The 144,179-nt window shown below is 44.5% G+C and overlaps 6 protein-coding genes across 12 annotated transcripts in view; 2 read left to right on the top strand and 4 right to left on the bottom strand.

Annotated features, from left to right (window-relative positions):
* The window catches only part of LOC113585757 (transcription factor COE1-A-like), a 44,108-nt gene extending 12,105 nt beyond the window's left edge, over positions 1-32,003 (bottom strand). For 2 of the 3 annotated variants that reach the window (XM_035527221.1, XM_035527223.1), the window contains exons 1-7: positions 31,895-32,003; positions 28,312-28,349; positions 26,438-26,519; positions 21,537-21,678; positions 16,050-16,180; positions 11,368-11,494; positions 3,045-3,133 (exon numbers count right to left, since the gene is read on the bottom strand). In XM_035527221.1, coding sequence (XP_035383114.1) covers positions 3,045-3,133; positions 11,368-11,494; positions 16,050-16,180; positions 21,537-21,678; positions 26,438-26,452 — 504 coding nt within the window. In that variant the 5' untranslated portion in view covers positions 26,453-26,519; positions 28,312-28,349; positions 31,895-32,003. The remainder of the gene's footprint in view (positions 1-3,044; positions 3,134-11,367; positions 11,495-16,049; positions 16,181-21,536; positions 21,679-26,437; positions 26,520-28,311; positions 28,350-31,894) is intronic. The other variant, XM_035527222.1, reaches the window with a different exon arrangement.
* A 35,706-nt stretch (positions 32,004-67,709) lies between these two features.
* On the bottom strand, positions 67,710-87,961 carry LOC118241533 (transcription factor COE1-A-like). Its single transcript, XM_035526902.1, has 7 exons — positions 87,265-87,961; positions 86,606-86,762; positions 85,766-85,829; positions 84,624-84,679; positions 78,182-78,255; positions 75,397-75,465; positions 67,710-68,040 (listed from the first exon to the last, which is right to left on the bottom strand). Exons 1-7 carry the CDS (start codon positions 87,396-87,398, stop codon positions 67,710-67,712), a joined length of 885 nt encoding a protein of 294 aa, XP_035382795.1. The 5' UTR covers positions 87,399-87,961.
* Positions 87,962-92,675: 4,714 nt separating this feature from the next.
* Positions 92,676-110,496, bottom strand: rnf145b (ring finger protein 145b). Its single transcript, XM_027023464.2, has 11 exons — positions 110,344-110,496; positions 108,703-108,914; positions 100,435-100,543; positions 100,017-100,108; positions 98,396-98,631; positions 97,775-97,950; positions 97,539-97,679; positions 96,502-96,684; positions 96,136-96,283; positions 95,537-95,893; positions 92,676-95,211 (listed from the first exon to the last, which is right to left on the bottom strand). The coding sequence occupies exons 2-11, from the start codon at positions 108,884-108,886 to the stop codon at positions 94,795-94,797; spliced, it is 2,043 nt and encodes a 680-aa protein (XP_026879265.1). The 5' UTR covers positions 108,887-108,914; positions 110,344-110,496; the 3' UTR covers positions 92,676-94,794.
* A 562-nt stretch (positions 110,497-111,058) lies between these two features.
* Positions 111,059-126,050, top strand: map4k6 (mitogen-activated protein kinase kinase kinase kinase 6). 5 transcript variants are annotated; one of them, XM_027023461.2, is made up of 32 exons: positions 111,059-111,616; positions 114,075-114,132; positions 114,969-115,059; positions 115,167-115,231; positions 116,042-116,097; positions 116,528-116,575; positions 116,847-116,889; positions 117,004-117,076; positions 117,853-117,984; positions 118,486-118,548; positions 118,638-118,719; positions 119,006-119,116; positions 119,425-119,503; positions 120,327-120,388; positions 120,597-120,643; positions 120,749-120,787; positions 121,070-121,103; positions 121,194-121,476; positions 121,733-121,812; positions 122,123-122,161; positions 122,301-122,385; positions 122,479-122,558; positions 122,742-122,802; positions 122,879-123,011; positions 123,251-123,309; positions 123,409-123,512; positions 123,696-123,873; positions 124,103-124,171; positions 124,344-124,430; positions 124,656-124,770; positions 124,857-124,912; positions 125,215-126,050. In XM_027023461.2, exons 1-32 carry the CDS (start codon positions 111,524-111,526, stop codon positions 125,259-125,261), a joined length of 2,652 nt encoding a protein of 883 aa, XP_026879262.2. In that variant the 5' UTR covers positions 111,059-111,523; the 3' UTR covers positions 125,262-126,050. The 5 variants fall into 5 exon arrangements, with proteins under 5 accessions (XP_026879262.2, XP_026879263.2, XP_026879261.2 ...); XM_027023460.2 differs by having other exon boundaries at positions 111,060-111,616; positions 121,697-121,812; positions 124,665-124,770; XM_027023458.2 differs by having other exon boundaries at positions 111,060-111,616; positions 121,697-121,812.
* Positions 126,051-126,144: 94 nt separating this feature from the next.
* On the top strand, positions 126,145-127,411 carry zgc:110222 (uncharacterized protein LOC550336 homolog). The gene is made up of 2 exons (XM_027023463.2): positions 126,145-126,808; positions 126,984-127,411. Exons 1-2 carry the CDS (start codon positions 126,550-126,552, stop codon positions 127,211-127,213), a joined length of 489 nt encoding a protein of 162 aa, XP_026879264.1. The 5' UTR covers positions 126,145-126,549; the 3' UTR covers positions 127,214-127,411.
* A 9,537-nt stretch (positions 127,412-136,948) lies between these two features.
* LOC118241570 (heat shock transcription factor, Y-linked-like) lies at positions 136,949-138,139 on the bottom strand. The gene has a single exon (XM_035527381.1). The coding sequence runs from the start codon at positions 137,568-137,570 to the stop codon at positions 136,974-136,976; it is 597 nt and encodes a 198-aa protein (XP_035383274.1). The 5' UTR covers positions 137,571-138,139; the 3' UTR covers positions 136,949-136,973.
* Between the last annotated feature and the right edge of the window lie 6,040 nt (positions 138,140-144,179).

Here is a 144,179-nt window from a genome sequence, read left to right as displayed (position 1 = left end):
AAAAGTCCACTCTTCAACTTGTGTGGCGTGCAAGTCTGCACGTATAATTCATGCTATGTGTGTGTATGGTTTTGTTCCTAGGGTTTTTTTGTTAATTTTTTTTCAAACTTAATTAGGTTTAAAGTTGATATTTGTCATGTTTGTTATCATATGTGCTTCTTTAAAGCAGCTGTAGAAAAGAGGCAGTCAGTTGTGTAACTGTAATTATATCTGCATCTCAATAGCCTGTCAGAAATTTGAAAATGGGTAATAAATTTAATCTGCAGAAATATAAGATGTATAATATGTAGTCCACGTTTAGTGTTAAGAGTGTGTGCGTGCGCACGTGTGTGTGTGTGTGTGTCTGGGTGTCTCTCTCTTCAACTGTCTCTAAGTCAGGAGTGGCATGATTGAGGCTTGCTGTTGAAAAGCAAGTCCCGTCAACAAACAGTTATTACCTCAATAAAGAGGAGAAAATCGATGGGGCAGAGAGGAACAGCGAGCAGTGTGTGTGTGTGTGTGTGTTTGTCTCTGTGTGTGTGTGTGTGTGTGTGTGTGTGTAAGAGAGAGGGAGAGGCTGTTGATGCCAGCCTGGCCATTATCCAAGAAATAAGAAATAGTGAAAGAGAGAGAGTGAGAGAGAGAACGAGAGAGAGCGAGAGAGAACGAGAGAGAGAGAGAGAGAGAGACAACATAACATATCCTCTCTGTATTTCTGACCTCTTCATTGAGCTCAGTGCTGTTCTGAATGTCAGAGGTGCCAGAACGATTTCTCTTTCTCCACTCTCTCCCGCACACATCTCCCCCCCCCCCCCCCCCCCCCCCCACACACACATGCTCTGCTGTGACTCAATTACTAGTGGTGGAGCAATAATAAAGTCCGGGCGGCGAAGACTTCGATCGGCTGACCTGCTGGGAGGCACAAGCTGACTTCACCATGATGGATCACCTCCTGGTGCCCGGGCTCTCGTAAACACATGCACACACTCACACACACACACACACACACACACACACACACACACACACACACACACATGCATGCACATACATAAAAACATATGCTGCGCACACACACACACACACACACACACACACACACACACACACACACACACACACACACACAGACATGCACACCCACCCAAAAACACACACATACACACACAGTCTCTCTCAGGTCATCTTACATAAAGCATCTATACCTTGTTAAATAACATGAACTAACTTAATCTTTCCATACTGCCTAAACATTCTACCTGAATATTGACTTTCAGGATCCTTCGTGCACTCCTGCAATCTACCGAACACAAAGCAGTTGAATTCTGACGCAAAAGAGCGGTCTATGCCATGTGTTCATTTGAAGCCTGATCTCCGCGGAAAACCATGCCACATCTCGACAACGGCCCAGAGGCTGACCCACCCACCCACACAAACCCCAACTTCAGCACGTATGGTACGACTGAGTTGGCACCTGGTTCAGCTCAAGCATAACACACTTCACAGGGTGATTTTAATGCTCTTTCCTCTCTTGGGAATGTACCAGTTCATATCTGTCAAACCGGGAGGAAAAGGAAGCAAACAACTAAGGGGGATTCCAGTATAAACCTGGCAACCCCCTGAAAACAAACCTACAGTTATGTGTGTAATTTACTAATATGAGATGAGGAAGTACATTTTCTCTTTATGCACCACGACCACAGAATTGTTATTGATTCCCAGTGTGATACTGGTTGGCTGAGCAGTGACACTGGGCAGCAGCTTTGTAACCTAGCCTTGTCACAGACACAGAGAAATGCACTGGCCACCATGCTCACAACAGCAAGTCCTGCCAAATGACATCACTTAAGACTGAAGTATGCACACTCACACACACACACACATGCACACACACACACACACACACACATACACACACACAAAGGAGTTAAGTAAATAAGCACACTACAGCTGAGCACTGTTTCGCTTGTTTGGAAGAAGCGATGAGAGGAAAATCTATACATCCTCACTGGATGCGACAGTGAGCTCTGTTGCACCTAATTGCGATGAATGACTTGGTTCAGTTAGGGGTGTGTGTGTGGATGTGTGCCTGTGATTGGAAATGTGTGTGTGTGTGTGTGTATGTGTTGGAGGTTAATACGAGATAACAAAGAAAGGAGCATTGTGTAACTCTGCTGTGGAGGGTTCACTTGCGCTATACCACAGTGAGAAGCTGTGTATACTAAGCTGTGAAAAGACTCCAGACAATTACTGACTGCATAGTGCAAGCTAAGGGTCAGGTGTGTGTGTGTGTGTGTGTGTGTGTGTGTGTGTGTGTGTGGGTGTGTGTGTGTTTTAATGCATGTGTTTCAGTCACCAGGAAACATAATAATGTACTGTTCACCTGCTACAAACACACACACACGTCAAACTAAAGAGAGAGGGTTCTATCACCAAAAACATCAACAGTGGCTAAACTTCAAATAAGATCCTGGCAGACACATGCCTCCCCACCATAACAATAACGCCTAACGCATGCGCATCCAAGCCACGCCACCCCAATGATGCAACTCTCCTTGCACATCAGCAATGCTTGCTAGTGACGGGCCGAGTGCACCAAACATCAGCACATGGGTCTCATCGCTGAACCCATAACGACAGACGACTGAGCAGGCAGCCAGCTGAGTCCTTTACAAGTGACAATCATCACTTTGATGTCAGATCCTCACGCTAAAATCAAGACAATCTGGAAGCACTTAAGAGATGTGAGAGGCAGCTACGAGAACGGCCTGAAATGCGCACAGCTGTACGATACGTGGGTGTGAGGTCACGACCCGGCCCACCCAGTAAGGCTTCCCAATAGACCTGCTAGCGTCCTGGTTCTCGATTGACATAGTCCTCCCATCGATCAAGGACCCGAGACACAGCTGTTGAAATTCTTTGTCGCATATGTCGTGGCATCCTTTTAATCGTTGGAATCTTCAAATCAGCATTGCAACCATCCTCCTCGTAGTGTGTCTGATGTGCGGGATGGCATTGGTACAGGCTCTGTATGCACGATGTGAAGGCGGTGAAGAAGTCGTTACCTTCGGCAAGCGCTCAGGGTCCCCGGGGTGCCTCGGGATGACCTTCTGTAACCGCTGGAAACCGTAGTCGATGGTTGGCTCGTTCAGAGCTGAAACGTGGAAAGAGCTGATCAATAACAACGTATGACTGTTCCTAAAATTACAACTGATTACAGCTGTACTCTTAAAACCAATTAGGGATATTGTCTACAATGATATTCTTATTCAAAAGGACATTGTTTGTAAATTGTGGGGAAAAGTGGATTCTGATACTGAAGTTAGCTGAACTGGCAAATCAAGAAATCAAATCAACCAATCATTAAAATCTTCCATAAGCTTTTAAACAGCAAAATGGAGGCATCAACAGTCAAAAGCTTTTCTTCTGGACAGGTTAAAAAAAAAACACAACAAAAATCAAGTTGAAGTGCTTGTTAATGTAGTAGAAAGTGACATTAAAATACATGATTGTTATAATGGAAGCCATTGTATATTCCAAAGATTACCCATATTTATTGGACTGAGTATAAAAGCCACATATGGTATGGCAGTCTTGGGACTTTTACGGATTTTAAGGGGCATTTACACATTGCATTTTGGGTGGCAATTACTGGGCGTGAAGTCTTTATCTTGTCAGAAACATATAAGTGCATCCATCAGCCATAAGGATGTAAAGAGGGACTCAAAGACAGAGTTAGCAGTTACTTGACAAAAGTTGTTTTAATAGAGAAAAAATAGTGGACTAGTGAAGCATGGCAGACTCATCTGTGGCAGGGCTTTGTCTTTAAAAGCTCCCATAAGTACAGTTTGAGACCAAACCACAAAGGCAGAGAGCAAATGTGAGGGAGAAGGCTGTTCCACTTTTGGAAGGAGCTCCTTAAAATCATTAAGAATATTCTAAAACTGAGTAGGCATTTATAAGGAGCTGGGGTAAAGTGTCAGTTAGGGACAATCTTGAGCATACTGTGGCACCACTGTTCAAAACTCTCTGCCATGATGGTACTAAAAACTCACTGACCAGTCATAGATGTTCCTGACTGGAGCTGATCGAGGAGGTAAAGGAATTTTAATAGATGATAAAAGTGCACATAACTATAAAAGACCTAGATGTGGGTACCCCAAATATACTGCCCTAAGATCACTCCTTGTGCCTTCTTCAGCTTTATGTAATGATGTGGACCAGTACTAAGACTGACCCAGAAACTGTGTAATTCAGCCTTGACAACAGTCTTAGTATATTGTAGCGTAGTACCGTAGTGTCCCTAACACCTGCTCCCAACATTAGAACATGTTTAGAACTAGAAAAGAAAACCCTGATAACAAAATACACACACACACACACACACACGACAACTGAGGCCTCAAATAATGTGCTTCGCTTCCACAGCGTTTGCCAATCATGGAGCATGAAGATGGAGAGAAAAGAAAGAGGAGAGAAAATGAAAAAGTGGTTTGCATGGTGTCAGCGTTGGTTGTGGAAGGGTCACAACAAGCGTGTAGAGTTGGGTGCTTTCCTGTCAGTTACAGCAGATGGTTATAGCTCAAAGACTTCAAATTAAGTACTAATGATGTTAGCAAATGGTTCAATACAAAGGGTAGGAAACTTGAGACGATGCTGTTTGTAGTTAAATAAGACCTAAACGTTATGTTTTGCATCTGTGGATTACACGCCTTGTGCTAATCCATCAAATTTAAAATGGCAATACTTTGATATGTTTGGCGAAGGCTGTTGGTGTGTTGGTGTGTATTAATATTCCAGTATGGAGACCGATGGGCGAGCTCTCTGTGAAGCACATGCTCATGTCTTATGGATGTCAGAAGTAGTTTGCTCTGTTCTTATTGGCATTGATTTCTACATTGCACCCAATTGTCTCACACAGCCTGGGGAAAACATTCACTTACTGAGAGACCTGAAGGTCAAGCGAGAGAGAGAGAGAGAGAGAGAGAGAGAGAGAGAGAGAGAAGCAAATAATAAATTTGGAAACTGGTCTACCATCACATATTATTTTTAAAAAAACCACACACACACACACACACACACACACACACACACAAACTATCACCCCTGTTCCCAACAACTAAATAGAGAAAAACATACAAAAGTATGTTATTCCAACAGAGATAATTAGAAAACTATAATTGCTTAGACCACATTTACAGTAGGATAACAGTGTAACAACCTTAGCATAGTGAAAAGAAAATAATAAGGTTTACAGAATGGACCAGTCCTTTCTTAAAAAGTAAAAACCTTTACTCTACTTTCAACATGGATAACACTTTCACTCTCTCTCTCTCTCTCTCTCTCTCTCTCTCTCTCTCTCTCTCTCTCTCTCTCTCTCTCTCTCTCTCTCTCTCTCTCTCTCTCTCTCTCTCTCTCTCTCTCACACACACACACACACACACACACACACACACACCACAAACCTCAACAGTAGGTCATAAGTAAGTCTAGTGACTTTCCCCATAATTCTGCAGGTCAAAAAGTCAAGGCAGTGATAAGAATGCTGTAAAAACCCAGCAAAAACCGAGCCTTAATTTATCATTTTGAACTTCAGATGCCTTCCAAAACCTTCCACAGATGTGCAGAAGAAAACAGGCTTCAGAACAATTACAGAGCCGACTGTATGATCTTAAATAATCAATAAATCAATTATGTAATGTGGCTTAAACCTGATCCAAGACATCAACCATGCGACAGTTAACATATACGCCTTGACACAGTTATTTTACAGTGTCAGTATAAGTGGGTTTCTAAAGAATCTTAAAATGAAGGTCATGTATTAATCCCTTGGAAATGATAATCTGAAACTGAATGGCACAAACACCAATCAACTCTTTAAATATATACTTTCTATAAAAACGCCTGTGTCTTAAATGGGGAAGTGGGTCTGTTGTTGGCCTAAATTTGCACCGTAGCTGGATACAATATTTGCTACATGTGAAACAAGTGCTAACCACAGTGTATTTATAACTTAGCCCTGCTCCATTTTATTGTTCTGTGCATACCACCACATGGCTTGGATTTGCTCAGGGATGTTGGTTTTTAGTTCCCCCTTGAGCTTCAGTGCTTAAATGCTCCAAAATAGAATCTGAGGCCAGCCTGGAGATGTAGCAACCGTTTTCGCTACATGCTAACTTAGCAGTGCTAAATGTTACATTACAGCGGGAAATAGTTAGCCAGGGACACACATTAGTGTTTAAATACGATCTAGTATTTGAATACTACAGTATTTCTCTCAGATTATCCAAATGCACACTATATTTCCTTTGGTGACCATTAAAACATCATAATGGTGTTTTTGAGGCAGCAGCTTCAAATCTTTGCCTAATTGATGATTAAATTCAATGCTGATTTATTCATACATTTCTAAGCAGGTATTTCTGCAAACCTCATGAACTGAGATGTATCCATGTAACTGTCTGAAATGGAATGAAGCTGACCTCAGCAGGGTTTGTCTACCTCAAAACCACGAGTCTCTCTGAACACAGCCAACCTCTAAAGCACTGAAAAACCAGTACTGGAAAAAGGCAACACCTTACACTTAGCTTCTAGTCGACCTTTCTCACAATAACTACAGCATTAATTGCTAGGAGAGGAAATTCACAGCTGATTTCAGCAGTAGAAACTGGAAGAGAAATGTTTAAGAAATGTATAAAAATGACATTAGCTACAGTAGATACACAGACCTTACAGGTTTCTTAAGGTTTCACAAAAGGAACAAGGCAATAACGGATAGTTGCAGTGGAATAAAATTACTTAAATTACCAGCAAGACACTATCGGTCGGTGTCTAGGAAAATGTCAAATTGATATGACTGGAATTACTTCAGCCATAAATTAATGAGCAAATAGGCTGCTGTGTGTTCGGTCTCTCTCTCTCTCTCTCTCTCTCTCTCTCTCTCTCTCTCTCTCTCTCTCTCTGACCACATTGTGAGAGATCTCTTGCAATCACACAGATCAATGCTCATTGAAATTTCATGAGGGCAGATGCAGTCCTCATCATATTTCACAATAATGACCCCGACGGGAGGAGGAGAGGGGAGGAGGAGGAGGAGGAGGAAGAGGAGGAGGAGGAAGAGCGGGAACAGGAAAACGATGGGGAAGAGGCCCAGCCCACCGAGTGCACATACGGTCATCAACCTAATTACCTCCAACACAACTATGGATGCACATCCATCGTATTAGAGCGTAGCGTGCACCCTAATGGTATGTTCCGCTAACTCAAACCAAAAGAGCCAAGGAGGGTTTCAGTGTTGATTTGAAAAGTGCTGAACTATAACTACAGCACCTCCACTACACTACAATTGTCCTGTGGGCTGAACTAGAACTACAGCACCTCCACTATGCAACAACTGTCCTGTGGGCTGAACTAGAACTACAGCACCTCTGCTGCACTGTCCAGTGCGTTTCCACTGTAAGTGGTCAGATTAGACCCATGTAATTTAGTGCAGAAGGCCATTCTTCACAATGTCACACAGTGAACACACACGTGTAGGTGTGTGTGTATGTGTGTGTGTACATATATAATAAAGTAAGGAAAAGTGGAGAGCACCAATTCCCCCTCCTTCGTGCTTTTCCGGCAGGCTCCGGTCGTCCACCGTCTCCCCTTCCAGGTGCGATGTCAAGGCGAGGGCTCGGGATCGATCCCCATGCCGGCGTGGCGCTCAATACCTCTGAATTATTGCTTCATTCTTCCCTCCTTATTATAGATGAGTTATTTTTTTTCCCAAGCCATTCCACTTTAAGATCAATAGAGAACAGTCCTATTCTTATATCTTGCCTCCCCTGGTCTCTTTCTAATATAGCAAGAATGTGCTCTGCTTCTGGTGCGGGGGCTCGTCAGCTGAGACTCATGTGGTGGGACAGGGGAGGTTGCTTGGCATTGTTATGGTGGTCCAGGCTGAACATGATGCTACATTTTAGATTAGTCGTCTGCTAATAGCTTTTCTATCCTTGACTGGTGTGCACAAACACGCACACACACACACACACACACACACACACACACACACACACACACACACACACACACACACACACACGCATATACTCTTCATGACACCTGAGTGCTTGGTATTATGCCCAGTATCATGCCCACATGCCCAGTGGAGCCTTGTCTGAGTGAGAGTGAGAGTGTGTGTGTGTGTGTCCCCACTGAGATTAACTTGCAAAACCTCTGCAAAACCGTAAAAAAAAGTTGTAAACAGATGTAGTGTATACAGATTAGACGATCAACTTCTGCTGAGTACTGCCAACAGGACCTGAGGGAGGAAGAGGAGCTGAAGCAAAACGTGGCCATGTACGACCTGCTAAGAAATAAAACATTTCTGGTGAGTCGTCTTTGCGTGAAAGTCATATTTCCTCATTATATCACATGATAGCACACTTTTCTGGCGCTGGCTGCGGCTGAGGCTTGCCTGGGCCTTGTCTTGGTAGGTACTCTGCTCTATTGATCGCTTCTTCACACTTCCTCTTTATAAACCCCCCCAGCACTGACATTTAGTTTCGCCGGTGACAGCACACCTCCACTGTCAATTACAGGAGATGTATTAGGTACAGTGTACACTTTGCAACTAAGGCAGGACCAGAGTCACAGACTGAGAGAGAGGGAGCGAGAGAGACAGAGAGAGAAAGAAAGAAAAAATAGATAAAAGAAAAGATAGAAAGAAGCAGTTAGAGAGTCTAAGATTTTCCCAGATTTTTAAGATTTCTCCATTGACCACATGCAATTAAATTATGTAGGCCTAAATATAAAACTATTATTTAATTTATTAAATATTTTTTACTCATAAAAAACTGGCCTCCTACCCACCAATCAAACAATAAAACTCACTGCCTCACCTGCTTGATCTCCCATAACACCATCTTCCATAATTCCACTCAAATTCTTTTCCCTGCTTGACTGATTTTGCAGGGTACAGTTCTTGACGGGGCACTGGCAGTTTCCAGGTAGCCATTGATTAGCGCATAGCTGGGGCCTGGCAGCAGGCGTCCGTGCCTCTGCCTGTATTGATTTAATTAGGCCTGAGGAGCTGTGAGCGCAATCTATTCGCAGATAGCGCGTTCCGCTAACAGAGGCTGATTAGCCCTGCCAGCTGTCCGCTGGGTACCGGCTATGCCAGGGGCCAGATGCCACTCTCCCTTGCCAGTGGCAGCACTGCAGTTTTAACTGAAAAAGGGACCGAGATCACAGAGGAGGAGGAAGTTAAGGAGTTTGGGCTTCATTAAGAGCCCTGAATTGCAGTAGCTTAGATTGATTAGGCAGTGAAAGGGATACGTCAGTACAAATTAATGGAGCATTCCGAAAAGGGTTGTACCTAAGATAAGACTCTAAAAAAAAATAAAATAAAGTGGGGGGGGGCAAAAAGAAACATATCCATTGTATCTATTTTTCATTCCCTGCTAATCTATGACCATGAAAATTGCATTTGCAAGCACACGCAGAGAGCTGTGTGTGTGTGTGTTTCTATGCACCTGTCTTAACCCTCCTCTATATTCCTGATTTTACCACGATAAAGGAAAAAAATCTAAAAGTGAAATCATTAGGTCAAAATTAAAGCTTTTTCTGGTTTTAAACGTGCTCTCGTGGGTGTCTGAGGTCCACCCTAGTAAATTAACATCTGCAGACAAACCCCAAAATGATAAAATTGGCTAATGAGCGCTCAGGGGTTGACCTTTGACCTTGTGGATTTGGGCATTAGTGGGTGGGTTTAGGTTTTAAGGCGAATGCAAGACTGTCTCATGTAGAGTGAATAAACACTGGAGGTGGAAGGACACAAGGACTCTGTCTCTCTCTCTCTCTCTCTCTCTTACTTTCTCTCTCTCCTCTCTCTATCCCTCTCTATCTCTCTCTTTCCCTGTATACGAGATAGAAATAACAAGACCACGTCATGTATATTTCTCAGTAAACAAAGATCTACTTATTATAGACTTGTGTGTGTGTGTGTGTGTGTGTGTGTGTGTGTGTGTGTGTGTGTGTGTGTGTGTGAGAGCGCGAGAGAGACAGAAAGAGAGAGTGAGAGAGCTAGAGAGAGAGAGTCACAGAGGGAAATGCACAGTTCAGCTCATTAAGAGCCTGCTCAGATTGCTCTGGGATTTGGTCTCCTCCTTAAGAATGCCCTCAGTGAACTGCAGGAACTGGGTGTGAGACATGGTCTAACATACGGGCTGAAGGAGCGAGGCACTCGGGCGTTTGTTTGTGTGTTTTTGCATCTGTGTGTGTTTGGCTGTCTGGAAAGGTTCTTTGTTTCTTCCCCTTTTTTACCCATCAAATGGCTTCAAGATGGAAGCCGGTAAAAAGCACACTGTTTTTCTTGCTGAGTTGTAACAGTTTTTACAAGCACTGGTCGTTACTATCTCCCAATCTACAGTAATTAAGGAAACAATACCCCCCTGTTGAACTCTACGTTTGTGTGTTTGTGTGTGTGTGTGTGTGTGTGAGAGGAGGTGTGCATGTCTGAGGAGGTGTGTGTGTCTGAATTTGTGTGTGTCTGAGGAGGTGTTTGTGTCTGAATTTGTGTGTGTCTGAGGAGGTGTTTGTGTCTGAATTTGCGTGTGTCTGAGGAGGTGTTTGTGTCTGAATTTGTGTGTGTCTGAGGAGGTGTTTGTGTCTGAATTTGCGTGTGCCTGAGGAGGTGTGTGTGTCTGAATTTGTGTGTCTATGGAAGTGTGAGTGTCTGAATTTGTGTGTGTCTGAGGAGGTGTGTGTGTCTGAATTTCTGTGTGTCTGAGCAGGTTTGTGTGTGAGGAGGTGTGCATGTCTGAATTTGTGTGTGTCTGAGGAGGTGTGTGTGTCTGAGTTGGTGTGTGTGGGTGGGTGCATGTCCTTTTCATTGCTATATTAAAGACATAATATAAACACAATGCAGATGATTTATCACAGATGACTTCAATGGGAAGCCATAAAGAGTACTAATAACATAAACACATACAGACCTATTCGCCTCATTTCCTCTCTTGCCCTAATTTGGGACTGGTCTGAGGTCAGTCTGGGTATGAGGGCCTACACATGTCCACTGTCATTAGTTACTCTTGTCCTTGGATAAAGATACTGATACTGATCCTGGACCAGCACAGCAAACTGTCAAATGCAGCTCTGGTCTCAAGGCAGCATTCAAGATCAGCCAAGAGCTTATCCGTACACAGGAAGTAGAGTCTCGGGAGAGTGATGTGTCCCACATCAGTGCCTTCCACGACAGGAAGAGGGCAGCCCTCATGCCAAGGCAAGCAAGTTTATGCTCACAGACCTTGGAAGCTTCACCGTTCTCCGTCTTCATCCGTCTGCCCCCAAGCCCCAACGTTCTCGGTTATGTTTGGTCAGTTGAGCGGAGGGGGTATGTGATCTTACCGGTGTAGATGAACCTGCCTGGCGTGCCTTTGCAGAACTGCTTGGACTTGTAGGACAGCGTGACCTCCACAACCCCGGGAATGTGGCGAGGAGGCGTCTGCACCCGGATGGCGTGAGGTGTGATGAGCTGCTCACAGAGAGAGAGGGAGGGAGGGAGGGAGGGGGAGTGAGAGAGAGAGCGAGAGAGAAGAAGAGAGTTAGGAAGATACATTTTTAAAAAAACAGTCCTCGTTCTACCTGTTGGCATTCTTGCTTCATTCATTTTGATTTTATCAAAGGAGCTTTTAATTCATTTAATAACTGCAATGTCTGCTTTGGGGATATTTTCATTTTAATTGTGCATAACTTGCACGCATAAACAAAGCTTAGAGGCAATTGTTTATTGCGTGGTAAGCGCTTCACTATTAGTCCAGTGGGCTGGTTTGTCTGTGTGTAGCATGATTCCAGCAATTACCAGTGTACTTCAGACAGGATGGACAAGCAATGCTAATGCTGGCCTAGATCCAAGGCTGCTGGTACACCCAAAATCCAGAATACATCTTGTGTGTGTGTGTGTGTGTGTGAGCGCGTGTGCGCACGCATCTGGTTGATCAGTATCAGGGGTTTGACAGCGGGTGGGTCTGCTATAGAGGCACACAGGGGCTCTGCCTCACAGGATCCCCAGAGAAACACTAATTAGAAACATGCTTCCACTTGCAGTCCCAGATCCTAAACTGTAGGCTGCTTTTAGCCCTGTTCACAATCACTGATCACTGAACACAGCACTCGTGCCTCTTCCAGTCCCCTAAATCCGACCTTCAACCGGGAGTCTATGTGCAAGCTTAAAAAAAATGAACCGAAATAAAAGATGGGGAAAGTGAAGACTAGCGAGGCGCTCTGGGATGCTAATCCAGGCTCTTTCCCATTTCCATTACTGTTTAATGAATCTTACAGCCATTACAAAGCTTCAGAAGGAAAAAACATTACAAATCCATAAATTCAATATGGAAATGAATCTGTTAATATTATTAGGAAATACTATTAATGTTATTAATATTAAACAATGTCTTTTCAACATCAGTCAGCAATATTCAGCTTCTTAGGATTTGTGTTGAGTGAAAGTAGCTGAAAGAGAGAAAGAAAAAAACGACAAGAGATTAAACAACCATATGCGGAATTCTCTCCCTTGCCCTCTCTCTCTCTTTCTCTGTCACTCACTTTCTCTCTCTGCTATATCTGTGGTAATCAGATCCATAGCTGATGGGTGTAGCGGCTGAGGGGGAGCAGGAGGCCCTGGGTGGGCCCCCTCGTTTGGGGGCTACGGGGTTAGGGGCGAAAGGTCAAAAGGTTAAAACGTCCACAGGAACAGCTAGAGGGGGAGGAGGCAACTCAGCACATTAAATGTGTCCCAGATGTATGCTGTCATAACTAGCATATGCACAGGCACACACACACACACACCACACACACACACACACACACACACACACACACACACACAAACACACAATGTGCCTCACTGTGCAGACATCCTACACATTAGCATGTGTGATCGTTCCTCAGTCTTTTAATTGTGCACCTCCTTGAGTGTATCAAAGGTTCTGGATGAATAAATAGTGCAGAGTTTGTATCTGAGACAATTGCTGTAAAGAACTGCTTTGCAACCCCATGGAGGAGTTACATTTGATCAGCCTACTTGCCCTGTGTGTGTTGTGTGTTTTGTGTGTGTTGTGTTGTGTGTGTGTGTGTGTGTGTGTGTGTGTGTGTGTGTGTGTGTGTGTGTGTGTGTGTGTGCATATTTGCATATCTACGTCTCCGCACTTTCTCACAACACTGGCTGCCATCAGCAGCCTTTAAAGGGTCTGTTGTGGAGCCGTTAGCCAGTGTATCATATGAAGCACACTTCCCCACATAAAGACTTGTCAAGTCAAATAAAAGGCACCTTTAATAGCATTACAATATTTAATGGCTCATGCCAGATGAATTTATCACCTGCATAATACCAGCATCTTGTGCACTTCATTAGAGGCAAAATGCCCCAACCTGACAGCAGAGGGGAACAGATGAAGGAAGTGCCATTTTAAAATACTCTTTAATGGCATGCAATGGCTTTTATTTAACACACTATCTGGCAGTACAGTATTACTTAAAATGTTAGTACCTGTACTGCTTAGAACTAAACATCTGTCTTTGTGCTGTATTAGGACTTTAAATGACATGGGCTAAGATTTCAACGATTTAGGCTCATTAATGCAATGATAAAAAGGAATTCGTGTGAGTCCATCATAATATCCTGACATTTTGTAACTGGTAGTCAGGCTAGCGGCTAGAAAGAAAAAGTTTGTGATCCCTTCGGAATTACCTGGATTTCTGTAATAATGGCTCAACTAAAAATGGATAAGCCATGCCTAGCGGTTAGGAGGTAAATCTGGCCCATTCCTCCATATACACATTTTAGTTCATGTATATTTTTGGAAGTCTTGGTTTGACTAGCCTACTTCCAATCACACGACAGTATTTCAATTTGATTGGGTACAGCACTCTAACTTGGCCATGTTAAGTTCCAAGGAATTTCTCCCATTCGAGTCTATGTTGATTTAGTCCCGTGTTTTGGCTCATGGCCGTGTCAACCCAACCCCTTGAGTTTTAGATCAAAGTTTAGATGTTCTGTCGCAGAATCTTCTGCCGTGGCTCGGAATTCATCCGTGACTGCAAACCATACAAGCCACGCAGGTCCACTCTGAAACACCAAGAACTAACTAACTAACTAACCTAACTCTATAATGCCAAGTGCTTCACTGGAGATGAGGTTTTTTTGCTGGCATGCAGTGTTTTCTTTCTTCAGAGTTTAGTAGTGTGCGTTAATGTTCAGCCTTGGTCTCATCTGTTCACTGCAGGGGTTTCCTAAGTGGCACATTCATTCGGTGACTTTAATGCTGTTGTATGTTCTTACGAAAAACACTTCTACACAGTGGACAGATGAAAGCCCATGCAGGAATTCCCCTGTAATCTGCTTCCAGTCCTGTGAGAATCTACAAACGTCCTTTTGTGGTCTTGTGAAATGTGCTCTGACCGGGCCAGAAGAACAGGTACCAAAAACTGTGGATTTTAATATGGCAGGACAGGCCAAAACCCCACCTGCGTGGACAGAAACACCTGACTCCATTTAGCCTCTTCTCCAGAGGTCATTGTCCAACGTACTATTTCTGTCAGTGACCATAACATAAAACAAAGCATTCAGTAATTTGTGTACTTTCCCTTTAAGTTGTGTCTAAGTGGAATGCGTGTGCATGTATACTGTGCAAAAGAGAGCTTTTTTGTGCTGTGCATGACAGAGATTAGACCTTCTATTATCCCTGTTCTCATTTCTATAAGTAACACATCTAAGAGCTGTGGATGTTCCTACAGCACATACATGAACGGTCAACAAAATTACAAGAACGGGCCCTTCCCATGTCACTTTGCAGGAAACCAAGTAAGTACAATACTGCCAAGCTGAATTGGAGTCTGACTCGCATCTCCCAAGATCTCTGCTAGTCTGGGTTGGAGTAGAAGTTAAATTGGAATAACTCCAGTGTTACAAACTCAGATAGAGATCAAACCAAATTATTAAAAGCATTTTTTGCCAAAATGCAGATGAGTTCATAGAATCCAACAATCTAAGGTTGCAAATCCCAACAGCCCAACGATAGGCTCTCCTCTCTGTTGAGGTCAGGGAAGTGTTTTTGCTCCCCGAAGACCAATACAGAGAGACTGAAGAGAAGCTTCTTCCCGCAGGCTATTCGGGCCCTGAATCAGGGCAACTGATGTACTGTGGGGATTACTCTGTGTATGATGTCCACAATTACATCATACAAACTGTAAAAACTGTAAATAGTAAATTGTTAAAACTGGAAATTGTACATTGTATATATGCATATTATACATTCCCTCTTCATCCATCATAACATATTTATTTATTCATCAAACTGCATCCATTTCCCTGTATCTCTCCTCGGGTCGGACAGAGCAGTTGCAAAAAAGCATTTCACTGCCAGTTATACCACGTATGACTATATACGTGACAAATAAACTTTGAACTTTGAAAAAATGTAGGGCTTAGCATCACTTCCAAAGCAGCTAACACGGCAACAGTGAAGCAGGAGATCCCGTAAAGGACTGTTGTGATCTGAAGCTAGTGTGATCTCAGTCTGTAGCTAGTGTGATCTCGGTCTGTAGCTAGTGTGATCCTGGTCTCTAGCTAGAGTGAGCTTGGTCTCTAGCTATTGTGATCTCAGTCTGGAGCTAGAGTGATCTTGGTCTCTAGCTAGTGTGATCTCGGTCTGTAGCTAGTGTGATCTCGGTCTGTAGCTAGTGTGATCCTGGTCTCTAGCTAGAGTGAGCTTGGTCTCTAGCTATTGTGATCTCAGTCTGGAGCTAGAGTGATCTTAGTCTGTAGCTAGTGTGATCTCGGTCTCTAGCTATTGTGATCTCAGTCTGGAGCTAGAGTGATCTTAGTCTGTAGCTAGTGTGATCTCGGTCTCTAGCTAGTGTGATCTCAGTCTGTAGCCAGCGTGATCTCGTTCTGTGGCTAGTGTGATCTCGGTCAGTATCTGGTGTGATCTCTGCCCTGTTCACTGCCTGAGCCGAATTAAAGACGTCACTTTTGTGCGAGCAGGCTCAAAGAGGGCTCATAAAGTTCTCAGAGAGTTCTCCCCACTCACCTCGCTCCACACCAGCATGGTGCCGAAGATGACCTGCAGTCCGTCGAAGAAGTTGTCTCCGATGATGATGACGGTGGCACCGCCTGTTGTCCAGCCCTCGCTGGGGCTGATGGCTTTGATACAAGGTGCTGCTGCATTCCAATAGAGGCGGACCAGGTTGATGAGAGACAGAGAGACAGAGAGAAAGAGAGAGAGAAATATATAGAGAGACAGAAACATTCTTTAATATTCTCTTTTGGTCAGCCAAAGCATATTCAAAAGACCTTTTTTTTTTTGTTTTATACCACATGTAGGAATGTAAGAATGAAAAGAAAAGAACTGGCTTGCAATTTTGTCTGTCAGATCTATGAAGGAATCCATTGCTTTTAACCGCGCAAAAAAGGAACACTTCTGTTTCCTGGGGATCCGGTGTGTATGTTGGGGGGGTGGAGGGTTAACCTTCAGTTCCCGTGAGGCCTCTGGGTTAGAGGTGAGGTTCTAATGTGGTTTGTTTCATGAGGTTTAGCAAGCGGGGCAGGGGGGCAGGGGTGGGAGCACCAGGGAGGTCGCATGACTCGACACCTCTGCGTCTCCCGTTTCGGAGCCGGCGCAGGAAACCGAAAACACACAAGCAGTACTGAGAAAACTCACACAGCTGGATTTAACTAGGAGTCCCATGCCTGGCAGGACACGTTAGGCTTACAAAGACACAGAGGATCGCTTACAGCAAGAATGACCCTCTGACACAGCAAATGGGACTTCTACCTAAACCCGCCCAGCGACAACAACGGCATCTCATTACAGGCCGATCGACTTCAACGCACCAATCAGAGATGAATGGATGCACTACTATGGTGAAGCAGAGAGGCTAACAAAAGGAAACTCAGTAAAAACCATCCTGCCATAACACTGTATAAGGCATTACTGGACTAGAAACATTCCTAGTTTATGATTAAGATTTGTGTTTTATGTCCCCTTATTTGCTAAGCCTTTTGGGCCATTCATGTCCCAAAAAGTCCAAGGTCGAAAAACCCTGTTTTCAATCGGTAATTGAAATTTGACATCTGAGCTATAATTATCATGCTCGTAAAACACATACTTGCAGCCATAATTTTCATTCTGGTAAGACACACACTTGCGGCACGTAGCTAAAACTGCTCGTTCACTGGGGTCTGCTCTCGGCCGGTGACATCAGGCTTCATGCTGTCCGCGACAAGTGGTTCTGTGGCGGGGGCTCGCCGATGTCCGCCAGCCTGTTTGCCCGGGCCCCTTTGTTGCGTGTACACGGCAGAAGAGTCGGTGCAGGGTGGGGTAGGGTGGGGGTGGTACAGGATTCGTGCGGAGAAAGGTCAGCCCACTTATTAGAGCTGTCAGCTCCCCTCCGAGCGCGAGTGTCCTGCACTAGCAGGGGGTGGAGGAAGCAATTTAGCCTGCTTCAGTTTACCTCCGCTTAGCTCCTGAACAGCGCGGATCGACATAATGAGCTACGTGGAAAGACGGGGAAGGAAGGGAGGGGGGGTTTCGTTGGTGCAACTTGAAGCGAGTGCAGAGCATTCTCAACCTTGGAAGCAACCGGAAAATACGTCCGGCACCTGGAGAGCTTCACAGAACTACAAACAGCAGGACAGCAGCTATTAAAGAAGACAAAACAACGTATGTGGCCCTCGGGCGTGACAGCCCCTCCCCAGGGTGTGGCTCCCTCTGCACAGGCCCCTCCAAAGGAGGTGGCTCCCTCTGAGCATGGCGCAAATTTGCGGCCGACCCTTGGGGTGGGTTAAGAAGTTGTGGGCAGAGAATAAACGTGACAATTCTTAGCATCTTGGGAGAGCGTAGGTACCATGGGAAGGTTCTAAACTGCAGAGGAAGCTGGGCTTCACATCCGCTCATGCTAGCACAGACGACTCAGGCGGAGTCTGGGGTCTTTGGATATACTTCCTGTTGAACGAATCTCACCAATGGCTGCGTTTCTTCTCTGTGAACACACACTAATCTGCTTCATTTACACGTCAGACGTTGGGATACCCATGGCAGCATCTGGCCACGCCCCCTTTTCCCCATAGCCTAATGCAGTTTGGGGAGGTGGTGAGTGGAAGTATGGGAGACGAGGTGCAATCTCTGGCTGTAATCTTGGCCTAAGTGGACACTAGCTCAGGCTGAGCTGGATTAAGCAGATGGAAAAGCAGGAATCCATCTGATAGGATTAAACTTTCTGTGGCTCTCTCTGCACCATCTGCTCATCATGCTGCTCCCAGTGACACACACACACACACACACACACGCATGCGCGCACACACACACACACACACACACACACACACACATACACACACAGACACATACGCAGAGTTCAAACAACACATGCACAAGCCATAAAAACCCACAGGCACACTTGCTTGTAGAAAGTGAACATGGCAATGAAGACCATTGTGTAATTAAACATACTGACATGGTAATATACAAAAATATACACAGAACATATAACATACAAACATAACATACAAACATGTAACAAAGAGGCAGAACAAAAAGAAAGCACATGCAAACATGCTTAGATGGACAAAGGACACCTACACACAAACAAAAATATACATGTAAAAAAATGTAAAACGTTTTTAGCTAAACGAGAAAAGAAAATACAAAAGGGAAAATACAAATGTAGCTTCCATTATGTACAGTAAACAAACAAACAAAAAAACTGAATGCAAAATGTCTGTAATTTGCTCTTAATATAATATGCCCTTGTACATATGACAATCATTTTTATGCTTGTCAATATATTATAACAGTTCATTGTTTTTCATTACCCTTAAAATAAAAGCAATTTTAATAATTGAATTATTGCTGCTCCATCATAAATGTAAAAAATTGAAAATGATATATTAATTATATTAATGATACCTTATGTATAATACGTACACACACACACACACACACACACACACACACACATATACATATATATATATATATATATATATATACATGCATAAACCAACAACCTCTCACATAGACTCACCCACACCCACACTCACATGCACACGCACACACACCCACACACACAACGAACAGATTGCAGCTCTTTCTCGAGTCCCTGGAGCTTGAGTGTGGTGCTAGATATGGGACAGTGAAACACTCTTCTGTCTGGAATGCCTTCAACCAAGCCAGTCCCCCCTCCCTTTCATCTAACTCCTCCACTACAGACGTCTCGTTTGTCTCTCTCTCTCTCTCTCTCTCTCCACTGACGTGTGTGTGCCTGTGTATGTGCGTGTGTCTTTGGAGGCGTGTGTCTCGGAGGGCCACGCTTAAGTTCAAGTGGTCCTTGTCCAACAATGACCCAGGAGCTTATTGTTGGACTGTCGTCCAGCCTCCCAAACCCTTCCACTCTTGAAGAGACAGCTAGTGGGCCATTAACACTCTCTTTTGTTCTCAGAAGCTATCGCCCCCCCCTCCGCCCCCCAGGAACTGTTTGCACTGCTCACGCTCCCTCATCCCCAACCACTCCTCAAAACTGACCTGGGATCAGCTCCTCTGGGCCTCCACTAAAAAGCTATTTCCTAGACTGGAATATCACAGGTGCAGAGATTTTTAGGTCCAGATTAGACTGATAAATTAAGAAAGGCTTGCACACTCTTAAAAATCATGCTTTCACAAGCAAATTATATTAAATGTTTTGGTAATCCAAAAGCAGATCCCAGAACAGTTTCTGGATAGACGGCAGTGTTTTCACTTCCATCCGTCCACCCAGAGTGCAGCTAGTCCTGCACGTCTCCAGCAGGCCTCTCAAAGCCTGGCCCATGCCTTGACAACAGACCTGCAGATCTGCACGTCATATGTCAGTTCTGTGGCAACAGACCCCGCATGCGGCCCTTGCCCACAGCCTGATCCTGGACGAGCTAAAGCAGTAACTGGTCACGGTGAATGCCCCGCACAGCAATGTGTCACACCCGCCCGCAAAGAGCCTTGGGCCTGGTCTTCCGGCAGACGACCTCGGCCTCTTGAACAAGGAAGCGAAGGCCTTTTTTCAGAGGAAAACACCTTCAGCCCCATCAAACGTCTCCAGTGCCGCAAGAGCGCGCGAGCCAATCGGAGGCAGGCGATGTGGCGAGGAAAACCACTCGCTTGGTGTTCTCTGTTTCTTCCATGACACCGAGAGCAAAAGAAAAAGTTTTCTTTCCATGAGTCAATGAAGCGCAAACAAGCACCTTCAGGAGTGGCGTCACCATTCCTTACGGAGGTGTTGCGTCACTCACCCAGAATCCTGAGCGATGAATACGCAGTGGGTAGGTAAGAGGCGCACATTTCCCAAATTTTTTGTCAGCAGATTTTCAAGGTTAGAGGATGTGGACGGCGGTGTCCACGGACAGCCATATGTGCTTTAAAGCACACATGCGTTAAAGCATGGTTGTGTCAAAGCATGCATTTAATAAAACGTTCACGCTTTCTCTTTATCTTCCAGTGGGAAAGAATAGGCATTCGAATAGGAATTTATTTATTTATTTATTTTGATTTACTTTAATTCAGCCACAGGATGTATCTGTCACTGAGGCGATGGAGAAAAAGTGCCGTGGCTTTTTAGAGGCTACAAGACCTAGTTGAAACCAGGGGATGTGAAAGAAAACTGTGATAGCACTGTTTCCGTACAGTGTGCTTCATCACTTGAGAGAGTTTTACTAGAATCTGCCAGTTGGAATATAAAGTTAAAACAAAGGAATGAAGCATGTGGACTGAGGGAGGACACAGGTTAATGTTTTAATTAATTGGAGGTTCAGCCTTACTCTGTCTGCTCGGGACTTATGGGGTCAAACCTCCAAACAGGGGATGGCGTTAGGGACTTGGGGTGCTAACACATAAACTATTTGGTCCCCCCACCACGCACACACACACACACACACACACACCCACCCACGCATACATACATAAACCCACACGTGTATACACACATAACGTAAGTTATGATTCTAAGTTTGTGTGGGTATGTGTTTCTCTTTGTCTCTCTCTGTCTCTCTCTCTTTTTCTCTATTCCTCTCTCCCTCTTTCTCACTCTCTCTCCCTTCTATTTTTTCTTTCTCTCTCTCTCTCTCTCTCTCTCTCTCTCTCTCTCTCTTTATTATCCTCCCACACACAGCTGAACTGCCTTTTTTCCCCAAAAGTGACCCAGTTAATGCATTTAAGCAAAATGTCATGAAGGACTCTTGGTGAGAACATGCGAGGACAAAAATAATTTTAAAATATATATATATATATATTTGCCCATGAATAAGCTATGAATGCACTATGAATAGAGACAGGAATTTTACAGTTAGATTTAAAATATATTCGCGAAGTTGAGCTAAAGACTTCTTTTACCGCTTACAATTTTTAGCAGTAAAAACTGCCTCCACCTTTACTCTTATGATCCCATCTCTTTCCATTAATCCCACAGAAAATATAATAGAGCAGCATATTTTGGTGATAAATAACTACACAAAGTCAGAGGTAAACTGCTGAGGTAACCTGGCTGAAGCTTACCATGTTCCAGGTAAGATGGCGTTCCCTCCGAAGGGTCGAGCCGCCGCGCTCTCCGCCCATGTTTGGAGTTGTTGTGCACAAACATGTTGTCCGACACAGAGAGGACGTGCCCTTCCACGCTCACCGTGGTGGACACCACCACCTGAAAGGCCATGGGGTTAAAGGTCATTATTTTAAAAAAAAATTCCCTTCTGTTGCATAAACGTGTGACCTCCGAGGTTTATAGTTTATATGTGATTAAACTATGTTTAGATTTAACATTAGTTTGGTGTTTAGATTTAACTTTAGTTTTAAGTGCTTGATTAATAGTAGAAAATTACATCAAGTTATTATGAATTTCACTGAAGCACTTGTGCACTTCTTATATCACAGATCATTTTGCAGTGAAATAAAATGCAAACGCCCCCCCCCCCCTGAAATCATAATTTGCGGAATCTAACCAATACGAGCCATCTACAAGTGGAAACGATAATAGAACTGTGTTGATACTGTAGCCATTTCCTGCTACATGAATGCTACTGAATGTCCGCTGAATGCCAGCATTGTCTCGTCTTAAATTCCCATCACTGGAAGACAACATAGCGGACACCCAAGCGGAACCGGTTCCTTTATAAGCTGTGCACTGACTGCACCACTCCAGGTCTCTAATCCCCCTCTATTCTTTGTGCAAATTAACATACATACACACAACCATCCATACATGAATGTGCAAACACACGCGCACGCACACACTCCCATCTTTTATCGAAGTCCTTCAGCCTCTCCTCCCGCACCGTCCGCCCACCCCACAATCCCCTGCTCTGCACGATTGATTGCTGATAGAGCCTGGCACAGATTAATTCAATTAAAAGGCAGGCAGCACTTGAGTGCGCTGAGACAATGGCAGCGTGCTGACGGCTTTCTGGCCCGCCGGTGTGAGTGGCGCTAGCAGACCCGGCTTAAACCGCCCTCCCCTGAACCTGAAAAAAGCCGCTCATTTTAACTTCAGCTGATCTCTGAGACGAATTCTGCCTCTTAAAAAAGAAAGGACTTGTTAAAGAGGAGGAAGTCTCCGAGGGATTGATGCTCACGCTTCTGCTGTCTCACTGTCCGTCTGTCTCCTTCTCTGTCTCCCACTCTCTCAAACACTCTCAGTCTCTAGACTTCTATCTCGTTCTTTCTCTTACATTCAAAGGTTCAGTCTTTCCCTCAGCTCTTTGTAGACTTTTTTGTTGTCAGAAAAATGGGGGTGTACTCTGTGTGTGTGCATGTGTGATGGGGCTCCACTTTAACGACACATGGCATATATGCCAACTCCCCCTCTCCCCAAATAACCATTCACCTGACCACAGAGGCCCATGCTAACTAGCCAGACAAACGCAGGAGATGACTACAGACAAAGCAGCGCGTCAGCACCCTAACAGTGTAATCCATGCGGCATACATCAGTAAAGACTCACTTTCTGACACTGTTTCGACATGTAGTCTGGGAGAAATGACCGAGGCTGGGTGCTAATTGGACACAGAAACTTTTTTGTGCCAAACAGTGGAGTGTGAGTTCCACACCATGTTGACAGCCAAAAGCAAGAGTCCAAAATTTTTCAAAAGCTAATATGTCAATTCATATGCAGTGCATGGAAAACAGAATTTTGAAAACTGTTGTATGTGGATAACCTGTTCAACACAGTAAACCTCACTTCTGCCCACTGCAGGGTTTTGGGCAAATTTCCCTTAAATGTTTTCTTACTAAATTGAATGTAAGAACAATGAAAGGTGATCATTGTTGTATTTATTATGGAAGTCCAAAAACACTGCATCTTAATGAACTACGCGTTTTACGTTAGAAAAAACAAATGTAAATAATTATATAACAAAACCAAATTACTTTATAAATAAATTAGGGAGAGAGACTTTAGATACAGGAAGAAATAGGAAGATAAACATGGTAGTGTGACAAAAGAGAAAGAGAGGAAGTGTGCAACTGAATTCAGTAATGAAGAGAAAGAAAAAGAAATAATGAAAGTGCAGAGAGACAGAGAGAGAGAGAGACAGAGCGAGAGAGAGAGAGAGAGACAGAGACAGAGTGAGAGAGAGAGAGAGAGAGACAGACAGAGTGAGAGAGAGAGACAGAAAGAGAGAGAGAGACAGAGCGAGAGAGAGAGACAGCGAGAGAGAGACAGAGAGAGCGAGAGAGAGAGAGACAGAGAGAGAGAGAGACAGAGAGAGAGAGAGAGACAGAGCGAGAGAGAGAGACAGAGCGAGAGAGAGAGACAGAGCGAGAGAGAGAGAGAGACAGAGAGACAGAGACAGAGACAGAGAGAGAGAGAGAGAGAGAGAGAGAGAGAGAGCGAGAACAAGACCAGTCCTGATTCTGGCTAACAGTTGTGCCATCACACCTCAGTCCCTCACTGTTGTTACTGAACTCAAACCCTGACTGTGATGTCATTGGGGTGGGAGGGTGTTTGGAGGAAAAAATTCAATACGTGCATTAAAGGGATTTTTCTTTTAACTCAAACACTAAACAAGAAATATTCCAATTAGAACTTATCGTAGCACAGAAACAGCCCATGTTATGTATGTTATGTTAACATGTTAAAAGTAGTAAACAATATCAGAACAAATCCTGATAGCAACAAGACTTCTGTTCTGGTAATAATTTACTTTTGACACTGTGAGCCATCAGACTTTGAGATAGATTAAGCGAGCATGTCGGCCTGTCTGCATCTGTTTTTAATTCGATTCCCTCGTATCTTAGCAAAAGAAATTGTATCTGCAGATGACCACTCCTCCAAACACTATGAGGTTACCTGTGATGTACCTCAAGGATAAATTTTAGGAATGTTACTTTTCAGGTTGGGCACACTTCTCCTGGGCAGGGTCATCAGGAGGCACATCTGATATGGCCATGTCTCCTGATGACGCCAAGTCGACTGATCACTCGATAACAAAAACAGCAGTTTATTATCTGAAGAACACAGAGAGATTGATGGACATTTCTGTACTTAGCAGACTTGACTATTCTAATGCTGTCCTTTCTGGTCTACAGAAAAATAACTCAGCTAGAATTAATTCAGAATTCTACAGTTCAAATACTTACTAAGACAAAAAGGCACACAATACGCCTAACTGAAGGTCTGTGCCATGGTTACCCGTTAGTTTTCGTATTGATTTTAAAATGATTTGATTAGTTCATAAGGCACTACATGGTCTTATACCCGACTACCTCTCAGAAAGGGTTAGGATTTATGAACGAGGAAGGTCTCTCACATTCTCTGATTCTTCTCTCTGGTTTGTTCCACAAACCAGAACAAAAGCATGTGACGATGTGGTGATGTGAAGATGTGAAGGTGTGAAGATGTGACGATGTGACAATGTGGTGATGTGACGATGTGGTGATGTGACGATGTGACGATGTGGCGATACAGCTTTCCAACATTTTGCACCAAGCCGCTGGAACAGTGGATGTGGATGAGCGGATCTTCAAGTGGGTGTGAGAGAAACTGAAAATACTGACACTTTTTAACCTAAAGCTCGTGTACATATATGGGCTTTTATGTAGTGTGTTAAAAATGTTATGGTCTTAGTATTGGCACTTATTTTATTTATTATAATTGTTATTTATTTTATTCTATTGTTGTTTTCAACATTTTACTGTCAATTCATTTGATATATTTTATTCAAATTTATGATATACTATTTCTACTGTTTTACAATAATCAATTTATTCTTATAAAATATTTCAAAATGTCTTTTTTGTTAAATTTATTACTTGTATAACTCATCTTTTATTGTTTTAAATAACAATTTTTATTGTTGTCTGTTTAAATTGGACGCGGAAGTCTCAATCCACTTTAACGTCTTACTTTTTTATCGGTCGTTTGCAAAGCAATTGGAATTGCAATCTGATTTGTGTGAAAGGTGCTATATGAATAGGACTTCATGGAAAGATTAAAGGGATACTTTAGTGAAGGAGTTATTATGCTAATTATCTCATCCTACGTGATACTACCACCTATGAACTGTACTAATTCCTTGGTGAATCTTTCATTGCATAGTTAGCAGACTGCTACACTTATGTGGATAGAATAACTCTGTGTGTGTGTGTGTGTGTGTGTGTGTGTGTGTGTGTGTGTGTGTGTGTGTGTGTGTGTGTGTGTGTGTGTGTGTGTGTGTGTGTGTGTGAGAGTGTGTACTAATGCTGCTGTTCTTATATTCACCAGAGGGGTCACATTCTAATAAACAGCTGCAGGTCAAGGTCTTGTTTTTCTTGCTCATGTTTCTTAATGACTTATTTACTCCATGTCCACAAATCACAAACACACACACACACACACACACACACGCACAGACACACGCACACACACACACACACCCCTTCGTGTATGTGAGTGACATGGCAGTTTGATTACACTGAGCCCGTAGCCAGCCTGTAGCGCGGACCACGGCGGGTAAGACACGAGCAGTAAACGCAGGTCTGCTGCCTCAGTCTCACCTGCCAGTGTCAAAACAACTCAGCTACTCGAAATCCTTCCCTCATAAAACAAACAAACAAACAAACATACAAAAAATACACACCTCAAAACCTGTCTCAGATCAGCAACTGTTTATTAGACATCACCGATGTTTTGTTCTTCCTATATTTGCTTTTTAATATTACTATTATTATTGTTAATATTCCAGTAAACCTTTGGGCTACGATCATCAAACTTTCACATATTATTTGTCTAGTTCTTACTAGAGCTGCCTTTGCTTTTCGAACAGAATGATATTCTCCATAGACTTTAATGACTCGCAGCCGCCTATGTGAAGCCAGCAGGAAGACTGTTCACAAACTTTACTTTCTGGTAAAGGGAGAGAGCGTGAAGGAGAGAGGGAGAGAGAGAGAGAGACGGACAGAGCACAGACATGTATCTCCATGGCTACCTGAAAGCGACGCATGTCCCTTGGGTTCCCTGCGTTCTTCAGACAGTTCTGGTTGCATTTTAGGAAGAACTTCAGGAAGAACCTGACAGAAGAAGAGAGGGGTCAGGTCAGAGCGAGGAAACAATGCACTTGTTCACAGCTGCCCTCCTGCACACACGAGTCAGTGATCACACCAGGGACCGGGACATGCTCTGTTCCACACATAATCTCACTCTTCACTGTCTGATCATTTCCTCTTAGCATTTATCCAGTGTTACAGTATAATGTGTCTCTGTGTGAGCACCACAACAACATTTAGTTGACACTTTTATACAAAGTGACTTACAATTATGACAGAGCACAAACTGAGGGTTAAGGGCCTTGCTCAGGGGCCCAACCATGGAAACTTGACAGTGACGGGGCTTGAACCAGCGACCTTCCGATTACACATCAAGTACCTTAACCATTCAGCTACAACATTTCAGACACTAAAGATTTTCTGCACAACACAAGCATACACATCCACACATAATATACACACAAACACACACACACACACACACACACAATTACATACACACGGTACAAGTATAGAGAGTATGCTGAAATGCAGAGTGGGGCCATCTGTTGCATGGAGAAAGATGGGCTTTTACAACTCACTGATTCAGACAGAGAGACAGAGAGAAAGAGACAGACAGACAGGGATAGACAGAGCAGGCTGGACAGTCCTCCAGCTGAAACATAGAGATGCACACATAGAGTCATATAAACACACACTTAGAGACATAGAGACACATCCAACCCCACTACCTCCCTCTGCACATATTTTGTCTTTTTTACACACACACACACACACACACACACACACACACACACACACACACACACACACACACACAGAGAGAGAGAGAGAGGAACACTACCCTCACCCTCACACACTCCTCCTCTAAGCTGCAAAACAACAACATGGCCAGCCAATATGCAACTCCTCTCAATCACAGATGGACATTAAAGCTGTACCAGCAAAATACCAGCTGCTCCGCCTGGCAGCAGCATAAGCAGACACACAATCAGTGTGTTGTGTGTGTGTGTGTGTGTGTGTGTGGGTTGGGGGGTTTGATGGGGGTGGGGGGTGTAAATGCCAAAGCAAAGACCAGTAAGGCAGGGACAGACCAAAACCACAGTCTCTTTTCCTAGTATATTTTTCTCTATGTTCATGCTCAATCTCACAGCTGTCAGTGCAGATACACACACATGTGTGCACACACCCATTCTGCTAGAGAGGTTCCCCACTGGCTGGAATGACCTCATAGTCCTAGCCTTCAGTCCAGTCCTGGCCTGGATCCGTGTTACTCCTGGTCTCCGCTAACTGTTACCGTTGCGTGATGTTTTCTTCAGGGCAAATTACACACTCAGTGAAATCACTCAGAGTACATACATTCTCCCTTAGTCACACTGTAGTGTAGATCAGAGTACATACTCGCACCCTTAGTCAGATCTGTAACAGCACTTGATAGATTTTGGCGACAGTATGACTCGCTTGTTAATGTGATGCAGACAAGTAAAGCAGTGAAATTTGGTTGAACCTTGAATTAAATACATTTATTCTGAAACTGCTGTTCATTGATCCTAGCTGATCTTGGATCAGTGCAAAAAAGGGCAACGTCCAGCAGGAATGGGAAGCTGTGGTAGATGACAGCGTTACAGAGTGGAGTCATCTCTGACCCGCAGTGAAGTCACTGGTAAAGCCTATTCCACAGTGAGGTCACTGGTAAGTGCACACCACAATGGTGGACCGTCAAGCACCCTGACATGAAAGGCATTGTTTCCTGCTTCTAAATGCTGGTTCAAAATCACTGGTTTGTGTAAAAGTCCTTGAACGTGATGATTTGTACCTGAGCCACTTATCCCAGCATGTTCATCAGCTAGGATCCTGACATAAAAAGAAAACAATTGGTTGTTAGCATATCTGTATTTGACTGACGGGTGGGTGGTCCAAACAGCATTGCTTTAATGGAGATTAATTTTCAGATTCACTAGGTCTGACCAAATAGCATTTCACATTACAGCTGAACAACAGAGTCTAGGCTGACTACTGTAATAAAGCAGTGTGGGGATTACTGGCAGAGGCTGACACACACGCACACACACACACACACACACACACACACACACACACACACACAGCAACAGTATCAATGGCCTGTTAATCTCTGCCCTGCTCTCCTGCTGTCAAACATATCAGCCCCTTTCCTATCCCTCCCCCTTTCTCTCCTTCTCCTCTCGTCAGCTGTCGTTGTGAGCCAGTGACACAGTGGTTATGGTTGGCGACGGACTAGTCAGAGAAGGGAGGGATTGTTTCCACAGGTCCTCACCCACACACACACACACACCCAACACGCAGACGGTCGCACTTCTTTAATTGATAGGACAGTGCCGGTGCATCTCCTGCAAAGAGCGCTCCAATTAAAACAAGCAATTATGACAGTGACAGAAGCTTGGGGGGGGGGGGGTGGTTCCTGTACAAGCTCAGACAGTTCTGACCGACCTTCCGATGAAACCAGACACTATCGGTCAAAACCTGAGGACCCTGGACGGCAGACAGACGACACGGACAGGAGGGATGGGAAAAGGAAGAAGTGAAGAGGTAAGGGTGAAGAGACCTCCGCTATGTTCAGTGATTCCTCCTGCAACTCAGGCGATGACTTCCTCACTTCTCTGCCAATGTGTTATGACACCATTAGCATATATTAGCATAAGGTGGGCCAAAGAATTACCTCCTCCCAGAAGATTATAACGAAAGCACTGGGCAAACAGTATCGCGGGGCTGCAAGAGTTGGTGAAATGTGGTGATTATTTCGCCTGGCACTGTGATTGTGCATAATAACTGTAATTGGGAACTGTTGAATTCACAATTGATACGTACACTATATATTTGTCAGAATATTCCCACAAAATCAGATGTGACATTACCACATATATGACATTAATTATGGCTTTTTCGCAATGAACTCATACCAGAGGCTTACGCTTTGGTCCTGATTAAGTATGTAGATGTAATGTATACTGAAATACAGCATTGCATAGACAAAAGTCATCCCTCCAAACTGCAGTCTTTATTGAACGGTTCAAACTGGGCCAGAGGGGTATGTGGTGTCTTGTGAAAGTAGTGAGGTGCTTAGAGGGTGGGGCCAATTTGGGCCTAGGACATGGTGACCTTTGACCTCCATGTCTTGAGGTCACATCTGGCCATCAGTCAACAGACTGCAAGAAAAAAAAAATCGAAGCCACAGTCAGGAACACTTTCTCTTTCCCTCTTTCTCACACACACACACACACACACACACACACACACACACACACGGATCAAGAGAGAGTGCAGTATCCTCACAGCATGTCATTAACTCTTATGTGACTCACATGAATTAGATCCTATAAAACAATTGGCTACAACCAAACTACAAGAACCTAACAGCGACAAGAGCTAAGTTCAGATACAATAACTCCCCTAGAACGGTACACATGAATTAAAACACACAATTCTAACAGTGTGCATTTGATAACATACCCTAATTTGCCGAGGCCGGAAGACGCAGTTCGAGAAGGAAAGCGAGGAAAGTTAGCAGGCAGGAGGCATTTTTATGAGGTAATCTAATTTGGTTACTAAATGCAAAACAGTGGGCATTGCGTCCTTTGCCACAATCTCGCATGGCACAAGCCACAGTGCCAGTAAACGAGCCCGAGTGAAGTACAGCACCCATAAATTATTCAAAGGCTGAGATGGCAATTATGGCTCTGAGCACAACCAACATTAATATTTTATGAGGGCTAACGCATACCTCCAAGTGAATCAGGGAGAGGGAGAGGGAGAAAGAGAGTGAGAGAGTGAGAGGGAGAGGAAAGGGTGAGTGAGGGTCTCAATACTCTCTTTTATATTTCTCAAATTGATCTCTCTCACTCCCTCTCTCCCCGTTATCCCACTCTTCTCAGCAGTCTTGTATTATCTCCCTTTCACTGGGAAGTTTACTGCAGGCTGAAGACGCAGCACAGCGCACACGGCGAGACCCTTCGCACTAGGCTCCCGATGTTGGCGGGTGTGTGTGCACGTACTCTCGCGGTAAACAAACTAAAACTAAAGCTGACCCAGGAGCAGGCCGCACGTCCGCAACATTCGTCTCTCCAACCTAATCAACTGGACGGTGGGCCGAAGAGGTCGGTGTGTGGCCCACGCTAGCAGCGCTAATGCTTTGATTCCTGCTTCACTACACGGTGACATAGCATGGGCGGGCTGAACTGTTTAAATCCAACACAACTCTGAGACGTAATGCAACATTTATAACGATGGAGTCAAAATGGGGTCGAAAGAGCTGAGCGGAAATACGAGCTACTGCTGCTGTCAGTAATGCATGAAGATTGTTGGTCGGAGAGAGTAAGAGAGAAACAGAGAGAAAGAGGGAATGAGAGAGGAGAGAGAGAGGGAGGTTAACACAGGGGAGGATTATTTCACATATGCAACGCTTCATATGCAGGACCGGTAAATGATGGTCCCAGTGTAGCAGCACAGACCTGTCAATCAAAACACAGAGACCCTGGAGATATGGAAATCAAGCCCAAAATGCATTCACCTGAATTATACACATTATAATAATGAGATTTATTATGCACTAGTGGCAATGGAAATAGTACTCAATAGTACTCGCCTCAATATTATTTCTACAAATTAGAAAAGAAAAAGCTCCAAATATGATGGCAGGCAGGACTACTTCAAGGAGGTTCTGAGAAAAAATGTAGCTGACTTGGTCTAGATGCCATTATTAATTGTTCTCTAAGCTATAACCCTAAAATGGAACCATGTATCATTAAATACCATTTAAATTTTTAAAAAAAGTTTAAATCAAAATTTTGAGGATTATACCATGGAGCTTTCATGAACCCATGTACATTAGGAATGCAGGTAGGAAAACTGCCCGTTAATTCCGGCACCGGCCAATAGATCCCAAGCCTGTGACTGGCTCTATCCATAACACTGCAAGTGCTGTCCACTCCATGGCGTCACGCAGGGTGACCCTCTGGACATGTCTCGCTTCAGGAATGACAGATCTCCTCCGAGAACCAGCCGGACAAGAAGGCCTGGAGCAAAGGAGGAGATATAGGTGGAGAGGAGAAGAGAAGGCCTCCCCTGGTGTCTATTGTAGTGGATTGAAGGCAAACAACTCAATAATTCATGAGAGAGAGATTGATTTCAGGGGCTAGCTCAGGGGGTCGCATGGGGGCTGGTGCGGTGGGCTAGCAGGGGGATCATTAGCCCCTCTAACGCACACATAACCACACGCCCACCCCCACCCACACACTCACCCACCCATCCACACACACACACACACACACACACACACACACACACACACACACACACACACACACACACACACCCCTAGGTTAGGCTGATTAACAGTTAGCCAGCCTGGGAGGGTGCTATACCTCAGGGGGCTGGCAGATTTACTACTTTTGTTTTCCTTCGTGCACGTGCAGCCCTTCGCCCCCACATCCCCTTTGTCTGTCTTCTCCAGGGAGGTGGAGTAAGATATGGGTTAGGAGATAGAGAGGAGAAAGACTGAGGAACACACACATGGAGAGAGAGAGAGAGAGAGAGAGAGAGAGAGAGAGAGAGAGAGAGAGAGAGAGAGAAACACACACAGAGCAATATATATTTGCTTCTATACAAGCATACAAAACACAGAGCCACAGAAAAAGCCCCTTGTAAGTATGTGCTTTCAAGCTGTTAAAAACCTAATAACCATCAAAGGACCCAGCTGCGATCAACAGAGGTAGCTCCTCTCTGTAACACGGGTGATCCAGTGCACTCAGAGCCTATCATCAGTTTTCTGCACGTCAGCATATCTCCTACCACTACCAGGAAACAAGCGTCAAGCCTCTTCCTTCTAAGATCAAAGGCACAGCCTCGGTGTATGTCTGTTCCTAGATGATGGACGAGTGCATCGCTATACCATCCGAAGATACCGAGAAGGCCACAGCCCAAAGATTTTTCGTCATATGCAAATCATTCATGGCCAGACAGTGAGAGAGCTGGGCATTTCTACCACATTTCTTTTTCTTTCCATCTGAGTCGTCCGTGTGGATAAATGAAAGGACTACAAGACTCCTTTTTCCTCCTGGTGGGCTACCTGTATGACAAAGACCTCAGTAGTAACCCATGGTCTCCATTTTGGAAGGAAATCCATGCTATTCCCAGAGGTTGTGCAAAGAAGCTCCAATGGTGTCCTCTTAAAGTTAAGATTGCAAAAAGAGCTTTAAGATGCATGGATAATGATGTTTGCAGTTGTGTTTAAAGTAGTTTTTGCCCAAACCATTAAGGAATTGTCTGAAAGCAAGAAGCTGCAGGGATTATCTCTCTCCCAAAATGGCTACTTTGTTACACTATGATACCGTACGACTACCTTACAGCAAAAAAACATACACAATGCTAATCGTTTGATTAGCATTAGCAGTTACCTTCCCTCATTCGTCAAAGTTAGTTCATCTACTTCACTTTTAATCCGATCACCTCTGCTTTCTCAAATTTCCTTAGTCTCTTCCAACCATGCTAAACATTTGGCCTGCCAGAACCGCAGTCGGATTTCCCCATCTAACTGAGCTAGTTAATTAATGGATAGAGATTAGGCAGGATAATGGACAGGAGAAAAGCTCCGTATTATCTCCCAGAATCCTGGGAAATACTTGCATTGTTCAGAAGCTGCCACCACCTTTTCATTTGCATTAGGTTTAATTACAACGGACGGACCACTTTTGGATACGACACTAAAAGGCGTGGGATATTAACACCATAGCCAAGTATCACTTCTCCATGGGGTTACATAAAGAGCGCTTTTCAAATCTGAGGGCAGAAAGGTTTAATTGGAGTAGAGGGGAAGGAAATGCTCTTGGAGGTATGTGCTAATGCAGAGAGGGCACACAGTTCAGTGGTGCTACTGCCAAAGGTAGATATGAAACAGAATAATATATAGGAGAATTACTAATCTGTCCTATGGAAATGAGGAAACTGAAGATATTTCGTTCCTTATCCTTTTGCATCTTGTAATGTTAATAACCAAAATATATGTGTTAAAACTGCCCAGAAAAACTTAAAACCAGGTGGAAGAACTTCTCAGTTTTTACTGAAGAGTCAAGTTGCTCCAGACATTTGAACCATTATCCAGTTAATATTAAAATAAGCCATAAACCAGCCCCAGTTCTAGACTGCTTTGGGCTGGGTGTGTTTGGGGGGGGGGGGGGGGGCAGTAAAACATAATGGGTGGGCCAATCTTTAGTTATATTTTGAAAACCAGAACTATATTCAGGGCTTGATTTGAGGAGGGATGCAAGGAGATGCCAATCCAACAGTTAAACAGAACCGGAGGACAACCAGACCATCCCCTGGTTAAACAGAACCAGGGGGACAACCACACCATCCCCCAGTTAAACAGATCCAGGGGAACAACCACACCATCACCCAGTTAAACAGAACCAGGGGAACAACCATACCATCACCCAATAAAACAGATCCAGGGGGACAACCACACCATCACCAGTTAAACAGAACCAGAAGGACAACCACACCATCCCCTTGTAAAACATCATCTCTCTTTCTTCCCCCTATGGATTAATGTGATGCATCATGTATCTACCTCAGATAACAGTAGAAATACAACAAGATCTCTGGACCTTCTACAGAAAGAAAAAGAGTAACCAGCATTAATTAGTGAAAGATGTTTGGAGTTAACAAAACTGAAAATATGTTCCTATAATCTTAGAAGATTGTCTTCATATTCAATTAAATAAAAGGGTAAAAAAAAAAAAGGAGGCTAATATAAAATGTTACACCGTCAGCTGCATAGTCAAGATGAGAACCGGTAAGCTACATTACTGCTAGCAGTGTGGCTACATCTGTGTATTTAAAACCATATGAAGGCTCAGAGAAATGCCTTGCACCTGGCCCTATGCTAAATGATGACAGCAGAGTTAATGATACTAGCTTAAATCTAAATATAAGGTAAAAAAAATTTAAAAATGTGCATATGTTTTCAGATGCATACACTTAAACGTGCTGTGTGGACAAACATATGCTTTGGAAAAGCTTTCAACACTGGCTGCAAGTTTTCAAAAGCTTTCAAAACAGCCAGGAATCATTCAAGCCGTGAGCTGCTTCACCTTGCATAGGGGAAAGAGCACAACTAGCAGAAGGAGGCCAAGTTAATTAGCTTCTACCAACTAACGGCTAACTACTAATAAAATAAGTTTATAAGGTAAGCAACAAATATGTTAAATGTAAATTTAGTTAGAAATGTGAAAAACATATCAAGCAGTAAATCACCAAAATTAAGCACTACCGTGGGGATGTGAGCTTAAACTTGTATTGCTATATAAATTGCCCTAATAGCTAGCTCTCCTGTTTGTGAAGGTTAAAACCTGCTTTGCTGAGCTGCACGACATGGTCTGCCGGTTTTATAAGACCGGGGGGGATGGGGGGGGGGGGTACAGGAAAAGCACTGGATCACAACTATATAAAAAAAGATGAATTACTTTCCTTCTTTAAAAAAGTATATAGATAATTCATTCTTCACTTTTTTTCTTGAAATAAGAATTGTAGAGAATTTGTCCTCTGGCACAACATCGCTGTAATTTACACAAATTTTCTTAATCCACATTAGTTTTTTAGCAAATTGTCTTTTAGTATTTCAGCCTATATATGTAACCATAAATATTACAAACCAGGCGATGCCAGGGCAGGCTGAGAAGCAATGTTTGAGCATATGAAAATTTCCTTCTTAGGACTGACCTGGTCCCTTAGGAATGTTTCATTACACAATCGGGCACTTTATTTTAGTCCTCATTTCCCCTCTCTGCACGATTTCCTCCTGTGTGCGGAGCGTTATAAATGGCCCAAGAGCAGGGGGCTCTCCTCGGGGTCTTTTATTATTTACAATATTTACTTCAGGGGAAGCTGTGGCTCGTGTCGTATTTATCTCGCTGAAAAATGGAGCCCAGACGTACATTTCGCTCACCGCCACCACCCAGCCGGCCCAGGGAAGGGACCTAGCAGCGCTACTTGTACCACCCATGAGGTGTGCAACTCAAGATGAAGCCAGTGTGTTCATTTTAGTAATCAGATACAATAATATTTTTGATCTAATTGTTAGCAAAGTGACATGTCTACACACACACACACACACACACACACACACACACACACACACACTCACACACGCGTGCGTGCTCTGTATTCACACTGAGACACACTAGCCCAGGAAATGGGGTGTGGGTGGTGGTGGTCCAGCTGGGAGGAGAATGGGGGAAAGAGGCAGAGCGTGGGATTTTAGGAAAAGCAGTGATCCACACTTTGACTGTGTGTGTGTGTGTGCGTGCGCATGCACGCACGTGCGCGCGCGCGCGCGTGTGTGTGTGTGTGTGTGTGTGTGTTAGTGCAGAGGTAACCCAAGCCAGGCACAGGGGCGGGCAGGGCTAATGTTACACAGCCTGAAGGCTGCTACATCTGCACCCAGCCTCGTGCGACAATACACAGAGCCAGCAGCCAAGCTCTCGCACACTGACATCACCCCCCACCAGTTCTCTCTGGCCCATGTTAGCCACTCTCCCACGGCAAAGCCAGCTGATACCGAGATAAGAGCCTATGGACTGTGCCAGTTCTGTTACGCAGACTACTGCTAAAAGGGTCAAACCGGTGGGCTGTACCACCATCAGCATGCTTGTGACAAAGTGCAAACAAGCCAATGTATTACACATGGATCGTGCTTGTTAACACTTGGCCATTAGTTTACTTTTTGCAGAGTCACATTAATGCATGTGAAGAAGTTTGAGGTAACCGCTGGCCAAAAGCACAGCTAAAAGAGAGGTCCTTACAAGCGTAAAATGAGCAGTGGTGTCATTTGACGCAAACTGACACAGACTTGCTTGTGCTAGGAGTGCCAATCAAGGTCACATTTGACCTCAAGAGGCAGAAGTCATGACCCTGAAGACAGCTTGGGACATAATCAGTGTGACGGCACACAGATGGCTTTAATTTGCTGTTGACGAACACTTACACAGCTCTCTTGGCCTCTCAATCTCTGTTTTGCCTCCATAACTATACTATTCACTGACTATAACTATACTATTCATAACTATACTAACTATACTATTCACATCTCAGCTTGGATTAAGGAAGCCCATGGTTTTTCCCTCTCTATAATGTCCCTGTGCCTGTGGGCTGTGTAAGGTGATAGATGGTGCTGTGCTTCCCATGCCAGCAGCACAGCCTCGGCTGACCCCAGGGGAGATAGAGTCGCCATCAATAACATGGAGACTAGTACAGACTCCCAGTCGGTAAGTCTAGCCTAAGGGAATTATCATGCCAGCCAGCAGCAGACTGTAGCGAAGGCTAGTAGTCTTGACCATGATGGGGTTATTGGAAATTTGCACATTTGTAGACATGGGTGTCTAGGGCAGGACGTGGTTTGTCTGTGTTCGCATTGATCTATCCTGAGTGACGAAGGCTGCAGATGGTGAGTATTGAGTGATATGGTCTATGTCCACTGTGTACAATGCATACAGCATCTATCAGCAATACGAGATTATTGGAACAATATTATGTCGGCAGAGCTTGGTTAAGAGCTGGGTCTATGATAGTATCATCTCCCTGAGGTGGCCTCAGCACCTCGCTGTATTTCTGTCTATTTCAGAGCCAATCTTTTATTTAGTCACAACATTCCAGCTTCATAAAAAATTCACCCATGCATGCTCTCCACTAATACTGCCTGTGTCCTGTAACGTTCCACCTTTAAATATTTCTCACAAGAAATGGACTCTTCCTTTCACTTAGGGCCTCTCTCTTGCTCTGCACCTCTGTATGAGTTCAGCGAGAAATTAGTGATTGGGCCCCGAAATTGCTGGATGCAAATGTTCCTATATATTGTACTAATTTATAGCAAGTAAATCTATTGCTTATGCCTTTGCTCAACACTTATGAATGTGTGAGGGATGGGGTGGGGTGTTCACAAATCAAATGCATGAACAACAAAAGCAAATTACAAAATGGGAAGCGTTTCAATGAGCTAAAAATATGAGGGAAACTTGAAAGATCTAAGTTAGTCATTGACAACAAATGAGTGCCAACAAAAGGCTTTGGGGGAAGCCATAACTCCGTCTTCCCCTGGTCCACGGCTCATTAATTTGAGCATGGGCCAACGTGACAGTCTCCAGGGCTGCACCAGCCCTGCCGGGGGTTGTGCAGGAGTCCCCAAGCCCAGCAGAGGGGCTAATTGTCAGGCATGTAGTGACTGGAACACCCCCACCCCTCCTCATTTCCACACCGTATAACCAAGGCCTGGCTATGGTCTCTGGCACCGAGAGTGACTAATGGAGCTGTCAGAGCTGAGTGTGAGCGACTGGTCAGGTAGAGACTATGCCATTACTCACACAGTGACATAACCTGCAGTTAGACTTCATTAAAGCAATGCAGGGGTCCAAGCATAGATTGAAAAAAAGCATAATTGTGATGCTAAACAGAAAACAGATTACAAAGTGGGGGAAAGTGATATTCAATGAGAAGGTGCATAGAAAATTAATGTTTACATTTTCTTGATGTTAAATTAAGATAAGGGCATGTATGTTTGGGATTATGTATTGATTTTACAAGCAGGCAGGTATAGACAGACATAAAGATGCTGTATATTACTGAAAAGGCTGAAAATACAATTGTTCACAAAAATATGCACCAAATGGGACAGTTTCATTTAACAGGCACAAGTGCCCTGTATATTTGTATTTCAGACACATATTAACATGTTCAGCAAAATTCACCACTAGGAAAAACCTACAAGCTAAATATACATAAGCTACAAAGTATACATTAGCTTCAAAACCCCCAGAGTATATTCATTTCCATTTCCATTCTCCCAACATAGCAAATAAAGGGGTAGACATGGTGAGATGGAAGTACATGTGTGAAATATTTCAGTCAGAACGCTGTATCCTAGAGGTACTTTATGCTACATGGTGTGACCTCATGGGACCAGGACGATTGCTTAATGGGGAGTTTTCTCTTTTTCCCCCTTGTTCTCCTGCCTACATTGAATGACCTTGAGATACTGCAAGCTTAACGGGGTGCTCTTAGGATTTTCAAAAGGCCAATTTCACCACAGCCATGTCCTAATGATGAGATCAGGGGTTTAAAAAAAAGGCAAGCATTGAGGGGAAGAAGTGGGAGGAGGGGGGAACGTCATTTCAGGAGTGGGAGGGGGGCTGTCATATCAGAAGCAAACCACCCAAATGACAGTGCACCCCTTTGAAATGGAATACCAGCATCATGTACAAATTACATGATGGCAGGGGTGGGTTGGAGATGCAGAGAAAATAAAAGCATTCAAAAAAATATGATGAAATGCAGAAAGCTGGTCACAGCTGTGTGGTGTGCCGGCAGTATGCATAAACACACGTGGCCACCTCGTGTGTACCCCTCCCGACCGTCACAGCGTCACCTGCGCCGCTTTCATGCCAGCCAGCGGCATGTGGGAGCCCCTCTTGCCGAGAACAGAGGATGCTGAGCGGGTGGGTGCCAGAGGACGTGTCGCTGCCCCCGTCGTGTTTGTCAAACAAATTAAACGCGCTGGAGATTCTTCACCTGCCTCGCGCGCAGCCACCGCATATGGCTCCCCCGTTCAAAATAAGGAAATATGCATACATTAGCATACCTAATGGCCGACCCTCTCCATTTAATATGCAAATGCGCTGAAATATTACTGAACACCGTCTGTTCTAAATGAATAAATTTGAATTGCAATTAGAATAATCCTTTATAATTAATGAAAACTGTCAATTTTGGTTCAGGAGTAATTTGATTAACAGGATGATGGGACGATGGTGGAGGCTCATGGGCTGCTGGGGAAATGACAGGGCCAGGATAGGGAAGTTGAGGTCCACCAGAGCCCGGACCAGTCCGGGAAGGACCCCCTGCATTATTGATTACAGCCACTAATGAAGCTGGGGAGTGACGCCAGGCCTGGGAATGCTGTCTGATTTAAAAGCCATGCATGCGTGGTCGCATTTCAATTAACAGGGGCCAGAGAGTCCCCCCCCCCCCTTCTACCCACTCCACTCCAGGAATTTGGAGGAGTCATTAAAAAACCATAAAGAAAGCAAGGAACAGCAGCACTCTAGTCTGATAGTAGCTGACCTCATTCCATGCAGGAAAGGGAAAACCATGTGTATGTGCTTATGGCACCTTCAGTGGTCAGGTTAAGAGGTCTATGTACCATCAGTGGTGTAATATCCATTTGGAATAACAGATTAGGTATAAGGTGGAAAGGAAGGTGGGTATACGGTGATGTCAGAAATATGTAGCTAGGGCAAAAACAACACAAAATTGCTCAGAGAAATTATACAGAGGGCACCAGACCACCCCTCGCCCCAACACACACACACTCACACCCACACACACACACACACACACAAACATCTACAGTACAAATGCCTACCTGTTTGCAGAGATTGTCAAGTGGGTCCATTGGGCATGAAAGAGAAAGGAAACAAGGAATATGTTGATTAGTTCATTACACGGTTAATTTTGAAGCATGTGCTTTCAATGCTGGTGTCTCACAAATGCGTGTAATGATCTCTAAATGTGCAAAGAAACACACAGATGGTAGCAGCCTACAGTTATAACACATTATGCAGGCTGTCAATGTGAAATCATTATAAAAAGCAAAGCTTAAAGATTTTTTTTCATCAACAGCATCATAGGAAAGAAATAAGACAACAGCCATTTATATATTCGCCTTCACACCTGTGGGGAGCACAGAACATCAAAAATCTTTGAAGTGAAGCAAAGAAAAGCCAACTGCTGAGCAAGCCACCTACAAATGTTAAGGCCATTGTTGCAGTCAAACCTTAGCGAACGTCCCTTCGAGAAAGCGTCACAGTGCCACAAGAGGTCACGGGGAAGGGCAATACAGAAATAGGCACACTGATTGGCTCGAGAGGAAAAAGCCTTCCAGAAACTGGGTGTTACGTCTGGAACGGCTCTGTGGGTCGGCTTACCACCCCCACCCTGGGCCACGCATGTACTTGGCTTCGCATCGTGAATAACTGGACTGGCGTGGCTTGTGACGACGAAAGAGAAATCACAGCTGTGAACGCAGATGCGTTCGCGCGCAGGCTGTCGAAGACACCCCAGAGAGCTCGCTGTGTCCAGCCAACAGTGACAAGAAAAACACACAGACACACATACACACACAAAATAAAAACCCACGAGTGTAGAAACTGGTGCCCAGTGACACTTCTAAGTAATAGCAACTTAAAGGCCCTGGAAGCAGAAGTGGGTGGCACCCCCCCCCTCCCCCACTCCCCTCGGCAGTCTGTTCGAGAAGCAATTAAGGGTTTTCTGGCAGGTCGCTGGTGCTGCTGGACCTCGTAATGGTGTCATTTCTCCTCCAGTCACAAGTAGCTGTCGCTCAGTCCTGCCAATGATTAGCCAGAGACACCCGCACCAATGTAGCGACTAATTAGCAAATTACGTCGAAAAAAGCAGAGCCCCTAATTAACGGCTATTATGGCATTTCAGGAGAGGCGGCTTTAATTAGCGCGGGGACGTGCGCTCATATCGCGGCGCCGTCTGCTGGCTCCCTGCCTGTCCCTCCTCTTCTTCGTCTTAGCGGTGCCACCACTCCTACACGCTGTCTCCTTGTGTGGCTCCGCCCATGAGCTTGAGGGGCCTTTGCCCTTAAGGAACCACTGCTTCAACAAAAAATGCGATCAATAAGCCGGGGAAGTTACTTTGCTGGAAGCGAACGGCGGCAATGATAAATCTGGCCTATACAAAGATGCCGGGCATTTAAAAATGTTTTATGTGACTCGCAAGAAATGAGTGTGATTTGGACCCATCACCAAACATTATAATCCATCACCTGCTTGCGAAATGGCCTTCTCTTTGGAAACTCTTTTTACATTTTTTTTGCTGTTATTTCATACATCGTTCGGGTTTACTCCTTTATTTGACTTCATCATTCTCCATATGTGTGCTCAGGTTTTGTAATGACACCCCCCCCCCCCACCAGCACCGCTCCCCATCCTACCCCACATGCCTCCATCGGCATCAAAGTCAAGAGCTGCCGTTTTAATTAAGTGACACTAATGAGCATGTTGAAAGAGGGCTCCTCCAGCTCAGCTGTGTGGCGGTAAATGTGTTTATACTGGGGTGTCATCCCTGACGCCTCCCTCCTCCTTCTCCGTCTCCCCTTGCCTGAGGGGAGAGGGCATCACATAAGCCGAAGGCTAAACCCAAGGCGTTCTGCCTAAAAGGCCTTTATATTAATGCATTTGCGGGCGTCTTCTGCATTTGAGAGAAGACCTACTATAGATGACCTACTGTAATGAATCCTTAAGCCTGGACCCGGCACTAATATCCTTTATGCTTTCAAATAATGGTATAATATGCTTAAGTGAATTGGAAATATTGAAAATGAAGAGTAGACAATGCACAGTCAAAAGCAATGGCGAGCAGGGAAACCACACGTTTTCAGCTGCAAGGTGTGAAAGAGCAGGTCTTATATACATCCACACATATATTAGCTATCAGAAGAAAGGGTGGGACCAGAGACTGAGTGATTGACAGGTGGCATTTTGCTCCTCAGTTCCCAGAGAGGCAGAAGCGGGGGAGAGAGATACTTATCTGAGCGCAGGGATGGTGGTAGCCCTTATGCCGAACTCTTTCGTTCGCCGAAGCTCTAGCAGCTAAGGGCCATCAAGGCAACGAGAGAGCGCACACACCCCTTAATGCCAGGGATTACCCTCAATTTTCATGCAAATGGAGGGTGAAGGCCTACAGTACTGGAGCCTCTCTGACTCAAGCGCTGGGTCACCCCCAAACTCTAAAGTCACTTTAAATGCCCCTCCTCCAAGCACCACGAATACCCATTACCTTAAGCCATTCCATACGCCCTTTCGCTATCTCACAACTCCCTACTTCGTTCCATTGTTATGGAAATGCCGGATGCTGTCGTGGAGATGACTTATCTCTGATCGTCTAATCCCGCCCGGGATGGTGAACGCCTCCCCTTCCAAAATGCATCTTTGTTTCCTCTCCTTTTCAACCTTTTATTCATTAATGTCTTGAATATTCATAACATTGACGCAGGGCTCCTTGCCTTCTCCTGGCTTTTGTTTTTGAATTTTGTTAAATATTCAGTGCGCGGAAGCAATTAACATGCTGTTAATGAATAATTAATCAGAACTAAAGCAGCCACTAAATTTATGCACTTTAATTATTGAATCTGCAAATATGAAAACATGAGCCTGTTACCTTTTATCAATCCCTTACTTAGTGTGTGTTATCAGCAACATAAAACATTCAGTATACATACTAGAGTGTGTGTGTGTGTGTGTGTGTGTGTGTGTGTGTGTGTGTGTGTGTGTGTGTGCGTGCGCATGTATGTGTGTGTGTGCGCACATTTAATGCATGCATGTCCATAAACAACACATTTGGATAAGTGAGTTCCAAGCCCATTTGAACTGTGCATCCAGGGAAACCCAGTCTGTTACATATAACTTCCAGTCCAGGATCCCAGGAAATCACTACAGTCTTTTCTGCAACTCACTCTAATATCTGTTGAGTTCTGTATATCTACAGCAGATACAACTCTCACTCTCTTCTGCTGCCCTCGATTACAGCCTCATTGCTTCTTCATTACTACTGGGCACTGCCAAGCCGCCATGCGTGTGTGCGTGTGTGCATGTGTGTGTGTGTATATGTGTGTGTGTGTGTGTGTGTGTGTGTGTGTGTGTGTGTGTGTGTGTGTGTGTGTGTGTTTGGGCTCTGTCAGCTCATTAGGGCAGATCTAATTATTACTGTTGCATGCAACAGCTTGCCGGGCAAGCCCACATTGTTTGTGAGAGGGAAAAAATGATCCGGAGTGGATGCACTTGCCTGGGTCTGTGGAAATAAAGCAGAGAGAGAGAGAGAGAGAGAGAGAGAGAGAGAGAGAGAGAGAGAGAGAGAGAGAGAGAGAAGGCAGGCAGGCAGACTCCAAACAGCTAATTGAGATTTGTTTCTGGGAAGGCAGTAATAGCCAGAGTGGCCAGATCAACAGGTGCTTGGCTGGACACCAACAACAACAGATAGTCCTTAGCAAGCCCCAGTCTGCCCCTTATAAGACATCTACGCACCCCTGGAGTACCACAGGCATCTCACTAGCCACCTGCACGATGCTATGATGTACATGAAGAGTTTTGGTATATAAGAGCTAAAGCCTTCTTTTTTACCTCATAACCTCATGAAAGTAAATAGCCCAGGTAAAACCATTCCGAAGGTTCTCAAGTTGTCACTGCGAGACAACTGCGTTTTCTACGTGGGCTTATCTGCAGATCATTCCTAGCATTTCTGCCAAGAACCAGCAGTTAACTGCTCGACGCCAAACGAGACACGAACTCTGAATATAAAAGAGAGAACTTTGGGGAAGGGCCCCTGACAGCGTGCAGTATGTAACATACGAGAGACTCCAACGTCGCTTGTGCTCTTTTTGGATTGTTGTATGTTCAAATAGAACAGACTTTATAGACCCTTGCAGGCACTTTGTAGATCTATATAGGCAAAGCTCAGAATTGCGCTGCTGAAACAGCCCTTCAGGCAGGAGGAACCCCACGGAACCGAGGGGCAAAGCAATCCTTCATGTTTAATTCATTCCAAACACCAACCGAGAACCCATTAGGAAGTTCATTTTTAGGAATAGGGATGTTTTAGGTATATACTCCTCATATGAGTATTAAAACCAGAAGTCCCTGTGAGGTATAGCCACACTCCGTTTTATAATGATCTCACTGACAGCTCCACACCTTCGTCCTTTTTTAGCAACGGGGAGGAAAAAAGACTGTAACTCTCTCGCACTCAACCCTGTGTCATGTCGACACGGTTGTCCCCCCACCACCCTACTACCTCCTTTTCTCCCTCCTCTGTTTTTCTCTCTGTTCTCCATGAGGGATGTTAAGTGACAGGTACCACCAATTCTTGTCTTAATAAAACAGCCACCCCCCCCCCCCCCTCCCCAGACTCCCTGTGGCCCGCCCTCCTCCACCTCTCTACCAGACAGTGTGTTTTAAAGCGGTGGGAAAACACTTGTTTCAAGTTGCCGTGACACCCGGAGAGAGTGCTCTGACAGATATCACTGACTGTAGGAGTGCGCCCAAGTGTGTGTGTGTGTGTGTGTGTATGTGTGTGCGCGCGTGTGTGTATGCTCTATGTGGGGGCATAGTGCTGCGTGTGACACACACTTACGCTTGCTCTAACACACACAGTGTCGCACGTTTTGCTTTGAAAGGCTGCGACAGCTCGCTGTCTGCAGAGGAGGCGTGTGTCTTCAGGGGGGCTCCATCACGCAAACACACACACACACACACACACAAACACACACGCACAAGAGCAGATGCCATGCTCTCACTATTAGCGAGCATCAAACGTCCCTCCTTGCTGCCCTGTGTCTCCTCTCCTAGCACAGAATCATAAATAAATGAACTGCTTAGACGGAGATGAAGGGCCTGACGAGACAGATATGTCGAGAGGCATGCACCCAACACTACCTGATCTGGCAGCGAAGTTTGTATCATGTTTGCTCTTAAAATGGTTCACAGGGACCATGCTTGACAACAACCTTCAGTGGGTGCTGCTACAGAGGATGTAGAGGCTGCAGACCTGGATGACTTCTTTCCTTTTTTTTTTTTTTTGCAATGTCATGATATAAAATAATAATGAATATTAAACATGTAACCATGGGTAAGAATTGTGTTACATTATTTAATTTGCATTGCTGCATTGTTTGGGTAATTGGCGTCTAGTGAATTACTTTCAGCAGTAGTGTTAGCACTCAGTGTTTGGACCAAACCATTTCTTCAAGAGTAATGATTAAATTAAGCCACATTATGCTTTTTAAGTGCTGTCACGTCGCCATTGACAAGCACTATCTTACTTTATACACTCACACTGGAACACTGCGTGACCAATGTGGCGTCCACACTCTGGTTACGACTAACGTAATGCTATTACCTATACCAGCAATAACCATGTTATCGATCATTATTAGTCAGAGAATGACGTCTTTTATTTTTTTTAACTTTCCTAGTCTGAAAATTAATTATTTAGCTTTCACTTCAACAACTTTCCAGGTTAGTCTTCGGGAAGCCTTTTGTAACTGACAAGCTTCTGTTCTTTTCCAATAAAACTCCCAGCACGAGGAATGAAAGGGACGATGAAGAGGAGCCTGTCAGACTTCAGTCTCAAAACCTCCTCCTTCAAGAGGGCATCATTCCTTTTAATTAGCGTCGAGAGGGCGATCAAAGACGAGCCGCCTCCGCCGAAAGAGATATCAATAGGCCTACACGACGAGAAAAACTCTTTGTCACGCAGACGTCAATCGCTGCCACCGTCGACGTTAGCGCCATTAAAATCCGCGCCAAGTTCGCGTGCCAGCAAGCTGTCGCGGGCAGCCCTCGCACGAGGGAAGATGCGGCGGTGACGACTGTCAAGCATTTACAGAACAACGTCGGTTTAATTATCCGTTCAAAATAAACACACACGTGCTCTCCGTAAAGGCGATAATGAAAACCACGAAAGACATGCTCGGAAAATGAACTGACAAATGCGGCGATATCGTGTAGTGTTTGGGCCAAAAAAATAAAATATAAATAAACCCTGGATACTGTCAGTATTCTAAAGCTAATGATTGGTGAGTTGGTGCAAACTGTTATTACAGTTAACAACTATTATATCTATTACAGTTAGCAACGGTCTTTTACACCGATGAGAAGAAGAAATTAGGTGTTCTGCACCCTCTCCCAACATGAATTTGAGCTTCAAACTGGCGTGTTAAAGGGTGCTTAAAAATGTTTTGCTTAGTTGACAACTATGCGAAAAACTTTACATTAAGACCTTTGGCCTTGCGTGAAGGAAATCAGCAATAAGGAGGTCAAACCTGATAGGCCTACACCATATTCAATATTTCAGCCCAATTTTTAATAGCCATTATATGTCCTTCTGTGTGTGTATGTATGTGTTTACTGTTTTTGTGTGTGTGTGTGTGTGTGTGTGTGTGTGTGTGTGTGTGTGTGTGTGTGTGTGTGTGTGTGTGTGTGTGTGTGTGGCTCACCTTGTTTTCCTCACCCATGCTGTTTTTGAAAAAGGAACTTATCCCATGGGAGTCAGACTGCATGATGTTTTGAGCAAGCCCCGCACTACGCACTGCAACCGCTCTCCCAAACCCTTCTCAACGAGCTGTTTACTGCTCTTGAATACAACTTTTGAACTTTCCCACCTAAACACTATGCAGCCTAGTGTGGGTCCTGCATGGACAGTGATGGGCCAAGGGGCCGAACAGCAACTCTGCGGAACGGCAATACATCACAGAGCGCTAACCCTCAGCTATGGCACAGCACAGGTGGATTGGTTCAAGTGGGCCTGAGCTCGGACGGCTAGTTAAGATCACTTCATGCCCTGACAGGAAAAGGCCTCCATCACCACTGTATGCATCATTCATGTCCTTGCTTTCCTGCTCCACAACTCTCCATACTTTCCGACTCGCCATACTTCCAGATTCTCCCTGACTCTCTCCGACTCTCTCCATACTCCCCAACTCTCTCCTTCTCTCTCTGACTCTCTCCCTCTGAGAGCTTTACACACTTGTGGCCAATGTATGTGCACACACTCATAATAAACAATGAGGTAACACAGCAGAGCAGAATCACGGGTCACAAGATGAAGGTGTGCAACAGTGTGTATGTGTGTATGAGTGTTAGCCTGTGCTTGGGTACCACTGTCAAAGTGTATATTTTAAACAAGGAACAGTTGAGAGGGAGGGGTGTGTCTGTGGTAACCTAAAAGTATAGACTAACACCCAATTCATTAACCTCCTTCTTAAAACAAACACATTTGATAACCATTAATCCATCTCTCTCTCTCTCTCTCTCTCTCTCTCTCTCTCTCTCTCTCTCTCTCTCTCTCTCTCTCTCTCTCTCTCTCTCTCTCTCTCTCTCTCTCTCTCTCTCTCTCTCTCTCTCTCTCTCTCTCTCTCTCTCTCTAATATACACCACAAACTCCCTTTTGCTAATCTGACAAGAAGAACACCTCACAGCTCAGGTTGTCCTTGTTTCTATAATCAGGCAGATTCAATTATTTTTCTTCCCCTCTCTGAGACAGCACCCACCAGGGACTGTGCCTGCAGATTAAAACCCTCTACATCTTTCACCAGCAATAAAGTATCACAGAATAATAACCCATGTTGGGTTTTCTTTTCTATCTGGCACTTTTCCATCTTACACACACACACACACACACACACACACACACACACACGCTCACACAAAGACACACACAAAAACACACACACACACACACACAAATACAAACTGTCCCAAAACAGTGTAGCTGGTTCCTTGGGACCTAATTACCATCACCTGTGTTAATTACAGCCTCAAACCAATCAACGGCTTTCCTACTAATTGGCTTTTTTTCTTTCTCCACCATGGCCGGAAGTCGCCATGGAGACATGTCACCTGAGGCTAAGGGAATTATGGCATGATGCTCACGTTCAATCACACACACACACACACACACACACACACACACACAGAATAGCAAGATAAAATGGGGACAGCCTCCAATTTGAGCTTGTTTATGTGCCTTCATCAACATACCTTCTGGTAGACTTGAGGGATCAACATCTCGCTGTTGTTTTTGAAGCGGGCGGCATGCAACATGCCCGACTTCGAGCTGTCAGGGGTAGCAGCTGTAAGAGCTCACTTCCCCAGAGACACACGCCACTCAGGAACATGCGTGCTGTGTGTGTGTGAGAGTGAGTGAGAGCGAGAAAAAGAGAGATGGGCTTGTGCGTGTGTATTTCTGTGCGTGTGCATATAGCATCTTAGAACACATGATTGTTTGTGTGAATGGGATCAACTACTTCAGTAGGGATAATAATGGAACGGTTTCTCAAGAACTGTGTGTGTGTGTGTGTGTGTGTGTGTGTGTGTGTGTGTGTTTGTGTGGTGATGGGATTGATTTTCTTTCCACTGGCCCTGGTGTATGGACAGCTCAGGCCTGCAGTGGGGACCTCTCTTGGCCCTGGTGAGTGCGGAGCGACTCAGGGGGCCACAGGGCTCCGTGGCTCAGACAGCAGGTGCCTCGGCCAATCAATAAACACCTGTCAGACGCAAGTCTGCTCACGCACATCAAAGTACATCACTCCCCTGCCGAATATCCCACTCTCTACACGCTCACTCACAGGTATAAACACACACAACACACATCACATGCACGTACATGTACAAATGCATGCACACACACTTACACACACACATACCACATGCATGCACATATACACACACAGGTAACCAGGATGTCAAGTACTAGGTTCTAACACTAACTCAATGCATCAAATGACAACAATAACACACAAAGTCACACTTATAAAGTAAAGAATGCAGCATCAGGGAGATTACACTACACCTGCCACAAGATTATTTTAACAGAAGTGCGATTTTATGTCATTTCTTGTGAATGCTAGATAGAAAAATAAACTAGAAGCTGTTGGTAGGAAAATGAGAGATGTATGAACACGGCAGTGGTCACTACTGTAGAAGGAGTCTCTTTCCTATGGGCTAATTAAGGGAACCAGAGAACAGGCCAGCTGGGCCCTCTCGGCATACAATCATGCACACACACACACACACACACACACACACACAATAACACAGACACACACACAAATGCTAAATAATTCGGCAGCACGCTCGCTAAAAGAGAGCATATTAAAAAAGAAAAAGAAAACAAACGCCAAACGATGCGCCAGTCCTGAAAGAGCCGACACAGGCACACAAGCAGGGGTGTGTATGCGAGTGCACGTGTATGTGTGTGTGTGTGTGTGTTTTTAATGACCACTAAAACCTTGACCCCTGCTCACCCAACCTCTTTAATGCTAGCTTCATCTGAAGACAAACCTCAGCCAAATCTCCCTGCGGCTCTTTCAGGGGGCGCGAGGCTACGCGGAGCGCACATCTTGGCCCACCACCTCAAACGGAATCCCTCTGCAGGCATTAAAGCGTCCAATGTCTTTGGGGTGGTGCCGCGTAGAGAATGGCTAATGGCAAAATGAGCCCCCTCCCCACACACAACCCACTGCAGAGCCCATGATCAAATACCTGCTAGAGAGCATGAGGCTAGAGAGGCTTTTTAGCCACCATGAGCTCTCAACCCTAAAGCTCACTCACACATACACACACACACACACACACAATCCTCATGTGTTCTGCCCCACCCCCCTGGAGGGCACTCTGAGAATGGTGTACCCCCTTCTCATGTGTGCGCTCCCCTCATGCAATATTAAGGCCCCGGGATAGGGCCCATAAAGGAGTGTCCAGGCTTCTGCCATTGTGAATTATAAATCGCTATTGATTTTTGCTGCTTCTCTTCGGCGTGAGCAGGTGCCCCAGGCTCACTGTGAGACGCCCGGTCGTCAGAGAGCACTTTATTAGATTAGGACCAGGACCTGGCTGAACCCCCCCACTACCCCTACACCTGCCCACCCCCTCTCCAACCAAACACCAGCCCGGTCAGAATAAACCAAAACAAATAAATAAACAAATAAATGGCCAAGACGAAAGGATGACGGCGGATGGAATGGCGAGGGAGGATGAGGAAGATGAAGACGAGGGAGAGCCTCTGCCCGTCTCTCACACAGACACGCATGGGTGCGCCCTCTTTGCCTCTGCCGTGGGAAATCCAGCTCACATCTTTCCCTTCATGTTTCTCTGTCTGTCTCCTCTCGTGAGCTCTCGTGAAAGCACCCGGTGGGCTCGCGGCAGAAAGGCCCTTGGCTGAGAGCGGCTTTCATGTTACCCGGCCATCTCATCTGAGGAGGTGCTGCCCCCTCCAACCCCCTTAATTCAATTAATGTCTTCAAAGAGGAATCAACCCTAGCCCCTGATTCCTCTATTCCACTGCTACTGTGTTAACAATTAAAATCACATCGCCAGAGGTTAAGATGCGGTTGGAACACCATGGCTGTTTCTCTTCTCTCTCTCTCTCTCGCTCTCTCTCTCTCTCTCTCTCTTCGTTTTTCTTCTCTAGGAGTAGATTCCTGTAATATTTGGAAAGAGAATATTTGTATTGCTCTCAGCACTCAAGGGCTTAGAAGTGGCCTGCCTGCGTGTGTGTGTGTGTGTGTGTGTGTGCATGTATGTTTACTCCTGTAGTGTTCTCCTCTCTGTTTTCCTCTCCTCTGTAGCACGCACCCTCGACGTGTGACTTGTTTGCCCAGCGCTTCACAGTCGCCTGCCAACGGCAGTCAGGGCCACTTATCTAATGACGTCATCTCCATCATCTCCGAGACACACACGCTCTTCGTCCCCCATTTGCCTTCATACCATTCGCTGCTCTCTCATCAGCAATGGGAAAGGATCCATGCATCCTGCATTCTAGAGTCCACGTGCTGTGTTTTCTTTGCCTAACCACCTCATGTGGCAGGAAGGTTGTTGGACTTAAGAATTCGAAGCATAAAATAACATTGGGCTTGAGCACACATAGCAAGGTCTTAATTAGGATCTTATTCACTGCATGTCCTCATGGGAAAAAAAAAAAAAAGGTACAACTTACTTGGGTTAACCCATCGTAAAACAAAAGACTGGAATGGGCTATGGACATATGCCGGAGCGTCAGGAGAGCTGTGGTTCCACACCAGATTCTGTTTCGGCACATCATGGAGTGGCTCCGAGCTGCACTAACCCCCCCACCCACCCATTGTCTCTGCTCCCGGGGCCCTCTTCATTAGGATCCTGCAGCCATTCTCACACCCTTTCTTGTCTGACAAGGCAGGCATATCCTGTTACTGACGCCAGGAAAAAGGGGGAAAAAAGGCCCCAGATCTGGCAGTGGCGCGTCGGAGAGCTGCCGCGGCCCACAGGACTCAATTATTGCCTCCCATATGTTAACATGTCGGAGGAGGTGTCAAGCAATTTTTGGATCTCTCAGCAACATTATGTACACCCCTTTTACCTTCCCTTGCCTCCCACCCGTTTTCCCCCCCTTGGAAATCCGCGTGTATTCCTCCGACCTCGTTCTAGCGATGCTGTGTAATGCGGCATGGTGTGAATGGGTGAAATTAGAAGGGGCACGAATTGAAAAAAGGGGGTCTTGATGTTGTTACGATTATTAAGGAACTAAATTAAGATCTTAATTAATCAATTTTGACAGCTTTCACAACTGGGTTAAGTGGATCTCGTCCTTGACAGGAGCTGTGCCTACCAGATACACTTGACTGTTGCCACGTGTGGGGAGAACATGCAGGAAGTGCACTTCCCGCCAAGGAGGCCGCTGCTCTATGCCGGGGCCTGACACGGATTACCGTGTCAAAACGGGCGAAAATTGAGCGGTGCGCGGTGAATGGATAAGTCAGTTTAGCCGATAGCCCTTGACTTCCTCGATCAGCAAGCGGTTTAAGGACCTATTGAAATGCTAATGGGGAAACGCCTTCTGGTTCCCAATCGGCTGCTTGATTGCCAGAATCAGTCTTTAAAATATGAAGGACAGAGGCCAAACTCTTCATTCAGACCTTGGAGAAACAGGGAAATGCTGACAGGACATTTTACGTGTAAGAAGGAAAGGAGGGTTGAGGAGAAAAGCGGTTGTAATCATCTATCTGGCCACCATGGCAAAGACTCTGGGTTTGGATCGTGGTCCTCAATCTTGTCCACAAAGGGCCGATTGGGTCGAAGTTTCCTTTCTGGCAGAGAAGTCCCTGATGCTCACCTGATTTGAGAGAGGAAGCGATACTTGAAGTTGGCCTATATTTTAATTAGCAGAATCGCTTTTGTCATTGATTGGTTGCTTGGAAACACTCGAGCCCTTTGTTGGTAAGAGAACTTATCCACTTTCCTTACAACATTAAGAATTCACAGGGATTATAACAAGCGATTAGAGAGAGAGAGAGAGAGAGAAATTTCACACAAATGAATCTGTAAAAAAAAGCTGTGACTGCTAACCTTTCTTTATATATGACTAGAGAGAATACCTGAAAATTACCAACTGGTAGGATCCTGTTATGGAATAAGAAATTTTCATTTGTTGTTTAACACCACAGAGTGTGCGTACAATTTGCTGTAGGCCTCAAATGCTCACTGTTGACAATTTGACACTGATAACATAAGATAAAGCAACAGCAGTTTTTTCACCATGATATAGTATATATAGTTCGAGCAGTCTCACGCTAAGTCTGTCCTGTGACTCTCCAGAGGCCGGGTTAAAAGGTACAAAATTTCCAATTAAAATGCAGGCTCACATCCACACCGGACATGAAACCCTAGCGAGGACTTCCTTGCGCATGGAAAGGGCAGGGGAGGTGGCACCGCCACGTAGGAACGAACGTCCACAATCGCCTTGGGCTCGGAGAATGGCGGGATGGTGACATTTGCTGTCTTTGTTTATCCGCTGGCGGGGAGTATTCCCCCGCGAACGCAGGATGATGGAAAGTGCGGCCTAAAGACGGCTCTCCAAAGTAAACAAGACGGAGAGTCTTGATGAGTTTCGACGAGGCTCCAGCATTGACGGTTGTTGATAGCGAAGGTGGACTAAGGGGCGGAGGGAGGGACTGGCAATCGCGAGGCTGGACAGCGAGCTGAGGGCAGGCCGGGACACTGGATTTTGGGACATCTGTGGTACAAGAAACCCAGGGGAAGTGGAGGGCCTGAGCTTAGGAAATGCTGGACGTCTATGTTATCGTTGATGACAGTTTGATACCATAGACGTGTTTAAAGAATGTGATATAACCATGTGTGGACACATGCTGAAACTGAGGTACAAGCAGCAGGAGAAGGCTAGTAAAGGATGGTGGTAAAGGAGGGTAGAGACAGAAGGTAGTGAAGGAGGGTAAAGATGGTGGGTAATGAAGGAGGTTAGAGATGGAGGGTAGTGAAGGAGGGTAGTAAAGGAGGGTAATTTCAAGAGAAGCTGACAATCTAAAAGCCTCTAGTCCACCACCTCTCTCTCTCTCTCTCTCTCTCTCTCTCTCCCCTTCTCTATTTCTCTTTGCTTCTCTCTCACCTCTTGTTTAGGTAGCCTACAGTTTGTGAACCTTAATATCCACACAGCCACTGTACACAACAAGCCCTGCCCTCACACTTCCTGTTCCAACACTACAAATTGTGAAAGCAACCAACAAGCAATCGTAAAATTTGCAGCGAAGCCATGTTGCGTTGTGAAGCCATTTGTGTGAATGTGTCCAACACACTCACAAACACACACACACACACACACACACACACACACACACACACACACACACACACAGGCCACTTATGGTAAATCAAAACCCCCCAAAAATGAGAAGAGGCAGACGGAGAAGGTCTTTTGCCACCCAGCAAAGAGGAGCCCTGGCGAAACAAAGCAGGCATCCATAGGGAAGCTCACACTTGGCAGAGGCCTGATATGCTTGTCATCTGCAAACTATTTTATTTTATTTATTTATTTATTTACATTGCACAGAGCCAAGAAAACAAACATTTCAGAGCAGCAATTTAACTGGGTGCTGTTATTGAGAGGGCAAGCGAGGGAAAAGAGGGAGGGAGGAGAAGGAATGAGAGAGACAGAGAGAAAGAGAGAGGGAGGGAAATGGAGAGAAAGCAAGAGGGAGGGAAACAGAGAGAGGCCCAACTGTTATTTAAACCAGTCCACCACAAAACAGAACAATAAATAAACCTATTGTTGTTTTGTCTTGAACCCAAATGCAAGTGCACTGAAGAAGAGCCACAAAAAAAAAGAGCTATGCGTTTCTTTGAGATGAGACGAAAGAAAGAAAGACTGTCATTCTTTTGTTTTTCACTGTGGAAGTATAAATAGTACTGAAACAGATCTCTCTCACCCTCTCTCTCTCTCTGTGTGTCTTTTTTGTCTTGTCGTTCTAATGTTCTAAATGTTCTAATGAAAGTGGCAGTCTGACACCAGGCATAATCCTCTCACTACAGCAGAAAATCAGGAGGAAGAAAACTTTTGACTTAGCACATCTCCTTCCTTTTCTCTCTCTCTCTCTCTCGACACACAAACACACACACACCCAGCATGTCGATGAGAAGAAAATCATGCTAAATCAGCGAGGAAACGGTTGCTTCAAATTAACCCAATAAAATGCCAAATTTTTTCCTCTGCTCATAAAAACCTCGATGAGCTATAAAAAAAAGTGTTCAATGTTTAAAATTCGACACGTTCAGTAAGACCAATTTCCCAGGCGAGGGTAGGGGGTCAAGTTGTAGTCGAGCGAACGAAACTGCGCCGTCGCTATTGTCGTACATGAATGCCTTAGACAGAGCCTTCTATTATGCTGACTTGCAACTTTATCCAAGTGAAGGATCGCAACTTGGGAGGGGTTCCTGAGAGACTCACCGATGAAGACCAAAGCAAACGCTTACTGAGCATCTCGCCTTTGTTTTCTCATCTTCCATCCTTTCCCGTTTTTCTCGCCCAGTCCTGTAAGCAGATCGGAGGCCCGGCAGGGTCATGTGTGCCGGAGAAACACGTGCTGCTTCACGACGGAGAAAACAAGCGTCTCTTTAATTACTCTGTCCACATCCGTCCCCGTTCTCTTTTCTTCTTTCTGTGCCATTCTTGTTTGTTTTTCTGCTTTTGATCCGCACTGCTCTTTTGGGCCCCGTTCCGTTAACTCTTCTGATCAGGGCCGACTCATCCAGGCACACGACTCTCGGCACTCCGAGGAGGTCCGGAGATTCAACAGCGCCACGCATTGTTCGAACACGTCGATGCATTGTGGGAACGGCTCTATAAAGTAGGTCCTTGTGCTGTTATAAAGTGCGACAGTAAAGTACCTAGACAATACTGAGAGGTTGCATTTCTCAAAGGTATTTTGTTTAGTACCACTGATAGCATCTTGCTGCCGTATTGGATTCGCACACCAGTGCTGTGTATGACACAGATGCCAATACGCCTCAGAAGTCCTGCCATAGATGTTCTATTGTAGTGCTTCTAAAGACTCTTCAGTCCAGCACAAGGAGAGCACATAGCTGACTTCTAACTGACCCTAGCTGCGAGATGACGACAGTGTTTATGTAGCTTAACACCACTGCTCTGGTTTCTGGTCCGGTGAAAAGCACACATGTGGACATAATGGAGCAGGTAATTGTGGGAGCAGCATGCGGCGAGGGAGAGAGAGAGAAGTGGTTTGGGGGCAGGTAGCTCACGGGCCGTTCCGGTTCAGGCCGTTTTAAGAGCGGCCGCCGCAGGTTTCGTTTTTTTCAGACCGGCTTTCCAGAGCTGGCTTTTATATCTTGGAGTCGAGCGAAGTCGTAAAATCAGCGGGTGGGACAATTAAACGAGTATAAAAAAGCAATAATCTATTACCCGTGAGGTCCAGGAGAGCCGTGACCAGGAGGAAGTGTGATAGTGGCGTGAGAGAGAGAAAAAGGGAGACAGAGAATGAGGACGTAAGGGTTGGGGGGTGGGAGATGGGGGGTGATGAGGAGGACAAGCGAATTAGAGCAAGCATTGTGTGGGCGGGAGGTGGTGCGTCTGGAATACTACAAGTCCATCGAGATGTTGCTAACTTTCTCATGTTCTATTCTCAGGGTTAACCCTGAGCCGTAATTTCATCACAGCACATGCTTATCAATGGCTGAACTGACCTGTCTGAATGTGGCAAAGCAACAAGCAGACTAGTAAATCTAAAAATAGAACACATAGCCCTTCTGTTTGGCTGACTACTGGCTGCTGGAGCAACACTTTCATTCGCATGTTTTCTTCATGCTGAGAAAACATATAAGCTTCATTATTTACTTTATATTTTTTTACATAAACAAATAATCAAATTTAGTCTGTATACAATTCCATCATCCAATAAGCCAGGATTCTTATGAACATAAACATAAGATTTTATTTTTAAGTGGGTGTTCTTTAGGGAGACAAGTTCTTGCCAAATAAAAGAACCCTCCTTTGCATGAGAGATTCAGTTGTGCAGAGGATCTAACATCAAGGAGATGGGATTCTGCCAGAGTTTAGCTCTCGCCGCAAGATTTGATAGATCCGTGCCAGTGGCGTTCCCCCGACCTGGTACAATCTGCAGCAACATCTCCATATGGTGGAGACATAAATAAACTAGAGCGCTGAGACCCGAAGGTTTTTCCCACACAAATCACTCGCCGCATAAACACTCGCTTTAGCTGTTTACCAGCGTCGAGGCTTCTGGGAGCCACACTCACTCCACTCCCGTGATGGCGGGCGAACCAAGAGCATGCATACATAAGTTCTGTATTTAAGATCGCGGTGCATGCTGGAAGAGACACATAAATTGTGTGTGCTTGCGTGTGCTTGCGCGTGTTGTGGCTTGAACGGCTGATGCAGACATAGGGCAAAACCGGTAGACATATGATAGGGAAGTCCAGGTCACTCTGTCCATAGTCACTCTGGCACGAGTGTGTGTGTTTGTTTTTGTATTTGTTTTTGCATGTGTGTGTGTGTGCGCGCGGGATAGACACACACACGCACACGCGCGCGTGTGTGTGTGTGGCTGTCCCTCCTGCTCCACACACACTGCAGGTTTTCCTCCTATTGTCATCACGGAGATTGATAACACCGCTCATTACGGCCAAGCGATTGTCGGCTTTTTCCGGGACAAATTATAAAAAGAAGCAAAAAGAACTCCACACACCCTGTGGCGGCCGAGCAAGACCCTGGAGCACGGAATGTTGGCGTGGCAAATCAAAGGGGGGGTGGGTGGACGTATCGCTGATTAAAATGGAGAAAAAGAAAGAAAGGAATAGAAAACGCTAGTGCATTCCATAATAACCGGAGTTCCCATCCGAAGCGTTTCATGCACGCCTTTTTCCACTAAAAGTTCCCCTTGAGTCTCTTTGCACATCCCTTTATTCTTTGCATGCTCCCACACGCTTGTTTTTGAAAGGAGTGCTGACAGCTGCTCTGTTGTGCAGCCGCTGCGAGCGCAGGGATGCAGCTTGATCCGGACATGGCTATTAGAGGGAATATTTCTGGCTAAAACCGGGTAAAATTTGTTTGTGCAACTTGGACGTGTCAGCAAGGACCTCAAACCCCACCTTGTCTTAGGTGTGTTGATCTGTTGCTCCCAGAGGGTGGGGTAGTGGGGGGCATCTGGCACCATGCCTGGGGGGGCAAAGGACAGCTAGGGGCCATGGCTAGGGGGAAGGGCTAGGGGCAGGGCTAGGGGCGAGCCTCCAAGCCCTGATATGGTCATGCAAAGAGCTGGCATGACGAATGGAGCAGTTGCGAAACACACGTCTGTTCTATATCATCCATCAGCAGACTGAGCACCCGGACAGGGCCCACGCTGCCAGAGTCATTACTTACCCTTATCACTCGTTCTGGGAACACTGGTACACATTCTACCTATATTCCAGATTATAGCCATTTCCGGCAGGATTGTAGGGCACAGATTTCGGTGTGCATCCAAAGCTGTTCAGGGCCAAGAGGTGGGGTCGAGCTGTCTACCGAAGCTGACCTGCGTTAATCCTGTGAATGTGGCGTGAAAAATGTTAAATAGGACAGAGGCACTGGAGTTCCAGTGCTTAAGACGTGCGAGCCAGCGTGCCGTGTGCACAGATGTCCCCACTCCACAGGTAGAGACGTTCCCTCTGGGCTCGTGGACCGCATCGCAAACTGCTGACTGCCTCGTGGTTATTTTGGGACATCTATTTGTGGCCCTTTATAGCACAAGCGACACTGCAAAAATGCAGACCTTAACCACCCCCCCCCCCCCCCCCCCCCCCCCCAAAAAAAAAAATTTAAAAAATAGAAGGAAAAGAGAAACAACAGGGGAGTGTTTAGCAGCATATAGGTCCCTGGGGATGTACATTCCTTTCCATTAGCTGATCAACGCGCACTTCCTGTGGGAGTTGGGTGACTGGTGCTAGCCTTAAAGCCAGAGCTCTACAGAACAGGAAGTAATCCAGAGAGGAGGGGAATTCATCACTCAAAGCCCCTCCGCACGTCTGACTGCGATACACTGACAATCTCTCAGGCTCCGCCACACACACACGCACGCACGCACACACACACACACACACACACACACACACACACACACAAGCGTGTGTGAGCGTGTGCACACACTAGTTCTTATCGGAGTATTGGCCTGACCCCATTGCCCTGGCTGATGATACATACACTCTTGAAGAGGATATGTATGAGAGGAGCAGCAAAGCTAATAACATATAGTGGATGCATGTTCTGGGGTGTGTTTTCGTATGTTTTCAGGAGAAAAATGTCCTAGTGAGGACAAAAATGTGGCAGCCCATCTGGTCAGGAGAAGAAAAATGGTCCAGACAAGTTTAAGGTCCTTTTAAAAAAAGCCAAATGTTTTATTTTTAAAACTAAAAGGGAAAAACATTTCTTCAGATTAAGATTAGACTTTTAAAAAGTCTAGTATAATATAATAGATATTTGATGTTTGACATATCCTGACATGGAATGAAAACAAATATGTGTGTGTGTGTGTGTGTGTGTGTGTGTGTGTGTGTGTGTGTGTGTGTGTGTGTGTGCGCGTGTGCGTGTGCGTGTCTATACACACATCCATGTGCATGTCGAACCCAGCCCGGCTAAGGCCGTTACTCACAGGACAAATCTGCCTGCAGGTTCGGGAGCCAACCCCAATGGCTTTCCAGCTGCCGGTCCGCATCCTCCAATGGCATGCGTGTGAAGCACGATCCTCTGCCCCTCTGGCGCTGACAGCACAACCTCTTCTCTGTTTACATGGACGTCGCTAAGGCCCGGTGGTCATGAGGGGCATTTCCTGCAGTGACTTCAGCCCAGATCTGATGCCCCCCCACCCAACCCACCCTGCCTCCTGCCCAGCGTTTCCGTGCTATTTCTGGGGCTCATCCATTGTCACCTGGTGCAGCCCCTCTCGCTTTGTTTTTGGGACGCCCGTTCGGCTCGAGAGGCCCATTCTTCGCGCCCGTCACCTCACAATGACTTTTATTAATAGCGCTGTTTGTTGTTGGAGGACGGGTGGAACAAAAAGGCCGCCACACTCTAAAGGTGCGCCGCCGCAGCCAGCGGCGTGGGGCTGCTGTTCCTTGCTTCGGATTCTTCGACCGCGCAGCCTCACGGCAGCCAATACTAAGGGAAGGTGTCTGAACAAATCAAGTGGATGTGTGAAAACAAACAGCACCATATTGGCCTTCACAGCTGGGGAACGATCGACGCCTCCCGCCCTCCTGAGAATCCATGCTAGGCCGCTAATGCCGTATCACTGAGAAGAGGGGGTGGGGGGCTAGCAAGCAAAGCTAAGTAGGCAATGGGTCGCATACAGAAAAAGAGGCATTAAAGGGGATGTGGGGGAGGGATGGTGAGATGAAGGTTCCATACTGATAGGAGCACCAGAACATGACCTGAATACACGATGTGGCCAGCTAGACCTGGACCGTGGTGGAGGTCTCGCATACGCAACCGTGGGCTTCTCAGGCCGAGCATCTCTGAAGCTGTAAGTCAACCGGCCATGCCCGGCAGCCCCACCGAGCTTGCACTACAATGTATTTTTGTGCTTTTGCCTATCAGCTTCGGTGGAGCAAAGGGTGGGGGTGGAGGTTGGCGGAGGGTGGGGGAAGGGTGGGGGCATGAAGCTCGTTAGCCGAGCATAAATCCCATGTTGTCGCACGGTAATTCAGCCAATTAGCATCTTACTGTTGGATGGCACCTAAATTACAATGCAGCAAACATAACTTTAAAAAATAAATAAATAAAAATAAGGCCGGTAATTTATATCCTCTCATTTGCAGTGTGAAGAGAATAAAAGGGCTCGGCAGACCGACGTGCTTTGGCCTCTGAGAAAACCCCTTAAGGAGCTGTGAATTATTCAACCCAAACACTCGTAAGGGCAACATGCAAACAAACATTGCAGAAAAAGAAATTGGAGAAAAAAAACTGACAATGACTTACAATTTTCTCCTCGGTTAACACTGCTTTTGCTTTTGTTTGTTTGTTTGTTTTCCCTTTCAGACCATTCCGGCAAACGTGTTTGTGCTGATGGGACTCTTGTCCTAATGCTGTTGCTCCCGGCGAAGAAAAAAAAAACGGCAATAAAATCAGGGGACGATAGCGGTGAATGATAAGTGCACTAAACGCTTGACGAATGGGGCCTGTCTCATCTCCAATTGACCGTGTGACATCAGCGGTGTGAGGCCCGTGTCAGTAACGCGGCGGTAATGGCAGCCTAAGCTACGGTGCCTGACTGAGCAATCTATTAGCGCCTAATCGCCCCGCGGTACCGCTACGAGAGGCTGTATATCCTGGCCCATCCATGCACTACACGTGTGCATGCGTGTGTGTGTGTGTGTGTGTGTGTGTGTGTGTGACAGAGAATTCAGCCTTTGTGAGCTGGTCATAAACAGGAACACTCTTTGCTCCTCACCCCACTTCTCATACAAACACAAGCTCACAATGGGTTTCGTGTGATTTAATTCTTCTAGGGCACAATCCAAGCAACACGGATTGCAGAAGAGACGCAAAAACCCATCAAGGGAACCTGGCAGGCCTATTGATTTCAATCAAAGCCGCGAACACAGCAGTTAAACACAATGGGTATTCGTGTGACTGGTAGAGTAAAGGCAATGGCATCTAACTTCCATTTTGCCCATTATGGGTGAATAAGGTCTCCGCCATAAGTCACGTCTTATTGTCAGCCGGAAAACGAAATAACTACAATTGAGTGCGAAGCCGAATAGCCTGAACCTTTCCGTGCTCTCGCTTCTCTGTTTTCCACTTCCTCCAAGAACTGAGACAGGATTTCACTCCTGGAGCGAGATTCGGCGTATTCGCATTTTTGTGGGGGACGCAGCGTTTCCCCTGTCATGTGTTGCCTTTCGATTCCTTTATTATGATGAAGGACTGCACCTATCTTTCAAGGGCATCCAACACAAAGTGGGGAATAAACACACCGTACTTCACAAGCCCTCAGGAAAGATGGTTAGAACCACTTCCTGGTATTATCTCCTAGGCCCCTGACATTTGTCAGCAAGGGAAATGTAGCCATTTCCTCTGACGGGCCGAGACGCACACGCGTGCTCGGCAAGGCCTTTGAACTTTGCCGTTGTTTGGATCTGATTCTTATCCTCCACTCGTAATGAATCTTTCAATGTTCCCGGAAGCCTGATGGGGCAGAGCAGGCAAGAGCAGGCACTGCGAAAGAAGTGGAGCATTCTCTCGGAAAAAAGTCCCCACACTTGCTTGACGTGACTCCGAATGGTGGAGCAAAAGGGTGGTTCGAGCAGATTTAAGGTTAGGGAGAGCGGGTTTTTAATATCCGCCGGCCCAAAGGGGAACCACACTCAGCCCAAAGAGCCTTGCACCACAGCTGGGGAAATGAGTGTGTTGGTTTGGTACCACTGGTGGGTAGTGGTAGCTCAATGGTTAAGGTACCCAACTTGTTGCCGGTTCAAGCCCCACCACTGCCAGTTTGGTACTCTTGGGCCCCCTGGACAAGGCCCCTAACCCTCAATTACTCAAGTTGTATTCAGACATAATTGCAAGTTGCTTTGGATAAAAGTGTCAGCTAAATGTTCAGGTGTTGGCCTGATTCATGAAGAGTTAATGACTTTCCATGTGAGTGTGGCTAAAGCTCACTTTTAAATTCAGGCCAGATTACCTCTCACAGTTTCACTAATCAATCCTGCCCTCAGCATGCACAATGATGCCAACTTGTCAGGGAGTGTCTCCAAGTAGGTGGGGATTTTGAGGGGTGGGGTTGTCTCTTAAAGTACCATTTATTTCTCACTTTCATCACGTTCTTCATCCCTCATTCCCTCAGGCCAGGAGGAGAAAAGGGTGGCACGCCCCAGGCAGCAAGCAATTATCGAAATGGGACCCAGGTGGGCTGCCATCGGTCTTGCCACTCGAGCCGGTCTACGGCGCCTTGACGGCTAATCGATTAGTGCGCTCATGAAAGCAGCCCCGTGACCCCTGACCCCTCAGCTACGCTCGCTGTCTGCCGGCTGACGTGGGGGATGCTTTATTTAACTGAATTGGAAAATTACTCTTTTTTTCCATTATTCTCTTCATTCTTTTTTCTTTTTTATCCTGCCCTTAGGAGAAGGAGACTTAAAATGAAGCATCGATGTTTTTTTCTGCTCTTCAAAAACGCCACGTGGAGATAGGCGAGAGCTTGCCCGCCTGTGGCATTTAGCCCCAATCAATAGGAAGCACTTGATGTTGCCGAGCCACATGTCTTTCCGTAACGGCGCGTGTTTCAGGTGGAAACTCCCACCGCTAAGAGTCGCCGCTACGTGCCGTGCTAATACACCACGTTTCTATCACAAAAGCTTACACAGAGATTAGAGGAAGTAAAGGGAGGATGGCTGAAAAGCTGAAATGAGCTTTTTGGTCTAAACAGTTATTGCTATCCGGAGCAAACAGCAAAAGCACAGTGACAGATGATGACGACATCTTCGATAAATCATGCCAGGCAAAAGCTTCATGGCCTATTGCAAACTGATTTAGGGAGCAGCTAATGTTTTAGCTTCTGTGTTGTTTGGCCCAGGGCTTTCACGGAATTATCGAGTCTGTACATCCCCAAAACACGGATGAAGGCCAGTAGCAAAGGCTACTGTTCTATCACTGGGATTGGGTGATGACTGCAAGCACAATAGGGGAGAAAACAGGAAGAAAGAAGCAAAAACCTGTGATGCAAATTGTCACAGCCATTCCAGCAAACTCACTGATGGATCAGTCCTGATGGGAGGGACTTTTCATACCCGCTGATTAGCTTGTGACACATTTTGCTATTATTACCATTTATAATTAGGAAAACATAACTGCTGAAATTATACCTATCTAAGCCATGATATCTATCTAAGGTGGGTTAGCTTTAATTTCAGTGAATGCATATTATACTATTATGGCTTTAAATCTATCAGCCTGAGAGACTCGAGAGAAGGCACAATTATCTGAATTGGGGGTGTTCACACCAGGCTTGTTTGTTTTGGTGCAGCCTTGAATGTTCTCGCTTAAGTCAGTAAGACTAATTACAGCCATCATGGTAATTACTCTCATGGCAGTTTCAATGTCGCTGTATAAACTGTGATCAAAGATTCATACAAACAACCAAACATTTCCAGCCTTATTCAGCATTTTCTGTATGTCAAGGAGACACTGAAAATGACTATATTAATTTGCATTCGCACTTCCAAAAACCTCTTGTTTGGTGCAAATAAAGGTGAGTAGCCTAGTTGTTATGCAATTAAGAAGTTCCAGTTTCCATTCCTATTTACACTTACTGCTGAGAAGTGGTAAAGAGGTTGTTTGGCGTGAAAGTGCTAAAAACACTGTGCTCATTCTCAAATTGTTTAATTCAAATTGCAGTGTTTACTATCTAATGTTTCTACATTGCACTTCATCGCCCACATCAAAACCTATTGCGGGGTTCAGAATTAGCACACACCAGGGCAGGGTATATTTGTGTTTCCCATGCCGTATGCTACAGGGTGACCTGGATGGTCAACAAGGCCATCAATCCAGGCAGCAGGTGGTGTAGCAGGCGGGTATAACAATGGCGGGCTCGGCGGGACGCTGGCCGTCTTCCTGGTTCGCCTTTGGAGGGGAAGTCGCCTTTTCGGCCGCTTGTGCTCACGATCTCAGAGCAGACGCGTCAGACAGGAAGGGCCCGCTGATCCACACAAAGGGGGCCAGACGCATGACATCATCCCCAGACACATGACATCATCTTCCACCAAGGATGAGGGCAGGCGGGAACACCGCATATCAGTCCAAAGGGAATTCCAAAGATTCTGCAAGCGTTCCCCCTCCAGCCCACCAGCGTCTCCCTGGTTTCTTTACAGTGGTGGGGAGGGGAGAGGGGGGCATGGTGGAGCTGGGCAATTGCAGAAGAGCCGGGGCAAGGAGTGAGAATGGCAGCTGTGGTGGATCCTGGGCCGTCAACCTCTTATCAGGATCTGGCCGGAAAACGATCCTGAGGACATAGTGCCTCATAGGATATGTAAGCTCTCCAGCTGGGACGGGAGGGCACCTCGTCCTGCTGCCCGCACCCGGCCCAGGCTCCGGGGCTCCCGAAATATAGCCCAAATAGCACAGCTGGGCTACGACGACTCTGCTTATTCGAGGGCGGTTGCGGCTCCTGCGGCGGTGCCTCCGAGACCAGCGTCCAAACAATGTGGATGGGGAAAAACAAAAGAACACAAAAAGACAGGAGCCAAATGAAAGAGGTCTGGAGGGGCTGGTGCCAGAGAAGAGACATCTCCCTGGCTCCCTGCCCACCTGCTCTCTATATAGAACGTCGACGCCGCAGGCTTGCTGTGTAATTGATGCCAAAAACCTCATAGCCGTAACACTGAGACGCTCAGCAAAAACGGATTGTCAGAAGCAGCGGAGGCCAACAAGAATTGTGGTGTGAGGTGGCAGGCAGAAAGGCCATGTTCGGAGTGTTTCATGTACAAGGTTATGCTAAGGCGCATTACGGACTCTGACAGCCTGTCATTCCCAGCGTTTTTTGAGAGTTTTACAGAGATGATTGTGGTTAGGCTAATGTAGAGGTGACTGCGTTGAGCTGGGGTTGACAGAGCCAACCGGGCACACGTGCCCACATGACAGGTTACACTAACAAGCTCCAAGCAGAAGTGACCGATCCAACTTCTGAGAAATGGCAGTACAACTCCGTTAAAGACTGGGATTGAGAACGGAAGATGAGCACCCCCTCCCATCAGATGACTGCAGCAATGTCACGCCGTTTTTTAGCGAGAGACGGAGCGGTCCAGACCAGTACACCCACCCACCCTGGTCCATCCACAACGCCCGACTGAACCTGCCACTTACTATGCAGCCCCAGACTGGTTCTCCCCTGTCCAGCCAAGCACACTTAAAAGCCCGCGAATCATGCTGCGGGCTGCCGAGAACTGGATAACACAATTTAGTGCCTGAGTTAAACACTGTAAGTGACTATGTGGCAAAAGCTATAAGAAGCCAAAACAATGTACTCTAATATAAGAAACACTGTGACAACAAAATGGTAGCCTGTTAATAGATGCTGTTGGATCTGTCACTTTTTTCAAGCTGTCCTTTGTTGGAGTGCGCAGTTTGGTGGAATAACCTTGCGAGTTGCTGTTGTAAGGCACTCATTTTTAACTCTTGTCCCAGGAGTGGACAGCATGGTGCTCGAACAGGAAAAGAGGGCATGTTTCACTATGCTGCATCATTTAGACGGCATGAGTTCTATTTCCTGCCAGAGCGCCCCCCCCCCAACCCCCCACCCCTTGTTCCCTCCTGCAGGTATAACACACACGCGCGCGCATGCACACACACACACACACACCCACACACACCACTGTGTCTGAGACACACACACACACACACACACACACACACACGTGCGCACGTTTGTGCAAGGCCCCAGCACCCCACCAGCTCCCCTGGACACGGCCGGTAGCAGGACGCAGCCATCCGTTAAATCTGACAAGGCATGCGTTTTTATTCGGACCTTGCTATTAATAATGGAGTGATGCATGACTGCCACGGCGGCAGCGTCCCGCCTCCCGCCCCTCCACGCGATTCCCCCTCGTGCCCCAAAAACAGACGCTTTTAGATCCCCTCAGAGCGTCTCAGAGTGCTGACACACAGTCTGGCATGCTCCTCGACACACGCCAACACGCTCTGCCTTGTTTACATTCTCCACGCGGTCTGTGATATGCTAGTTAGTATCGGGTTTATCTACTATGTGCAGCTTATGATCACTTATACTGACCCACAATGTTTGCAAGAGATGAGAGCAAGGACCCTGCAAGTGCAACGGCAAAACTTTTTGGCAAAGAGCTCCCAGGCGGCCGGGGTCCAGCGTCGCGACTGACAAGTTCGAAAACAGCTAAACATTCGGCCTGTCAATCATCGCTTCCCACAACCCCCCAGGGGGTTTCAACCATGCCATCAGCCTGGCGTGCAAAAAGAAAAAAAAACAAAGAGAGGCAGAGGGAAAGTAAAGAGAATTTCAGGTCTACATCAGACCGTAGTTGCTTGAGGCACTGGCACTAAAGCATCTCACACACACCCACACACACACACACACACACACACACACACACACACACACAATTGCAGGCGTGCACGTGCACCTGCACACATGCACACACACAACACACAAACAGTCACTAGTTTTGAAAATAATAACAACTCCATGTCACCTTCTTCACCAGTATTGCTAAGCACCTAATCCAAGAATCTACTGTTAAGCACAAATGTCTTGAAGCCCAGGGAAGTGCATGTGTGGGAATACCCAATTTCCCCATGTCTGTCATTTTTCTATAACTGGAGGAGGGAACAGGCTGCTTGCCCCATCCCTCCGTCCTATGGCTTTATCATATTTATCTCCAGCAGAATGAGAGCTCGCTCCCCATTGTCCGCCGCAGAGAGTGACAGCCTCCATCATGGCTTGTCTGGAAGGTGACAGTGAAGCTCCGGTCCGGCCCCCTCCGGACCCTGGGCTGTCACTCAGAGCCCGGCCCGCTACAGGAGAGTCGAGCAGCCGCTCCGAGACCACCAGGGTGAGCGGGTGGACCATGCTCCCTTGGGAGTCTTCCGCCAACCTCGCGAAAGGGAAAATCACCAAACGTGTCGGGCACATCTCCCCCACCCTGAACCGTCACGAGTGAGACTGAGAGCAGGGAAAGAATCGGGGCATTGACTGAGCGGCGACTGAACGCGTACTTTGACAGCATTTGGAAGCGCTGTCCACGCAGGGGCAGCTCCCTACAAATCCGAGCTTGTGGGATGTCTTAAAAAGCGCTGTTTCTAAACAGGGCCTCCCCATGACAGCAGAGTTGTTTGTCGATGCGCTCCCGGATCGCTGCTAAATTAGAGTGGAGGGGGGGGACGTGAGAAACATTACCCAACAGCAGGGCATGTTTGCCACTTACTGTCCTAATGAAATTACACATGCACGAGCTCACACACAGATGCACATGCACATACGCACACATTGCTTCTCAGGGTCAAATTATAAGCATCCATTACGCAGGGAGGGGTCAGGCTGAATCTGTCCTTTCACAAAGAGAGCCTAGTCGAATTTCTTGGCCAGGGGCGTCCGTTTTCTTTTTAATGACATCGCTAATGAAAACGGCCTTGGTCCGGGGGTGCGGCGGGGTGGGTGGGTGCATTGCTGTGATTCGGCAGCGGGAGGGGAGTGGGGGGTGTCGGGGCACACAGCAGCCCATTCATGACCAAGTGGGCTCTGAGGTCGGGTTAGCGGAGGGGGAGCCGCACCCGCCAGGAGCTAATGGCCCTCGGAGTGAGAGGGGCTCTGTGCGTTGCTGTGACGAGCCACGGGGCCGGAGGCGAGGGACTAAGCTTCCCAAACCGCAGCTCCATCAACCAGCAGGAACCTCCTTGACTAAAGCACCGCTGGCCACAAGGAGGGAAAGGGCTGAGGGAGATGGCAGCCCCGAACATCTTGGTGTGGCGAAAAGGTCGGCCTGGGGTCGCCCAGAAGTCCCCGGTAAGAGGGACGAGCCGGTAAGAGGGACAGAACGAGGGTTGGAGGAAAGGAGGTGAGGAATTTTTTCCTTTGTAGGCCCTGAAACAGGCCACACGACAAAGAGAAAGGACCAGAGGAACCGTGTTCTATGTGCGTGATAAGCAAATGTGCTGGGTGAGCGGTCAGGCAGATGGAAGAGAGAAGGGGTCACAGGCCCTGCTGGCATCACCTCTGTGGGGCCACAACGACCCCCCCCCCCCGACCCCCTGCCTCCTGCTGATTGCATGATACGTCCTGAAAGGTCTAGCAATGGAGAGGCTCAGGACCACATCTGTGTGTGACGGTGCCCGGGGCAAGGCCGTTTCCCCACCACCCTTACCTCAACCCCAGTGCTTTGTAAACCCTAAAAACAGCCTGTGCCCAGCAGGGGGGTTTGCATCTGTGCCCTGTTAAGCACAGCCTAGAGGCACTGCTCTTAGTCCTTTGCAGCACTTTGTGGACCCAAAAGCCAACATTTTGGGGCCGAATTAACCCGAAACAAATCACTTGTACCTCATTCTGACTCTTGAGGTTATAGCTGTGGTTATCGCTAAAACAGAAACTCCATGTGTGGTGACCACCAATTTGCATCACCAGTTAGTAAAACATCAGCCTGTAGAGAATTAAGCTTGGCAGTGCGTGAGGGAGGGGGATTAGTTAAACTAAATTAGCATCCCGCGTAAATGTTGGCTTTTTAATGGTAGGAAAGGTGCGACTAGGGCTCCTAAATGAGATAAATGAATAAAACATCCTTGTTCCTCCTCTCTCTCTCTCCCCTACTCTTCACTTTTCTCCCCCATACCACCCTCTCTCTCTCTCCCTCTGTCTATCTCTTTCTCACTCTCTCCTTCTCTGACACAAAGTCAATGGCATGAATAATTCACATTGCCTCGTGCGCTCTCTCTCTCAGAGCCACGGGTGACCTTTCCCCGCAGGAAGTGGAATCGAAAACACAACAATAGGCCCAGAGCGCAGGAGGATCCTGGCTAACGGGACGCTAAAAACACAGCCGGGGATACAGAAACCTCCAGGATTCCATACATTACGCACTCATGAATTATTCAGTGGCAGAGCCTGAAATGCGCTTAGAATAAACACAGCCACCCACGTGCTGGCCGGGCCTCGGTCGGTGCTAATACCAAGCAGCAGCAACTAGCAGACCTCGGCCACACCGTACGCCCGGTGTTCTGAGCACATGACACTCAACGCTTACAAAATCCAAGTCCTGCAAAGAAAACTGTAACATCACGCAATGGGTCGTCCTTCCTGTTGCTTGAACCTGTTTGAACGCAGAGAAATCTGAAAGTCGGAGCGATAAGAAAGCATCTACTCATCCGTTTGCATAAACCGACTGCTTTGAAAGCTAAAATATTTGAATATGATTTTGAGCTGTTCTTAAATTGATTAGGCTTCACCAAGGCTTCCAGACGAGCTCACTGTAGTGTGACATGCCACTCTGTAAACTTTCACTTCCTGTTTCTCAGTGCTATATATTAATAACATTCCGAGTGGCACCATCACCGATACAGCTATTATTTTTTTCCCCAAGAGGATGGATGACACTTTTATGAGGTTTACTGTAACTCTGGGGCAGCAATTAAAACTGGTATCATATACAGTCAAAGAAAAAGTCCGTTGAAAACAATGTTGTAGCTACAACCCACTGAAAACAACCATGTTTTTCTCTCTCTCATGCACCTGTGAAAGACTGCAATTCAAAGCAGGAAGTGACATCAATAACCTAGGAGGGGCCCTTCCTGTCTGCTATTCTGCACTTAGGTCAAAAATTTCATTCAGCAGGAAACTCTGATCATCAGGCCGAAGTATAATGTCTCCTACACCTCATTGGTGCTAACAATCCCTCACACACACATCCACACCCACGCACAAACACTAACACACACACACACACACAAACAAAGCATTCTATAAATCTTTTTTTTAAAAAGCTGTGCCCATCTCTTTCACATGGGAAAAGCTGAGAGTCACTCTCAGTTTCAGATGTGCTGACATGATAAACTTGAGACTATATATGAGAGGTACTTCATACAGAAACACACAATCACACACATACACACATACACACAAACCCACGTTTCTCTTCATATTGATCACTGAACGGAATACTTTGGTCACACTATACACACAGAAGTGCACCTATACAAGTTGAAATGTCCATACAACACACATTTCTGCATGTCTCTGAGCTAAGCAGAGATTTCGAAAAATATCTGCGGCCGCTTTGGCACAAAGCCCCTCCGGCTGCTGCTCATGGTCCGCGCATGGCCCCGCAGCTCTGGCGACGATGTCGCAGTAAACGGATGCCTGGATCCATTTTTCATGACCCCTCTCCATCTCGCCCATCCCTCGCTCCCTCTCAGATGTCGACTGGGCGACATGAGCAGATGGACAGTAATTAAGCTTACGTGATGAGTAATGACGCACCGTTGACTCCTGCATTATAAATTAACTGTGGAAATAGCAGGAGATGCCGCATGGCCATAGAGAGGCCTGCACGAATAAAGCCACTCAGCTTCTACCCCCAATGCCCGAGTGACAGAAGAGTCCGTTTGGGCATGATTGACAGGCCTCAGCGAGCGCATGCATTTGCGCACGCATGCCCACACATGCCCACGCATGCCCACGCACACTCTGGCCTGTGACTCCTCTTATGACAGAAAGGGGGCTTCCTACTTCCTCACAGAGCCACTCCCCCCACCTACCAGGACACACACCAGCGATTCCAGTGCCTGTAGCAAGAAACACACTAAAATACTCCACAAAACACTGACAGCCAACCACATTGTATACTCACACACCCACACAAAGACTTTTGGGGCGATACCACTCTGGAGGAATTAGAGTGACTTTCCGAGCAGAATGAGAGAGAGAGAGAGAGAGAGAGAGACAGAGAGAGAGGCAGAAAGAGAGAGAGATAAACAGATAGACAGAGAAAGAAAAAGAATAGCACAAAACCATGCCAAAACAATAAAACAGAACTGAGTGAAAAACAGACTGCATCCAGGTGACAAAGTAATAATAAAATTAAATAAATGAAAAGGGAGGGGGGTAAGAGAGGAGGGGTAAGAGAGGAGGGGGTAAGAGAACCGGGGGGGGGAGGGTGAAAAGAGAGGAAGGGGCAGTCACGCCTCCCACCCGCATAGCCGAATGCATCTCGCTCTTCTGGGGTCTTCCGTGGCCGAGTGAACCTTGCACTGTTAATCCGATATTAACTTGGAGAGGGAGAGGTCAGCAACGTGTTGGCTGGGATGACAAGGATCACACACCGTGAGAGACATGAAAGACAGATGCAGAGAGAGCCCCGCACACTGCAGGTACCCCGGCAACCTCCGCATGTGTCAGAGAGATCCCCAACACCACCCACCAGCACCACCCCGCCCCCCCCCCCCCCAATTTTAATTCCTGTCAGTCTTCCTACCACTGCTCTCAATTTCTTGCTTCACCTCTCGTCTACTCTGCTGTCCTCCATTCCCCTCTCCTCTCTTCTCCTCTCCTCCCTCTCTGTTCTGCTCTTTCTCACTCTCTACATGCCACTGCTCTCTTTAATTGCCTCACAATAACCCCCCCCCCCCCCCCACCCCCCACCCCAGAGCTGGCCCTGACAATGCCTAGATCATCTTAAAAACCAGACAATGTGAAGCACCCGTGTATGAGGTCATGGATAGCGCTAATACACTGATTTGTATTTTTCAGGGTTTTATTTTTGCAGCGGGCAGCGCTGACAATCTCATCCTTGTGCACGTGCAAATAGGCAGATAATCACACGTGCACGCACACACACACACACACACACACATATTCTACACAAATGCTTTTACAGGAAGGCATATGGTATCTGTGGCAATTCTGGCATTCTTTCCTCACCGGCTTCACAACATGCAACTTCGCCACATCTGAGTACCCGGAGAGATTCTCCATCCGAGATCCGAGCTCTCGCACCCCTCCAGGGCCTAAAGATCTCAGGTCTCAGGAGTAACAAGCAACCTGTAAGGCTAGACGCCTGAAAGGAGCCGCCAGGAACAGGGTGACAAAACCTCACTGTACTAGCAACCTATTTCCCTTTTAAAATCCCTCTACAAAGCTTTAAACAATGTGTAGGTCTTTCTGAAATCACTTAAAAGGCACCTCTTCCTCATCAGCTGGCTTTAACGAAGGCTCAAACTCAGACTCAATCCTTTTTTTTTTCATGGCAACTTGAACACGAAGACTAGCAATGGCGGGAGGGGTGGAACAAAATGAGACCGAACAATAAGCGTCCTCGGCAGGTCTGAAGAGGACGAAGATGGGGGTGGGAGGGTGAGAGTGATTAACCTGCGAGAGACACCAGGGTGGGGTGCAGGGGTGCTTTGGGCAGGGAGCGTCGTCGGCGTCTATCATATGTCAGCTGGCTTTTGTGTCTGTGTCAGTTGAGGGGGATTAAGGTATTGGAAATACTCTTATGGGGGGGGGTGAAAGGTCAGTCTGGGTGGTGGAAGCTGAAGGGAGTATATGTCTAAAGCAAAGGAGATAACACTGTTATAGCATACACACATACACACACACACACACACACACACACACTCACACATGCTCAAAGAGAGAAAGATATCCACAAACAAGATATCCACTTAAAAAAACTGGGAGGAAAGAATGCGTTTACATTCAATCAAAGTTGCGTCTGGAACTGATTAAGGATTTTGGAGAACACTGTTCACTCATGGCAAGAACGCTCTCCATGTGTATGGTCACTGCCTTTACGGAGGACCCAGAGCTATGAGCAATACCTGCGAACGTAACGCCACCTGACTGTTGCGTGTGGTCAGTGATGACCCTCTGGTCAAAAGCCAGGTTTCCACCACTGTTTGTTTACAAATGCACAATATACCATAGTAAACACGAAATTTGTTCTCTTAACTGCATAATAAGGGTTTATTAGTGTTTTCAACAGAGATCTGTGCTTGCTGTGGTCTGTCCGTGTGGCTTCGGAGAGAAATCTAATTAGAGCGTGACTCCCGAAGCACAGGCAGAAGAATTAACGCTAGCCACGCTAATTATGGCGGCAAAGTCGAATCGGCTCTTTCAAACAAGGGCGGTCTAATGAGGTCTTCTTTACCCAGCCAAATAAGCAAAAGTAAAGAGCTCGAACTCGGTGTGGCGGCAGCTGTCGCCTTCCTCTCCTCTCCACATGCGCGGTGGAGATGACAAGCCACACGCCAAGGCGGTACCGTTAAGCGTGCCGCCTGCATTTAAGGGAACGTTGAGCTGCCACCTACGTCTCGAACCAAACAGATGTTATTTGTTTATTTACATGTTTATTTATTTGCACTTCATTTTGCCACTCTGCAGCGTGCGACCCGTTTTCTGGCACGTGACAAGAGGTTGGGAGGTGGGGTGTTTGGGTAGTTGGGGGCGGGGCATGCAGCAACACTTTGAGATCACAGCAGATCAGAGCTCTCACTTTTCATAGCCTGCTGGGAATCGAAGGGAGAGTGTGTGATTAACAGCGCACTTAGAACACTGCACCGTCTACAGCGGGCCTGCGTCCTGACCTCGCTAGCTACATCTTCTAAGAGGCTACGATTCGCAAAAAGTCACCAGTAAGAGGAAGCGTGGGAAGCAGGTGAAAAGGGGTGGTTGGAGCGATGCCATGGCAACGCAAAGCGGCTCAGGAGGAGGGCTCCGCCGCTGCTGGCAACACTTTCCCTGGGGAGAACCACCCCCACACACCATCAAGTACAATTCAGCGAGGGTTCCGTTCGTGGGTTCGTAGCGGCCCCATCCTCAGCCAGCCCAGACAGTTCTGCCCGGTTCTGGTGAAGCAGGTCAGAGGCTTCGCTCACCACCCAAAGGACTGGCCCTGCAGTTTGGTTCTGCAATGCGGGGGCCCCGGCAGCCTGACCTCAGTGAGCCTTGCTTTTTCCCCGTCCGAGTTCAGTGTACGGGGAGCAGCTCCGGGTTCGCCCCCCACCGGACCCGTCTCATGGCTGCGGCCTGGTGTCTAGTCCAAGGAAACAACAAGACCAGGCAGGAAAGCTTTTTTTCATAGTTTGGCTTTCTGAGGTGAGCGTTCCATATGATCTGGGGTCTCCACGCAGTTCAGAGCTTCCTAAACAACTCTAGGAGTGCGCTGTGTCCTGTGACAGAACATGCCTCACTGAGCCTGAGTAGTAGCAGGCATGTCACATGAAACCACTTTCTGCAGCGCCCACAACCCAACAGCACAAAGCGTACCTGGGCATTCATACGCATGTGCTAACAAACACAACATCACTTCTAGTAAAAACGCAGAAATAACAACTAACAAGACCATTATGAATATAACAATAACACTACAAACTGTTAGTAATGCTGTAATAACAATGGAATAGGCTGACGACAGAGAGGTTTTGGAGAGAAGGGGATTTTGGGGGAGACAGATGCAGAGTGAAAGAGAGGCGGGCCACATTTGGGTACCCGGGGGAGATGGAGGGAGGAGAGAGAGAAAGAGAGCAAGAGAGAGAAAGATGGACAGTGAGTGAGAGAGAGAGAGAGTGAGTGAGAGAGAGAGAGAGAGAGAGAGAGAGAGAGAGAGAGAGAGAGAGAGAGAGAGAGAGAAAGAGAGAGGGTGGGGGGGGGCGGCCTGAGGCATTTTGGCTGCTATTGTTTCTAAGGCCATTATCCATGTGGATTTTATTAAGGAGAGCCAAAGGAATATGAACCCAGCCTTGGGTCTGGAGGTGGGGAGTACAATCCAAATCCAGACCAATTACCAATTTAAAGTACTTACCATGCCGATATTATCTAGACTGTTTGCGTGGTTACTGTCAAGCACTCTCTGGAGAACCCAAAACTGGATGTGGAGAATTTGGCTATGATTTCAGAGCCACCACTTCCAGAATTAATTAAAAAAAAGCACTACCAAAAGACCAAGTTGCCAGTAGCATACTAGCATACAATGGGAAGTATAAAATCATACTAATGTATTTTATTGAGTCATATTACAAAAATAACCTTTATGGGACATAGCAATGATTGTGTTTAATGATGGACACATTTAAAGAGTAATAGCTTTAACAGCCTTATAAAAAAATGCTCCTTCGCCAGTGCTTGTGTGGGGCTTGAAATTAGAAGACTCGTGTGGTGATGTGACTGATAAACAGAAACCTGCTTCCAGCATTTCTTGGCTTGCAGATCCCAAGTGGAAACTCAACCCGACGATGAGCTTAACAATATGGCCATGCGATTTCACGATTTAACATAGCAGTCAATAAACATAAGAGCAAGCCAGCTTGGTATCACAGTCACACAGAAGCCAGTCCAAACCGTCAGAACCACGGTATCGTGGCATAATGAAAGCACATGTATGCATAAATTCGCACACAGACACAGACACACACACTCATACAAATACCGCAGTGCTGGGACGGGGAGGCTTACCTGTCAATGATGACGGGGTCAGATGGGGTCTCATTCCGGTTCCCACAACTTTTCTTGTCACAACACCGACTGAGGTGGAGGGCCAGGCGTCAGGGCAGGCAAGGCGTGGAGGCGGGGAAGGGGAGAGAGGAAACACCATGAGCCGACTCGGAAACAATTTGACAACGTTTCAAGCCTCACCTGACTTCATTCACTGTTCCCTGACCCTGATGGACTGATCTACAGATTGGTATTCAAGGTGATTCTGATCCGAGGGACTACACAATAGAGATAGGGGATTGGGAGAGGATTGCTGATGGGACTGAGTGAGTTGTGTCCTCGACTTACCTGAGGCGTGTAAAGGGGGGGGGGGGGCTATGACAGTATACGCATGTGTCAACCTCCTGGCTTGGGCATGCTGATGACATGCTTTCGTGTCGGCCAGTAAGACGACGGCCCGACACTGAAAATGCAGCGGGAGGGCTGGCACGGGGGCGGCTGAGAGGTTAAGGGGTTGTGGAGGCGAGAGGGAAATGGGGGTCAGTTTGGAGAAAGACCCCTGGGCTCACATTTCCACAGCACAGATGGCAGTGAGACTCTGAAAGGGACCCGGGACAAAATGGACACATGAAACCCCTGGCATTGACCCTCCCCCTCAACACAGCCTATCGCTCGCTCCCTCTATGTTTCTCTGTCCCGTTCTGTCGCTCTCTCTGTCTGTCTCTCTCTTTCTCTCTCACATTACCACCCCCCCCCCCCCCCTATTTTATATAACACAGTTTTCAGGGCCTTGATAGACTCCATCAATCACTCATGTCACTACTATAGGCTTATAAGGGATTGTACAGGTCCACTGACTGGCCATAAGGTAGGCTCTGGTGGGAGAAAAATATACATATACATTGAAAAATATATAATGGGCAAATTTAGGAAAACACAACGAACAGAGGGAAACTATCGAGATTTCTTACTTTCTTTCTTCGTTTTTTTAAATTTTATTTTCTATCTTCTTTTTCTATTTCCTATCTCTGTGAGGCTCCTTCAACTAGGTCAGTGTCCTCCCCAAGGACCAGAACAAGGCAGAGCAGAGCCTGTGGAGCTGTGTGTGTGTGTGTGGGGGGGGTGGGGGGTGGGGGGGGGGTGGTTGGGTGTGTGGGTGTGTGTGTGTATAAAGTCAGGGAACAGGATTTGTAGCTGCCTAACGATGAAATTTGTGGGCACCCATGGGAGAAATGGTTCTGCTCTGCCTGTCACACAGAACCAAATCATGGAACACACACACACACACACACACACACACACACACACACATACACAACTATAATCAGAAATTATGTTAATTACTACACGCCTATATCAGCATATTTTTGTGTGTTGGGGGTTATTATCTATTTTTCCTGTTAACATCAGTTTATCCCTCAGGATCCCCAAAAGGAAATCACATCTTTAATCTTAACACTTCCTTCCTGATTCAGCTTTTGAAGAAATTAGCCCCAAATCGCTTCACGTAATTAACAGGATGCAGCCTGTCGACATAGCAACGCGGCGGACCCGCCCCCAACCCCCGCCCAAAGCATATGTTTCACTTCATCAACCACTTTGATTCATGTTTCTGGTCTCGTGTTCGCGTGTTATGACAACCTTAATCTTTAAAAGGGGCCGTCCTGCCCACATTCAGCAAGCAGCGTCCTCGAGCATGTTCCCACGGCTGTTTTGGTCATTTCCTTTTTGCTTGCCTTTCCGCCTCAGTTTGTTGAAATGAGAGGAATAAGCACTTCTGTTCCATGGTCGCAAGCTGGCTCTGCACCATATGGCTAATGGTGGTGTATGACAATTAGCAGGGCTGATTAATAGTGAACAGCCTAATTTTCTGCTTATAATTGAGAGTGCGTTTGAACCACCCCCACAATGCACCCTCAGACGCACACACGCCCGCAAACACACAAATCAGCAAGAAGTCACTTGGGGAAATGGGGGAAGGGAGCCTGGTTGTTTGACACCCAGATTGTGCCGTGGTGGAAGATGTTTGTCACTGTCATACGTGTGTTCGCGCGTAAGCGAGCATGCCCTCTGCTACTTTTTAAGCTCACGAGCTCGAGTCGAGGAGGGGTACGTACCGAACACAGCGATGGCGCACAGTTCGCGGTCCGCACCGGAGACGAGGCGTGTTTGTTCACGGAAAAGTCGGGGAGGAAAAAATCCAAACTGAGTAATGAGTTTCCGCTTGTCCTAATTAACTAGGTATCAGGGTGATGGGAGCGAGGAGAGACACTGTTAAAGCGGCGCTAAAAATAGGCGGGAGTCGATCTTCACAACCTACTTGTGTGCGAAGCGGGATGTTAATTAAAGACAGAACACTGGATGGCGACACCCACCTTGCACCTTTCGCGTCTTATCCTCCTCCTCCCCTGTCACTGGCTAGGGCTTTCTAAGGCTGACCTGGTTAGCATCACTGTGGTCTTTGTTGAGGTTACCCCCCCCCCCCCCCCCCCCAACACACACACACACACACACACACACACACACAGACCCACCAACCCTCCATTTCACGCATGGCTTTGTTCAGAGCGTTCAAAACAATTCTACTGAGATCACCAGGCACGATTTATGGTCCGAAAACAACACAATGAGAAGAAAAGTCAGTAATCTATGTTTTAACCATGCAAACTTACATTAACTGCAGTGTATTGAAAAAACAAAAACCGTCCTGACCATAAGAAGACACCCACAGGAACTTGTGCTAGCCTCCTCATATGTGAAAAGCAATGTGGAGGTTGGGCATGTGGAACGAAGGAGACTGTCTCACCTGCACATGATCTCATGAGTCAGTAGCACACGGCACATCTCCGGGTTCTTGTCCTGACCTTCATAGATGATTGGCTTGGAAAAGAAAGAAAGAGAGGTTGCAGTTAAACGCCTAGATTCCAGCAGGAACCGTCGGACACAGACCAGCAGACGGAGCCCATTTTCACAGGAGCTTCATGACCGGAGTGATAGAAGGCAACCAAAACAGCAGAGTCTGTTTTTTACCCCTGGTTTAATAAAATTCCCAATCCTGGAAGAGAGAAATTCCTTAACACTGGCTTTCTGTGACTCTATGATTTGGCACTGACTTGGACATGGTCCGAGGCTAATCTTCTGTCCACCATCTCAAGTCATACAGTATCAAGTGAACCCCACCCAGGCACTGCTGAGTTCTACTATAAAACAGAGTAGACATATTTTCTGAAACTCAAGAGAGCAGATTCCCACATCAGAAAGGCACGACCCTGAACTCAGAGGGCTCAAGCGCATCGGAACTTTATTACGGCTCACGGCCAGAGCTGGTTATCGAGCAGCACCATGGGAACCCAGCGAGACCTCTCCAACATCTCCAGCTGGAAACAACCCATTTGGATGCCACGGCCCAGCCGGCCTGGGGGTCATGGCCCACATGTGGGAAAAACATTGCTGTGGAAGAAGCAGTTTCAGAAGCAGGCGCTAAACTGCTTCCTTTCAAGCGTATCTGGTGCCTCATGTTTTCTTGATGGGGATTGACAATTACAGGACAGCAGGGAGGGGGATACATGTGGCCAAGGCCTGGATGCTAAGAGGAACCAGGCTCCGAAAGTACTCTGTTGGGGGTGGACAAGTCTGCAAGACTGCAAAACACCTGTCGCAGATGTGGTAGGAGGAGGGATTCGCTGAAGGAGTCAACTTGGGACTCATTGTGTCATTTGCAAAATTACAATACGAATATTTATTTGGAATCTGCAAATGATAACCAACACATGACAAACTAAATCTGGAACGTGGACTTGATGATGTTCTTATTTTTTTCAGAGAACTAGGATGAAATGCCTCCAAGGGCAACAACACAAGACTGAGAAAGGAAATGTCATCTTTTTCCTGCCTTCGTGTCGCTGTATCTCCACCCTTCATTCTCAGGCCTTAAAAATTCATGACTCATACTTCCCTGTGTTTGAGCAAATCTGGAAAGAGCTCGTCTTTCTGTCCTGATTCTCTCTTTGCCTCATTCTTCTCTCTCTCTTTCTCCGTTGCTCTCTCAACTCTCCATCTCATGCTTTCTCTCTCTCGGCCTTTTCCTTTCTCTCTTGCACTGGCTCCTCTATCCCACTCTTGTTTTGATTATGACATTTTTCCCTTTCAGATGTTGAAAGAGTGAGGGTAGCTGGGCGCAAGGCGTAATGGCCCGTGTGTTTGCTGGCGGCCTACCTACTCTGGTACGCAACGTGCCAAATAATCGCTGGGGTGTGTGTGAGGTGGGGGGAGGGCATGCGTGGTAGGCCGGAGGGCTGGAGGAGGTGGGTGTGGGGGTGAGCAGTTGGGATGCCAGACTGGAGCACGGAAGCACCATCTGGCAAGGCCTACCAATATTCTCTCGAATCTTCATGGTTGTGCTCTCACCCCTCCCCCAGCTCAGTAAAAAAAGAAAAAAAAATGGCAAAGACTGGCAAAGCTTCTTGCACCCACCCTCCCCCACCCCGCTCAGCCCCCCCCACTCCCCAACAAACACACACCCATCCAAAGCTGAATATCGGGGCTGGTGTTCCGCTCCAACCCGTGCCTCGCTCGACAATGCCAAGCGCGTCACCTTGCTAGGACTCGAGGATGTCGTTAAGCTAAGCGCAGGCTGGTTGCAAATCTGTCCTGCTGCCACGCAGTTGCTAAACGCTCTACGCGGACAACACGCCTCACGATGCCCGCTGCCACAGTGCTTAACTGGAGACACTAAAAATAACAATAATAAAACACAAGTGAAAAACAGTGACAGAATCGTTAAGCCTACTTTAAATAGAGTTGCTGGATGGTGGGATCGTCCTAGTTGTCAGCTGATATGCTGGCTTACAAGAGCGTACAATTGATGTATTGTCTGAAGTCTTTCAGGTGTACTTTACACTACACAAAAGGCCCTGAAAGCGATAGCGCTGCAGCCGACACTGTGGCTGGCACGCTCGCGGGACTTGCTCTGCAGGACGCACACCGTGGCTTTCTCTCTTGCTCCACAGGCATCAGGGCCGAGGTCTTCTTATGTGGGCACCGAATGCATCACCGTCTGCCGCCCACCCCGTGCCCACAGACCATGCAGGGCTGTCTCGGCAAGCGTCCCGGTCACGCGCTGTTGTCCTTCTGGGGGTGTCCTTGTCACTTACGCTAAAAAAGTCTTTTGCAATTCGACAGGATACGACGAGACAGAATGGAATATGTCCCCGAGATCACGTTAATAATTGCGTGATCACAGTAGCAGGGGAGAACTATGTCGTAAATTGGAAAACACTGTAACCGTATGTCGTGAGATGAGGGACAGAATAGCCGTGCATGAGCCGCGTCTCCCACATGATGGTAATTATCCTTTGTGTATTTCACTAGGAGCATTTTTGGTCAATAGGTCAGCATTTATTTAATAGATATGTCATCTTTAAGGATTAGAAATTCTTGATTTAGCTTCCTTTATACAAAAGAACATCTAGATTCTATTATTTCTTCTGTGAAAACACCATCCTTCCAGTAAAGGAAACTGAGTAAAGACACACTGCCCTCTGAAATGAGCGCCAGTCTTAACGTCACATGGGTGATATTTAGGACCACCACAGTGCCACGCCAAAGTACATGAATGGTACATTAGGAAACATGCAGCATTTTAATACAGCTTTCATGTTTTCATATCCTCAATTTTCATATCCTCTCTGGAGTTTTCCTCGATGGCTTTGATGTGATGCCTGGAATCGCAGCCATGTAAACAAGGTCCTATAAATAGGCGGAAGCACGCTTCCGACATGGTTAGCATCATGTGTTAGCGTGCCAACGCACCACCGCCGACGCTTTTCCCAGGTCGCGGTGCTACATTTTTAAAAAGGGTGCCGCGATTTCCCCTTTGGTTCCCAAACACACACAAACATACACACAGACACACACAGCTATCCCACCCTACATAAAAAACATAGGCATCAAACTTAAGGAACCAGGAAACAGCGACAACATGGTGACGGGAGAGAGCTGTTTCCACAGAGAGCAGGAGGAGGCTTATCTTAAATTAGAGATAGTGGAAGGTAGATGTTTGGGTTGTAAAGAAGGAAGACACAGATATCGCTAAAATTCATTGAGATGTAAAATTATAAAGACAAGGCCGGTGAACTGGTGAGCGCAGGCAGAGAATGTGGAGAGAACTTAGCTAGTCGTCAGCAGGTACAAAAGAGGCAAAAAGAAAAAAACTAGAGACAAAAAGGAGAGTGAGATGAAGGAAGAAAGAAATAGCAGCAGGGGCTAGAACGAGTGTCAGCACTGCCTTCATCAGCACAGTCACTAATCACAGACGGAGCTGAATGACTTTCACCCTTTGGCTGTCCCTAATTCTCTCTCTCTCTCTCTCTCTCTCTCACTCTGTCTGTCTCTACCTCTCTACCTTACTCTGTTTCTCTGTCTCTCTACCTCTATCATACTGTCTCTCTATCTCTCTACCATACTCTGTCTCTCTATCTGTCTACCATACTCTGTCTCTCTACCTCTCTACAATACTGTCTCTCTATCTCTCTACCATACTCTGTCTCTCTACCTCTACCATACTGTCTCTCTACCTCTCTACCATACTGTCTCTCTATCTCTCTACCATACTCTGTCTCTCTATCTCTCTACCATAGTCTGTCTCTCTACCTCTCTACCATACTGTCTCTCTACCTCTCTACCATACTGTCTCTCTAACTCTCTACCATACTCTGTCTCTCCCTTTCCCATCCCTCTGTTCCTCTGGGCTTTTTATCTTGACTAGGATCATAGAGAGTGTGTGTATGAATATATGTCATGTGTCATGATTAACTACTAATAGCAGTAACAGAATAACAGAACGACACACACCAGAGGCCACATTTCCACAAAACAGTGCCTAAACCTCTCTGAGAGTAAAAACATCATAATCACTTGTGTTTGCCAGCACATGTCATGTACTTGGACTCTGTCTTGGCCTATCTGGTGCTGTGAATGCTATATTCAGGATACAGTTACAGTCCCCATATGCAATAGATATATTAGCAGAAATGGATAATGTGCCCGATTAGTGTCGTTCTGGTAAACGCTGATCCCATAAAGTTTGATGAAGAATTATCCTTCCCAGTAGGTTCAGAACAGGCTTGTGGGAGACCTGTGGCTAATACAGCACTGAGGAAAGTGGCAGGCTTGTGTAAACTTCTCCATGCCTGCAGCCATTTGCCCCTCCACGGAGCCACAGACACCCAGCGACCACAGCTCCACAGTCTGTGGTGGCTTCCATCAGGTTCTGGAGTGACATACTAAGGGACAACACAGAGTGATGTGGGACCACCTTGGGTGTTATGCAGAGCTTGGGATTTTACATCAGCTGCTGTCTGCTAGGGAGGACCTGTCTGGTTCCTGGAGCATCCGTGAGGTCCATGTCCGGCCTAGATGAATGCGGCCCAGAGGAGTTCTGAATGGTTCTGGCCAAAATAGTCTGAACCAAATCTCATTTATCCCAAGGAAATCAAAGCTATGTGCTTACCAAGCAGCAGTTCTGTGTTTCTCATAGCAATTCTGTTGGAGAGAGGGGAACCTTCTTGAGACTAGGGGCATGGAACAGCAGTGAGTAGCACCATTGAGGAAGCATAATACATTGCTATTTGACTACTTTTTTACGCCCACACCTGGAAACAGGAGTACACAAGTAGGAGTGCATCAAGTTGAATGCCAACTGATTCATACCTTAAGCAGTGTTTCTTTCACAAACCTGAGCTTTCTTCCAGACAACGTGCCAACAAAGGACATGGCAACCTTATTACAGGTGACTTCTATTACACCCATACCATTAGATGCAGGGGAAGAAATAATGAATACAAGTACTAAATATATTCCGAGATCTGCCAGCAGACAACTACAAAAGGGAGAAGCCAAGGCAACAGAGTGATTATTATTATTTTTTTTAACTTGACACCAATAAACAGAGGCAGCACCAAAGTGTTATGTCCTCCCACAAAGTGCAGCAAAACAGTTAGTTAGGAAACAACAGCTCTTCCTGGCACTGAGTCGCTGTCAAAGTGGCAGCTAACTGGGTGGAAAGTGCTTTGATATCCCCCATGACACATGCACGATAGATAGATAGATAGATAGATAGATAGATAGATAGATAGATAGATAGATAGATAGATAGATAGATAGATAGATAGATAGATACATACATACATACATACATACATACATACATACATACATACATACATACATACAAAGATGTGTGAAAGAAGTGGTGCCCACAGGTATGTTAGTGATCATGCAGCACATTGAGTGCTAAAATGCTACAGCGCAGGACATCTTCAAATACGACAAAAGGCCATTGTCTAAAAAATAATTAACACCTAGTTTATCATATTACATAAATAATGACAACAATAATAACAGCAGAAATAATAATAATAATAATAATAATAATAATAATATGAACCGTCACTAATATCAAACTTCTATGTGCCTATGGAGCACTAATTAAGCCTAATCCAGGATCAGCCTTGGTCACCTCCTATTTTAGTGTCAACCACTGCACGTGAATCATCAGAGTTGACCCCAAACAGCAGCTGGGGGTCTAATGAGGCTTTGGCAGCAGTTCACTGAGCAAGAAACAGGCCAGGCTAACAACATAAGCCTACAATGAATTCCAGTCGAACAAAGCTCTTAGGGCAGATGCCTATGACATACGTTTTTATGGTCTATAATTAACCTCAAAACCTCCTCAAGGAGAATGTGTGTAGGCAACGATGTGGGTATATTTACTGCCTTGAAAAGTTGAAACGAGCGTAATAATATGAGAACGTGTTAAACCGAACCTGCTGATCACACGAGACATAAAATCAACTTTCCTGCACACATGAGCAGACATACAGACACCACAAGTGCCCCTGAGAAATATCTCGATTTGTCCAGTGTCAAAATAATAATAATAATAATAACAATAATAATAATAATAATAATAATAATAATAATAATAATAATAATAAACTTACGAACGAACACCCCGAGAAATTCTGCTACCCTGATTGGGTCATATGAAAATGTGTCACTTGGAACGCTACACGCGTACGCTCGCACACGCATACGCGGAGCCCTTCCCCCGGCAACGTTCACACATGTACTGCAGATATGTATTTGAACCCGTCGACATGCTCAGCGCCCCAACATGTATGCATTAGCCTCTGTTGACACTGGTATGCTAAGCAGATGGTTGGATACAGTTGGAGGAGAACCCTTACCTGTTTAGTCATGGAGTCAATTAGTCGGACGTAAAAATCCTGTTCTGTTCTAATGCCTGTAACAGAAAGAATGGTCGTAGGAGAGAGACTTTAGAAACTAAAACCATTCATGTTTTTAGATCACTTTTTTAGATTTGTTTTTATATAGGCTATACGTAAATCATATGAAACATAACAAATAATTAAGAATGACCGACAAAAAATAAATAATTACAATTTCTCTTGTTCAGCCCAGTACGTGTGCTCTGCATATGACAAAAAAGTGATACTGATATCGACATCTGCATGGTATTTAAACAGCAGAGGCGGTATTTAGTGTTACATGTTCAGCTTGTTTACACTGAAAACATCCAAACTCGTTACATTGCGGTAACCCTGCTTTTAAACGCTTTTAAACGTATACCCATAGAAAAGCACTCGGGTACTGACTGCGAAGGCTGTGTGGTGACAATTGTAAAGCAGAGGAGAACGTGCTATACAGCAACAGCATTCTATAATGAAAGACTGCGTAAGAAATGTTCTTAAAATATTAGGCAGACAGCACACAGAATGAATAACGTTTATGTATGTCGCCAGCACAGCTATATTTACCAGATGTTAAATGCACGGTAACAAACAGAATGTAACCGGGAAATTGACCACATGATTAGGCCGATGATGGACAGGCTGTCAGCTCGCGACTAATGAGCTCATGATAAATTTAGACCAATTCAGATTCACTGAAGAACAGTGTGTTAACGATATTCATTCCATTGTGATAAAACAAGTAGGCAAATTGATTTAAACCCTGAATGAATTAATAGATCAAAATTAATCATAATTTTTATTAATTTTAGGAAATATGGACCTTTGACGGCTTCGTTCTGAATTACTCTGACAGTGTGAAGTACTTAATGTAAGTCAATCATTGATTCAACTTAATTGTTTACAAAGTGCATATTATATAAATTATTCTAACGTTGACAAACAGCTAAATCAATGTCAATCGTCTGTATTAGATTATTTGCTCTAAAGGCACCTGCCTTCCGGTATTATTTCTATCGGATGAAATGCAAATTGGACTACCCAATATCATCGTCCTGCGTTGTAAAAGTGCACAAACTCGAAGAAGGAATAGACAGGCCTGTGAAACCGTGTCTTACCGTTGCTGTAGAGAAGTTGTAGTCTGTAATGTATTCCATTGTTCGTCTTTTCTCCAGTAGTCTCCTGGGCATAAATATAACGTTACAAAGGATATCAAAACATATAGTGGTTTACAATAGTGATGAAAATATCACGGTTTAAACAAACACGATGATTTTAGTCTGACACAAACACTTCTAAGTAATTCACATGAAGCACAATTTACTGCATGGATTTATTTATGTCTTCATAGGCTGCTATAATTTTGGAAACGTACTTTTGCAGTTCAGAGATCACCACTTAGTTGCGCAAAGCACGGTGCTATTACAACGGTGGTAACAGCCTGTAGAACAATTTCTTTAATTTATTGTAACTATTTAATTAGCTACTTGCACTAGGCATTTTTCCGTCACGACAGAAATTTGAAATTTCATGCCTTGAATTGCAGAGATAAAAAGAACAATAACAATCATTAAGTAAAATGTTAGCAATGATAAGTAAAATGTTTGGAAAATAACAAGGAGAACGGTGTAAAAATAATTAACTATGCAATGGATATGTACGCCTTTATAAATGTAAAAATATTAGCAAACCCTAAATAACCATAAAATTCCACAATTGAAACGTGACATCAGAAATAGTAGAATTTAGAGAGATTGTTATAAATTGGCTTCGATCTTATGCGTCCTTAATTTGCGACTTTATTGATTCTGTTGTATTTGACATCCACACTATCAGTGAAAACACATATCCATAAACAAGGATGAGCCCGCAGAATGGTCTTCCAAAATTAAGGACGTGCCTAGACAAAGGTTGAATATAATGTAAGAACTAAAAAGACTCCAGTTTGGTAAACTCACCTTTTCTTTCTCAACAAATCCAACAAAAGAGGTTCTCTCAATTTCCACCGGTTGCCCTTGTCGATCATAAAGGGCTAAAACGAAGTGAAAGAAGTTGGATTTTCGAAGATTTGAGGGCGGCTGCTTTTCGAAGTGTGCCCGGGCCAACCCAACTCCACTGTAGACAGACAGGCAAACAGTACCTCGTGTTAGAACATCCAAGCACAGTGGACTTCGATATACGCTCGCTTTAGCCATTTAACATCAATCTACTGCGCTTTCTGTCCCCGTGCGTGTGAGAAAAGTATGATTTTTAACAAACCGATGTGATAACTAGTTATTACACTTTGCACTTTAACAAGTATTGTTTTTTTGTTATTATTATTATTATTATTATTACAACTATTGTTGTTGTTGTTGTTGTTGTTGTTGTTGTTGAACTTAACAACGTCCTGTCAGGGGGAAATTAAGTTGCATGCAACGTTATGGCTTAGTGAGTGACGTGAAAGACTTCCGTAAAGGGCAAAACACGGTAAAGTCTAATGGAAAGGAAACAGGACATAAGATCAAGGCGTCGAAAATCCGATAAGAATTTCCCAAAACTGTGGCTATTACCAGGAACAATCCGCGCTCCGTGGGAGTCATCGCACTGGGAGGTAACGACGCTGCCTGGGGCTTACCTCTGGGCGGCCGTGTTCGCATCCAACACCCCGGCACCTTGCATCCATGTCCGGACTGCGTTCATGCCAGCACCTAGGGGCTCCTCTTTCAAAGTACTCCCACTCCGTTGGATGCTCTCCTGAATCCCAAACATGAAAACGCGATCTTTCACGGTCCCCGTAAGTGCGCGTGTGCTCTCAGGTGTCCACGTCCCGTTCACTCTCACGAGCCGAGAGGAGGTTAACGCGTGCGCGACAGAACAAGCTCGCGGCGCTCTGATGTCCAAATGACAGCACGGCGATAGGATCAAAACAAGTGCAGAAATAGTTAGGACAAAATCCAAGTGTCACCAAGACGAAAAGGGGACAGAGAGATTTTCATACACACTATATCGAGAAGCAAATGTCGCTGGAGCCTTCCGCAATGCTTTCTCCGTGCGGAGATTTAGTAGAACGAGTTCTTGTGTCAGTTCAAAAAATAGAGGGATCAAGTACAGCTTAGAGACTGCGCTATATCAAATGTCATCATCCTCCAAGAAGTTTTCTCGTCTTTGCTTTCCCCCTTTTCCGACACAGATCTTACTCTGTCAGAAAGATTAAATGATAAAGGAAAGAAAAATCAAAAGGGGGGGACTCTTGTCGCTGCAGATTCCGATTTGCCTCTGTTGTTAAAATTGAAGTGATTTGTGTCCCTTCCCAAAGGATTCCTCTTTGACTATCTCGGGGAACCAAACATGAGCACACTAACCCCAAAGGGTCGAGGGAGGGGCTGAGAGAGGCGGACCGCCTTCGAACAAAGGCAAGCCCAGCGTCAGCTCGGCCCAACCACAACGCCAAACGCCTCATTACATATTCCAGGCCGTCCTTTCTCCACCACCCATCGATTAAGTCTGTCAGAAGTCACGAAGGTCCGACTAGGGAGAGATGCCAGCAATAAAAACTGTACAGAATTACGCCCATCGATTATCGACATCTTCCCATTGCCAACGCGTAATGATAAACGAAGTTGTTGAATTAATTAGTTTAACTATTGTTTAAGGGGTCTATGTGACAACTTTTCATGTGACCAAGGGTTTCACTCACAGTGTTAAGATGGGCAAATCCACTTGGTGCTACGGTCAATCTGGCTGTCAAGTAGTGCCAGGCTCACCTGCTGCTGATCGATTCGTGTAACCATTGGCGCTCCGCTTTCGTTTAGCTAATTCTGAGTTTTAAATTCGGTTCAGTTGATGAGTTCTCCCATAAAATAAATGTCAGTATACATTCTCCGTAAAGCAATGCAAATTAATTCGTCGGCCACATTAGGCAAACTATGGCTTTTACTCTAAATCTGGGGGCAAAAGATTAAATTCTGACACGGATACCTCCCCCAAATAAAAAAAAACTTTTAGTCCACAGTTGCAAGTACGTATTCATAAAGTCATATTCTGGATGTGTTTGACAATACAAAACATGACATACATTTTAATATTGGAATATTTCATAAATAAATATTTTATAAATAAAACGTGTAATGTTTATTTGTGTACGGATGTCCCAATGAAGACAAATTTTCATTACATCACTGACAGCTGGACAGGATTTACTGCAGCAGATCAACATTTGTAATAGTTTACAGGTTTGAAAGCGTAAGAGGTTTAAAGAGTTGCTAAGGATGTTTTATTCCCTTAAGTGAGGTTACAGTTAAAAGTAAACAGAGAAAGCACACGTTGGTAAATTAAACTGCAGAGATGGAAGCAGCAACAGACAGGATAAGGTTTTAAATACGGCATTACTGTTAACTTCATAGAAAAAAAAGGCGCTCTCAAGTGGTTTAGAAATACATTCCGAAGTAGGTAACATAGAAAAGTATTCATCTGCCGTGTCTGTTAGATAAGTGTACACACTGTATTAGAAGAAACCTTTGTTGTTGTTGTTTTGTTTGTTTTTGGGTTTTTTTGGTTTGTTTTTTGAGGCAAAAAGCTCAAACGATTTCTGTATTACAGATGAGAACAACGAAAGTGAAAAATATGAATGATTTCCAAGTCATTACAATGACCAAGTCAGCCAGAACGATCAGTGATGTAATACTGATAGATGTGCTGCTATAGTTTATTGTTTTTTAGGGATGTGTAAAGAAGTGTTCACCCCGAAGATATAAATGATGCAGGATAGTAGTTCTAATCAAGAATTGCCTTTCCTAACACATCAGTTATATGACAAACCAGGATGTCAATGTGTAGACTAAAGAGAGCTTCTAACAGTTTTTCATATATGGAAAAAAAATATTCTTATTTTTAAATTTGTTTATTTGTGAGATTTTTATAACCTGCTTAGTATTTTATCTTCATAGTTTTAGTATTATTTAAATAGATGTTAAATAATTGATGGTTTTCGTAGCAGAAACTAGTTTCTACTAAGTATTGAATGACAGCTCCTCAGTTCTCACTGATATAGTGTCATGCATATGCGCAAAAACTAATCAACGTCAAACGAGGTTACGCAGTTTCAGACTAACGCACACAGGCAGAAGGCATAAAGCATCACTCATGTAGCCAATCGGTTTTTCCAAGTGGTTGCAGTGAATGACAGAAACGCAGCCGCGTGCTCTGTCCCCTTGGGTAAGTCCTCTATATTTATAGGCCGTGTTCCCTCTTACGTCCTCACTCTGTGAGAAACTTTAATAGGACCATATAATTCTATTACCATGCCCCCCCCCCCCCCCCCCCCCCCCCCCAAAAAAAAACCCCGGTCCGAACCTATAAAGAAATTCTAGCTATATACAACGGTAGACAATGCAATCTATGATGAAAACGGAATGAAAACCAGTTAAGTTAAATGTCTACAGAATAAGACTAGTCAACTGCTTAGGTCAGGTTACGAAGAAAGAGAAAATTTTATATTCTGTTATTTTAGCACGCCCAAGGCTTGTAGGCCATAGATGGAATTGCTTTCCACACAGCGGCAAATACAAACAAATGCCACGAATGCTTGGTTATTTGGTGCGCCTCCGAAATTTTGCAGGCATTAGCTATGCTGACAGTCATATTATGAAATGTAAATGAATATCGATAAAGTCTACTGTAAAACAACTCTGCAACAAGAACACGATTATTATTATTATTATTGTTATTATGATTATTGTTATTAATAATAATAATAATAATTATTATTATTATTATTATTATTATTATTATTATTAATGTTTTCTGAACCTCCCCTCAATCGGCTGTATTAGTAGCCAACTACACTGTAACCTTTGCATATATTGACGTGTTTCTGGAATATTTCGCATGTAAAACAAACAAAAATGTCAACTGTAAGTGCTTATTCATGATATTACTCACAATGTATTCAGCATAAATTAGTCATTATAATCCACTGTGAAGAATGCAATTCAGGTGTGCTAAAGGAGTAGTTAGGTTTGCATAATTCAGATTTCACCAGTTGCTAAAATAATATCTAAAAACGCAAAGATCTACTACATTATTAGCATTGATAACGCATGCATCATCTAGTGCATTTTCTAGCTAAACGTAAGGCTCGAAAGGAAAAACATTTGGCCACATTTTGGTTGTATTCTTTGCTTTTTAAGGATAAGCTACTGTTAGGTGAGAAATATTAGCTTTGAAATCAATACATCGAAGTGGTGGTTCAACACGCTCAGAGGTGATCAGTTATTAAATGCAACACCGCCATCTTGCGTTGGAAATACAAACTAATACACAGCAGTAAACTTTTTTTTTTTTTAAAGAATTCGAAATCTTGCTACACTGGAAAGGTGAGGAAATAAATTCTTTCAAATATAAATTAAATAAAAAAACTACAAACAAAAACAAGAACATAGAATATGTAACTTTTTTTATTGTAACTTTTCTCTTGGTCGTGCAGAAGTTGTGCCTACATACCTATGAAATGGCTGATTCTTTGCCATCTTTGACCCCATGTGTGCAGACTGGAAATAAATGTAATACTAAATGGGGGAAAGGGTTTAAAAGAAAAGCTCAGTTAGCTGCCAATTGTTTGACTAGTTGTCTTCACTATATTAAGCTATATGCAGAGGACAGAAAAAGGTATACCACCATAAAATAATATCATATTTAAAGGATATATAATTAAACTCAATTTTCTGAAAAAGACAGTAAGCCTGCTTGATAAGGTAGGGTTGTAGGCCTAAAGGGTAGCAATAAGGAGGCATGTTCAATAATTCAAAACTTTCTTTTCTTTCCTTATTTAACAGTGTTGGCACACATTCATCAACATCATTATGTCATGATGTAAACATGCCATATTTATCTAAATGGCTACTTTTCATCTGCAGTGCTTGGGCAGATTAATGTTAAAAGCCTGTGGCTTAAAGAATCATTTACATCATCATTGCATGATAAAATTCCTCATATGCTGGCCCCATTAAACTTGCAGAAGCTAGTGAAGTGCATTGAAGGAGGCTTCAAAAAAAGCCTAAGCATTATTATAGGCTATTCTATAGCACAGAAGATATGCACTATAGAGCATGTCAAGCTCATCATTAACATCAAGCCATCTAACATCACGATGGCCATTTTCCCTCAGAAAGTAGCAAATTCTAAACCGCATTTGCAAAATGCTAGTGGCAAGGTTTCAGATACTTCCTAGAGCACATTCACATGGTTGCCATATCTGACAAAGATACATAGAATTAAATGTAATATCTAATTACAGCACATAAAAACAAACAGAAATATTTTTTGCATGAGTGCATAATGAGCCAATCTTTCATAGCTCTATTATTCAGCGTTGCTCTGTGAGGACAGGCCACACCTTCAGTAGTGACGTAACTGATGTGATGGTGTGTTAGCAGAGGGGAGAAGCAGAGTGAACTTAAAGCTGGAGAAGGCTGGAAAGAGACAGAGGAGGACAAGGAGCAGAGAGGAGGTGGGGACTGAGATTTGTCATGAAAGCAAGGAGGAGCTATGGAGGAGAAAAGGGGGGGGTGGAGGATAAGGGTGGAGATTCATGCAGACATTCCCTGAATTATTTAAATGCTGCTGAGTGCATGTAACAGGAAGTTATTTATAGATAAAAACAAACAAAACAAAACAAAAAACCTAAAGAACAAAGTGTGCTTGCTAACAGCTCCACCTTGTGGTGAATTATTTTAAACGTGAATGTGAGTGAGCGAGTGAAGTGCAAGCTGGTTCCATGAGGTGCATCTCATCTAAACAAAAATCTGTTGCCTATATCTGCTGGGATCTACATCCATGAAGTACCCTCAGGGTAAATACATGATGGTGAATTTATGAATGGGTCATTTTTATTGGTGAAAATTCCAGGCGATTTAATGAACCCCTGGGCATGTTCTTGGTAAACAAAAATAATAACGTGTCTATACCTACATGCCTGCTATGCCTACACTACAAACATCACAGTCAAGAAATATGCAAGTGTCTAAATGTATAAAAACAGTCTCAGAATAAGCAATAAGATGTTTATTTGACATTCACCTCGTAAAGCAGATTACACAACTTTGTGGGGAGGTGTCCCCTCCCAGTAGCCCATGTTTCTCATTCTTATTAAAGATCATACAGTGGCTAAAGAATCATAAAATGGGCTGTAAAGAATGAATCCCCAAACAAGCTACTTCCAAAAAAAAAAGCTCAACTCAGACTACCTACATTTGCATTTTATTTTCCTTCAAAAAAAATGTGCAAAGCTATCACAATTAGTTGCAATTGGCGTTCTGTTTAATCATACACTGGTACATGTATTCATCTACAAACCCGCCAAGATCAACACTTCTCAATTAATACTGTCAGAGTGACGCAGGAGCCTTTAACTGTAGCAGCACCAACTCAATTCCGAGTCTCTGCACTCAATCCCACTTCTACCTCTAGAGGGCAGCAATGTGTTCTCATAAGCCCAGAGACGACATCATAACTGACGATGCTGCTTGAACACTGATCGGCATATCAAAACATGGATAAAGGAAGGGAAAAAAAAGGAAAAAAAAAAAAAAAAAAAAGGTATTTTATATATATATATATATATAAAGAGAGAGAGAGAGAGAGAGAGAGAAACGAGAACAAGTACATATATATACACACATTTACATTAGGCTGTACCTCCAGCACCCCACCATGACTTCGTGCTGGGTACGGGGCGACTCCGAAGCATTGCTATAATCAGTGCAAAGGCGAGCGAGACAGACACCAAGTTACACATAGATGGAGTCCCTGCTATGACAAGATAGTGGGTGCAAGTATACCTGTGCTTCAAGTGCCTATTTAAAGCATCAATCATTTTGCCTGATTGAAATACTCTAAATATTTTGTGTAAAAAGGCCTACAAAGGGAAGTATCCATCATGTCTTGCCTTATAAAATATGGTAACGATCAAGGACACGAATGAAACCATGGAACAAGTTGAAATGGTAAAAGTAGTATTTTAGGAGGAGAGATCATTAGAGGTGACTCATTTTATAATTCCCTATTTCCATTGATTGTCTACTATTGATGCCAACGTTTCCTTAAAAAAAAAAAAAAAAAAAAAAAAAGCTTTTGGACACAGTGGATGCTGTGTAGCATGCTTATGCAAGGCAAAAAAAAAACCAACAACAAAAAAAACCCAAAACCCCTCCTGAGTCTAAACAGACTGCAGTTCAGCTTCCAAAAATACACACACATCTGGAACAACTCCTACATCCCACAATAATCATTCTGCCATACGAGTGTTAAACAACCGTGCACACATAAATCTCAAAATATTTGTGTGTGTATGTATGCATGCATGCATGTATGCGACACAGACGCACGCACACACGCGTGCACCAAGACTTTCCAGGTCCTATCATAGGTAACCAGCTCCTGAGCAAATGAACATGTGTTTGTGCTGTGAAGGGCAACTGAGGAGGTTTGATATTAAAAGAGTAGGGCTATATCATCTGCCATGTCTCTTACAACTGACTGGATTGGGGGCTAGTGCGGGGCCTCTAAAGACCCACTCCAGAAACAGTTATTACAAATCTCCCTTACCAAGTGTTGACACATCAGAACATGCTACACCCACATAAGAAGAATAAAAACACAGTTGAGAAAAAAATCTTAATTAAATGTCCCGTGAAATGTAACGTTACTCAACTGAGGTTTAGGTTTAGAATAACCAGGAATTTACTGCGAGTCATTTGTAGTGCAATAGAAAATTCAGGATCAGTTAAACACTTGTTCACAAAAGTAAATGGCAACCGCCTGCCAAAAAAAACTAAATTTCACATAAAAACTACCATTAAGTAGTAATAAATCTCATTTTTGGGTCAAAATGAAGGATTAAAAAAAAAACAAAAAAAAACTTGCTTGCAGTCATCACACATATGTGCAGTACAACTCAAATATCAAGCAGTAATTCTCCAGTAGTCCAACATTAGTGAATGGGTCTACAACAGCTGTGATGTTGCTGTGATGTGGGTTGTATAAAAGGTGGTTACAGGTGTGTGGCGCTGTGTACGTGTGAGCAGTTTGACCATGACCCTGGAGCACTCCCTAACATTGGCAGCATGACAGAGTGACTGTTAGCGGTCACCACGGAGCGCAGGTCTGCTTAGGAGCAAGGAGAGCTTGAATCAGCAGGTGGCACGTCTCGACTATCCGGGCCTCCCACAGGGCCTTCGCTGCTTTCTTTGACCAGTGGTGAATTACATTCATCAGGTGCTTCTGGAGCCTTCTCCCCCAGCTGTCCTTCAAGCTCTGCCTCAGCTGAGCTCTCAACATCTGAGGCGTGTTCAGCTTGAGTGGCCTCCTCCATGGCAAACTCCCTTTGCGCTTCTCCTCGTTCTGCCTCCAGGGCATTCTGATTGGCTGGTGGGTTGTCAGGGGCAGGGGCAGCGTTGGCAGGCTGTGACTGGCTCTTGAGCTGGCCGTGGCAGAGGGGGCAGGTCTCCTGCACGTAGAGCCACTTCTTCAGGCAGGCAGCGTGGAAGAAGTGACCACAGGGTGTGATGACTGCTGACTTCATGTCCTACACACACACACACACACACACACACACACACACACACACACACACACACACACACACACACACAGGGGGTAAACAAGTGAACTCACCTGACTATTCGCCAAGTATACTATGACTATTCGGCAATTATATAAACTTTAGAAGCCTTAACACATTGAAAAACAATAATCATGGTGATCCAAGGCTTATGACACTGCTAAACCCCAGCAGTGAGTTAACCCCTGAGTGCTACGATAAAGAGATAGAACAGAAAAACCAGGAACACATCATCTACCTATAACACCCCCACCCCCCCAACCAAACACACACACACGGAGGGCCCTGCCTGGTAGCAGATGGCGCAGATGTCGTTGTGCTGCTGCAGCTGCAGGGCAGAGGCCATGGGCAGGCTCTGGATCTTGTGCACGGCGTCGCGGCGCAGCAGGAAACTCTGCCAGCCCAGCTGCGCCCGCAGCCACACATTGTAGTAGGCGTGCGCCAGGATGATGGTGGAACCCATCACTGTCCACTCGCCGAATAGTGTCTCAGACACACCGTAGGCCACCACACACAGCGCCACCAGGAACTCCAGCAGGCGGTACGTGCCGTTGACGCAGTAGATCACCTCGTCCATGTTCTCTACTGGAGCTTTGCGTAGCTCCTCCACCATGAAGAGCACATAGATGAGCAGCGTGCCCAGGACCTGGGGGAGAGGACGGAGCCTTAAAGAAGAGCGGAGATGTGTGCACGCCCATGTGGGCGTGAGGTTCCAGACCAAATGGCTGTCGGGTGCCAAAACATGACGGCTCCTAATCCCGTTTGTGATTGGTTGAAGCGCTTGGCTCAGCAGCTTGTTACCTTGGTTTGAAAAGTTTAAACTTCTTTTGGTGCTATAATGAACCATTTTATCATTTGTGTAAGGAAAGTGTTTGAGTGTGTGTTTACCTGCAGAGAGGTGAGAATGCTGGAGGAGATGATGATGAGGAGCCAGAAGTCCATGTGGAAGAACTGACAGATCATGTAGGCCATGTAGGCAGGGAAGACCAGCAGGAACAGACATAGGCTGACCGCTCGGAAGTGCTTCCACAGACTCCTATCACACACACACCCCCACACAAATCCCAGAAGGAACAGATTGGTCAAAAAGGTGATGTGGTTGTCAGAGGTAAACCTTCGACTTGGCTCAATGGGCTGTGGCTCACGGATGGTGTGTACTATAAATGCCTTTTGGATGGATGCAGTCCTTTTATTCGGAAAAAGGACATGTCATGTGTCTGTCTGTGTGTGCGTGTGTGTGTAAGGAGCTCTCACTTGTCCCTGGATGCCCCCAGTGCCAGCACTATGGGGTCGGCGATCTCCAGCATGGACTGCAGGATGGAGGCCACCACAATGAACAGGATGATACTGAGGAGGAAGGCCCGGTGGATGACCTGCAGCTCGATCAGGCCCGTCTGCACAGAGAGGATCAGCAGGGTGATGCCCTCCGTCATTCCCCTGATGGGAAAGGAGAGAGAAAAACAAGCTTTGAAAACAAGCACATGCAGATGAATTGTGTCCTTCAGAGTCCCAGACTGATGTGAATGTGATGCTGCGTAAATTTTGAACAGGACAACCACCACACCAATGTATACAAAAGTGGAGGTTAAAGAGAAAATGTGGCAAAACCCAGCTGAATGGCTGGGAAATGTTGGCAAGTACCTATGGTGAGTGCATACAGGTGGTTTGCAGTTTAGCAAGGTCCATTCTAGTCTGTTCATGTCCGCGGAGAAACGCAAACTTTGTGTTTAAAAGAAAATGTTCAACAGAAAGAGAAGGGAAATGAAGGAAAAAGAGAACAGGGAGCAGACATTTGGGTGAGCAATGGGGTTTCCCAGTGCACAGAGCACAGAAAGCAGAGAAATGCATTTTATGGCTCACATTTTAAACTGTTAATATGCTTTTTTTGGTCAGTGACTGTCGTCATTACTTTGTATAGAGTGCACAGCAACATTGAGCTTCGGTGTATTTAGACAAAAATGCGACAAACCTGATGTGAAGGCACCATGTTAAAAATCGCATGGATTTATTTTTCGTCCGAGAGAAAAAAAAACAAAAAAAAACAAACAAAAAAACCCACAACAACAAAAAACACATGATTAGTGTGAACAGGCCTTAAGTTGCTCTGGATATGAGTGGTCACTAAACTCCATAAATGTAAAAACCCTTGGTCAACAGTAAAGAGGTTTTTGAGAGCTGATCTTGTCCACAGTGAGGGCCTTGCACCTTCAGATTAATTCTAGACTGGTCATGTCCAATTCCAGACTGGATATGTCCAATTCTTGTTTGGTCCAGGTGGAGGGGAGGCTGACCTGTGCATGGTGTTGTCGTTCATGAAGGCCCGGTAGCCTTGCAGGTAGAACTTGCAGAGAGTGAGGACGCCCAGCGCCACAAACGACACCGTGAAGACCAGCCCCAACAGTGAGTACGGAGTGCAACAGCACTCAGCAATGCTGCGCGCGCACACACACACACACACACACAGTTACATCCCAAAAGTGCATCAACACTGCTGATGGCATTCAGGGTGAGGGGCTGATGTGGGCACCTAGTGAGGAAGAGGAAGAGCAGCCTCTCTCGCGACGGTGGCTGGTCCCGCGTACTGAAGTAGGTGTAGATCTGCAGGGCAAACAGCACTAGCCAGAAGCACATGAAGAGCACAGGCAGGACCAGCTGGTTCCAGAGAGACATGGCCAGAGCAAGCAGCCCATATACCTCCACCACCTGGAGTGGAAGTGAGAGAAACAGAATGAGACGGTATCCACAGGCTTCTCATCTTTTCCCAATAGAAGGTTTTTTGAGGGTCATTTTGTTGCAAAACCATTGGAGTCTTACTCAGTAAGACACAGGTATCAGCAAGACCAGCACTGCCTAACCAGGCCCACACAGATCCCTGCAGACAGTCCATATAGATGTTCTGCCCCATCTCAGCTCCCACAAAACCCATGAACCGTGTTACAGGCAATCAATAGCTGTGAATGCCTGGTACATTTGTGCTGGAAGCAAGGCATCTGGCTGGGCACCCCTGATGATCCACTCACCTAATGTTTCTACCCAAAAAACAAATGAATAATTGTGGCTTAATGAATTCATCAGGAGTGCCAAGGCCAACAAGGATGATCTAGCTGAAAGGGGTGGGGGGGGATTTGTGTGCCACATGAAGCCGTACCTGTGCGAGCTCTCTGTAGGCTGTCTTGGCCAGGTTGTAGGGCACCAGAAGGTTGGAGGCCAGGAAGTAGAGCACCTCCAGGCCAGTGAAGATCATGGCAAAGCGGTTGATGAACACGATGGTCTCCAGGGGGACCAGGCACAGCCTGGCCACCAGGGGGAGAAGGTGAGCAGAAAACAGCCAAATCTGCTTGGTCTGCATCACGCATGAGCACAGTGTACACACCACCAGCTGACCTGAAGAGGGGACAACCAACACACACATTCAAAATGCCAAGTGTTTTTCCATTTTTGCCCCACTTTTCCAGCTACGCAAATATATCATTGCATATTAATATAATGATTTAACACAAAAAATTCAAACACGCTGCAGTAGTCCAGCAGAAAACACGTAGTCTCGCCCACATACATGCTGGAAATGTGCATGTCCCATCAGCACTTTAGAAAGAAGGCAGAGACATTTTACATTTGTTGTGCTCATCAGAAAAGACTAGCATTGTTGGTTTGGTCATGTCAGAAACTTGCTTCTTTACAAACGAGTGCAATGTCATCACAGATATATTTTATTGCCCACCAAGATAAGAAGAGGAAGGCAAAGTGATGGAGTCGGTGTTACAACAGACTTGCAAACTCTGTCAACACATTAGCTCATCTACAGGAACCTGAGCTTTCAAGTATTTTAGGCCCGACTTCTGCAAAATATCATTTTACTGAATGTAATGCATAGGTTGATTAATGAGAAGGTTGAGCAGACTGAATCAAGCCAACAGAGAAACACACAAAGAACGGTTAAGATTAATCTGTCCCTGAGAACAGGAGGACCAACAGTTCCATTTCCTGGGAAACTTTACAACCAGAATAGCATGCAATTTAGGGTTAGCCTCTCTCAATGAAATGATGGCAATAAATTTCAACAGCCATTGTTCAGCACACTGGGAAGAGTCCACTTCTGTATTCTTTATCATTTCTGTGGGGAGTTAGCCTTCTGCCTCCCTCATGGGAAGGCAACAGTGCTGCCCTTCTCTCCAAATCCCCCAGCAACCTTTACATGCTGTGAATGCCTTGAGTGACTCTTACATGGGCCTGAGCCAAATATACCTCTCTGCATTTTATGATCCATGCTGCTTGCCTTACACCCAGAGCCTTGCTCTACTAACCTAATAAACAGCAGGCCTGATTCTGCCCTGCCTGGGGGCCTAACCGAACACCCGGAGGGCTGCCGTTCCTAGTGTGCTGCAACACTGACATGTGGGCAGGAGAAACCCGCCCGCTTCCCAGAAGGCCCGGTCCGTCAGCCAGGCTTTGATTGCAGGTTTTCTGTTCAGACAGGAAGGAAGCTCAGTGATACCGAGCTGCTTTCCTTTCAGGACCTTTTTTGGAGAGTGCCACTTCAGGGGTCAGTGCTCTTTTCAGCTGGCGGTGAGAACTCTACTTTAGTCACTTGATTCCCATTGCTCGGCGGCTCCTCCCTACTGAACGACTAAAGCCTGAAAGCTGGAGCACCGCCAAGGTTGCGATGATAATATGGACTGTGGGAATGCTGCAAACGCGTGAAGCTGAGCTCTGTTTGTTTAGGTCACATGGCCTGAGCTGTGGTGTGAGGAGGAGTGGACAGGGTTTACCGAGGAGCGCTGTGGTGAAGCGGTTCATGGAGAGTGGCTCAAGGTAGAGGGGTCCTTCGTAGCCAGAGTCCAGCTCGCTACGAACATAATCCCTGCAAGGGACGTCAGAACATTTAGCACAGTGCACCTTTCTACTCATGATCAACAGAAATTGAAATTATCATGGTTAGACCACTTTGAGATACTGAATGGTATACTAAACCATACCATTATTAACAAGTATTCACACTACCACCACTGACAGTGTACATCTGTGATGGTATGGGTTATTTAAATATCCAAAATACATTTTTTGGTACTCAGTTGCACAGGCAAATATCGCGGAATAGCTGCATATTAATGAACTCTTGTGCTGACAGAGAGAGAGAGATGAATGAACACATGTTGGGGTGCGTGCGGTTCAAGGCCACGGCCACACCTGGACAGCTGGTGTCCCGCGAAGAGCAGAAGGGCAGTGAGCACGTACAGGTAGAGGCGGACCAGGTGTTGCCGTGGCAGCGTGAGCAGCACCAGGCTCAGGATGTAGCCTGAGGAGAGAGCAAAGTTACAGGAAGTCACCCAGGGAGGCAGGTAAGCCGACTGGGGGCAGGGCATGATGAGGCCCACCCACACTAAAGACCGCCCTACAGATTTTGCATAAGCAAAGGATAACTAGTCTTTAATAAACATGTCACTAGTAATGGTGATAACTTCAGAAAGGTTTGTTTTTGGGGGTTTTTTTGTAAATAAAAAGTACAGCACTATGTGTGATTAATATCCAGAAAGCTTAGTCTAGAGATAAATGACCAACACTAAGAATTCTTTACTGAAAAGACTTAATCTAACTCATACAAGGGGTGCATAATGTTTGAAAGTTCAAGAGTAGACTCAGTCTAGTGGTCCAAACCACTAGGTGGAAAATCAGTCCTGCGTACCTTAAGCCAGTAAGCCACCTAAACTTTTCGTTTCAATGGCCATACGGGCCAGCCAAATTTATACTGCTGGAGGCTGCGATATTCCATGAAACCATGACCAGAGATAATGAGGATTTATGCAAGTTTTATATGAAGGCTTTGCCTATAAACATTTTTTATATTGCTGTGGAAAGTCCAGTGTCGTGATGAAGGCTATGTCAGCAGGAGAAACATGCCAAAATTAGGGGGATAACAAACATGAACAAAACAGTTGGACTGTAAATATAAGCCCGGATGATGGAACTCGCTTGACAATTCAGACAAGAGTAGGACATTAAAAGATCCCTTTAGTTGATATTGCCCGTCAATAGTGCGTTTGTCGCCCTACGCTTCAGTTTCTATCTATTAAAACACCCCTGGTGACAGTCTGTTCTCATGAAGTCCATTCGGTCAGAAGAGCAAATTATTCAAGAAACTCAAAATGGTCTGGGCTACCTTTGTATAATTTTTTATTCCACAAGCCCTGAACCTGAAGGAAAGTAGTGATATAGCCCTGGTAAATGATTACTCAAGTCAAAAGCAGAATCATCTATATTTCACCTTAAAGTACAAAAACTCTTGCTTTTAAATGAGCTTCAGTGTCAATAAGTAAACGTACTGTGAGTTATAACAGTTCATTAGAATATTTTGATGAACAATGGTAAAGGTGTTGCTCCTGCTGCAATTCATCAAACAACTTGGATATGAGGCTAAGGATGCTGTAGAGCCCTCAACTCCACAGGGCCCACACGCTAGGCCCATCTCTCGGAGTTACAAGGTTGCAGCGGTACAGCTATAGCTTGCTTTTTGGTTTCAGTATGGGTGAAGCAGGACAAACGAAGTGGTCACACAAGATACTGGGTGCTGCAGGATCAAAAGTGCATCATGTCCTTTTCAAATATTCTGCAATGCTCTTTTCTCCCATATCCAACAGCTACAGCCAAATACCTACAAAGAGTGAGGCAAATCCTGAAAAGTCACCTGAACGGGAAGAACAAGATATGGGCTATCAACACCTACACTCTACCATTCATCAGATACCCCACTGGCATAATTAGATGGCTGAAGGAGGAGATGGAAGACACTGACATCAAGACAAGGAAACTCCTCACAATGCATTGAGGGTTTCATCCTAAATCCAGCACTTTGAGACTGTACACTATGCAGAAGGAGGGAGACTGAGGATTAGTGAGCATCAGAGCCATCATCCAATATAAAGCAACCAAGATCCAGGCGTATGGCCCCAACAGATTAAATACTAAGAGCCAAGATCCTATGGGACTTCCAGATCCAGACTGACAAAATGGTAATGGCTGACCAACTGGACATAGTAGTGATAGACAACCAGCAGAAGACGTCTGTGTGTGATAGATGTAGCAATCCCGAGTGATAGCAACATCAGGACCATAGAACACAAAAAGCTCGAGGAATACCAAGGCCTAAGAGAAGAGCCGGAAAAGATGTGGAAGGTAAGGGCAACAGTGGTTCCAGCAGTAATCAGTGCACTAGGGGCTGTGACCCTTAAACCAGGAGAGTGGCTCCAACAGATCCCAGGAACATCATCCGTGATCTCGGTCCAGAAGAGTGTAGTCCTGGGAACAGGTACGATTCTACACAGGACCCTCAAACTCCCAGATCTCTGACAGAGGACCCGAGCTTGAAGGAAGAGACCACTCTGTAGTGAAGTACACAAAGTGCTTTGTTGCACAGCTGCTGATTGTCCAGTTTCTCTGGAAACTCTGTGTGCTTCATTACAATTCTGAATATCTCTACAACTCTTATTATACACTCTGCAGTTAACCACCTAGAATCTTCTTCAGAGAGAATATTATGAATATTTTATCACACACACACACACACACACACACACACACACACACACACACACACACACACACACACACACACACACACACACACACACACACACACACACACACACACACTAGAATATCAAAAATCTAAGAGCTACAACAAAAGAAAAAAAAAAAAAAAATTAAAAGCCCAAGACAAGATAAAACTTAAAAGGCAGAAACAATAGTATATAATAGTATACAGCTCTCACTATCTGTCTGTCTGTCTATCTGTGTCTGTCTCACCATCTGTCCGTCTCTCTGCCTGCCTGTCTCTCACCATCTGTCCGTCTCTCTGCCTGCCTGTCTCTCACCATCTGTCCGTCTCTCTGCCTGCCTGTCTCTCACCATCTGTCCGTCTCTCTGTCTGTCTCTCTCACTCTCTGTCTGTCTGTCTCTGTCTCACTCTCACTGTCTGTGTCTCTCTCTCACTCACTGTCTGTCTGTCTGTCTCTCAGTCTCTCTCACCGTCTGTCCGTCTCTCTGCCCGTCTCTCTCACCGTCTGTCCGTCTCTGTCTGTCTCTCACTGTCAGTCTCTGTCTGTGCGTCTGTGTCTCTCTCTCAGTCACTGTCTGTCTGTCATTGTCTGTCACTCTCTCTCTGTCTCTCACTCTCTCTCTGTCTCTCACTCTCTCTCTGTCTCTGTCAGTCTGTCTCTGTCAGTCTGTCTCTGTCAGTCTGTCTCTGTCTGACAGACAGACTGTCAGTCTGCCTGTCTGTCAGTCTCTGTCTCTCTCTCAGTCTCTGTCTGTGTGTCTCTCTCTCAGTCCCTGTCTGTGTGTCTCTCTCTCAGTCCGTCTCTCTCACTGTCTCTCTCTCTCTCTGTCTGTCTGTCTGTCTGTCTCTCTCTCTCTCTCTCTCTCTCTCTCTCTCTCTCTCTCTGTCTGTGTGTCTCTCTCAGTCTGTGTGTCTCTCTCAGTCTGTGTGTCTCTCTCAGTCTGTGTGTCTCTCTCAGTCTCTGTGTGTCTCTCTCAGTCTCTGTGTGTCTCTCTCACTGTGTCTGTGTGTCTCTCTCTGTCTGTCTGTGTCTCTGTCTGTGTGTCTCTCTGTTTCTGTCTCTCTCACTGTCTGTCTCTGTCTCACTGTGTCTCTCTGTCTGTCTCTCTCTCTCTGTCTGTGTCTGTCTCTCTCAGTCTCTGTGTGTCTCTCTCAGTCTGTGTGTGTCTCTCTCACTGTGTCTGTGTCTCTCTCTCAGTCTGTCTGTGTCTCTGTCTGTGTGTCTCTCTGTGTTTCTGTCTCTCTCACTGTCTGTCTCTCTCACTGTGTCTCTGTCTCACTGTCTCTCTCTGTCTCACTGTCTCTCTCTGTCTCACTGTCTCTCACTGTCTCTCTCTGTCTCACTGTCTCTCTCTGTCTCACTGTCTCTCTCTGTCTCACTGTCTCTCTCTGTCTCACTGTCTCTCTCTGTCTCTGTCTGTCAGTCAGTCAGACTGACAGAGAGGCTGTCTGTGTCTGGCTGTCTGTGTCTCTCAGCCTCTCTCTCTGGCTGTCTGTGTCTCTCAGCCTCTCTCTCTGGCTGTCTGTGTCTCTCAGCCTCTCTCTCTGGCTGTCTGTGTCTCTCAGCCTCTCTCTCTGGCTGTCTGTGTCTCTCAGCCTCTCTCTGGCTGTCTGTGTCTCTCAGCCTCTCTCTGGCTGTCTGTGTCTCTCAGCCTCTCTCTGGCTGTCTGTGTCTCTCAGCCTCTCTGTCAGTCAGTCAGACTGGCTGTCTGTCCCTGGCTGTCACTGTCATATACAAACACACACAGATGTAAATAAATGAGCTAGAATAAATTTTGGATACATAGTCAAGATATTTAGTCAGAGGCTGCATTAGAGGAAAAGTAATGTGGAAGTGATTTCAGGTGTTTTTTGAATGAGAACATTTTCTAATACTATGGAGCCTGAAGAATGGGACAGAAAGCAGGTGAGTTTCAGAAGACCCAAGTGAGCACAAAGCTGAATATATACGAAAGATAGTAGAAAGGAAAGGATGGACCAGACCATGCAAGGATTTAAAGACCATAAGAAGTATTTTAGACATTTTATGTTCTGGTATGGATGAGAACTCTGGCAGCTGACATACTGCAATGGACATGGATACTGCACATTTTGCAAATGCAGTCCATGCTGTCCTGCCAAAAGGGGGGCATGTGTATAATAAAAGTCAAGAGCCTAGATCTGATCCCTAGGGAACACTGATGAAGAAGCAAGAAGGATCAAACCTAAGCATAACAAAAGAAACAAATTGCTGTCTATGTAAAACATGACCTGAACCGTGCAAGTACCGTGTCAATCACGTCCTCAAATCGGAACAGTGTGGTATTGTGACAGACCATGTCAAATGCAGCAGAGAGCTCTATGAGAACAAGTATATTTAGCAACCTAGAGTCGGCTGCAACCAACAGCTCATTAGTAACCCGAACCAGAGCAGTTTCAGTGTTGTGCTTAGCTCTGAACCCAGACTGAAATTGTTCAAATAGGTTGTTCTAACTTAGATGATCTTTCAACTGGGCGGCCATCACATGCTCAAGCTAAGAAAAGCAAAGTAAAAAAGGTTTTCCAAAGCATCAACCCTCACTCTGGGCTGTCTATGTAAACACAAAACTCCTCACTACAACATTCTAATAGTAAGGTATCGAAAACTCTAACAATATACCTCAAAGTGCAGTAATAATATTACACGATATCGCTATATTAAAGTTACTGTATCAAGATTTTTATACAAAAAATAAATAAATAAACAAATAGAAAGCCTAGTGGTGCATGGATAATTGCCTCAAATGAAATGTGAGCAGAACGAAAAAGACGGTGTTTGACCCAAAAGCAGAAAGTAACTATGGCCACAGCATTCCCATCTGCAGCACTCTCATTTACCAGATACGTTCTTACAAATATCCCAGTGTCCATATTGATAATGCATTTGTACAGAAAATCAGTGATAATCTGTGTTCCCAGATTACAGAAAAGGTTGGATTTTTCTAAGAAGTCTTAGTGTATGGAATTAGTGAGAAACGCATTTCTATTCTATCAGGCAATTTGAAAGTTTAGTTTTTTATGGGTTATAGGCTTGGTATAGCAGTCTTTCTGTGCAGGTCAAATCTCAGATTACTTCGATAGTAAAAACCACAATGAAAGGCAAGTAAAGAATACAGGTCTCTCTAGCCCATCTATGGATGTACTTTGTTCAGAGGAGCACGGAAAATAGCGGCAGTCATCCCATGTCCTTCACCTCCATTACCAGCTGCAAACCTCTGGCAGAAGATAGAGATACAAATGTGTGAATTAAATCATTTTTAAAAAATGTTTGTGTGCCTGTTTCAATAACGATTCTACATAGCCAGGGCTAGGGAAATGGTCAATTCTTTTAGAGTGTATTTATATTGAGATGCAGAACAACAAAGCTATGGAATTATTGCAGGATTTATGTATTTATTTTTAACTGTGATGATATGCACAATGAGACCAGTACTATGCAAAATAGCAGAACTAACAATTAAAGAACTGCAATAATGCGTCAAATCGGCATCCCGCCCCAGTCAGACTATACAGAGCAGTGTGCACATGCTTTGTGTCCTTTGCTGGCCGCTGGGAGAACGGCTTTGCTTGGTGGCTAACCTGAAACGGCCCCATGGGGTTGAGTGTTACCGTGTCAGTGTGCTTAGAGCCTACTGAAGCCCTTTCCGCTGGTCTGAGGTTTTATTGGGACTTGAGTTTCTCTCGCACTGATGGGCCAGAGTGGAGAGCCTGGCCTCTTCCCCCAACTGGTAAAAACCAACCATCCAGCACCTATAACCCAGTTTTGGGTTCAAAATGGTCAGGTACAAATCCAATACAAGAGTTCAACAACATCAAGTCCTTGCGTTATCATGTGACACACTTCCTGGAAAGTTGAATGCACTGACTCAAGAACTGTGAACATGATGCATTAAGACAGGAATATGATGAAAGAGGCGAGGGAGAGAAGAATCGCGAGGAGGAGACAGGCGTGTATAGTGATTCGAACAGAATTGTTTTCTAGCCAGCAACTTGGCAGGAATCTCTGTAACTAGAAGGACACCCATTTTGACATCACTAATCTAATCCCTCCTTTGCAGAATACTCCAATTATGCTGAATGTCTTTTAGACATTGTTCTGGTGGATAATGTCTTTTGAGACCATCAGTAGAGTTTCTGACATGACTGTTTTGGTCAGAGTGGGACAGACTGGCCTAAGATCACCATCACAAAGGGCAACTTGCCCAACAAAAGATTCAACTAAATAGAAACTGGAGCTCACAAAAAATATATAGAGCACACAACAAAAACTCATATTTGCAATGGAAAGGCTACATTTGGAGAGGAACGTACTGAGATGACATTGCGACACAATGCAATATGACAAACAAGTAAAAATACAGGCAAACACTTGATATAGCTATGTGCATGTCACCTGCTTTTTGTGTGACAGAACACTATCAAGGAACATCTGAGCTGTGTTGCCCTACAACTTTTGTGATGACTGCTTGAAAAAGAAAAACTTTTATTTTGTATTTCTGTACATCTTGCATACATTGCACTGTGGAAATAGAGAGAGAAGACGTCCATCAACCTCAGACAAAGTACTGGGGAACAGCCTGTCAGCAAATTTGTTTTTTTTAATTTACAAAGACACTGTACACACAGACACACACACGACCCACCTAGTAAACAAATGTCATGCTTAACCACTGAACAAAGAACTAGCCTTTCAGTATATATAACATGGCTACGTGCACATACATACCTTCCTGTCCAGCTTCTGGTAAACTTACTACAGTTTACGCGAGTGGTAACAAAAGAATGCTACCACAAATACACACACACACTAAACACACACACACACACACACACACACACACACACACACACAACAGGATCGCAAGCTGTCCTCAGTGCTGAAAATGCGCAATTGGAACCACACGCTTCCTTGGGCCAACACATCTCAGATGTTTTCAGCTCAAGTGAGATGACATTTCAAAGCCCTGGAAATGTTTCTTTTTCTAGCACTTTTTGAGCTTCTTCCAACCTAGACAGGTCAACAGATTCAATCCTTGAGGGGCAAAGAGAAACAGCAATCTGTACTGAAGAAATCAGTCAGTCTTGGATAGTGTTTTGAACTTTTAAGAGAAAAAGAAATCTTCCTCTGAAATGCAGAAGCTGTCTTAGCACAGGCTGAAAAATTAATTACAGTTTATAGTATCGATGCTTAATTATCATTTTAATGATCAGTAGCTCTAGCTGTTCCTGTCATTGGGAAACAAAAACAAACCACATACCTGATGCTGCTTTTCAATTAAGCTATTATGTCAGGCCTTGAGCCAGCAAAGTAAAAAAAAAAAAAAAAAAAAAAAAAAAAAAAAAAAAAAAAAAAAAAAAAAAAAAAAAAAAAAAAAAGCATTCTACTGATTTCCACACACGTCTGAATAACCTACCAAAGATGATCAATACCAAGGAACAATCTACTTTTATCAAAAACTTCCCTACCTTTTCACCTTTTTCCCAAGAATTTTCACCAAGACCACCACAAACTTTCACTTTTCACTTATTTCACAAGCCCAGAAACACCATTATAAAATCAATTAGTAGCTCAGTGATGCTGGGGGTTTAGTCAGAGCATTGGACATTAAAAGGCAACAGCAACAATCTGTTTCTCACAACTGGCTTTCTGAACTCACCACCAAAGCCTGGTGAGCATTTTTTTTTTCATAAACACACCTGAGCTTTGCGGCGTCATTTCCGAGTCCCTTCATCCACCTTTAGGTACATTTAATCTTCAGTGTGCTTTGTTTGGTTTTAAGTTCAAAGCACCCACATAAACCAGTCAGACCAAGCATGACCTTTGAAAGAAACCCAGCCAGTGAACATTAGCCAGCAATGAGGAGCACAGAGGACAAACTACATACCCACGTAGTGCAGGTAGAGGGCCAGGTACTTGTACTGGAACAGGGGGTTGTTGTTCAGGCTACTCCTCTGGATCTTCTGGAAAAAGGAGCTGACATCCCAGCGGTAAAGCACCTCCAACAGCATTATGCTGGGCACGCGGAGGCCCACGTTAAGCACAGCCTCCATCCGCGCCTTCACAGCCATGGCCACAGGGAGCTGTACTCAACACCAGCTTATGAAAGGGAGAGAGACACAGACCGATTAAATCGATCAACTGAAAAGCAGAAACAAAACTCGAAATAGGAAGAGTTGTCTATATCACTTTGATCACAGAAAACTACTTTAAATGAGCTCGTCTGAGATGTATCGTTTTGAACTTGGATGCTGTTGACAGAACTGTTGTGTTTTAATTTCATCAACCGTGGGGAGGGCTGGAATATTGAAAAAAAAATATTCATGGACACAATCCTGCAAGTTAGACTGTGGTTCTGAACTGTGTACAGAATGTCACTTGGAATGTAACTACAGATGGGTCACTGAGATAAGGGGCAAGTTTATGCATGAGCCGTAGATATTAAAATATAATGAGAAAAAATGTTACTATACGGCCCCCAAACCCATAATTTAGCTTCAACAAGGCCTACATAATGTAGCTATACCACATCCCTCTGCAATAAAGAGGTTCCTTCCGGGTATGCAAACGAACTAGCAAGTGTTGTTTACAGAAAGGATGTGGTATAGTTATATATAAAGTTCATACATGTTAAACCATAACCTACCTAAAACGTCAACGTATACATGACACTTTAAACGCATTGTTTAAAAAGTGTCGCCGCTTACAGTTCAGCACTTCTTGCGATGATGGTGTTTGCAGCTACAAAAGTGCTAACCTAGCAAGCGTTAGCTAACCTATATAACCACCAGTAAAGGCACCACGAACTGCTTCGTTGGCTTACGGACAATGAAACAGCCCTTTTCGAGTGTCGAAGCGAAGCAACGTTTCATGAAAATAACTTTAACTAACTCGCTAGCTACCTGCCTCAAACAAAAACACTAAAAACCGCTCTCATGAATTCTTAGGCGTGGAAAAGGATCTAACAGGTGTTTATCCAAGCTTGCTTGTTTACAATTGGCGGGTGTAAAATCAGTTAGCTTCATAGCATTTATAAATTATTCTCAAACTAGCTCAGCATTAAAGCAAACGAGAACGTCGAACTATAGTAATCCTGTCAATTCACCACTCTTCAGTTTCCAACAGACTAAAAACAGAAACAAAGTGGCCACTTCGTCCGCCGCAGCTTTAAACAAACGGGACGCGAGCTCGAAGGGCAGTTTAATAATAAAGCTGCACATAGCCAGCTATCAGAGCATCTCGCCGTTATATAAAACAATTATCTTCTAGCCGATTAAAATAATAACCCTATTCCCTGTAAATCAAATTTATGTAATATGTTAAATACAATGAACAATTCTACAGTTTACTTCCGCTGCTCTGAATCAAAGCTGTTCTCTTTTCGGCTAGCTAGGTTAACGTTAGCTACTTAAAATGCCACATCTGACGTTGTATAGCATAGCTAACGCTAGCTAGCATTATTTGCTACTAGCTAGACGCTCTACTCATCATAAAAACGCCCCCCTCCACTAACAATTTAAATACTCACATGATATCAGTTTACTTAGCACTGTTCAGTCCAGTCTTGCTACACTCCTCCGTTCGGGTATATACCATTTTAATTCAGTTATGAGGTCATCAGCCTTTTGTGACCAAAGTTTTACCAGGAGACGACGAGATACAAGGTCCTCACTCAACACCATCTGGCAGCCATTACAAGAATTCTTTGCACAGCGCATGCGCGATCAGAAGAGCGTTAAACGCCACATTAACGAAAGTATAGTCACTAGGTCCCTAGGCCAAAGAAGGTTGCAAAATACGGGCTAGAATCAGCTCAAGAGGTCGGCTAATCAAAGGAGAGGAACGCATTTTAGTCAAACAAGACGTTATAGTTGTTAAAGTCTCGTTTCATGTAGTCGTGGATTTACAACAGTAGGCTATTTCACTGCTGTTTCCAATCCCTAACTCCTTTGTTAGGATTATGTGCCGCTTTCTGTCTTTAACTACAATATACAGGCTACGATTTTCGTCTTTTCCGTCTATTCAGTCTGTTCTAGAGGAAACCCTTAGCCCAATATAGTCTTTTGACTTGGGCAATAAAAAATATTTGTATTTACAAAGACGAGCCCGTTGGATGGCGCTGGTAGGCTGCAAATCACCTCTAGGGTGACATCCAATGACAGCGGAGAGTTACGGGGAAGGGGAGGCTAGGTAGAGATGCAACACTGGGGTCTGTCTTTTTGACAGAAAACACCATTTCAGATCATGGAGTAATAATCACACATCAACAATTCCTTCATCATTTTTCTAATAACGGTGTTTCAATTCAACATTCTTTAGAATTAGGAAATGTCCTAATCTGTTTTGTCACAGATTTGTCATGTGTAAGCACTTCGGTTTTATTAGGATAAGAATAGTGATATCACAGCTTTTAAATGATGGTTAAGCAGGCTACCGTGTGTCTCTTTTTTTCTTGTTCTTCAATAGGGATAATTTAAGGCTAAGATTGGCGTATATTTAGGTTTAATGTAACATGTCACTTTTAGTCACCAAGCTCCAGTTACGTTACTAATATTTCCTCGTGAGAACATCGCGGAGCTCTCTTCGCTGCCATTTTTTTCATTGTTGCACTTCTAACGCTGATGCTATTGAGGAAGTGGTGACAGTTACTAGCCGCAAGCCAACAACTACTTCAAGAGCCGAGAGCGGAGGTCCACAAGTAGCGTACTATGGATGCCATCGGTGTATTGCACACGAATCCGCTGGATGATTACGAATTGATACATCGTATCGGGAGCGGTACCTACGGGGATGTTTTTAAGGTACCGTTCGTGTCCTCTGTTGATGTGCGCGCGCAATTGCAACTGAGCATTTAAATGCGAAAAACTTTAAAAACGACAAACGGCTTCATGCTTACCCATGCAATGTAGACACATTTGAATATGCTCGTAATGACTAGCTACGCTGAAATGGCTCGATGTTTGGTGGAGTTATTTCGGACGTAGGCTGCGTTGTGGTATTTTATTGGATTCAGTTCAGTTAATTTTGTAAAATGAGCACTCGTGAAATAAATAAACAGTTTTAGGATCACTCTGTAAAACAACGCTCTCAAAACAGCACAGCAGCAACAAAAATCAGTTCGCGTATATACATATGTCAGATGCAACATTATTTTGAGGTGGCAGTGTCGGTGGCTGTTAGCCCACAGAAATCCTCAGATTTTGACAAAAACGTCCGCGATGTTAATCTGCTTGCTATTTACCTATCTGACAGGAGCGTGAATATTGCATTTTTACGGCTTTCATTAATTTGCAAGTTTGCTTATGAATAAGATGAATTTTGTGTGTGTGTGTGTGTGTGTGTGTGTGTGTGTGTGTGTGTGTGTGTGTGTGTGTGTGTGTGCGAGAAAAACATGACATGCTCCCTCTGAATAAAAATGTGTGACACTATATACATTACGGCATGTACAACAGGAAGCCTCAAATAGCAGAGTCAAGTTCAAGTTCAAGTTTGGTTTATTTGTCACATACATAGTCATACACAGTACAACACGCAGTGAAATGGTGGAGTCAAAACTGGTCATCACAATCTGTCCCTAGAAATAAAATAGGCCCCTGTCAAACAAAATGCCATCGTTCACTGCAGTTGTAAATCTCAGTATTCATCCTCTTTTTACTTTATAGAACAGTGTATTATATTGACTTTCCGAATATACCAAACCTACCAGACCAATTTGCTGTGTCTTACACACCACTTGAGCAGCAACAAACTATCACTATTAATTCCCCAATGAGATATCTAACCTTGTATTTTCATCTTCACTGAAAATGATGTTACAGGATGCAAGCAGGCAGAACAGGAAAGAAAACAGGAAATGAGTAGTGCAGCAATTTCTTTTCTCTGTAAATTTCACCTTTCCAGTGTCATCTGATCCTTCATTGGCTGGTAGTATCACCATGGTTACAAGCAGGCAGCTTCCAATTCTTGGTGAACGGTGTGTATTTATTCTTAGACAGAAATCGAATGTCACCTGACGGACTGTCTTGCACTAATTTACACTTGCATTCCAATCATCAAATCTCTAAAACAATGTCAAAATTTCCCATGACTTTGTGAACAAATTTAAACAAAAGCATCACATTTTTCTCCATTTCTTTGCTCTTTCATTATTATTCTTTTCCTAATTTCGGCATATACCATCTCGAGTAGATTTTAAAAACACTTTCAAGATTCGGAATGTGCAGTACATTCAGTACACTTTGTACATGCACTGTCATGCAAATGTATGTGCATAAGTCTTAATTGTTGTGGCCTGGACTCCTTGCCCATTCTGCTGACTTGATGCGCGATAGCAGAGAGACAGAGTTAACAATAAGATGCGTGCCTCCTTACAAATACAGTAAGGTGAAATTAGGATGGCAGCGTGGCACTTCCCCTTTTCTGAGGAGTTTCTCATTTAGGTGGAAAGCTCAACCTCAGTGCATTGGAAGTTGTGTCATCGGACCTCTCAGTTCTGTAGGGAACTGTTGCAGACACAGAGACAAAAGGTCTTTTCCCTGGTCATATCCCATATTTGCTTGAGGGTATTTTAGCTTCCATGACATACAGACTCTAGCACCTGAAAAAGTAGCTTACCAGAAAACAGCTGGAGGAATAAAAAAGAATCCGAAAAAAAAACCTTGGCTTAGGAACCAACACTTGTTAGGTGCTAGTTATGCCCTTTTGTGACACAGTTTGTCTAAAATAAAATAACAAAAGTTGAAAGTTTAAGGGGAGATCAACAGATAAGCAGTCCATACCCTGTCACCAACACAACTTAAATAAATTAAAAATAATTTGTAACTAAATGTGAATGACTAAAATGTAATGAAGTAGAAATTGTACTCATTTCCTCACAAATATTTAGATATACTTGAATCTAACTGAATGTCATTAAGTATTATAATTTTTACAGTTTTAAAATACTCAGACAGTACACATTCATCAATATTTTTCTTATGTTTATGCAAATCCACCTCAGGTGAGATGCACACAGATTTGATGTTGTTCAAAATTTGGACCTGTTGTTTTTAAAGGCTTAATGGTCTTGTGCAACAAGAGAGAAATTACCTTACAATGAAGCTGGCATGTAGTTTGATGCCAGCACATCGCAGGTGGAGGCAGCCTGCCACAGATGCTAGGGGCTGGAGAGCACTGTCTTTGAAAATATTACTAAGCATGACTCTCCTGAAGAAGCCGCTCTTTTTTTATTTGTTTGATTGTTTGTCAATCTCTCTGCAGGCACGTGACATCAGGACATCGGTCATTGCAGCCATCAAAGTGGTCAAACTGGATCCTGGTAGGCCATATACATACTTGGCTTAAAACATGCCCTGTCCCCAACTGATATAGTATATTTGCTGAAATATTACAGTCATCAGTGTATATGATTTGGTGCATTCATAGATACAGATTGCACTCCATTAATTATATATTGGCCTTTGCAATACTTATATTTCGAAAGACTGTAATATGTAAATCAGCCCTCTGTCAAATCACAACATGTATGTGCTGTGAGCGTAGGACCATCTCACAAATCTTTGTCTTAGTTGTGGGGGGTTGTTCAGGTGGTTATGACCAATCACAGTATTCATGGGATCTAACAAGCATAATTAACCTGGTCTGAATAACACAGGCTGGCCTTTAACCACGACACATCAAGAGTTGACGTGTGTTTTTAACAGAGGTTACTGCAAGAAATACCACAGTCACCAGAAGTAGCATTGTGATTGTGATATACTATTTAGTGTATGTCAGGTTGCCCCAGGGAATGGGAGGACTCATTCATGTCAGACAAGAGCCAGAGTTCTGCTCAGGCTTTCAGTAGGGTTTTTGTTCAGGGTTTATTCCTAAGTTTTTTTTATATTTTATAGTGAGGTGGAATATTTTCCATGGTACATTCACGTGTGCCAGCCCATGAATCTCAGCAAAAGCTGTTCACTCAGTCCCTCAAAAACCAGCCTTTGACAGACTATGCCTTAAATGCAGCGCCATGCCACACTACACCAAAGCATTGCATCAGAGTCAAACATGACGTTATGCTGTGCCAAACATGATGTTACAGCACAACTTTAGCAGGCCTCCCAAGGCCAGGTTCCAAAGAAAGCTAAGGCTGTGCACCCGTCTCCGTTTCAGGGGATGACATTTTGAGCATCCAGCAGGAGATCACCATGATGAGGGGGTGCACTCACAAAAACATCGTGGCCTATTTCGGCAGCTACCTCAGGTACCTTCCTCTGCCATCCATCCTAATCCCTCGAAGACCATTTCTATTGACTCACACCAAAGATTATGACAGTAATGACCCCACCCCCCCTACTCCCCGTCTAATAGAAACAACAAGCTGTGGATCTGCATGGAGTTCTGTGGCGGAGGTTCACTGCAAGACATCTACCATGGTAAAGTGGAATATGCTGTTCGTGCATGTTCCTCTTTTCACATGTCTACGTATGAGTAATGCTGGTGTTACAGCTGTCTCGGGTGACTCAGATGCTCCCGCTCTGGTAGCGTGTCCGCTTATGAGCTCGAAGTAACAGGATGGGAGGGTCCAATGCACTCTGTACCACCCATCCTGCAGAGTTTGACCTTGCAGAGTTTGACCTTGCAGAGTGTGATGATCTATTTTGGTCTGATACAGAACACAGCGACAGCCAGAGAGCCTGGCCTGGGTGAGAGCGCAACTGTAGTTCTGCTCTTTTTTTTAGTCGCCATGGTAACTGAATATCCTTGTCTATGAGTGACTTATTATCGAGTTCCTTTTTTTTTTTTTTTTGTTAAACCTCTGCTATAGTTTAAATGACTATGAAATTATCCCCGTCACTATTAATGTTTCCCTTTTGTTTTATACCTGTGTAAACATGAAATGTCGTGAAAGGATTAGGGATTTAACACAGTGGCAAGACTGTAGCAGCTGGCTGTATACTTTTTAAAAAGACAGCAATGACATGGTTATTGGAATGATTCTAATTTGAAATTATATGATTATCTGCTATATCAGGCTCTATCATTAAAAACAGTGTGCATCACTTCCCTGGAATAAATGCAGGCACTATCCTACTTCACATGAAGGGTTTTTAACTGCAATATTTGACTGTGGCTTTGGCGTTGGTTTGGCCTCTGGCTGGGCATTCACTAATCGTGATCCAAAGAGCATTAGAGCTGTAACCTGATTTTTCTCATTCTTAATGAGGACATTGTTGTTTTTGCAGTTACTGGCCCCCTGAAAGAGAGGCAGATAGCCTATGTGTGCAGGGAGACACTTCAGGTAAGGACAGAATTATACAGGGAATAGGGTTCTTTAGTACGCATGGCAACCTTATAAAGCCTTATAAATGACCGTGACACACATCTCAAATGGCCAAAGTTAGGAACCGCCAAGCATCTTCTGTTAGCCTGATTAATGAATGTGACTACGATCATGGTCTGAAGACCATGTTAAATTGGAAATTCATTATGGGTGTGGTATAATATTTTAAGATGAACAAAATCACTGGAGCTGAGACTTGGGTTGGAATTAGGGTCAATGATGTGTGCTAGCTGTTCTCTTATTGGCCCCAGCTATGATTATTCAAGAATAGATTTGAGATCATGGCAAGGACTTAGCTTTGAAAAATTCTGCGTTTTCTACATATATTATAATGCCTCGCAGTATTGTATGGGGCACATTGTAAGTGACAGCATTTCTCCTTTTACAGGGACTACATCATCTGCATAATACGGGGAAAATGCACAGGGATATAAAAGTAAGACTAAAGCCAAGTCTGCTCATACTCTCCATGACAATGTATCAGGTGTTTAGTGATTTAGTTTAGTATCCCACCAGTAAAGCGCTTCTGTGATTGTTGTAAGGGGAAAGACAGGGCCAATTTCACAAGTGAGTGAGCTCCTTTAGAGACCATTCATGCATGCGCGTGTGTGTGTGTGTGTGTGCGTGCGTGTGTGTGAGAATGAGTGAGGATCGCCCTGGTCCGATTAGCGTGTCTGTGCTCATTGTGTCTCTTTGCCACTTTGCAGGGGGCGAACATTCTTCTGACGGAGCGAGGGGATGTCAAACTAGGTCAGCCGAGGCTTTTTTTGGCCTCAGACGGCTTTTTCCCACAGCCCAGACACTCCGCCCTCGGCCCAGATGCCCTTTAACCCCAGTGTCTCCCCTCTGCCTTCTTCCCTGCAGCTGATTTCGGCGTGGCGGCAGAGATAAACGCGTCGGTTGCCAAGAGGAACTCTTTCATTGGCACCCCGTACTGGTGAGCTGTCGCACGCCACTCAGAAGCACAGGCTCAATTACCGCTCTGTGTAGCCCTGAGTTGGTGTTGTCAGATGCCTCTATTACATAATCCTTCCTGAAGAGTTACTCACCGTTTCGTCAGACTTGCAAAATCTTTTCTGCCACTAACAGACATTTAAAATAAATAGGTTTAAATTGAAACATTAAATAGATAAATAGAAACATTTCAGAATACATTTTCTCAGAGCGGTGCAACAGAAAAGCCTTCCCCTCTCATCAGGAGTATGCCAGTTTGAACACCAATGATTCCATAGGCGGCTGCGTGAGAGGGATGGTATTACATTGTCACCTATTAATCACAGCGATACTAGCCAATCATGGACGTCTGTGTTCTCATACTTATTAAGCAGGGGAGTTAGTGATTTCCTCCAAGTGCACTCAGCCATGCTATGTTGTAGTGTGTGCAGCAGTTTGATGCGGTGCTTCACTTCGCATGTTTCAGAGGAAGCATGTTTCAGAGGAACCACACCCTCCAGGGTTGGTAGATGTTATATAACAGAGGACATTTAGGTAGTTGCACAAAGTTTCAGATCACTAGTGTACTCTGTAGCTAAAAGCAAGGTCTAGAGGCTATTGCAGGTGTATGTCAATAAAGTGCATCCTCATAGTCAAGGAAAGCCTGGAAGGATCGTGTTTGTTCACAGAGGGTGGTGTTCATGGAGGGTGGTGTTTTTACCGAGTGTGGTGTTCACGTAGGGTGGTATCCCCACACTCTGTCTGTTGCTTTTGTCTCAGGATGGCCCCGGAGGTGGCAGCTGTGGAGAGGAAAGGTGGTTATAACCAGCTGTGTGACATCTGGGCTGTGGGCATCACAGCCATAGAGCTAGCAGAGCTGCAGCCACCAATGTTTGATCTGCACCCAATGAGGTGAGGATATTCAGCCATGCATGGGCTCACATACTCTCTCTCACTTACACACACACACATACACACACACACACACACACACACACACACACACACTCTAGTTTGCATTATCAGTATTCTCCCATAGAAGACAATAAGTATTCTCCAATAGAAGTCAATAAAATCTTCTTTGAAAACTATTGGAACATAAAGCAACACAGAAGAATTAGCACACACTACAAATACATTCAGCACAATTTACCAAAATCAGATGACATTTGAATAGCTCAGTGGTATCACTGAGTATGGTTTGCAAATAGTCTTGCGATGTGATGAAACTTTAGCTCCAGACAGCACATCGGAAAACAAGCCACAAAGTGTTATTTGAAAGAAGAATAAGAGGAAGAAGAGAGCATCTGTGCAGCACAACTGCTACACACAACATAAAATAAAAGTCCTGTGGTCAGGGCTGTGTTTGACCTACTTTGAGGCACCTTCATGCAGTTAAATTCTCCCCCTCAGGGCCCTGATGCTTATGTCTAAAAGCAGCTTCCAGCCACCCAAGCTTAAGGAGAAGACCAAATGGTAACTATGGAGAACAGGGCTAAACATTTTGTCCGGGTATTTTCATTCTGGTGCTCGGTAAGAATGGGCACTGTGCTTGTGTTGCACAGGTCCACAGAATTCCACAATTTCATCAAGATGGCACTCACTAAGAGTTCGCGGAAGAGGCCGACGGCTGAGAAACTGCTCCAGGTAGAATATCCCTTCACAGCACCAATGCTGCAATTTTAAATCAAACAAGCTTGGGCAAAACCTTAAAGTCGACTGGTATCCTGGACCAAGTCCTTTGCCACCAGAGACTCAGACATGGTGCTTTTACCCTTAATAACAGAAGCCTATAATAATGGCTTTATGTATCACAGAGTGCAATTTTATGCTTAGAGAATTAAATTAAGGTGGATTTTTTTTTGTGCCCGAGAGGTGCGATGGTGCACATCACTCTCTCCCTATCTTTACCCCCCCCCCCCCCCTGTCCCAGCATGCTTTTGTTACCCAGCTGTTGACTCGCAACCTGGTCATCGAATTGCTAGACACTGCCAACAACCCAGACCTACAGCACTCGCAGACTATGGACGACTGTGATCTTGAGGTGGATACTTTGGGCAAATTGTTTTTGTTCTTGTTCAAGCTAAATGACTTCATATATCATTAATCTGCAGAACACTATTATTAACTCAAGTACATACTCAAGTAGCTCAGATAGCACGACGTAAATAAAATTCGAATGCTTATTAGCCCAAATCATGTGGATCAAACTGAAATCTATAGCAACCTGCCCCACATCCCTGGATATATTGCATTATTTGAGCGACATTGCAGTCTCTGTGTTGTATGTGTGCTTTTTGAGTGTTTAAGCTGTATCTTCAGTATCTTCTGTGGGTGTGTTTGTGTTCACAGACGTGCAGTGCTTTTCCTGATAAGATTACATCTTTAGGGAAACACCTGCCTGTCCACAGAACCCTTTCTGAGGAGCAGTGTAAGTATATAATTACTTTAATTATGTTTATGGGCCTGTCACTTATTCATAACTCAAACCCTGCTTTCCTTGATATGTAAACAGCACAGCACTTGCTTTCTGCCTCAAAATATTGAGACAGTATTGCCCTTGACACTTCTGTCATATCAACTGGAGGTTTTAAAAAGCCAACCATGGCTGTGATTCCTGTTCCCAGTACCTCACATCCACTCATCAGAGATAATTGAGGAAGACGGACAAGTGCTATCATTTCAATTATATTCCATTAACATGTCAATTAGCAACCTCAATTAAAATAACTGGGCCCCATCTGTTTCTGTCAATGGAAACCTAAATGCACTGAGCTGGATGATATGGCTGAGATGGCAGCGAAGGTTGGTGATTGGTTGCCCACCTCCTAAGCAGACACACGGTGATCACTGCTGAAGGGTCACTGTGGCCGTGTCCCGAGGATGACGTCATGCGCTGGTGCTAAGGCTGGTGCGGCACTCCTCCCTATTGTATCTGAGTCCCCACTCGAGTGACATGAATGGATGCAGTGTCCGTGCAGCAGCTGGCATGCGTGCACACGCGTGTGTGCGCGTGGGTGCGCATGGGTGGGCAGGGGGCAGTATTTCGTGCATGCCGGTATTTCATGTGTGTTGGTGTCATGGCATTTAAAAAAAACCCTACGCATAAAAAAAAAAGGTTCTTTAAAATGCAAGTGGTTGCTGTGTTTTGAATTTTTCTGAAACACTGAACTTTGGTAAATGAGAGTCGGTGTGGAGCAGGATGGCTATACATAAGTTCCCATGCCTGAGGGTCTGTTGGTTTCTGCCCACAGTTGATAACGTGAAGTTTGGACCACCCATGCGGAAAGAGACGGACCCGTGTCCTGATTCGATGGTGAGGATTGCAGCTCTGATTCATGCAAACTGTCTTGGTTAAGTCAACTAAACCTCCACTAAGTCCATATAACCCATTTAAACAGCAGCATACATTGTTTTAATTTCTCCAGGTTTACTTCCAGGTTTATTGATTAAAGTCAAAATGTTGAGGGGCCTTCACATAATAAAGGGATTTGGTGAAATGCCCTATTTATGTTCATTGTTAGGGATCATATGATGACTGGAGCGCTATTGGAGAAGAGAAGAGCTCACCGTAAGTCAAGCATCCCCTCAAACCATGCAATTATGGTTGATGACAATCTCTAATCCACTTTGACGCATACGTTTTGAGTTGTGTTGCATTTATGGTTTATTGCAGAAGTCTACTGGAGTGTGTAGAGGAAGCATTGCTCGAGAGGTGAGAGAAGAATTCAGCCCACATATTGGCCATAGTGTGTTGTGACAAATGACAAATGGAACTTCACTTTTTGATCCCAGCCATTTATATACAGCCAATGTAAATTTGTATGACTTGTCACCTACCCAAATTGCTCTAAAACGTTTCTTAAGGACTACAGTACTCAAAGATTTCAAGGTTCAGATGACATCCAGTAGAATTTCGTTAACTAGAAGCTCCTTATTTGAATTGTTTTGAATGTTGAATTTATCCAGGGTTTTATTTGAATCCTCCTTTTTTCAGGAGCTTAACAATGAAGAGAGTACCCTCAGCTGAGGTAGGAGACTCGAACCAGTATTTTTCTCTTTATGTGTAATCATGTTTCCAAATGACAATCACCTGTACTTGTTATGTTTTTTATGTATAGCACTCATCAAATGAAGAAGACAAATATAGCACAGTAAAGAGGGCGGTGACACCATCACAGCCAGCCAATCAGGATAAAAAAGCTTCCACTCCAGATTCCTCCCCTCTCATTGGCTCTACCCCACACACAGACACTAAACCCACCTGCCTTAACGAAGCGGCATTGCTGGTTGCCTCAACACTCCATGATCTCCCCATCCTCACAAACTCCGCTCTCTTCACTGACTCTTCCTTCTTTAACTATTCTACCAGCCGGAGCTCCTTCTGTATGACTCCAACTGATGGTAAGTCCCAAGACATAAAGTTACCACATAAGGAATTACCCCGGTCATTTATACATCAGAACCCAAAAATGTCCCACAAAAATGAACCCAAAAGAATGTTCCACAACCACCCCTTTGTTTACATGCACCAAAGGTAATGTTCTTAGAGATAAAGAGAATCTTCAAGATGACAAACGATCTACTGAAATGTAAACACTCATGTAGTTGTCATGGTGACTAGATTTGATACATCAAGGCTCTGTTGCCATTGAGCCAGGAGGAAGCAGGGGTCACTCTCCAAACCGACAGCCTCTCTCACCTGAATGGAGCACACTCAGAAGAAAAACCGAAGACTCTGTGAGCAAACATTTCCCTAGCTCTTTTTAAATTACAGAAACAATCCTAATATGCACTCACCTTATATGGATTTCCTGTTGACGGTATCTCCCATGTACACTCCGCTGTAATTAAGAAAAGACTGAGCCAATTGGAGTAAAATGGGAAAAGGAGAACGAGCATAACACTTGAGCTTAATACTTACATTAAAGTCACAAAGGACTAAACAGCGAGCTCAGAGGATCCTCTAAGTGTAATTATTTAATTGTAATGATTTTCAGATGTGGAGTACATCTTTGTCATCCCTTGAAATGTTTTGTATTTATTTTAGAGAGGTGTTCATGGACTGCCACCTACACCTCAAGTACACGTAAGACGAATCTGATACTTAATCTTGATCACATAGAAAATAGCTTAATTTTACTTGATTTCAAATGTCAGGTAATATTCTGTACATCATCACGCACTGTTATGAATATGAATATCTCAGAGTGTATGCTGTGTTCTAGATGGGGGCGTGTTTCTCCAAGGTCTTTAATGGGTGTCCCTTGAAGATTCATTGTGCTGTTACATGGGTACTACCCAAGACTAGAGGTACAGTTCATTTCCAGTATAACCACAAATACTTGCTACTTAAGAGTTTCTCTTCAGTGCTACAGAGGACATGTTTGAATCCCTACCCCACAGACCAGCACCTGATCCTGGGTGCCGAGGAGGGCATCTACACTCTCAACCTCAATGAACTCCACGAAGACACTATAGAGAAGGTTCCATCATTTCCCCTGCTTGTCCCATTAATGTAGCACCGATGCTCATTAAGTGAAAAAAATGAAATCTGAATGAAAACGGACCATTCTGATTATCGACTGCCATGGTACTATGCTTACTGTGACTTCCTATACAGATATGCTCACGCTGGGTAAAATTTGTGTCTGTTTCTGGTCGCACAGTTGCTCCCACAGAGGTGCAGCTGGTTGTATGTCATGAACAACGTACTGATGTCTGTCTCAGGTACGTCTCTCTGTCCTGTCGCGTGAGAAGCGCACAGCTCTGACAGCCCCAATGACCTCTGACCCTCCTTTCCAAGCCTCCGCAGGGAAGTCTTCCCAGCTGACCTCGCATAGCCTTCCCGCACTGTTTGAGCACCGTGCTAACCTGCAACGTTGCCAGGGTCCCCTGTCAATCAACGCACACCGCCTGAGCACCCGAATCAACGCAAGGTCTGTGCTGCTTACAGACAGACATAACATCCATGTTCAGGGCTTTGTCATTATTATAACAGCTCTATAAATAGACATAACTAACTATTAACCCTTTACCCGGGTTAGACCAGCAACAGCAAATTGTATTTAACTAAGATTATCTATTGTTCACCTACCTTAGGTAAACAGGTTAGTTGCAAAAAACTTTATTTAAAGTACTATAGGTCAGAAGAAACAAGCCAGCCTTTTGCCTACAGGAAGTACGGCATGTCTGTGAAGATCCCGGACACCAAGGGATGTAGACGGTGTGGCGTAGGTGAGGGCACAGCGCTCTCTTCTGTGGAAACAATGTGTTTTGGTTGCAAAATCTCTCCTGGCCTCTCATGTGTTGCACTGATATGCTTCCCTTTCCCAGTAAGGAACCCCTATACGGACAGTGTGTTTCTGTGCGCAGCTGTGCCAAGTGGCCTGGTGCTTTTAATGTGGTATGAGCCACTACAGAAGTTCATGCAGCTCAAGGTAAGAAGGAGACGTGAGAGGGAGAAGGAGCTGGCATGCTGTTTGAAAGTTTATGAAGGTTCTTTGGAGTTTTGCATGACTGAAGCTTGATTATGCATATTCTTTATAATTTTCTTGCCTTTTAATTTCTATAATATTCCCACCATCCTTCCTTAAATTTCTTCCCCCCCCCCCACACCCCAGCACGTGCCTCTAAGCCTGCCTGAATCTCTGCCCATCTTTGAGCTGTTGGTGCAGGAGTTGGAGGAGCTTCCACAGGTCTGTGTGGGAGTGCACCGTGACCGTCGTAGCTCAGATGAGGCCACCGAACAGCTGCACTTCAACATCATCCATCTCGATGACACACCCCACGTACAGCCAGGTAGACACGCGCACACGCGCACACACACACACACACACACACACACACACACACAACAATATAATCAATCTTCAAATGTACTAAAGGATAAGACCTATGGAGAAATTCCATGCTGTAATACAGTCTATAGTGTTGTGCAGTATAGATGCCATTTTGACCTTAAGGCCAAAAAAGATTAAGACTAAATGTGCATGTCCCTTCAGCTGACTAGATTCATTTGGCTTCACAGATGGTGAATTCCTGGATGTGAAACAAGTCACTCAGCTGGATAGAGACACTGTCCTCATAGCTCTGAGTAGTATGTCCTTTATTCTGAAAGCCTATAAACAACTGATTATGTATGCATTGTGGTGGGGCTAAATCTACGCACATTAACCTTTGGCTTGGTCCCAGACAACTGTAAAGTTGCTTTGTGACAACACCTGTTGAAAAATCACTATAAGAAGAAATTTTACTCGACTTCCCTGCAGACACAGTGAAAGCAGTGAATCTGCATGGGGTCCCCAGCAAAAGTATGGTACCAGAACTAACCTTCGACTTCTCCATTGACACAATGGGTGAGTGTGGAGTTCCTGACATCTCGGCTGTTTCCTCCAAGAAGAAAGTTAAGGTTCAGTGTAGAACCGCCATTATGGCAAAAGTTCAACAGCTGTGAATGCTAACACTAAGTGTAACCTCATGGCCATCGGTTAGCATGGAATTACCTATACATCACTGACACTATAACGTTTTGTTCACACTATGACTAATTTATGTGGTGCTAAGGTGTTTTTCTAAAGAAGTCTTAACAGGTTGGATGTCCACTGAAAGAGCTGTCTCCCTGCAGTGTGTCTGCAGGACAGTGTTCTTGCTTTTTGGAAACATGGACTCAGGGGCCGGAGCATACAAAGCAACGAGGTGTGCGTAAATGTCAGTCAGAATGGTTTTCTGGGCACCGAAAAGAGGGAGAGACAAGTCTGTGAATGCTTTATTGTGTCCCACAGGTCACCCAGGAGATCACAGACGAGAGCCGTGTTTTCCATGTTTTGGGGACAAACAGGTATGCACTGACTCAGAAGAAAGAAGAAACAGAAGCAACATCAGTGGTTAACAGTGATGAGCAGTCTGTTAAATGTTAATGAGCCCAGGTCCTTAAGGTCCTCCTGCCAGTCCATGTTTTTGTTTGGTCTGTCCTGGCTTCCAACACAGTCGAACCAAGCAATAAGCAAGGCAGAATACCTATTACAGCACTGGGTTACAGTGAAAACGTGGACCATATAGAGGTCCTTGGGGACCGGGCTGAAAAATACTGCTCTGAGAAACACCCAGCATGGCTAAAACGTCTTGCGCTCTGTCCTTTAGGGATATCATCTTGCAGAGCACGCCCACTGATGACCCGTCTGCCATGAGCAACCTGTACATCCTCACAGGCCATGAGAACAGCTACTAACGAGAGCTGACAAGGATGGAAGATGCCCTGCTGTCACGGCTGGGGGTGGGGGGACCTCTTACCTCCTCCAGTGGCTGAGAGAGAGACCTCTAACCCATGGGAAGGTGATGGAGGAGGCACCAGCAGCCCAACAGAGACAGGTGGTGGAGGGAAGCTCGCACAGTGCCACCAGAGCCTCCAACTGAGCGCTACGGTGTGCTACGTCGGGGGCCGAGGAGAGGCAGACCTGCTACATCTGAAGATGACAAAAGGCCTTTTTAACAGACACGGGGTTGGTTATTAGGGAGGCATTAAGGAAGACAGGAACATCAGGTGGCTGACAGCTGTTGTCTTCAAGGATGGACAGGTTTGTGTAGCCAATAGTAGTGTTTGTTATGGTCTGCAGTTTGCTGACATTTGGACTGACATTGTACTGCTATTTGGGGCTGTCATGACTTATGTAGCATAAGCTGTATGTTTTGTGTGCAACTGAGATGGAGCTGACTCTGATAAGAGAAGCAGAATTGTTCATTACTCAGTGAGACTAACAAGGTAATTGGCCATTGCACTCTGAAACCCAAATATGTGATCATGTAAATAGTCAGAATCAGAAGAGTAGATTAAAATACATATACAGCCTTCTAAAGGAACCTTATTAAGTATAATGGCAGTACCTCCACTCAAAATAAGACTTTGTTAGACTACTGTAAAGATAAATGGAAATAAAATATGAGTCTTTCAGAAATTCTAATAAACGTGATAAAACCGAGGACTATGCTAATTCAAAATCAGTTGTTAATATGCAACTAGTGGGGTGCATAGAAGTAAACGTAGAAGTAAAAATAAACATATTCCATGCGTGTCAAGATCTTTATTGCACCAGAGATGGCGCCTAAAGGATATGTCGGCGCTAGATGGCGCTATTTTATATTTACTCAACATTTAGGGTTGCAGCACCATCTTTTTTTTTCTTCTTTTTCTTTTCGAGAAAAAGCTTTGCAGTAGGAAGTACAGTGTTCGAACGAACGACAGTACAATAGCTACCTCATAAAATGATCAACTTTAAATACAGTGCGAGGCTGGATTTCTTCCCCCCGAATGTGGCCAACAGGTCTAAATTGTAAATGGGACTTCCATCAGTTAGCTATTGAAACGCTGCTTATGTACGAACAAACACGAAGGAAGTCTTCTGCCTTAAAACGAGTTGTAAGCTCCTTGCGATAGCCAATTTGGCTGAATCCTTTTGCTGATGAGTACTGTCTTTTAAAATGTCTTTAAAAGTCGGTTGTTTGTCGTTCAGGCAGCCCTACGCTGGCCTTATTTTGCATGGAGTCAAATCTATAGAAACGCGGTGGCGACCTCTGCTGGCAGAAATGAAAAACTGCACCCTAGCGATACATATAGCGCAGAACGACTGGGAAGGCGATGACTGGAGAAATATCCTTACGCAGACGTTACGAATGAAACACTCGCAAGTTGAAGAGCTTCTGGAGTCCGGGGAAAGGTTTGGGCGTGGTGTTGTAGCAGGTGAGAACGACACTCTGTGGCATGTTACGTACTACATACATATTTATACTCTACATCCTTTGAGTGGTAAGGAGCAATATGACAGACTACAAGGGCTTTAGCAAACAGACACCGCAGATTTGCATGCCAATAGCTTCAGTAATGATGTGCATATATTTTTGTAACCGTTGTTCAGGTCTTGTGGACGTTGAGGAAACATGGTATTGTCCTGAGGATGTCCCCCCAGAGCAAATGGGGGAGCTGGAGAAAGCAGCTTGCCTGACAGGACTTGCACAGAAATATCTCACGAAACTATCTAACCCACGCTGGCTCACAGAACCACTGTATTCTAGAGGACATAAAACCATATGGACAGTAAATATCCCAGATCATCTACTGCCTCCTGCTCCTGCTGAATACAAATAGAGGAATCTAAATGCGTTGCTAATTGGCTTCGGATGGATCGTTCAAATGGATGATATGCCTCTTGTTTATAAGTTATGGTTGTTGTTGTTTTTTTGTTCCATTTTACATTGGCTCCAAATATTATGAGCAATGTATGTGTTTTACTTGATCATACCAGACTAGTTTACAGTACCACAAAGTAAATCATAGCAAACCCAACACTGTGGCAATATCCTTTTATTATGAATGCTGTTGTATTCTTGAGATGTAAACTCAACAATATATTCGATATGTATTCTCACTGTATGTACTATATATATATACTTAATATATATACGATAGTATCATATCTAATGGAGAACAGAGAATTGGTGAAAGTTCTGTTCCTGAGTGCTCTGGGAGGGGGGAAGGTTGTGTCCACAGTTGGGGCAAGTCTGGGCCAGTGCACTGAATGCTGGGTGGCTCGTGGAGATCAGGGCCAAGCAGGTAATTTCAGTCAGGACAGAGAGCACATGGAGCAGGGTGGAGTTCAGGCTGTCCTCAGATGAGGAGGAGGAGGTTCTGGACTTCTTGTTCTTGAGGCTGAGGTCCAGAGGTGCATCGCATGTGTTTAGGGTCATCTCACCATTAGAGCTTTGTAGAGGGAGGAGGCTTTGGGACGTACAGACAGAAGCACTGTGCCTGGAACCAGAGGCTAGTTCGCTCCTGACCCTCGTACGGCGCTTCACGTGGTCCAGGAGCTCAGGGTGTCCTCGGCAGAAGGAGCTGTTATGGAACACCAGCTTCTGTGGAAAGATGAGGAAATAACGAGTCGTTTGCCTGCTTGATGGCTTGACCTGCTATAAAGATTTAATGAATGTTAAGTGGATATTTACCTTAGATGTAGATTCCCTCGCAACTTTGGAGGTATTACACACGCGGCCCATCTTCTTGAACCCGTACAGATTGAGTTGGCGCAGGACGTTCTTCATATTAGTCGTTAGGAAAATCTTAGAATCTCCCTCCTTCCTGAGAATTTCTTTCACGAATAGCTCAGCGTCAATAACAACACACATCCCCTGCGCGTCCCATCCGATAGATTTGTAGGTCTCGTTCTCCACGATGTGCCACAGCTTCCGCGGAAACGAGAGCCCGGCGAAGTTAAGCTCGAACGGAGCCTCGCCGTCTCCTAGAACTTCCACGCGCGGCTTTTTGATAACCGATTTCTGGGCAAGCACCTGAAATGCCTTTTCCTCCAAATCAATGCGAAGCTCCCCGTCGCTAGCTTCGTCAATGTTGTTAAGAGACAGAGCGCAAGGGGAAGCCGATCGGGAAAATGTACGTTTTCGGGACGCAGTGCCCGGAGTGGCCGAAGTTTCGGCGCGGTGGCACACGTCTGTTTCTGGTTCACCGTGGCTGGCCATAGTATTTGCTTTTCTTTCCGTTAAATCGCTCATTGTTTAGCGTTATACGTCAATGTAGTCTTAAACGTTGATCAGACTGAACTGATATCGTAGATTTCTATGTGTTTGTAGAGTTCTGCTCTGTCATATTATAAGAGTTCTATAATGGAACACTGGGTTGGCATGGTTATAACAACGTTCTACTATACTTTGGCCCGGAATATAGCAACCCCATCAAGCTGACGTCTCATTTTAGACAAGTTCCAAATGTGCTTATTTAATGTAGTGGATTTGTCCCAGTAAGCTGGTTCCTAATACTTAAATCTTTAAAGTAGTAGGAGTCCATTCGTGAAATGAAAATGAATTAAAATCTGAGTGAGCAAGTCAAGCGTGACAGTGGCAAGAAAAACTCCATTAAGAGCATGGGGGGGCGGGGTTACAACGCTCACTACAGTATTAACAGTATAAACAACAAGGAGCAGAATAAGTCGTGATAGAGAAAAATAAATCAATTGTGAAATGAAACAAATAAATAAACAAACAATTAATGTCTAGTCCTATTCTTGTCCCGGGGATGTGCGCATGTCTGAAACCCATCCTGCACAAGAATGTCCATCAAGGGCAACGGAGAAAGGTAATAACAAGAGTGTTAACAGGGAAAAGAGGGCTAACAGTGCATTAGACAGATTAATCACATAAAATATAGTGGATTATAGAGATTCTTTGTCCTTTCAGAATTATTTGCATACAGGGCAGAGGCCTCTATAGAGGCCTCTGCAGACTTCAGCAAAGGATCCTGGTTAGGCTTTGTTGGACATGAGGTTAAGATATATGACCTCTCCACGAGGCTCAGGACCGTCTTCTTTAGGACATGGTTAAGAGAAGTCTTCTCTTGGAATGTGGTGCTAATGGCTTCCAACTGGTGTATGTATTGAATATCAGTTTGCATATATTGCATATATTAATGTATGGTTTGCATGTAATGGTGGCAAATGCAAACACTAGTATGTAAAAAGGTGTGGTGAATATATAATCACTTCTGACAAATATATAAAAATTTGGGTTCTTTTTTTGATTGTTAGACATTCTCCAGAGGGTTCCTCAATAATGCTTGTTAACATTACCTGCAATAAAGGACAGGACCAGCTATTCTCTTGAACTAATTCTGAAGTCTGCATCTTCATTTTATATTTGAATGTTTAACTTTAAGACTAGCTGACTGGGGAATTTAGGAACGACATTTATTGGTGGCCCGTACTACGGGGATCTTTGGCTATGGACACACGAATGTGCTATTGATGGTAATGTTTTACTTGTTGTTTAGCCAGCTATCATTTAAAGGAAAAAGTGAGAAGTGATATGTGAAAGAAGACTAGCTACATCATTACTGCTTGCCAGAATTCATTCACTGAGCCCAGGATATTGTTGGGAATTACCTAAGATGAAAGCCATGACGGTGAAGAAAATAGGAGGGGTTTTAAATTGGAATAAGATGGCTGATTTTAACCCTAGACATTTGCAGAGATAAACATCTTCAGGAACATCGAGATTGGGAATAAGAGAATAAATTTGAATGAATTACACATATTTAGTAAAGAGGAAAATTGTGGAAACAAAGGAAAGTAATTGCTTAGGGGTGAATGTTGTTTAGTAGACGAGATAAGATAGTGGGGGTTATCAGCTATATGACATTTTATTAACAGATAAAAACTATTAAGCAGCTGTATTACGTAGTGTTGGAGATGGACGTTCTGAGTGGAACATCTTAAGATTATTTTAATATGTTTCTCTTAATTAGCGATATACATTACAATGTTATGGTAGAAAATGTATTTCCAAGTAAAATACTGTCCCTAGTATTTTAGATATAACATTTCAATTTTTTACATATGAATAGCTTAGTATCTGATTTCCCAAGGTGGATGGCTACTAATTCAAGATAGCTGAATAGTGAAGGAAATTATTAAATGGGCTACAAGCAGAGCATGGCTGCTGGAAATTTAATGTTATGAAAACAAACAAGTAAGAAAAATAATAATAATAATTTTAATAAATTATATAAATAACATTTAAAATGATAGAAAAGCAATGGCCAATGAGAGGATCCTTTGATGAAGAATTATGTCAAATAATAAGAGACATTGAAAAACAACAGAAAATAAGAATGAGGGCTCAATTAATTGAACAACAGTGGGAATTAGTGGTACTGCAAGCTTTTGAAAAACATGCAAAGCAATTGAAAAAGAAAGAATAGAATACAGCAGAAGAGTGAAGGAGAGGAGAAATGTGAACATTTACAATGACAGAAAGAGATGCCACCACCTTGTGCCCCAAAACAAGAAGCTACATCAAATCTATATCCAGTACTCTCCACAAGAGAATGGACTGAAGCAGAAGTACAGGTGGAAGGGAAAGGGAAGATAAGGGCTACTGATGAAGACCAGAATAGAGGCTTGCTGATAGAAGGAATTCTAACACCAGATTCAACCAGAAGTAGAGCACCTTCATTGATCCGGGTAGAGACTGAATATTCAGCCAAAAGTAAATGAAATCCCTTTATAGTTCCAAACTCAAGGCTTAACCAAAGTAGTCTATTGACTATTTCAGAAGGTATGATAAAAGAAAAGGCTCCACCAGTTCAGTTAAATACTCCATAATGGGAAAACAAGTTGACAAGAACTGCAATCAGAATCAAGGAGTGAACCATGCAAAGAAGAAAAAGGTGCATTTCAATGGCAAATTGAAGGAGAGATAATAATAATAGACTGAGAAGAGCAGGCCAAAAGAAGACATGAGGTTGTACAGAAAGAGTTGAAAGAAATGGAAGAGCAAGTAAAGACATGAAAGTATTTTTGAGAGAGTTAAAGTGAAAGCTTCAAGAGTGTTCGCAACAGAGATGACCAAGAAGGTGCTGGAAGGGAAGAGAAAAGGCAAAAGAAAGTTATGAAAGAAACTGAGCTCCGTATACAGGAAGAAGACTTAATGGGCTTTAATGAAGTATACAATGAAAGTGAAAGTGAAGCAACCTCCCAGAAGATCTGCAAGATTAGCACAGAAATATCAAGTTAGAGAGTCCCCACTATTATATAAAGGACACAAATGTACTTATGTGCCATGGTCATTTATAGATTTAAAAGGACTGATTGAACAACTGCCAAACATAAATAGTGGAGGTCAAAGATGGATTACAGCCTTTGAAGAACACACAGCAGGGCATCAGTTGGCCATTGGAGATATAAAAGCTATCTTGTCACAAACGTTAGAAAAGGAAGGATGGAAAATATTTTCTCAAAAGCAAAAATGGAAAACCCCTTCAAGAAAGGCTAGGATGATACACCGTTTGACCCACACATAAACAAGATGTGGGAGGCTATCAGACAAGAATGCCCATCAAAGATGGATCCCAATCAGCTAGAAAACATGAAACTGAAGCCAGGAACATGTGTCAATGAGTACACCAACACCTTTCAAAGAAAGTGGCTGAAGTAAACAGAGTTAACATGGAATCAAAATGAAACTAATCAAAGACTCTTTGACAAAGAAATTGACAATACAATTACAGAAGGCTCATTTAATGGAACTGAAAAAGAAAGAGAAGAAAAAAGAGGATGCAACAAATCAGGCTGCTGTAATAGTTAAGCAACAAATCCTCTTCCTCTAGAGGAGGAAGATGAAGATGCAGAGGTAGCGGACAAGGAGGAATGCAAAGACCTGTCAACATGCCACCAAATGGTGTGTACCAGTAAGATGGAAATCAGCAAGTTCAACAATTAATAGAAGGAGAGCAAGATCCGAGACCTCAGATAGATTTCTGGACATGTGGGCAACCTAGACATATAAGCTGCACATGCCCCGATGAAGGATGGTATTGAAGGTGCCCAGGGGACCTAAACGGGGAGCACCTGCAATTGGTAACATCAAGCTCACCTGCAGGGGAGCCCAAAGTGCAAGTTTCAATTAACAGTCCTCAAAAATCTGTGTTCCTGGTAGATACAGGTGCCACACACTCAGTGGTTGGACCAGAAGGTGCTCACCTCCCCCTGTCCAATGAGCAGATCAGGACACAAGGTTTCTCTGGGAAAACAAACATTTAAATTTACTAAGCTGCTAGAGCTGACCATTGGTACACAAAATCTTACAATGCCATTCCACATGTGTCACTGATGACTAGAGGAGATGGGCAACTAAAGGACCTGAGACCAAGTTTGGTGAGTCATGTTGTACATTTATTTTAAATAATACTGCACCTGATGATTCTATTATAAGAGCATTGTCTAAGTTAGAGTCATTACACAATTAATTAGCCAAGAACTCTGGTATTGATAACAGTATGACTGAATGGTTTGATTCAATGTTTGGAAAATGGAAACATAATTTTAAGTATCTTTTCTAGTGTAGCGGTAGTGATGGCCCTGCTTGCACTATGCAGGTGTTGTTGTTCTATGTATCAGAAGTCTAGTTGTGAGAGTGGCAGATAAATCAGTATCATCTCAGCTGTTTGTTGCCTATCAAGGCATAGCGATGCTACCAGTATTTGATACACAGATACCCAGCTATGTCACACATGCATCTGAATATCTAGTTTAGGTTGGTCAGAGGTCTTGACTCCCTTGATGATTTTGTGTAATTCTGACTCACGCTGTGCTTTGAAATAAGCGTTTTCTAATCAGAAATTTAGTATTATCCTTTGTTTTTATTTTAGCTATGATGGTTTCCCTTATTCATTTAATATGGTTCGTAAGTTTGTTCCTTGTTCCACATTGCATATGACAGACTGCTGATTTACTTATTTGATCAAGGGGACAGGATGGGCATGTCATTAGTGGCTGGTGAATGGACTGGATGGGAGAGTGCCTTATTGGTGGGCAATAGGTATGGACGATCTAGCCACTGGGCTGACATCGCCTCAGTGATGAATGAGTGATGATAGTCAGTCGAGGAAGGCATGTGACCGAGGATTGGTAAGATTCTGGGTGTACGCTCTGACAACCTAAGTCAGGCACTGTCACGGTACTGGCTTGAACTCCTTGTGGCAGCCTAAGCCCACATGTCTCTCGATGTATGGCCAGAACTAATTATTCATCTGAAGGCTAGTCCTTCTGACTCGGTTTTGGGGGTGTGGCCTACATCTTCAGCAGTCTCATGGATGTAATGGATGAGTTTTAATACAGTGAAGCAGAGGGAAATGGGATGAGCTTTATCAAGTGTTTATTTTATTCATTTCATTCATTTATTTTGTTTGTTTATGAGTGTTTTTTTTTGTTCATTTATTTTTGTTAGCTTATTTTGTTCATTTATTTTTGTTTAATTTTTGTTCATTTATATATTCACGTATTTTACTGCATGAGACCTCTCTTGGCTTGTTAGAAGTCAAGAATGTAGAAAGCTTAGCATTAGCTAAAATGAGGTAATAAAAAGAGTGTTAACAGGGAAAAGAGGCCTAACCGTGCAGTAGACAGGTAAATAACATAAAACATAAGAGAGTATAGAGATTCTTTGTCCTTTCAGAATGATTTGTGTACAGGGCAGAGACCTCTATAGAGGCCTCTGCAGGATTCAGCAAAGGATCCTTGGTAGGCTTTGTTGGACCTCAGAATAACATATATGACCTCTCCACCAGGCTCAGGACTGTATAGAAAAACAATCTTCTTTAGGACAAGGTTAAGAGAAGTCTTCTCTTGGAACGTGGTATCGGCTTCCAACTGGTGTGGGAGTTGAATATCAGCTTGCATATGCTGAATAATGTATGTAATGGTGACGAATGTAAACACTAGTATGTACAAAAGTGGGGAGAATACATAATCACTTCTGACAAATGTATGAAAATGAGTCTCGAACAGTTACAGGAAGGTTATTCCATAGTGTGGGAGCTTTATAGAAAAATGCTATGTCCCCTGCAGTAGATATTCTTATTCTTGGTACAAGTAAATGTAACGCGAGGAGGCAGAGCAGGATACGGGGACGAGTTGCCTGAAACTGGACGAAACGTTTATTCGCACAAAACATCAAACGTAAGCATCAGGCACATGCAAGATTAAACACAGAAAATATTCACACTTAAACAAAAGACTTATATTTAGACTCACACACTAACAATACACAATGAGGAGCAGGTGTGAAACACAGGGAGGACGTGGCCATACGGATGAACACACACACACACACACACACACACACACACACACAGTCGCATACACAGGGAGACGTTTGGGAGGACGGGCTGTACCGTGACAGTTAAGAGCCTGCACCTTTTGATCTAAGTAGATTTGATGGGTTGTAAAGAACTAGGAGTGGCACTAGGGCAAGTTGGAAGAATTCAAGTTTTGTGTGGCACCATTTAAGTTCTATTTTTCAAGTGTTTTGTTTTAAATTGTGAATGTATTTCTATAGCAAGGTACTAATTTTTTGTCCCTAGTTTTTTTTATTCGTAATTGGAGCAACATCATTGAGTGTGCAGCGGAATACAGATTCTAAGCATTCAGCTATTTGATCAAGTTGCCTAGGGTTTGGGGGTATCCTAGTCGCAAATGATAAGTCTGGGAGATTCGCAATAAATCTAGGTGCAGTGTCTGATGTTGTTGTGCGTCTGGTGCAGTAGTGAGGTGAGGTTACTATATTGTGGCTCATATGTAGTTCAAATGAAATGAAAGAATGGTCTGAGATGGCATTAGAATTTGGCAGTATGACTGTGTTCTCAGTGTCTACACCGTATGTTAGTACTAAGTGTATGTTCACAGAGTGTGTGGGTTCTCTTATACATCAGGTGAAACCAGTTGATTCTAATATGGAAATAAAGGCCGACCTCTGAGGGTCTTGGGCTCTATCAAAGCGAATATTGAAATCACCCACAATAATGGCTCTTACTAGTAGAGTGACTAGATTAGAGAAGAAATCTGCAAACGTGTTAATAGATTCTGAATAGGGTCCTGGTGGCCTGTAGATGCCAATTAGTGGAAGAGGCTGGGTGGGCTTCTTATCACTGGCTACATCATTTAGTAAAAATAATTTCAAAGGATTCAAAATCATAACAAGTTTTCTGGTTTATTCCTTATGTGTCATTATAAATAACTGCAATGCCACCTTATGGCCAGTGTACATAGCTGTCACCAGAAGGACATGTTTACATTTATGGCATTTAGCTGACACTTTTATCCAAAGCAACTTACAGTTATGACTGAGTACAACTTGATCAATTGAGAGTTAAGGGCCCCAACAGCAGCAACTTGGCAGTGGTGGGGATTGAACCAGCAATCTTCTACAAGTCAAGTACCTTAACCAGTGAGCTAAACACACTTTGTTTAAAGGTATGTACTCATTGGCTTGATCCAGGTTTCTGTTAGACAAAGTACATGAAATCTATGTTCTGTTAGGATTTCATTTATCATGAGCGCTTTTAATGTTAGAGATCTAACATTTAAACCCAGCTTTAGATGAAAGATGCAAGCAGTCTTCTGTGAATCAGTTACTTTAATATTAATGAGACATATTTTTCTTTGTTTTCTGTATTTCTGCCCAGCTTAGAGAACACACACAATGTCAATATGATGAGCCTCGGGTGACGTCACGTAGCGACCAGCAGACGGTCTGTTGTTAGGTAGTCTACTATTCATACAGAATGCATTTTTATTTTTATTTTACATTGGCTCCAAATATTATTATCAATTTATATGTTTTACCTAATCATACCAGACTTGTTTACAGTACCACAAAATAAATCACATAGCAAAACCAACACTGCAGCAGTATCCCTTTATTATGAATGATGTAGTTGTATTATTAACATATACACTATAGTATCATATCTAGTGGAGAACAGAGATTCGGTGAAAGTTCTACACCTGGCTGTCCGTCTGAGTGCTCTGGGAGGGGCGAATGTTGTGTCCACAGTTGGGGCAAGGCTGGGCCATTGCACTGAATGCTGGGTGGCTTGTGGAGATCAGCCCAGATGCCTGGAGCTCCGGGGTGCTCAGCGAGATCCAGGCAGCCAGGGTGGTCTGTAGTCTGGCCGGGATCAGAGATTCAGCTGTCGAGGCCTGGGCCAAGCAGGTCATTTCAGTCAGGAGGGAGAGCACACGGAGCAGGGTGGAGTTCAGGCTGTCCTCAGATGAGGAGGAGGAGGTTCTGGACTTCTTGTTCTTGAGGCTGAGGTCCAGAGGTGCATCGCATGCGTTTAGGCTCATCTCACCATTAGAGCTTTGTAGAGGGAGGAGGCTTTGGGACGTACAGACAGAAGCACTGTGCCTGGAACCAGAGGCTAGTTCGCTCCTGACCCTCGTACGGCGCTTCACGTGGTCCAGGAGCTCAGGGTGTCCTCGGCAGAAGGAGCTGTTATGGAACACCAGCTTCTGTGGAAAGATGAGGAAATGACGAGTCGTTTGCCTGCTTGATGGCTTGACCTGCTATAAAGATTTAATTAATGTTAAGTGGATATTTACCTTGGATGTAGATTCCCTCGCAACGTTGGAGGTATTACACACGCGGCCCATCTTCTTGAACCCGTACAGATTGAGTTGGCGCAGGACGTTCTTCATATTAGTCGTTTGGAAAATCTTAGAATCTCCCTCCTTCCTGAGAATTTCGTTCACGAATAGCTCAGCGTCAATAACAACACACATCCCCTGCGCGTCCCATCCGATAGATTTGTAGGTCTCGTTCTCCACGATGTGCCACAGCTTCCGCGGAAACGAGAGCCCGGCGAAGTTAAGCTCGAACGGAGCCTCGCCGTCTCCTAGAACTTCCACGCGCGGCTTTTTGATCACCGATTTCTGGGCAAGCACCTGAAATGCCTTTTCCTCCAAATCAATGCGAAGCTCCCCGTCGCTAGCTTCGTCAATGTTGTGAAGAGACAGAGCGCAAGGGGAAGCCGATCGGGAAAATGTACGTTTTCGGGACGCAGCGCCCTGAGTGGCCGAAGTTTCGGCGCCGTGGCACACGTCTGTTTCTGGTTCACCGTGGCTGGCCATAGTATTTGCTTTTCTTTCCGTTAAATCGCTCATTGTTTAGCGTTATACGTCAATGTAGTCTTAAACGTTGATCAGACTGAACTGATATCGTAGATTTCTATGTGTTTGTAGAGTTCTGCTCTGTCATATTATAAGAGTTCTATAATGGAACACTGGGTTGGCATGGTTATAACAACGTTCTACTATACTTTGGCCCGGAATATAGCAACCCCATCAAGCTGACGTCTCATTTTAGACAAGTTCCAAATGTGCTTATTTAATGTAGTGGTTTTGTCCCAGTAAGCTGGTTCCTAATACTTAAATCTTTAAAGTAGTAGGAGTCCATTCGTGAAATGAAAATGAATAAAAATCTGAGTGAGCAAGTCAAGCGTGACAGTGGCAAGAAAAACTCCTTTAAGAGCATGGGGGGGCGGGGTTACAACGCTCACTACAGTATTAACAGTATAAACAACAAGGAGCAGAATAAGTCGTGAAAGAGAAAAATAAATCAATAGTGAAATGAAACAAATAAATAAACAAACAATTAATGTCTAGTCCTATTCTTGTCCCGGGGATGTGCGCATGTGCGCATGTGAGCCCACCCTCCGGACTGATGAGTGCGGATGAGTCTCTGGCGAACGAGCTGAATACATTCTTTGCTCGCTTCGAGGCTACATCTAGCAGCGCTAATGCTAGCAGCACAAATGCTAACGGCGCTAGTGCTAACAGCGCCAATGCAAACGGCGCTAGTGCTAACAGCGCCAATGCTAACGGCGCTAGTGCTAATGGCACTATCGGCGCAGCCAATGGCACATGCGCGGGGCCCACCATAGAACAGGGCCCTCTCATCGTCACGGAGAGTGACGTGAGGAGAGTGTTTAAAAGGGTGAATACCAGGAAGGCGATGGGACCAGACGGTATCTGCGGGAGGGTCCTCAAAGCCTGCGCAGATCAGCTAGCCCCGGTATTCACCGACATCTTCAATCTCTCCCTGACGCTCGGTATTGTCCCGTCCAGCTTCAAGCGGTCCACCATCGTCCCCGTCCCGAAGAAACCTCGACCCTCCGACCTCAATGACTACCGCCCTGTCGCCCTCACATCAGTCGTGATGAAGTGCTTTGAAAAGCTAGTTAGAGACTTCATCACATCTTCACTGCCAGCCTCCATGGACCCACTGCAGTTTGCATACCGCCACAACCGCTCCACTGACGATGCGATTGCACATCTGCTCCACACTACACTGACTCACCTGGACGAAGGGAGGGGAAATTATGTTAAAATGCTATTTGTCGACTACAGTTCAGCATTTAACACTATCATTCCCTCCCTACTCACTACTAAGTTGGGAGATCTAGGACTGCATACATCCCTGTGCGACTGGATCTCCAACTTCCTAACAGACAGACCACAATCAGTACGGGTGGGCAACTGCGCCTCATCCACCCTCACCCTCAGCACTGGAGCTCCTCAGGGTTGTGTCCTAAGCCCCCTGCTCTACTCACTGTACACCTACGACTGCACAGCCACTTCCAGCTCTAACATCATTGTCAAGTTTGCTGACGACACCGTTGTCGTGGGTCTGATCTCGGACAACGACGAGAGGGCCTACCTGGAGGAGATTAAACACCTGGAAAACTGGTGCCAGGAAAATAATCTCCTCCTAAACGTCAGTAAGACAAAGGAGCTGATCGTGGATTGCAGCAAGAAGCAGGAGCGGCACTACCAACCTGTGAGGATCAGTGGAACCACGGTGGAGAGAGTAGATAGTTTCAGGTACCTTGGTGTTCACATCTCGCAGGACCTGTCCTGGTCCCGCCATACCAGCTCCCTGGCAAAGACGGCTCGTCAGCGTCTTTATCACCTCAGACGCCTAAGGGACTTCAGACTGCCCTCCAAGGTACTGCGGAACTTCTACACCTGCACTATCGAGAGCATCCTCACGGGGAACATCACAGTCTGGTTTGGGAATAGCACCAAGCAGGACAGACAAGCACTCCAAAGGGTAGTGCGTTCAGCAGAGCGCATCACTCACTCGGAACTTCCTGACCTGCAGACCACCTACTACAAGCGGTGCCAAACCAAGGCCAGGAAAATTGTGAAGGACCCCACCCATCCCAACAATAGACTCTTCTCTCTGTTGAGGTCAGGGAGGCGCTTCCGCTCCCTGAAGGCCAAGACAGAGAGGCTGAAGAGGAGCTTCTTCCCACAGGCCATTCGGGCCCTGAATCAGGGAAACTGATAAACTGTGGGGACCACCACCACCACCACGTAACATGACTGTATATCTGTACATCTGTATATATAGATTTAGATTTATACTCAATTAACCTGTTACACAACAACTGTAGATATGGTATTATACAAAATGGATCTGTACATTCTGTGGATTGTGTACATATATACCCAACCATATACATTGTACATTGTGTATATAATCATAATATACATATATTGTACATACATTGTTAATATATTTTTGTACATACATAGAATATATATATTTATCTGTATAAATATTTTTTTCTCTATGCACCCCTGGTTCTCTTCCTCAGTTTGGACAGAGCACTCTCCACCATTTCACTGCGTGTTATACTGTGTATGACTATGTATGTGACAAATAAACCGAACTTGAACTTGAACTTGAAACCCATCCTGCACAAGAATGTCCATCAAGGGCAACGGAGAAAGGTAATAACAAGAGTGTTAACAGGGAAAAGAGGGCTAACAGTGCATTAGACAGATTAATCACATAAAATATAGTGGATTATAGAGATTCTTTGTCCTTTCAGAATTATTTGCGTACAGGGCAGAGGCCTCTATAGAGGCCTCTGCAGACTTCAGCAAAGGATCCTGGGTAGGCTTTGTTGGACGTCAGGTTAAGATATTTGACCTCTCCACCAGGCTCAGGACCGTCTTCTTTAGGACATGGTTAAGAGAAGTCTTCTCTTGGAATGTGGTGCTAATGGCTTCCAATTGGTGTGGGTGTTGAATATCAGTTTGCATATATTGACTAATGTATGGTTTGCATGTAATGGTGGCAAATGCAAACGCTAGTATGTAAAAAGGTGTGGTGAATATATAATCACTTCTGACAAATATATAAAAATTTGGGTTCTTTTTTTGATTGTTAGACATTCTCCAGAGGGTTCCTCAATAATGCTTGTTAACATTACCTGCAATAAAGGACAGGACCAGCTATTCTCTTGAACTAATTCTGAAGTCTGCATCTTCATTTTATATTTGAATGTTTAACTTTAAGACTAGCTGACTGGGGAATTTAGGAACGACATTTATTGGTGGCCCGTACTACGGGGATCTTTGGCTATGGACACACGAATGTGCTATTGATGGTAATGTTTTACTTGTTGTTTAGCCAGCTATCATTTAAAGGAAAAAGTGAGAAGTGATATGTGAAAGAAGACTAGCTACATCATTACTGCTTGCCAGAATTCATTCACTGAGCCCAGGATATTGTTGGGAATTACCTAAGATGAAAGCCATGACGGTGAAGAAAATAGGAGGGGTTTTAAATTGGAATAAGATGGCTGATTTTAACCCTAGACATTTGCAGAGATAAACATCTTCAGGAACATCGAGATTGGGAATAAGAGAATAAATTTGAATGAATTACACATATTTAGTAAAGAGGAAAATTGTGGAAACAAAGGAAAGTAATTGCTTAGGGGTGAATGTTGTTTAGTAGACGAGATAAGATAGTGGGGGTTATCAGCTATATGACATTTTATTAACAGATAAAAACTATTAAGCAGCTGTATTACGTAGTGTTGGAGATGGACGTTCTGAGTGGAACATCTTAAGATTATTTTAATATGTTTCTCTTAATTAGCGATATACATTACAATGTTATGGTAGAAAATGTATTTCCAAGTAAAATACTGTCCCTAGTATTTTAGATATAACATTTCAATTTTTTACATATGAATAGCTTAGTATCTGATTTCCCAAGGTGGATGGCTACTAATTCAAGATAGCTGAATAGTGAAGGAAATTATTAAATGGGCTACAAGCAGAGCATGGCTGCTGGAAATTTAATGTTATGAAAACAAACAAGTAAGAAAAATTATAATAATAATTTTGATAAATTATAAAAATATTTGAAATGATAGAAAAGCAAAGGCCAATGAGAGGAGCCTTTGATGAAGAATTATGTCAAATAATAAGAGACATTGAAAAACAACAGAAAATAAGAATGAGGGCTCAATTAATTGAACAACAGTGGGAATTAGTAGTACTGCAAGCTTTTGAAAAACATGCAAAGCAATTGAAAAAGAAAGAATAGAATACAGCAGAAGAGTGAAGCAGAGGAGAAATGTGAACATTTACAATGACAGAAAGAGATGCCACCAGCTTGTGCCCCAAAACAAGAAGCTACATCAAATCTATATCCAGTACTCTCCACAAGAGAATGGACTGAAGCAGAAGTACAGGTGGAAGGGAAAGGGAAGATAAGGGCTACGGATGAAGAACAGAATAGAGGATTGCTGATAGAAGGAATTCTAACACCAGATTCAACCAGAAGTAGAGCACCTTCATTGATCCGGGTAGAGGCTGAATATTCAGCCAAAAGTAAATGAAATCCCTTTCTAGTTCCAAACTCAAGGCTTAACCCAAGTAGTCTATTGACTATTTCAGAAGGTATGATAAAAGAAAAGACTCCACCAGTTCAGTTAAATACTCCATAATAGAAAAACAAGTTGAAAAGAACTGCAATCAGAATCAAGGAGTGAACCATAAAAAGAAGAAAAAGGCGCATTTCACTGGCAAATTGAAGGAGAGATGATAACAATAATAGACTGAGAAGAGCAGCCCAAAAGAAGACATGAGGTTGTACAGAAAGAGTTGAAAGAAATGGAAGAGCAAGTAAAGACATGAAAGTATGTTGAGAGAGTTAAAGTGAAAGCTTCAAGAGTGTTCGCAACAGAGATGACCAAGAAGGTGCTGGAAGGGAAGAGAAAAGGCAAAAGAAAGTTATGAAAGAAACTGAGCTCCGTATACAGGAAGAAGACTTAATGGGCTTTAATGAAGTATACAATGAAAGTGAAAGTGAAGCAACCTCCCAGAAGATCTGCAAGATTAGCACAGAAATATCAAGTTAGAGAGTCCCCACTATTATATAAAGGACACAAATGTACTTATGTGCCATGGTCATTTATAGATTTAAAAGGACTGATTGAACAACTGCCAAACATAAATAGTGGAGGTCAAAGATGGATTACAGCCTTTGAAGAACACACAGCAGGGCATCAGTTGACCATTGGAGATATAAAAGCTATCTTGTCACAAACGTTAGAAAAGGAAGGATGGAAAATATTTTCTCAATAGCAAAAATGGAGAACCCCATCAAGAATGGCTAGGATGATACACCGTTTGACCCACACATAAACAAGATGTGGGAGGCTATCAGACAAGAATGCCCATCAAAGATGGATCCCAATCAGCTAGAAAACATGAAACTGAAGCCAGGAACATGTGTCAATGAGTACACCAACACCTTTCAAAGAAAGTGGCCGAAGTAAACAGAGTAAACAGAGTCAATCAAAATGAAACTTATCAAAGCCTCTTTCAAATGATGCTCAAGAAAAGCATGCCTGAAGAAGTGCAAGATGCATTGGAAGAGGTTGTAGGTTTAAGCACTATGGGGTGGTCAGTTTTCAAAGACCACATAATGCATCATATGGAAAGATGTAGGAAAAAGAAAGAACAAGAAAAAGACAGTATGGAGAAATTGACAATACAATTACGGAATGCTCATTTAATGGAACTGAAAAAGAAAGAGAAGAAAAAAGAGGATGGAAAAAATCAGGCTGCTGTAATAGTTAAGCAACAAATCCTCTTCCTCTAGTGGAGGAAGATGAAGATGCAGAGGTAGAGGACAAGGAGGAATGCAAAGATCTGTCAACATGCCACCAAATGGTGTGTACCAGCAAGATGGAAATCAGCAAGTTCAACAATTAATAGAAGGAGAGCAAGATCCGAGACCTCAGATAGATTTCTGGACATGTGGGCAACCTAGACATATAAGCTGCACATGCCCCGATGAAGGATGGTATTGAAGGTGCCCAGGGGACCTAAACGGGGAGCACCTGCAATTGGTAACATCAAGCTCACCTGCAGGGGAGCCCAAAGTGCAAGTTTCAATTAACAGTCCTCAAAAATCTGTGTTCCTGGTAGATACAGGTGCCACACACTCAGTGGTTGGACCAGAAGGTGCTCACCTCCCCCTGTCCAATGAGCAGATCAGGACACAAGGTTTCTCTGGGAAAACAAACATTTAAATTTACTAAGCTGCTAGAGCTGACCATTGGTACACAAAATCTTACAATGCCATTCCACATGTGTCACTGATGACTAGAGGAGATGGGCAACTAAAGGACCTGAGACCAAGTTTGGTGAGTCATGTTGTACATTTATTTTAAATAATACTGCACCTGATGATTCTATTATAAGAGCATTGTCTAAGTTAGAGTCATTACACAATTAATTAGCCAAGAACTCTGGTATTGATAACAGTATGACTGAATGGTTTGATTCAATGTTTGGAAAATGGAAACATAATTTTAAGTATCTTTTCTAGTGTAGCGGTAGTGATGGCCCTGCTTGCACTATGCAGGTGTTGTTGTTCTATGTATCAGAAGTCTAGTT

This window comes from Electrophorus electricus, chromosome 6 (genome assembly GCF_013358815.1).
Source record: "Electrophorus electricus isolate fEleEle1 chromosome 6, fEleEle1.pri, whole genome shotgun sequence".
In the NCBI taxonomy this organism is placed as follows: Eukaryota; Metazoa; Chordata; class Actinopteri; order Gymnotiformes; family Gymnotidae; genus Electrophorus; species Electrophorus electricus.
This window is presented reverse-complemented; position numbering and strand designations above follow the sequence as displayed.

Excerpts from the sequence above, each read along its gene's own strand:
- LOC118241533 (XM_035526902.1), bottom strand. The coding sequence starts at position 87,398 with ATGTTTGGGATTCAGGAGAGCATCCAACGGAGTGGGAGTACTTTGAAA. Across the intron at positions 85,830-86,605 it reads GATTTGTTGAGAAAGAAAAG|GAGACTACTGGAGAAAAGAC; the intron begins GTGAGTTTACCA and ends ATTTATGCCCAG. Across the intron at positions 68,041-75,396 it reads GACCCCGTCATCATTGACAG|GGCCTACAAAGGAAAAAATT; the intron begins GTAAGCCTCCCC and ends GGCCTGTTTCAG.
- rnf145b (XM_027023464.2), bottom strand. The coding sequence starts at position 108,886 with ATGGCTGTGAAGGCGCGGATGGAGGCTGTGCTTAACGTGGGCCTCCGC. Across the intron at positions 98,632-100,016 it reads CTTCACCACAGCGCTCCTCG|GTCAGCTGGTGGTGTGTACA; the intron begins GTAAACCCTGTC and ends TCCCCTCTTCAG. Across the intron at positions 97,680-97,774 it reads CTCTTCCTCTTCCTCACTAG|CATTGCTGAGTGCTGTTGCA; the intron begins GTGCCCACATCA and ends GTGCGCGCGCAG.
- map4k6 (XM_027023458.2), top strand. The coding sequence starts at position 111,524 with ATGGATGCCATCGGTGTATTGCACACGAATCCGCTGGATGATTACGAA. Across the intron at positions 117,985-118,485 it reads TTTGATCTGCACCCAATGAG|GGCCCTGATGCTTATGTCTA; the intron begins GTGAGGATATTC and ends TCTCCCCCTCAG. Across the intron at positions 124,431-124,655 it reads CTTCTCCATTGACACAATGG|TCTTAACAGGTTGGATGTCC; the intron begins GTGAGTGTGGAG and ends TTTCTAAAGAAG.
- zgc:110222 (XM_027023463.2), top strand. The coding sequence starts at position 126,550 with ATGTCTTTAAAAGTCGGTTGTTTGTCGTTCAGGCAGCCCTACGCTGGC. Across the intron at positions 126,809-126,983 it reads TGGGCGTGGTGTTGTAGCAG|GTCTTGTGGACGTTGAGGAA; the intron begins GTGAGAACGACA and ends ACCGTTGTTCAG.
- LOC118241570 (XM_035527381.1), bottom strand. The coding sequence starts at position 137,570 with ATGAGCGATTTAACGGAAAGAAAAGCAAATACTATGGCCAGCCACGGT.